The 134,354-nt window shown below is 35.5% G+C and overlaps 10 protein-coding genes and 5 pseudogenes across 15 annotated transcripts; 2 read left to right on the forward strand and 13 right to left on the reverse strand.

The window, feature by feature from the left end:
* Positions 1–1,185: 1,185 nt before the first annotated feature.
* Positions 1,186–5,622, reverse strand: LOC116145173 (annotated as a pseudogene).
* Positions 5,623–7,287: 1,665 nt separating this feature from the next.
* LOC116145174 lies at positions 7,288–8,624 on the reverse strand (annotated as a pseudogene).
* Positions 8,625–11,339: 2,715 nt separating this feature from the next.
* Positions 11,340–14,634, reverse strand: LOC116145175 (annotated as a pseudogene).
* Positions 14,635–21,637: 7,003 nt separating this feature from the next.
* On the reverse strand, positions 21,638–22,358 carry LOC116145176 (annotated as a pseudogene).
* A 14,188-nt stretch (positions 22,359–36,546) lies between these two features.
* Positions 36,547–37,662, reverse strand: LOC116145253 (probable long-chain-alcohol O-fatty-acyltransferase 1). The gene has a single exon (XM_031430693.1). It carries the CDS (start codon positions 37,660–37,662, stop codon positions 36,604–36,606), a length of 1,059 nt encoding a protein of 352 aa, XP_031286553.1. The 3' UTR covers positions 36,547–36,603.
* A 9,362-nt stretch (positions 37,663–47,024) lies between these two features.
* Positions 47,025–47,729, reverse strand: LOC116145177 (probable long-chain-alcohol O-fatty-acyltransferase 1). Its single transcript, XM_031430607.1, has one exon. The coding sequence runs from the start codon at positions 47,727–47,729 to the stop codon at positions 47,025–47,027; it is 705 nt and encodes a 234-aa protein (XP_031286467.1).
* Positions 47,730–51,207: 3,478 nt separating this feature from the next.
* Positions 51,208–52,392, reverse strand: LOC116145255 (probable long-chain-alcohol O-fatty-acyltransferase 5). Its single transcript, XM_031430694.1, has one exon. The coding sequence runs from the start codon at positions 52,390–52,392 to the stop codon at positions 51,394–51,396; it is 999 nt and encodes a 332-aa protein (XP_031286554.1). The 3' UTR covers positions 51,208–51,393.
* Positions 52,393–61,711: 9,319 nt separating this feature from the next.
* Positions 61,712–65,054, reverse strand: LOC116145178 (annotated as a pseudogene).
* A 520-nt stretch (positions 65,055–65,574) lies between these two features.
* Positions 65,575–66,806, reverse strand: LOC116145179 (probable long-chain-alcohol O-fatty-acyltransferase 1). Its single transcript, XM_031430608.1, has one exon. It carries the CDS (start codon positions 66,649–66,651, stop codon positions 65,575–65,577), a length of 1,077 nt encoding a protein of 358 aa, XP_031286468.1. The 5' UTR covers positions 66,652–66,806.
* A 183-nt stretch (positions 66,807–66,989) lies between these two features.
* LOC116145203 (probable long-chain-alcohol O-fatty-acyltransferase 5) lies at positions 66,990–68,235 on the reverse strand. The gene has a single exon (XM_031430629.1). It carries the CDS (start codon positions 68,116–68,118, stop codon positions 67,075–67,077), a length of 1,044 nt encoding a protein of 347 aa, XP_031286489.1. The 5' UTR covers positions 68,119–68,235; the 3' UTR covers positions 66,990–67,074.
* Positions 68,236–68,372: 137 nt separating this feature from the next.
* LOC116145124 lies at positions 68,373–70,459 on the reverse strand. The gene is made up of 3 exons (XM_031430559.1): positions 70,315–70,459; positions 70,158–70,221; positions 68,373–70,052 (listed from the first exon to the last, which is right to left on the reverse strand). The coding sequence occupies exons 1-3, from the start codon at positions 70,428–70,430 to the stop codon at positions 68,595–68,597; spliced, it is 1,638 nt and encodes a 545-aa protein (XP_031286419.1). The 5' UTR covers positions 70,431–70,459; the 3' UTR covers positions 68,373–68,594.
* A 175-nt stretch (positions 70,460–70,634) lies between these two features.
* LOC116145123 (protein ENHANCED DOWNY MILDEW 2-like) lies at positions 70,635–80,875 on the reverse strand. Of its 3 annotated transcripts, none has more exons than XM_031430555.1 (19): positions 80,723–80,875; positions 79,593–80,023; positions 79,410–79,506; positions 79,261–79,314; positions 78,983–79,128; positions 78,386–78,482; positions 78,191–78,289; positions 76,208–76,455; positions 76,025–76,114; positions 75,460–75,951; positions 75,151–75,298; positions 74,940–75,044; positions 74,634–74,726; positions 73,863–73,904; positions 73,375–73,485; positions 72,814–72,885; positions 72,590–72,708; positions 72,433–72,496; positions 70,635–72,327 (listed from the first exon to the last, which is right to left on the reverse strand). In XM_031430555.1, exons 2-19 carry the CDS (start codon positions 79,997–79,999, stop codon positions 70,870–70,872), a joined length of 3,942 nt encoding a protein of 1,313 aa, XP_031286415.1. In that variant the 5' UTR covers positions 80,000–80,023; positions 80,723–80,875; the 3' UTR covers positions 70,635–70,869. The 3 variants fall into 3 exon arrangements, with proteins under 3 accessions (XP_031286415.1, XP_031286416.1, XP_031286417.1); XM_031430556.1 differs by lacking the exon at positions 76,208–76,455 and adding an exon at positions 77,041–77,288; XM_031430557.1 differs by having other exon boundaries at positions 79,593–80,022; positions 80,735–80,865.
* A 581-nt stretch (positions 80,876–81,456) lies between these two features.
* On the reverse strand, positions 81,457–87,233 carry LOC116145239 (fimbrin-1-like). 4 transcript variants are annotated; one of them, XM_031430673.1, is made up of 15 exons: positions 87,157–87,233; positions 86,217–86,449; positions 85,892–86,062; positions 85,579–85,817; positions 85,305–85,476; positions 85,174–85,212; positions 84,953–85,021; positions 84,737–84,853; positions 84,303–84,514; positions 83,930–84,085; positions 83,384–83,583; positions 82,846–83,003; positions 82,660–82,756; positions 82,437–82,528; positions 81,457–82,300 (listed from the first exon to the last, which is right to left on the reverse strand). In XM_031430673.1, the coding sequence occupies exons 2-15, from the start codon at positions 86,301–86,303 to the stop codon at positions 81,746–81,748; spliced, it is 2,364 nt and encodes a 787-aa protein (XP_031286533.1). In that variant the 5' UTR covers positions 86,304–86,449; positions 87,157–87,233; the 3' UTR covers positions 81,457–81,745. The 4 variants fall into 4 exon arrangements, with proteins under 4 accessions (XP_031286533.1, XP_031286531.1, XP_031286532.1 ...); XM_031430671.1 differs by lacking the exon at positions 87,157–87,233 and adding an exon at positions 86,999–87,148; XM_031430672.1 differs by lacking the exon at positions 87,157–87,233 and adding an exon at positions 86,999–87,146 and having other exon boundaries at positions 86,217–86,505.
* Positions 87,234–99,106: 11,873 nt separating this feature from the next.
* Positions 99,107–100,477, forward strand: LOC116145180 (receptor like protein 27-like). Its single transcript, XM_031430609.1, has one exon. The coding sequence runs from the start codon at positions 99,107–99,109 to the stop codon at positions 100,475–100,477; it is 1,371 nt and encodes a 456-aa protein (XP_031286469.1).
* A 13,474-nt stretch (positions 100,478–113,951) lies between these two features.
* Positions 113,952–116,783, forward strand: LOC116145181 (receptor-like protein 7). Its single transcript, XM_031430610.1, has one exon. It carries the CDS (start codon positions 113,952–113,954, stop codon positions 116,781–116,783), a length of 2,832 nt encoding a protein of 943 aa, XP_031286470.1.
* Positions 116,784–134,354: the final 17,571 nt, after the last annotated feature.

Below are 134,354 nucleotides of genomic sequence, written 5' to 3' on the forward strand. Positions count from 1 at the left end.
CCATTTTAATTTTAGAAACTAGTAGTGTCATCTCGTCTTAGCATAATAAATATTGAATTAATAAACATAATACAGTTGACTTTGATAGTTATAAAACCTCCAAATAAAACTAAACTTAAAAAATTAGGATCTTGACTTTATATCTGTTAACAAAGGGATGTTACAGTTATAAACAAGAAAAAGAAAAAAAACACTACGTATTTGGTCTATTCAACTATTATTTTATATATTTTCACTTTTCACCGTCTCTTCTCAAATATTTTATTACATTTCTTTGCCTATTATACTTGAACAATACAACCTTCATTCTTACAAAATAATCATCCATCGCTATTCTGTTAAAGGGATTTTTAATCTTCCTCATCAATCACCATTTGAAAATTACCCATCAACTTTCCTTAGTCATAATAAATTTGGTTGCACTGGTGGACTTATTTTTGTAGTCCAACCAAATGGATGTACCAGAATTCATGTTTAACTCACAAGTATTATATTAATGTCCAACTTTGATAATTAGAAATGATATTGATAGTTTTTGAAATCAAGGGAGTGAAGTTGTATTTATGCGTAAACCTTAAACTTAAAATCCAAGACAATCTCACCCTTTTGATTTTGGAAACTAAAAATCTCACCCTCAATTTGAAAAGTGAGATGTTAAAGTTAACAAAGATAAAAGTAACGTGGTTAGTTTATGAAATCAATGAAGTGAAATTTTCAAGTAAATAAAGGTAATAATGCATTTTACCTTTTTAAATTAAACATTAAGAACATAAAAGATTGACTACAGGAAAGAAAGTGCACGCATTTTATTGATAAACTTATGGTACAATAATTTCTATCTTCCTTGGGCACAAACACTTTCAATTAACCTTATTCTAGCTTTTTTTTTTTTTTTTTTTTTTTTTTTTTTTTTTTTTTTTGGGTATTCGGGATGTTCGAGTCAGCTTGCACGCACTTTAACTAATCTTCAGGATCCTGAAATTAACTATTAGCTAAGTTTCCAATGGCTACTCTTATAAATAGTCATGTGAATTCGAACTCAAGACCTCTTGAGTAATACACCTAAGAGTCACGAACAAACCTTCAAGATACCTAGAGGCAGTTAACTTATTCTAACTTAATTATTACATTCTTAACACTTTTTTTATATAATTTAAAATAATTGAGTACTCCTCAAAACATTTATCAAAATAAATGGTTTCTCAATAAAGGAGGGAAAAACAACCAAGTAGCAGTCACTAGACTCACCACCACGAACACCACCACCAACGGCCTCGAAACCATCGGGGGCAACTGCCACCGAATGGCTAAGTTCTTCTTAATGAAAATCTCAACAGCTACACTTCCCCTTGTAGCACAAAAAACCATGTCACTTCCCACGTTGGAGGCACACGTAAGAGATGATAAAAAATCACTTCATGCATAAAACCTGGGACAACAAACGTGATAATGACACCTGGATATTGAGTCCACTTTTGTTTGATTATACAGCTAAATATACGTCGTACTAGATTATACACGGTAGAGCATAGAATATTTGTGACCATAAGGTTCCATCTATGGCCCCAAAAGTTTTGTAGTGAGGTGGCTAGATGGGGCTTGTTAAATTGAGGCTCGACCTCAAAGCCAAAAACACAAGCTAGGGTAGCACTCATGATTAGGATAATTTCAAGTGAAAGATACACTTGGCAACAATGAAGGACTAAGATTGCATAGTGATGTATATGTTGCCTATAGTCATATACTAGAAATAACATAACTCGAAGTATACTTTTGATGACTAGTTTGATAGAGCTAGATCCAACCTGTAGTACGCTATTATACCAAATTTTGGCCACCTTCTGGCAGTGGTGGCGGGAATCTGAAAAATGTGGGTGGGTGGGTGGGGGTGTTTTTGTCAATTTTTAAACTTTTTTTTTTTTTTTTTTGTGTTTAATTTAATTAACAAACTTAGGGGGTTTTAAAATAATTGAATAAAATAAAATAGGATTTTCAGAATAGGGAAATAAATGTATATTTTTGGTGGAATAGGGATAGGATAGTGCAAAAATAATTAAACAAACGGACCCATTCTTATTAATTCATGAGAAAATCTCAACATACCTCTTAAATTTAGTAGATAATTATATGCGAATTTGATAATTGAATCTCATTAATTCAACCAAATTATACGAATCTAAGTTTTAGCATAATAAGTATTAATTAATAAACATAATACAATTGACTTTGATAGTTATATAACCCCAAAATAAAACTACACTTAAAAAATTAGAATCTTTCCTCGTAGCTCCTCTCTCTATGTTTGTGTAGATCTCGGATCATTCACATTTATAATGTAAATTTGAGAGGTTAATCACTTATAGGCATTGAATTGGTTAGATTTGTGTATTAACTATTATTAAATTCTTTGTGCTGGGCGGAATAGGGACAAATCGTGATAATAAATTAAGAATGACCATTTGGGGCCAAGATCATTAAGAAAGGACCATTCCGGGCCAGATCACATGACATGCAACGTTGAATATTTAATATGAGCAGAGACCAATGAGCCAATTCCCGTTTCCTAGAAAAAAATATTAAAGTAAGAGAAAATAATTAAAAAAAAAAATTGTCATGTCCGTAGTTTATATTTGTTGCTTACCACTTGAATTTGTTCGTGACAAATCTATCGTATTGAAGAACACCTTAGGTGATCTGATCGAGAGTTTTTTTTTTTTTAACTAGTTTTGAGCAGTTTTAATTAGATTGATTTTGATGTGTTTTAAAATCTTTACTTGTTAGATTATTTATACACTGATTTTGGCTAACTCAAAACCCCCCAAAACTCATGTAATGTATTTTTTAGGGGTTCATAAAATACCTCAATCGAGATGTTTTTATTGGTTTTAAATTTTATTCCATAAATATCATATCTGCTACAAAACTATCTCAATTATATTAAAAAAAAAAATTACTATATTGAGCGTCTTTAACCATATTAAATATAAAATATTTTAAACAATCATAAAAAAGAATTATTGGCCATGTTTGACTTATTATTTTATCCCTATTCCCAATCCTATTCCCAAATAATGTTTGGCACATTATTCCAAAATATTACCCTATTTTTTTTAATTACTTTTAAACCCATAAGGTTATTAATTTCATCAAATACACCCTAAAAAAAGTTTAAAAATTATCAAAACAACCCCCGTGACCCATACTTGCGAGATTCCGGCAACCACCGTCGGTGGTAGTCGGAATCTGTCCAACGGCCTACCTACCAACCATAAATGGCCAGTTCACCGATTTGGCCTTTTCCGGCCAGATCCACCATTGATCTGGCCGAAAAGGCCAGATCTGGCCGTGAAGGATGGCCAAAGAAATGGCCGTCGTTTTGGCCTTTTTCGACCGTCGACGGCCACGCCCCGTAGATCTGGCATTTTCCGATCAGATCCATGGTGGTCTGGCCAGAAAAGGCTATAACGACGCTTTACAACACAGATCCGATCGGTCTGTGTCATAACGAGATTTTTCGACCAGATTCCGACGGTGGTGGCCAGAATCTGGTACTGCAGTGGTGGGGGTATTTTTGTCATTTTACATGTTGGATTTATTAAATTAGCAACTTGGGGGTTTTTTATAAATTTTTAAATTTTACCTCGTAATACTCCCATATTCAATTATCTAATACTATCCCCAAAATCCTATCCAAAATAATAAACCAAATGCACCCATTATATCTCATTTCTAAATGCTTTCTTAGAGAAGTGAAACTACAAGTTTTCAATCATTCCAGATATTGTAAAGAATGGCGAAGAAGGTAATGAAGACTTTATCACATTTGAAATTATAAATACTAATAAGTAGAAATCAATAAAGAACTTACCTTTAATTGAAAAACAACAATTCTCAAGTACTGGTTGAAATCGAGTATTTTTATAGGCATATATTAAATTTATCATTTAAAAACTGTCAAACCTTTATAAATAAACTTTTAAACATATGTTAAGTGTTTTAAAAACCACTATTAAAACCTCTCAAACTATTACATAAATTTACCTTCATAACCGTTACCATGAAACTTTCAAACGGACTATTAAGATTCTGTCATCCACACCATTCTTCAATAGTTGAGGCCAAAACAGCCAAACGTGGTCACTGACACAGACACACACCACCAGAGGCCCCGAAACCATCGGGTGCAACCACTTCTTGTCTGTTAAAACCGTCTTAAGTGCCACCTTCATGATCATGCATAGATGCCATATAGGTGGAAAAACAACGCGTCCTCCCACGTGGGAGGTGCACCTGTTATATAATAGCAAAGCATCTCTTACACCAGACCCGAACACGACAAATTCTTTAATGATAGCCGCATCAGACCCGACACGACAAATTCTTTAAGAGTAATGCTACAGTTACCGACGGTGTGCACCGAAATTATGCATCAAATGACGTGACAAAATCCTGACCGTTGATTCATTATAAGTTAATATTAATCAACGGTCATGATTTTGTCACGTCATTCGGTGCACAATTTCGGTATACACTTTTCGGTAACTCTATCATTTTCCATTCTTTAATGACAGCAGCAATGGCCCGCGCCCCCCACCCCCCACCACGTGGGAGGTTAAGTACTCTGACATGGCCATGAGAGGTTATAACTTATAGGCATTGAATTGGTTAGATTTGTGTATTAATTGGCCGAACGACTTCCACCTGTCTAAATATGTGACTACCCAAAGTTTGACATAAAGTTAAACCGATAACCAAAAATTTAAAAATAACAAATAAATACTTTGTTAGAGATTTTTATCTATTAAAAATAGTATAATAATTTAATCTATAATCATAAATTTTTAAATTTTAAATCTTCTTCGGATTCATTCTCATCCCAAGCTATTTTGCATAGTTCTTTTACATCATCGATCAACTTTTTTGATCGAATTTAATATTTTTTTATGAAGTTTGATGTTAAACAATGATATTGATATACATTAGAATTGGAGATCGATGAATATTCTAGTTTTTTTTATCAATTTTATCTTTTATCAAATAAAAATTCTTAACAAAGCATAATAAAAAATAAGTGATTGTCATTTTCAAAACTTTTAAGTACACAATAACTTTAATAAAAAATAGGTAATTGTCATTTTTAAAACTTTTAAGTACACAACAAACTTTAATAAAAATAGGTGATTGTCATTTTCAAAATTTTTAAGTACACAACAAACTTTAGGTATGTGTAGGTCTTCCCATTAATTATTTTCAAATTCTTCTCGTCCGGGGCGGGATTGGGACAACTCGTGATAATAATTAAGAATGGACAACCGTACGACATGCAATGTTGAATATTTGATATGAGCTAAAGACCAATGGAGCAATTCCCATTTCCTGAAGTAAAGCCAATATAATAGGGAGTTTGAAGTTGGCAAGCCATGTGAGAAAGAAAGAGGTGACGCCAGTGAGAAGCAAAGAGGAGAGGCTTAAAGGGAGAGTGATGAAAAGGTAAAAGATTGGGAGGAGGGAGATGAGCCTTAAGAGACCCTTCGGGATTCTTGAAGTTATGTGATAACAATAGCTCAAACATGTAATGGCTAGAATCCATACCTTGAGTAAGTTCTTGATTTCATCTCCCATATCTTTGTTATTGCTCTTGATCTCTTTGTAGCTTCACTCTCTATAGTTTGTCTAAATCTCTCTTAGTTTTCATATTTGATGGTTTATCACTATAAATAGCCAAAATTTACATTTCAGCATATCACATTTAAATTACATTTTAGATGATGCACTACCAAGTCAATGACTAATTGCCATAATATTTGGCTAAAGTAAAGTCGTACTATTTTTTTTTTTTTTTTACTATAATATATACTAACATGACTTTTATGCGAAATGGCATGAAAAATGGAACTTAACAAAGGCATGAAAATTAATTGACTTTCGTTCCTCTATTTTATTAATTTTGATTCAACACTAACCATATTTTGGCCAATAAAATTCTCCAAAACAAAAAATCAAAATGCATAATACAACGTATAACTTTCAATATGATTCTTTTAGACCTAAACTTAACAATAGAATAACGTGAATATAGATGAGCGTTACTTACAAGAATATAATAATATAGATGAGCGTTAGGACTTGGTGAAAATACAATAATATTTAAACTTTTATAGGTTTGTAACATAAGATATATAAAGTCATACTTGTCAACATCACACTCATTTAATTCGATTTTTTTTTATGTAAATAATCACTGTTTTAAAAACCAACACGGGACTAAACTTGGTAAAATGGCCGGATCTCGATTGACCAGTTTAATCGATTTGACCGGTGGGTCAAACCAATGACATGTCACTTAAAAAAAAAATTCAAATTTTTTGTATCGACTCACATTAGCATGGTGACTGTTTCCGGTGCATGTTAGCATGCGTCAATGTCAGTCTTTTTTCCCCTTTGTCCAACTGTTTTCTCACCCAAAATCACCCCTGTCACCACCACCAGAACCCCCACCCTCTCCTCTTCGAAACAATACCCTTTATTCCCTCTCATCACTCACCGATCATCGACCATGGCAATGGTGTCAATTGACTTCCATTTGCTGGTTTCCAACTGTTCGAGAGATGACAACTCCAACCACCACCACCACCACCCTTAGACTCATTGGCTAGTTCGCTACAAAACCCCCAAATTTTCCAAGCCAATCCACCCACTAATAGCTGGCAATTAGAAGCTAGGGTTTTGCCTTTTCTTGGCCAAATTCCGACAACTAAAACTTAATTGGAAACCACCTCCCGACTCACCGTGATCAACCCTTCAAAACCACAAAACCCCGATTTATGTTTACCTACCAAACGCTGGTTGAAAGTCGCAGTGATCTGAGTTTTGATTCACTTGGTTTTTCCCCAAAACCGATTGGACCAACGGTTTGCTACAGTGACCTCAATCCAACCACAGGTCATACTAAGTGAACTTAGACCCCCGGTTTTAAAACCGGCCCAACTCGGCTTAGTGAACATTTGCCAGTCGAACCGGTTAAACCGACCAGGCCAGATCGGGTTTAAAACATTGTAAATAATAGAAGGATTATACTAATCCACTAAACATGAGAAATAAATATAACATCTCTTCTTTAGAAAATATAGGTTATTCGCTGATAGGTTGAGATGATATACATATATTTTATGAAAACAGAATTGGATTCAGAATAAATGAGAGTTGTACCTATATACACTTTCACATTTAGAAAATCGAAAATATCATTAACCAATATTTTTTTCGTAAGAGGATGAACTTGTTAGCTGAAGAAAAGGAAAGAAATTGCACCAAATTGAGCACTAATCACTCATTATGTTTAATTACATTTATAGACTCTAACTTGTTCCTGTTGCACTAACTTAAGAATCCTTACAATACACTCAATAATCGGTTTCATTTTCACTTACTTTAATTAATTGTTACTTTATCAATTCTTAGCACTCTTTTGATACAATCTGCCACAACTGATAACTCCCCTAGGGCCTTTTCATCTGAATTGCTTCTTAATAGTTGAGGGAAAAACAACCAAACACCAGTCACCGCCACGAACACCACCGTCAACAGCCCCGAAACCATCGAGGGCAACTGCCACCGGTCAGCCAAGCCTTTCTTAACCAAAATCTCAGCAGCTACACACACTCCTTGTAGGACAAAAAACCAAGTGACCTCCCATGTGGAAGACGTGCGTGTTAGATGATAATAAAGCGCCTCATGCATGAGACCTGAGACAACGAATGTGGCAACGACACCTAGCAACTGGCCCCACTGTCGTCCGACTACAAGACTAGATATATGTTGTACAGGAACGTATACAGTAGGGCGTAGAATATTTGTGACCATCAGGTTCCATCTACGGCCCCAAAAATCTTGTATTGAGGTGGCTAGATAGAGCTCATTGAACTGTGGCTCAAGCTCAAAGCCAAAAATATGAGCTGGGGTGGCTCACATTGCCAGGACAATTTCAAGCTCAATGTACAAGTGGCAACAATAAAGCGCTAAAATCACACGGTGATGTAAATATTGCCTATAGTCATAGACTAGAAGTAACATAACTAGAAGTACAATTTTGATGACTAGTTTGATAGAGTTAGAAACTTGATGTGATTTTTGGATTGGATTGGATATTTGGGGAGATGGGTTTGTGTCATTTTTGGATTTGGGAGGTGGGTTTGGTTTGATTTTGATGGGAAGAGAAACTACCAAGACGAAATGGAAGAGTTTATTGGGTTGAGATAAGGGGCCTTGAACTTATTATTAGTATTTAAAGATTACCGGTATCTTATATTATTGACAACCAAACACGATAATCAAGTAATATAAGATGATAACTCGTAATCCCAATTACCCCAACCAAACGCCCCCTTTGATGCAAATATAATTTGTTAAATCATCAGATCTTGATTGAATTAGAAAAACATCATCTATTCAAAGTTGATAAATTATTCGTACAATAAAATCTTTGAGTGGGGCGTTATTTTGATCTTAAAGGCAATGCATTTACATGACACAAGTTTTTTGTCGTAACATAATTTAAATTTTATTTGAACATGATGCTTTTTGTAGACAACATAATCTAAAGTTATTGAACCTAATATTGCCATCTTGGCTTCAGCTCAACCTTGATTTTGAAAACTAGTATGTCATCTCGTCTTTGGTTAATTTTTTATTTGATAATTAGGAGTGAAAATGTAGTTCCTGAAATCAAGGGAATGAAGTTGTTTTTATGCGTGAGCCTTAAACCCAAAGTCAAGGTTTTGATTTTGGAAACTAAAAATCTCATCGTCAATTTTCAATGTGAGAAGGTAAATTAACCAAGGAAGAAGTAATGTCGGTAGTTTATAAAATCAACCAATAAAATTTTCTTATACCGTAAATGGGGCTAATAATGTAATTTAACATTTAAAATAAACAATAACCTCATAAAATATTGAAGAAGTGCACATTTTTAGGTATTGATAACTCTATTTGAAATAAAAGTAGTTATGGTACAATAATGCCTTTCTCAATTAACCTTATTCTAATTTAATTAATCCGTACATTCTTAACACTCTTTTTATATAATTTACAATCATGGTGTGCTCCTCTAGACCTTTATCGATAAAATTATTTCTTATAGTGGAGGGAAAAAAAACAAAAAGCAATCACCACCACAAACAACCTGAAACACCAAGGGCATCTGCCACTGAAGAACAAACTTGAAACCACCAAGGGCATCTGCCACTGAGAGCCAAGGTCTTCTTAATAAACAAGAGAGTTTCGGTATACTCGTCCTATGTATAAATTAGTTTGTACAAATAAGTTTTAGTTATTTGTATATTTGATAGTACTTTGTAACTAATGTTATGTATACAATTTTACGTGGCATTATTTTTATTTTCACCATTTATTCATGCTTATTAATAGTATTTTAATTGATCTTTTACATGCAATCATCATTCATTTTGCATTACCTAATTTGTATACAAGAACTTGTATTTTAAGTATTATTAGGTTCGTTTATTTAATATTTGGAAAACATTTTTGAAAAAGTAAGAGTTGTGTGGGAATAACAAGGTAGGATTTAAAAATTAAGAAAAACACCTTATAGGTTTGTTAATTTACTAAACACCCTTATAATAAAAACATTAAAAATTACAAAAATACCCCCACCCATCCATTAAATACTGGCAATTGGCCACCACCACCGGAGGGTGGCCAGAGTCATTGTATCGTGTACGACCAACTGGATCTAGCCGGTTGTGCATGAGATGACATTTCTAGCCAGATCCACCGATGATCTAGCCATGTTTGGTCATCAACGACGACCAAATCTTGGCCGTCATTGACGACCAGCTACGCCAAAGATCTAGCTTTTCTGGCCTAGTCCACGGCGGATCTAGTCAAAAATGATAGATCGGTGTACTATCGGCTAGATCCAACTGGTAGTACGCTATTATACCAAATTTCGGCACCTTCTGGCAGTGGTGGGCGGGAATTTGAAAAAAGTGGGTGGGTGGGGTGTTTTTGTCAATTTTTAAACTTTTTTTTTTGTGTTTAGTTAAATTAACAAACTAGGGGGTTTAAAAATAATTGAATAAAAATAAAATAGGATTTTCAATAGGGAAATAAATGTGTATTTTGGTAGAATAGGGATAGGATAGTGCAAAAATAATTAAACAAACGGACCCATTCTTATAATTCATGAGAAAATCTCAACATACTCTTAAATTAGTAGATAATTATATACAAATTTGATAATTGAATCTCATTAATTCAACCTGATTATACGAATCTAAGTTTTAGCATAATAAGTATTAATAATAAAACATATACAAGACTTTGAAGTTATAAACCCCAAATAAAAACTACACTTAAAAAAATAGAATCTCAACTTTATATCTGTTAACAAATTGATGTTACTTACAACATGAAAAAGAAAAATAATTACATATTTGGTATATTCAACTATTATTTTATATGTTTCCACTTTTCACCTTCTCTTCTCAAATATTTTATTACATTTCTTTCCCTATTACTTGAAAAATTCAACATTCATTCTTATAAAATAAACATGCATCGGTATTCAAGGGATTTTAATCTTCCTTACAAATCACATCCGAAAATACCCATCCAATCATAATAAATTGGTTGCATTAGTGGACTCGGTATTTTGTAAATTGGTTGCCTAGTGGACTTATTTTTGTAGTCCAACCAAATTGATGTACCAGAATTAATGTTTAGCCCAAAAATTATTAAATTTCCAACTTTGATAATTAGAAAAGTGATTGTTAGTTTTGAAATCAAGAGAGTGAAGTTGTCTTTATGCCTAAATTCCTTAAACCTAAGTCCAAGACAATCTCACCCATTTGATTTTGAAAACTAAAAAAATTCACCCTCAATTTTAAAAGTGAAATGTTAAATAAAGTAATAGAGATAGAACTAACGTCGTTAGTTTATGAAATCAATGAAGCGAATTTTTTGTAAATAGATGTAATAAATAATAATGTAAGTTACCTTTTAAATTAAACATTAAGAACATAAAAGATTGACTACATAATGAAAGAAAGGAAAGAAAGTGCACCTATTAAATATCAATAACTCTTACATGCACAATAGTACAATAGTACTTAGGTACAATAATATCCATCTTTCTTGGGCACGTATTATCGATAACTCTTATGTACAATAGTACTTATGAAAGTTCAGTATTATCGATAACTCTTATGTGTACAATAGTACTTATGGTACAATAATATCTATCTTTCTTGGGCACAAACACTTCAATTAAACCTTAATCTTAGCTTAATATTACATTCTTAACACTCTTTTTATATAATTTACAATAAATAAGTACTCTTCATAACTTTTATAAAAAGCATTGTTCTTACCAAAGGAGGGAAAAACAACCAAATAACAGTCACCACCAGGAACACCACCACCAACGGCCTTGAAACCAACGAGGGCAATTGCCATTGAGTGACTAAGTTCTTCTTAATGAAAATCTCAACAGTTACACTTACCCCTTGTAGGACAAAAAAAAACACATCACTTCCCACGTGGGATGCACACGTAAAGATGATAAAAAACCATCTCATGCATAAAACCGAGACAACAAAGTAATAATGACACCTGGATATTGAGTCCACTTTTCTCGATTATACGGCCAAATATGTCGTACTGGATTATATACGGTAAGGCGTAGAAATCTGTGACCCTAGGTTCCATCTACGACCCCAAAAGTTTTGTAGTGAGGTGGCTAAATGCGGTTTATTGAATTGTGGCTCGACTCCAAAGCCAAAAATATGAGCTAGGGTGGCACACATTGCCAGGCCAATTTCAAGTGAAAAGACACACTCGGTAAAAGTCAGGACTAAGATTGCCTGTGTGTATATATCACGATAGCCGTAGATAAGAAGTAACATAACTACAAGTACAATTTTGATCACTATTTTGATAAAGTTAGAAACTTGATGTATTTTTCGAATGGATTGGAGATTTGGGGAGATGGGTTTATGTCATTTTGGATTGGGAGTTGGGTTTGGTTTATTTTGATGGGAAGAGAAGCTGCCAGATGAAATGGAAGAGTTTATTGGGTTGAGATAAGGGGCCTTGACCAAAGGCAAAGAGGAGGAGTTTGAAGTTGGCAAGCCATGCGAGAAAGAAAGAGGTGAAACCAGTGAGAGACAGCGGAGAGGCTTGAAGGGAGAGTAATGAAGAGGTAGAAGATTGGGAGGAGGGAGATGAGCCTTAAAATACCCTTTGGGATTCTGACGTTATCAAATAACAATAGCTCAAACATGTAATGACTACAATCCATACCTTGGCTTAGTTCTTGATCTCTCCTCATTTCTTTGTCTTCTCTTGTAGCTCCTCTCTCTATGTTTGATTAGATCTCTGATCACTTAAATTTAAGGGGTTAATAACTTATAGGAAAATGCTACACCCATAACCTCTTTTCATAAATTTTTCTCACAACCCTGACATGCTAGCTAATTGGTCAACTTACAATGGGTCCTATCTGGGTCTCATCCAATAGATTATGATTGACCAATTGCGAACTGCCACGTTAGGGTTGTGAGAGAGGTTATAAGTGTAGCATTATTCTAACTTGTCACATTGAATTGGTTAAGAGTTGTGTATTAATTATTATTAATTTCTACTGCAGGATGGGACGACTTCTGAAGATAAATTAATTTCCAGCCAAGATAAATCACATTCAATGTTGAACATTTAATTGAGGTACAGAGGTAGAGAGACCTTTCACATGCAATCATTCATCATTTTTATTATGTCAATTTGTATACAAGAATTTCTATGTTTAGTATTATTCTTATTAGTTCATAGAAAAAATTAACATATTTTTGAAATTTAATAGATAATTTATGTACAAGTCTAATTCATAATTCAATCATATAGTGAATATAATTTTAGCAGAATAAATATTAATTAATAAACATAATACAATATATTTGGTAGTATAAAACCTTGAAATAAAAACTACACTTAAAAAATTAGAATATCTGACTTTATATCTCAACTATATGGTTAACAAATTGATTACTTATAAACTAGACAAAAGAAAAAAACATTACATATTTAGATGTTTTCACTTATAAAAAAAACTTTTCTCAAATATTTTCTACATTTCTTTGCCTATTACCTGAAAAATTTAACTTCATTCTTATAAAATAAACATGCATCACTATTTAGTTCAAGGGATTTTAATCTTCCTTATCAATCACCATTTAAAAATTAGCATCCAATTTCCTTAATCATAATAAATTGGTTGCATTAGTGGAATTATTTATGTTTAGCTCACAAAAATTATTATATCAATGTCCAACTTTGATAATTAGAAATGGTATGTGTAGTTTTTGAAATCAAGAGGGTGAAGTTATCTTTATGCGTAAACCTTGAACTTAAAATCCAAGACAAGCTCACCTTTTGATTTTGGGATCTAAAAATCTCACCCTCAATTTGAAAAGGAGAAAAAAAGACATGAGATCACTTCCCAATTCTAGAAAAAAATATTAAAGTAAAGGAAAAAAAAAAAAAAAAAAAAAGAATTCATGTCAGTTTTAACGAATTTGTATGAACTTGTTCTGACAAACTCTCTTACGGTACTTACTTGTCATCCCCGCACTTCTCAATAGTTGCGGCCAAAACAATCACAACGCTGTCCTGACACAAACACCACCACACCGAAACCACGGTGCAACCGCCACTTGTCTGTCAAAACTGTGGGCCAAAAATCGTCTTGGGCTTGATGAGACCCAATAACGAAATAAACATGTCCACGGCCTCAGGCCTCAACCCAATCTTGATTGAGCCTACGCTTAAAATCACCTTGCGACTTACCCACTTATGAGTTGGGCTATCCTAAGTTAAGCTAAACTGGGTTTCAACCCATTAGCCTGCAAAAAGAGTATAAATAGGAAATCAGAATCTTATTCTATTTCTTCTACTAAGATTTCAAATCTCACTCAAATATTTAAACTTGATCTGATAAGGTCAAGAAATCATATTCTTTCATGATAGAGATTATCTCCCAAAATAGGACTTAGTGTCCTACTAAGATTCCAACTCTTATTTAAACTATTAAACTTAATCTGATAAGGTTAAGAAATCATATCTCTTTTATGATAGGGATTATCTCAAAAGAGGACTCAATGTCCTACTAGGATTCCAACCCCTGGGTTCATTATAAAAACAGAGGCTCGCCTCTCATTAAGAAAAAATCTCCGACAATCAATCTACACTACTAAAACCATCTATTTACTCCTAAGTTCTTGCTCCCAAGAACCGACGCCTCTGCCGTAGTCCTAGCTCCGACAAGACTCCTGGTATTCTTCTTCTCCTTAATTCTTATTAAATCTCTTCAGCCTTGTGACTTGAGGTCGGAGTACCTACGGCAAACACCACCTCGGTGTTTTCCGGAAGCTTCACGCTTGCCTTTTCATGTGTGCAGGTCTAACGGATTGTCAGTGACCTCAACCTCACGAGATCACACCCTATTTTCATGACGGTAGATTTTTGCATCTAAAGTTTGGTGCCCACCGTGGGGCCCTGACAATCATCTGCCAACGAAAAATTACAACATGAGAAGAGAAACAAACTCACCCCAATTGGCATCGTAACTCGAAAATCTCATCACGTAAGAAAATTTTGTTATTTTCTTCATTTTAAACCATTGAAAGTATCTATGAATCATTCACATATCATATATGTCTATTAAGCCTGAAATGTGATAACTGAAGCATCAAAACACATTCCTGTGTCATAATTTGTTTATGCATTAGTTGGATACTGCTTACTTTGTATATGTATTTCTTTTTGGGAGGTAACTAAAACTCAACCAGTCTTAATCCAATCCCAATTCAACTTCACAGAGATTTGCCACAACTTTAAAACCCAACCTCATCGATCCTTCTCCAGAGCTCAGTAAATTCGAAAAAACCGAGGAAAAAACCAAAAACCAATTCTTCTACCAAAAAGCCCCATGAAACCTTACTCAAACTAGCCTAAATTTCTCTACAAACTAGAGCAGAACAGAAGAGAATGGAGAGGCAAACAAGAAATCAAAAGGAAAGAAGAGCTTTATTGTGGAAGCCGTGAGAAGAAACAATGAAAAACGAGGAAGAATTTTCCTGAAAAAGACACCTTCCAAATGTTTTATCAACTAGAGTATAAAGGGAAGGGTGAGGAAAAAGAAAAGAGAAAAACGAAGAGGCAAGAAAAAAAGAGCTTTGAAAAGTCTCCAAAAGTCAAACCAAATAAAAATGCAAACTTTTCAAAACTGAACAAGTGGCAGCCATTCAAGGGACATTGGAAAACATGACCCTTTGTTTTCCCACTCAGTTGTTCTCAAAATCAGATCATCTCTTAGCAAAATTTTCAAACTTTCACACAACCCCAAGTGCAAGACGCTCAGAGTCACAAAGGCGTACTCTATGAGCATTAGTCAACAGATGTCCCCACTAGACACGGCTCAGTCAAGCTGGTGGGAAGAATGTAGAATCATTTACGCCAAGTGTCAGCAAGCTCATCTCCGATCCGACTCATTTTCAAAAGGATAGTGGGGAACAAAACACGTACAACCTAAGTAGTTGCAGTCTCCTCAGCAATATGGTACAAGATCATCACCATATGCTATGCGATTTTTGGAATAGCAACAACACCAGCATACAAAACAGGAGCAACAACAAATGCTATAGCTCCGAACAGCTCAAACAAACGCAACAGCGCCAAATGTAGCAGAAGCAATAGCTAATAAAAACAACAGCAACGGTTGGACCAACAAGCAAAGTAGTAGTAGTACCGAGGCACAAGCAGAAAGCATTAAAAGCAACAAAGCTCCAACCTAGTATCCTACCCTACTCGATCCAGCAAGCTGAGTGGCAGCACTTGAAGGGGAAAGGTATGTGTCGTGTCTCCTTTTAACTACCACTCTATTTGGTTAAATCTTTATCATGACCCATTACTAACATGCAGCGTATTTTTCCATTTAGCTCACTCTTTATTCAGTCCATAACAAATACACATCATGGATATTAACTCTCAATCAACTATTTGCTTAAAACATGCATATGCATGTCACTGCTCCAGCTTCAATCGAATGTTTTCAACTACAAAGTCGATCACGTCGACTAGGCCACATAGCCCTCAAGGTTTCAAATACAAGTCGATCACAGGACTTGACCGCAAGCTCCATACAAGCTCTACTTGGCATACACCTTCAAATCGGCCGGCCCGATAAAAGTACGGACACCTTCAAATCGGCCTGCCGAAAACGTATGGACACCTTCAAATCGACCGGCCCGAAAACGTATGAAAACCTCAAATCGACCGGCCCGATAAACGTACGGACACCTTCAAATCGGCCTGCCCATAAACGTACGGACACCTTCAAATCGGGCTGCCGGATAAACGTACGACACCTTCAAATCGGCCAGCCCGATAAACGTACGGACACCTTCAAATCGGTCGGCCCGATAAACGTACGGACACTTCAAATCGACCGGCCTGATAAACGGACGGACACCTTCAATCGGCCTGCCCGATAAACGTACGGACACCTTCAAATCGGCCAGCCCGATAAACGCCGGACACCTTCAAATCGGCCGGCCGATAAAAAGGAGGACACCTTCAAATCAGCCTGCCGATAAACATACGGACACCTTCAAATCGGCCTGCTGATAAACGACGTACACCTTCGGATCGGCCCTGCTCAATCCACAGATTTACACCTTCGGATCGACCTGCTCAATCCACGGATTTGCACCTTCAATTGGCCCTACCGGTCCATTAAGCTACACATTCAGTCAGCTAGACTGGTTGAAGGGTTCTTGCACCTCAAATCGACAAGTCATCGACCCAATCCACACAAACGATCCATCGACCTAACGAGCTGCTATCACTAATCGCTCAATCTGCACTCATTCGATTTATCTATCTCTAAGCTAAATACTCTTTAACTTAGAGAGTGGGGGGCTAACTGTTAGGGCCAAAAATCGTCTTGGGCTTGACGAGGCCAATAACGAAAAAACATGTCACGGCCTAGGCCTCAACCCAATCTCGATTGGGCCTACGCTTAAAATCACCTTGCGACTTACCCACTCTATGAGTTGGGCTATCCTATAAGTTAAGCTAAATTGGGTTTCAACCCATTAGCCTGCAACAGAGTATAAATAGGAAATCAAAATCTCATTCTGTTTCCTCTTCTACAGATTTCAATCTCACTCAAACTATTAAACTTGATCTGATAAGGTCAAGAAATCATATCTCTTCTGATAGGGATATCTCCCAAAATAGGACTTAGTGTCCTACTAAGATTCCAACTTATTTTAAACTATTAAACTTAATCTGATAAGGTTAAGAAATCATATCTCTTTTATGATAGGGATTATCTCTCAAAGAGGACTCAATGTCCTACTAGGATTCCAACCCATTGGGTTCATTATAAAAAACAGAGGCTCGCCCCTCATTAAGAAAAAATCCCGACAGTCAATCTACACTACTCAAAACCATCTATTTGCTCCTAAGTTCTTGCTCCCAAGAACCCGACGCTCCGCGTAGTCTAGCCTCGACAAGACTCCTGGTAATTCTTCTTCTCCTTAATTCTTATTAAATCTCTTTCAGCCTTGCTGACTGAGCGTCGGAGTGCCTACGGCAAACACCACCTCGGTGTTTCCGGAAGCTTCACGCTTGCCCTTCTATGTGTGCGTCTAAAGGATATCAGTGACCTCAACCTCACGGGATCACAACCCTATTTTCATGACGGTAGATTTTTTGCATCTACAAAAACCAACTTAACCGCCACCTCGATGCATGCCAAATGCCATGTAGGATGGAAAAACAACATCACCAAGTGAATAAAAGCCCAGCATAGAGGAGAGTATACGGTGGTGCGTAGAATACTTGTAACAATGAGATTCATCTATGGCTCAGCAGGTGAGGCCATTGAATTGTGGTTCAAGCTCAAGCCCAATGATAGCTCGAATCGGGGTTGCACATATGTCTGAAGTGAACTCAAGTCGAAGGTACACATGACTACAGTAAAGCAACAAGCGGTATCTTTTGATGCCGGTGCAATTTGTCAAATCAATGATCAATAAGTTCTAATATCAAATTAAGATCTGATTGAATTAGAAAAACATAATATATTTTCAACGTTTGATAAATTATTTGTACCATAAAATCTTTGAGTGGGGGCGATATTTTGATCTAAAGGCAATGCATTTACATGACACAAGTTTTTTGAACATATTTAAATTTTATTTGAACTGATGCTTTTTGTACAAAAAATAATTTAAAGTTATAAACCTAGTATTGTCATCTTGGCTTCAGCTCAACCCTTTCATTTTAGAACTAGTAGTGTCATTTATCTTCGGTTTTATTTTCTTTGATAATAAAAGTGAAATGATAGTTTTGAAATCAAAGGAATGAATTTGTTTTGTGCGTGAGCCTTAAACGCAAAATCAAGGTTTTTGATTTTGGAAACTAAAAATTTCACCGTCAATTTTCAATGTGAGATGTTAAATAAATAAAGGAGAAGTAATGTCAATAGTTTGTAAAATCAACCAAATGAAATTTCTTATACCGTACATGAGTTTAATAATGTAATTTCCATAAAAATAAACAGTAACACATAAAATATTGAAGAAGAAAGATGCACATTTGTATTGATAGCTCTTATGTGGTAATTAAAGTAGTAGATATGGTACAAAAATGCCTTTCTTCCTGGGATACAAAACACTTTCAATTTAACCTTATTCTAATTTAATATTAATTCCTACATCTTAACACTCTTTTATATAATTTACAATCATAGAGTGTTCCTCAAGACCTTTATCAATAAATTAGATGTTGATTTAATAACGTGGTAACTTTAATAGATCTTATTTGGGTCACATCTCATAAATTATAGCTAAATAATTACAAACTGTTAATTGTGCAGAAAAGTTTATAAAAAGAGATTACGTGTCCAATATCACTTTAACTTATCCGCATTGAACTGTTTAGAGTTGTGGTATTAATTTCTTTGTACGCAGGATGGGGACGACTTCTGAAAATAAATTAAGAATGGACCATTTCAAGCCAAGAGAAAGTCACATTCAATGTTGGAGTATTTAATATGAGGTACAGAGTAGGACCTTTCACATGCAATCATATTCATTTCTTATTATGTCAATTGTATACAAGAATCTATATTTAGAATTATTCAAGAGTGTTTAATATGAGGGACAGAGGGAGGAACTTTCACATGCAAACATTCATTCATTTCTTATTATGTCAATTTGAGTACAAGACTTTCTATATTTAGTATTATTCTATAGTTCATAAGAAAAAACTTGACATATTTAGAATTTAATAGATAATTTATAACAAATCTAATCTCATTAATTCAATCAGATTATGTGAATATAAATTTTAGCAGAATAAATATTAATTAATAAGCATAATACAATAGATTTGGTAGTATTAAAACCTCAAAATAAAACTACACTTAAAAGATTAGAATCTCTGACTTCTATCTCGATCTATATGTTTAACAAATGAGTTACTTATAAACTAGAAAAAAAGAAAAAACATTACTATTTTAGATGTTTTCACTTTTATAAAAAAAAAAAAAAAAAAAAAAAAACTTTTCTCAAATATTTTCTTACATTTCTTTGCCTACTGCCTGAAAAATTTAACCTTTATTATTAAAATAAACAGCATCGCTATTTGTTCAAGGGATTTGTAATCTTCGTTATCAATCACCATTTAAAAATTACCCATCCAATTTTCCTAATCATAATAAATTTAGTTGCATTAGTGGACTTTTATTCATGTTTAGCTCACAAAAATTATTATATCAATGTCCAACTTTGATAATTAGAAATGGTATTGTTACACACAAAAATCTTATGTGTAATTAAAATAGTAGATATGGTACAAAAATGCCTTTCTTCCTGGGGTACAAACACATTCAGTTTAACCTTATTCTAATTTAATTATCAAATCGGACATTCTAACACTTTTTATATAATTACAATCATGGAGTGCTCCTCTAGACCTTATCAATAAAATTATATCTAACCAATGGAGGGACAAACAACCAAATAGCAATCACCACCACAAAACAACCTTGAAATCACTAGGGCATCTGCCATTGAAGAGCCAACGTCTTCTTAATAAACTAGAGAGTCTTGGTATACTCGCCCATATGTAAATAGTTTGCACAAATAAGGTTTAGTATTTGTATATTTGCTAGTACTTTGTAACTAATGTTATATATACAATTTTACGTGGTATATTTTTTTTTATTCAGCATTATTCATGTTTATAAATAGTTATTTAATCGACTTTACATGCAATTACATTTATTTCGTATTACGTCAATTTGAATACAAGAACTTGTATTTTAAGTATTATTCTTATTAATTCATAAAAAATCTCAACATATCTCTGAAATTTAGTAGATAATTTATATGCGAATCTGATAATTGAATCTCATTAATTCAACCAGGCTATACGAATCTAAGTTTTAGCTAATAACTATTAATTAATAAACATAATACAATTGATTTTGATAGTTATACAACTCGAATAAAAACTACAATTAAAAATTAATATCTCGACTTATATCTCAATCGATATGGTTAACAAATTGATGTTATTTATCAACAAGAAAAAGAAAAAAAAACATTACATGTTTGGTCTGTTCAACTATTATTTTATGGGTTTTTTACTTTTCACCTTCCCTTCCTCAAATATATACATTTCTTTGCCTATTACTTGAAAAAATTCAACGTTTCTTATAAAATAAACATATATAGCTATCTGTTCAAGGGATTTTATCCCACATTCCTTAGTCATAATAAATTCGGTTGCATTAGTGGACTTATTTTTGTAGTCCAACCAAATGGATGTACAGAATTCATGTTTAACTCACAAATATTATATTAATGTCCAACTTTGATAATAGAAATGGCATTTTTAGTTTTGAAATCAAGGGAGGAAAGTGTCTTTATCGTAAACCTTAAACCTAAAATCCAAGACAATCTTGATGTTGAAATTTAAAATCTCACCCTTAATTTTAAAAGTGAGATGTAAATAAGGTTAACAGAGATAGAAGTAACATCGTTAGTTATGAAATCAATGAAGTGAAATTTTCGGTAAATAGAGGTAATAATGTAATTTACCTTTTTAAATTAAACATAAAAACATAAAAGATTGACTACATAATGAAAGAAAGCAAAGAAGTGCACGTATAAGTATCAATTACTCTACGTGCACAATAGTAGTCATGGTACAATAATTTATATCTTCCTCGGGCACAATACTTTCAATTAAACTTATTCTAACTTAACTATTACATTCTTAACACATTTTTTATACAATTTGCAATAATTAAGTACTCCTCAAAACGTTATCAAATAATTGTTTCTTACTAAAGGAGGTAAAAACAACCAAATAGAAGTCGCTACCACGAAAACCAAACACCAACGGTTGTGAAACCAACGAGGACAACGCCATCGGCTGGCTAAGTTCTTTTAATGAAAATCTCAACAGCTACAGTACCCCTTGTACACGAAAAAAACAGGTCACTTCCCACGTGGGAAGCACACGTAAGAGATGATAGAAAATACATTCATGCATAAAACCTGAGACAAAAATGTGACGATGACACCTTATATTGAGGCCACTCTTGTCTGATTATATGGATTAAATAATGTCGTATGGATTGATACGGTGGGGGGAGAATAATTGTGACCATCAGGTCCCATCTATGGCCCCAAAAGTTTTGTAGTGAGGTGGCTAGAAAGGGCTTGTTGAATGTGGCTCGACCTCAAAGCCAAAAATACAAGCTAGGGTAGCACTTGGTTAGGATAGTTCAAGTGAAAGATACACTTGGAACAATGAAGGACTAAGATTGCATAGTGATGTATTATTGACAATAGTCAAGACTAGAGTAACATAGCTAGAAGTACAATCTTGGATACTAGTTCATAAAGTTAGAAACTTGATGTGATATTTGAATTGGATTGGAGATTTGGGGAGATGGGTTTCTGTCTTTTTCGGATTTGGGGGTCGGTTGGTTTTATTTCGATGGGAAGAGAAGCTACCAAGATGAAATGGAAGAGTTTATTGGGTTGAGATAAGGGGCCTTGACCAAAGGCAAAGAGGAGGAGTTTGAAATTGGCAAGCCATGTGAGAAAGAAAGAGGTGACACCAGTGAAATGGAAAGAGGAGAGGCTTAAAGGGGAGTGATGAAGAGGTAGAAATTGGAGGGGGAGATGAGCCGTAAAAAACCTTTGGGATTCTTGATGTATTAGATAACAATAGCTCAAACATGTAATGGCTAAATCCATACCTTGGTGAAGTTCTTGATCTCTCCTTCATTTTGTGGCTCTTTTCCTTGTAGCTCCTCTCTCTATGACGTTTGATATCTCTGATCATTCACATTTATAATGTAAATTTGAGAGGTTAATCACTTACAGGCATTGAATTGGTTAGATTTGTGTATTAACTATTATTAAATTCCTTGTGCTGGGCGGGATAGGGACAAATCGTGATAATAAATTAAGAATGAACCATTTCGGGCCAAGATCATTAAGAATGGATCATTTCGGGACGTTGAATATTTAATATGAGGTTTATGAGCAAGAGACCAATGGAGCAATTCCCATTTACTAGAAAAAAATATTAAGTAAGGAAAAAATAATAAAAAAAAAAAAAAATTGTCATGTCCGTAGTTTATATGAATGTTGCATTAGACCATCTCCAACCCATTGCACCAATTTGGTGCAAAATTGCACCAAATTGGTGCAAATTTAGTGCAAAACACATTCCATCTCCAACCCCAACACCAAATATTGCACCAAAAGAATATTCCTTAGAATATCTTTTTTTTTCCTTTATGTAATAATCAACAATTAATCTATTTTACTCATATTTTGTATATATAATTAAATATGGGAATGATATTTTTATTAAATAATAATTATTTTGAAAAATATACTAATTTAATAGAATTAAGCATTTATTAATCAAATAAACATTACATTAATATAGAAAAACATTACATCTAATATAATGATCAAAAAAAAAAAAAAAAAAACAACAACAACACAAAGGTAAAATTCCATAAAATAGTAATTTAAATTTTCAAATTAGTTGTCTTCCCACAAATGATCAATTAATGCATTTCAAAGAGATTGTGGTTATCAAAAAGATGCGTTGTCCATTCAGCTTTTGAGATTATGGCTTATTCAAAAATATGTGTTGTCCATTCAAGCTTTGAGCTTTGTGGCTATTCAAAAAGATATTATCCATTCAGCTTTTGAGTTTATGGCTTATTCAAAAAGATTGTTGTCCATTCAAGCTTGAGATTTGTGGCTTATTCAAAAAGATGTGTTGTCCATTCAAGCTTTTGAGATTTGTAGCTTATTCAAAAAGATGTGTTGTCCATTCAAGCTTTTGAGATTAGGGCTTATTAAAAAAGATGTGTGTCATCAAACTTTTGATTGTATTTTTTGCGGTTTATTCAAAAAGATGTGTTGTCCATTCAAGCTTTGAGATTAGTGGCTATTCAAAAGATGTGTTGTCCATTCAGCTTTTAAGATTTGTGGCTTATTCAAAAGATGTGTTGTCATTCAAACTTTTGAGATTGGGCGTTATTCAAAAATATGTGTTGTCCATTCAAAAATATGTATAAAAGGGCATACAACACATTAGTTTTGAACACATCTCTTCTACTCTCTTAGAAAAAAAAAAAGCATATATCTTCTCATTTGTATTACAAAATGACTACAACGAAGTCTTCGTACACAAGAAGAAGACATGCATCTATGTCATATTTATCTGATATCTTCAAGACTCGATTTTAGGTATAAAACCAATCTAGTGTCAATTTGGCCGAGTTGAGCTTGACTACAATAGTTCAAATCCGTGTTTCTCACCAGGTTCGAAACAAAAGATCTTTGCAATGTCGAATGCGACTGATCTTTAAAGCTATTGGCAAATTGAGGGGATGCGGACGTCAAATTGAAAAATGAATCAAGTGTGCTTCTGAGCAAGATATGTGAGTATTGTTAAATTTCATTCAAGCTTTTTTTTTTTTTATCTAATGATTTTAACGTTATGTATATTGTTTTGTAGATGATTCAAGCCAAAATGTTACTAGCACAAGATAAAAGTTCGGGAAAGGTTTCAAATTTGATCATGTGTGGATTACTTAAGGATATTGAAAAATTTACAGATAATGTTAACGCGCAGAAGTATTTCAAAGGCAAACCGGTAGGTTTGAATCACAAGAATCAGAGACCCCACTCAAAGTCTCCCCAATCGATGCCTTGTGATATCGTCAAATTCTCTAAACATAAGTGATGAAAATATTGGGGGTAGTTCAGCTCAACGACCCATTGGGGGTGAAGAAAGCAAATTTAAAAGGAAAAATGATAAGAAGTTTTAAAAGTTTTGCAACTATTAAGAAGAGAATCGACAGCTCGCTGCTATTTTCAATCGGGGAACTCAGCGCGGACACAAAATTATGAAATCCAAATGAAAAAATTGGCTTTGGCAGAATATCGAGAAGATAACAAAATTTTATTAAGGTTTGAATTCTAAAACGATCCAAGCCTACGTGAGTTTTTTCAAATGAGCAATTAAGAATTATGCAAAAAAGAGCTCAACAACAAGGTCAAGGATCTCAAAATAACTCAAGTTCTTTTCAATATTTGATGATCTTACTGGATCCGAAACTATCTACCGGAATACTAAATTGTTATTTAGTTTATGTTTATTTTCTTTTAATTTTAGTGTTTTTAAATTAGTTGTAATTTTATTTTAGTTTATGTAGTTTAATATTGCATTGAATAAAGGTTTATTTTTAATTTGTCATCATTTTTTAAATATATCATTATTATAATAATAATCAAATTAAATTAAATACAAATACTCAAATTTGGTATGATTTTTTGTGTAAAATTTAATAAAATTAACTTAACAAAATTAAAAAACAAAAAAAACAAAATTAAAAAAAAATATTTTTTATTATGCTACAGTGCTGCGCCATTTTGGCGCAGTGCTACAGTGCCGCGCCAAATTTGGCGCGGGCGCTGCACTGTAGCACTGCGCCAAAATGGCGCAGTGTTTGACGCAGGTTGGAGTACCAACCCACGCCAAATTGGTGTTTTTGCGCCAATTTGGCGTGGGTGGAGATGCTTTACCACTTGAATTTGTTCGTGACAAAATCTCTGTATTGAAGAACTCCCTTAGATGATCTGATTGGAGTTTTTTTTTTTTTAACTAGTTTTGAGCAGTTTTAATTAGGTTGATTTTGAGTGTTTTAAAATATTTACTTGTCAGATTATTATGCACTGATTTGGCTAGCTCAAAGTCAAAAACCCCTCAAAACTTGTGTAATGTATTTTTTAGGGGTTCATAAAATACCCAAATCGAGAGTGTTTTCATTAGTTTAAAATTTATTCTATAAATATCATTCCACTACAAAACATCCCAATATAATATAAAAAAAATAACCATATTGATGAGCGTCTTTAACCATATTAAATTAAAATAATTTAGCAATCATAAAAAAAAAAATTATTTCTCATTTCTAAATGCTTCTGGAGAAGTGGAACTACAATTTTTCAATCATGACGAAGAAGGATAAGAGAGTTTATCACATTTGAAATTAAAAATACTAATAAGTAGAAAATCAATAAAGAACCCTTACCTATAATTGAAAAAACAAAATCTCAAATACGGTTGAAATCTAGTATTTATAGACATATATATAAATTTATCATTTTAAAAACTGTCACAACTTTATAAAATAAACTTTCAAACACATGTTAAGTGTTTTAAAATCACTATAAACATCTCAAAAATCTATAGTAGTTTATCTTTACAACGTTACCATGAAATTTCCAGGCCGACTATTAAGGTTCTGTCATCTATACTATTCCTCAATAGTTGTACCATGAAATTCCAGGCCGACTATTAAGGTTCTGTCATCTATACTATCCTAATAGTTGTGGCGAAAACAGCCACGCTGGTATAACACAGACACCACCACCAGAGGCCCCGAAACCATCGGGTGCAACCGCCTCTTGTCTGTTAAAACCGTCTTATGTGTTCTTCATGATCATGCACAGATGCATATAGGTTGGAAAAACAACGCGTCCTCCCACGTGGGAGGCGCACCTGGTATATAATAGCAAAGCATCTCTTACACCAGACCCGAACACGACAAATTCTTTAATGATAGCCGCATCAGACCGACACGACAATTCTTTAATGACAGCAGCATGGCCCGCGCCCCCTACCCCCCCACCGTGGGAGGCAAGTACTCTGACACGGCCACGTGAGAGGTTAATAACTTATAGGCATTGAATTGGTTAGATTGTTTATTAATTATTGGCCGTACGACTTCACCTGACTACCCAAGTTTGACATAAAGTTTCATTGTAAACAAAAAAATTTAAATAACAAATAAAAACTCTCTATCATATTTATTAGGAATTTTATATTAAAGATAGTATAATAATTTTATTAAATTATAAATTTTTAAATTTTAATCTTTTTATCATATTCATCTCATCCCAAACCAATTTGTATAGTCCTCTTGATCATTGATCAATTTTTTAATCGAATTTAATATTTTTTTATAAAGTTCGATGATAAACAATATTTGCATGTATGGTTTAATATTTTTATCCTATTTGGATCCTATTCTCCAAATAATGTTTGACACATATTTCTAGAAATTAACCCTATTTTTTAATTACTTTAAACCCCATAAGGGTATTAATTCACTAATACCCTGAAAAAAAGTTTAAAAATTAACAAAAATACCCCATCAACCCAACTTGTCAGATTCCGGCAACCCCCGTCGGTGATAGCCGGAATGTACACGGCCTAACTTCCGACCAGAAATGGCGGAAGTTCACCGCTGTGGCTTTTCCGGCCAGATCCACCACGAATCTGGCGGAAAAGGCCAGATCTGGTCGTCAGCGATGGCCAAAGAATGGCCGTCGTTGACAGAAAACGACGGCCACATCTTTGGCGTCGCCTCGTTTGGCCTTTTCCGCCTCGACGGCCATTACAGACCGTAGATCTGGCCGGAAAAGGCCATAACGATGTTACGGCACAGATCGACCGGTCTGTGCCGTAACGAAATTTTTCGACAGATTTTGGCGGTGGTGGCGGAATCTGACACTGCAGGTGGTGGGAGTGTTTTTGTTATTTTATATGTTAGGGTCTAGTTAAATTAGTAAACCTAAGGGCTTTTTTCACAAATTTTTAAAATTTACCTGTAATACTCCCCTATCTAATAACCTAATACTATCCCTAAAATTCTATCCAAACTAATAAACCAAACGCACCCATTATTAACGCGTTAAAATTAAGACCAATAGATATTTAGTCTTTTCATCATTTTTATCTTTTAACAGATAAAAATTTCTAATAGAATATAATAGAAAGTGGGTGATTATCATTTTTAAAACTTTTAGTATCATTATACAACCACTTTAGGTATGTGTAAGTCTTCCCCCTTATTTTTCAAATTTTCGTCCGGGGCGGGATGGGGCAACTCGCGATAATAAATTAAGAATGGACAACCGTACACATGCAATGTTGAATATTTGATAGAGCTAAAGACCAATGGAGCAATTCCCATTTCTGGAAGAAAGCACCAAGCAATATCCTTTTGATGTAATTATAATTTGGCAAATCAATGATCATATCAGTTGTAATATCAAGCTAAGCTCTTGATGTTGAATTAGAAAACCATCATATATTTTCACCGTTGATAAATTATTTGTACCATAATATCTTTTGAGTGGGGCCATATTTTGATTTAAAGACAATGCATTACATGACACGCAAGTTTTGGTCATAAATAATTTAATTATGTATTTGAACATAATGCTTGTTGTACAAAAACATAATCTTAAGTTATTTAACCTAATATTGTGTATCTTGGCTTCAGTAACCATTTTATTTTGAGTAATGCTATCCTTACTCACAATTTACTAACCATTACAATCTTAGAAAATAAACGACTAGTACAGATACCATAAGCATAGTACCCATACTATGCCATCAGGATAGTAAGATGGTTAGTAATGTAGGGCCAAAAATCGTCCTTGGCCCAAATAAGAAAATGGCGCGATGTTAAGGAAGAAGCCAAGCCTAATCCCGTATGACCCTGCCGGGTTAGGCCCATTGGTACAATGTGTAGTCGGCCCAGACCACGTGGGCACGGGCCTCCTAATCCCAGCCATTTCCCAAGTCATGGGTGAGTATAGAGCCCTGATCTCCTTAGAATACCCATATTCTGATTCGCTTTCCTATTCGGAGTCAATCTCTAATTAGAATCACCGTCCTACTCGGAATGGGTAAGATGGCTTACCACGGCCCTAATTCTCTAGGGTTGCATCAGAGTCACACTAAGACTCTACTTCTTACCCGGATTGGGAGACCAGACAATCACTATATAAGCAGAGGCCAGCCCTCTCACAGGGGACATCGACATTACACCTTCACACCCTAAGCTCTTGCTTGAGAGCTTCGCTTAACCGCGTAGTCACCAGTCCCCGACTAGACTTCGGTAAACTTATTCCCTAGCCCTCACTATATTAGCCTTTAGCCTTGTTGACTTGAGCGTCGGAGTGTCTACGGCAACACCCATATGGTGTTTCCCGTTCGCTTCATGCGGTGTTTCTCTACGTGTGCAGGTACAGCAGATCGCTAGTGGCCTCACCTCACGGGATGATCTACCTCCCTTTCGTACAGTAGATTTTTACGTTACAGTAAGATTGTGAGTAAGATAATTTATGTGTTAATTTAGGAAATAGTTGTGTCATCTCGTCTTAGCATAATAAATATTTAATAATAACATAATACAGTTGACTTTGATAGTTATAAAACCTCAAAATAAAACTACACTTAAAAAATTAGAATCTCGGACTTTATATATGTAACAAAGGAGGTTACAGGTATCAACAAGAAAAAGAAAAAAACACACTACGTATTTGGTCTACTATTATTTTTATATTTCACTTTTACCGTCTCTTCTCAAATATTTTATTACTCTTTGCATTGATACTTCAAAAAACAACCTTCATTCTACAAAAAAACCGCATCCGCTATTCTGTTCAGGCATTTTAATCTTCCTATCAATCACCATTTGAAATTACCCACAGCTTTCCTTGGTCATATAAAATTGTTGTATGGTGGACTTATTTTTTGTTGTCCAACCAAATGGATGTACCAGAATTATAGTTTAACCTCAATATTATATTAATGTCCAATTTGATCATTAGAAATGATATCGATAGTTTTTGAAATCAAGAGAGTGAAGTTGTATTTATGCGTGAAACCTTAAAATCCAGGCAATCTCACCTTTGATTTGGAAAAAAAAAATCTCACCCTCAATTTGAAAAGTGAGTGTTAAGTTAACAACGTAAAAGTAACGTGGTAGTTTTGAAATCAATGAAGTGAATTTCAAGTAATAAAGGTAATAATGTATTTTACCTTTTTAAATTAAACATTAAGAACTAAAAGATGAATACAGGAAAAGAAAGTGCACGCATTTATTGAAAATTCTGGTACAATAATCTTTCTATCTTCCTCGGCGCACAAACACTTTCAATTTAAACTTATTCTAGCTTTTTTTTTTTTTTTTTTTTTTTTTTTTTGGGTATCGGGATGTTCGAGTCAGCTTGCGCACACTCAATTAATATCAAGAGTCTGAAATTAACTATTAGCTAGTTTCAAGACTACTCTTATAAATAGTCATGTGAATTCGAACTCAAGACCTTTGAGTAAAACACAAGAGTGACAAAAAACAACTTCAAGTATACCTACAGATGTTACCTTATTATAACTTATATTACATCTTAAACTTTTTTATCTATTAATAAATAATTGAGGACTCCTCAAAACATTTATCAAAATAAATTTTTTCTTAATAAAGGTGGGAAAAACAACAAGTAGCAGTCACCACCAGACACACCACCCCAACGGCCTCGAAAACATTGGGGGCAACTTGCCACCGAAGGCTAAGTTTCTTAATAAAAATTCACAGCTACACTTACCCCTTGTAGCACAAAAAACCAGGTTCCACTTCCATGTGGGAAGCACACGTCAAGAGATGATAAAAATCAATTCATGCATAAAACCTGAGACAACAAATGTGATAATGACACCTGGTATTGAGTCCCCTTTGTTTGATTATACGACTAAAATATACGTCGTACTGGATTATACACTAGAGCGTAGCAATATCTGTGACCATAAGGTCCATCTACGGCCCCCAAAAGTTTTGTAGTGAGGTGGCTAGAGGGGCTGTCGAATTGAGGCTCGAGCTCAAAGCAAAAAAAAAAGCTAGGTAGCACTCTGTTAGGATAATTTCAAGTGAAAGTTACCACTTGGGCAAACCATAAAGGACGAGATGCATACGTGATCGTATTGTTGCCGATATCATTACTAGAAATAACTGAACACGAAGTATAATTTTGATGATAGGGGAAGCGTGAAATTGATGGATTTTGCGATTGGATTGGAGATTGGGAAGATGGGTCGTATCATTTTTGGCTTTGGGAGGGGGTTTGGTTTTATTTTGATGGGAAGAGAAGCTACCAAGACGAAATGGAAGGCGTTTATGGGGTTGAGATAAGGGGCTGCCCAAAGGCAAAGAGAGGAGTTTGAAGTTGGCAAGCCGTGTGTGAGAAAGAAAGAGGTGACGCAGGGAAGAAGCAAAAGCCCCGAGAGGCTTAAAGGGAGGAGGATTGAAAAGGTAAAAGATTGGAGGGGGAGATGCAGCCTTAAGAGACCTTTGGGATTCTTGAAGGTTATGTGATAACAATAGCTCAAACATGTAAGGCTAGAATCCATACCTTGAGAAGTTCTTGATTTCATCTTCCATCTCTTTGTTATACTCTTGATCTCTTTGTAGCTCACTCTCTATAGTTTGTCTAAATCTCTTAGTTTTAAATATTTGATGGGATCACGATAAATAGCCAAAATTTACATTCAGCAATACTTAAATTAAATTTTAGATGAGGCCGATACCCGTCCACCTGAAAGCCCAAAAGCCTGATTTGGAATAAACAAGAGAATCTTCATACAGTCCTCCTATGTGTAAATTAATTTGTACAAACAAGAGAATCGACCTTTTACATACAATCATTCATTCATTTTGTATTATGATCAATTGTATACAAAAACTTGTAGTTTTAGTATTATTTTTATTTATTCATAAGAAAATCTCAATATATCTATTAAATTTAATAGATAATTTATGTGCAATCTGATAATTGAATCTCATTAAGTCAACCAGATTATGCGGATCTAAATTTTAGCAGAGTAAATATTAATTAATAAACATAATACTAGGAGTGTTCAAAACCGGATACCCGAACTGCTTTAGTTTTTTTTTTTTTTTTTTTTTTTAACTGAACTAGAAATTCAATTCAGGTTATAAGCCGAAGTGCCGAACAGAATCCAAACCGGTTTTGATGGCTGATCCGGTTTTGAATTGTATCGAATTTTTGGTTTGGTTCAAGAGAGTACCCGGTTTTGAACTGAATATGAAAACCCAAAATTACAATTTTGTCCCTGCTATAGAAAGCATCAATTATATGCTGAAAACAATATCAATTCTGCCTCTCGCACGACACCCTCAAACTGCTATTATTTTATATGTTTTTACCTTCTCTTCTCAAATATTTTGTTACATTTCTTGGTCTATTACTTGAAAATTCAACCTTCCTTCTTACAAAATAAACATTCATCGCTCTATTCAAGGGAATTTTAATCTTCCTTAGCAATCACCATTTGAAAATTACCTATCCAACTTTCCTTAGTCATAATAAATTTCGTTGCACTAGTGGACTTATTTTTATAGTCCAACCAATTGATGTACCAGAATTCATGTTTAGCCCGCAAATATTATATTAATATCCAACTTTGATAGTTTGAAACGGTATTATGCCTAAGAATAAAGATAAACTGACAAACACTTCTCACAAACTTTTTTCATAAATGTTGACGTGACAGCTTATAATTGATCAGTTCGTATTTGAGTAAATATGACTCATTGTGAACTGACCAATTATTAACTGATACATTACGTTTGTGAGAGGAAGTTAATGAGAATGGCTTGTGCGTATAGTATAAACCTTAAACCTTAAACCTAAAATCCAAGAGAATCTCACCCTTTTGATTTTAGAAACTAAAAATTTCACTCTCAATTTTGGAAGTGAAATGTTAAATAAAGTTAATAGAAATAGAAGTAACGTCGTTAGTTGCGGCCAAAACAGCCAAACGTTGGTCACTGACGCAAACACCACCACCAGAGGCCCGGAAACCACCGGGTGCAACAGCCACTTGTCTGTTAAAACCATCTTAACCGCCACCTCGATGATCATGCACACATGCCATGTAGGATGAAAAAACAACATCACCTCCCGACTGACATGACAAATGCTTTAATGACAAATGGCAGTAGAATAGAAGCCTGGCATATAGGAGAGTATAGGGTGGGGCGTAGAATGCTTGTCACAATTAGATTCCACCTACGGCCCAGCAAGGTGGGGCTCATTGAATTGTGGTTCAAGCTCAAGCCCAAGAATTTGTTCGAGGCTGCCTTCACATATGGCTGAAGTGATCTCAAGTTGAAGGTACATTTAACTACAGTCAAGCATCAAGCTGATATTCTTTTGGGGCATTTAGTTCAGAGAATGTTGGATTACTGAAAATATTAGATTATTGAAAATATTAAATTACTAGAAAGTTAGATTACCTTGCAGATTAATGAGAATTTTTAGAAAAATGTATTTGGTTAATTGGTGGGTATGTTATATTAATATGTTTGGTTGGGAGGAATAAATTGGAGGGTATATTATTTAAATTATTGAATTGTCCTCTAATTAAATATTATTTTTTAATATTGATTATTATTTGGATTATTATAAGCCCCCTGTATTTAAAAACTTAGCAAAAACAACTCCATAATAAAAGTTTGGAAAATCAACAAAGCACCCCTATCAACCCAGCCACTGCAGGCCGCCGGCAACCAACAACCTAACGGTGCATGGAAGGCAGGAAATGGCTTCCGTGCGCCGTATGGTCATTTCTGGCCAGAGATCTGGCCAGGTATCTGGTCAGAAATGGCCATATCAACGGACGACAGCCATTTTTAGCCTTCCATGCGCTGTTCAGACGGTGGCGGCGACAATGGTTGCCGGCGACAGGTGGGTGGGGGTGGTGGCTTGGGTGGGCTGCAATTTGTTTTGAATTCAAAGGTAATTTTGTCCAAAAAATTAATTAATTGAGGTGAAATAGTAAAGTCATATTCATGTAAATAAATTTAAAAATAGGGGCATTATTGTCCTAAAATTTTATTAATAAGGGATAGAATTGTAACAAAAAGAGATTACCTTGGTAATCTTACAATACCTAAGAAAATAAAGATAATCAAATTACTTCTAATATTACCAACAGTAACTATTATTAGTATTTAAAGATTACCGGTATCTTATATTACTTGACAACCAAACACGATAATCAAGTAATATAAGATGACATAACTCTAGTAATCCCACATTACCCCCAACCAAACGCCCCCTTTGATGCAAATATAATTTGTCAAATCACTGATCAGATCTTGATTGAATTAGAAAAACATAATATATTTTCAACGTTTGATAAATTATTTGTACCATAAAATCTTTTGAGTGGGGCGTTATTTTGATCTTAAAGGCAATGCATTTACATGACACAAGTTTTTTTGTAACATAATTTAAATTTTATTTGAACATGATGCTTTTTGTACAAAAAATAATTTAAAGTTATTAAACCTAGTATTGTCATCTTGGCTTCAGCTCAACCCTTTTGATTTTAGAAACTAGTAGTGTCATCTCGTCTTTGGTTAATTTTTTTATTTGATAATTAGGAGTGAAAATGTTAGTTCCTGAAATCAAGGGAATGAAGTTGTTTTTATGCGTGAGCCTTAAACCCAAAGTCAAGGTTTTTGATTTTGGAAACTAAAAATCTCATCGTCAATTTTCAATGTGAGAAGTTAAATTAACCAAGGAAGAAGTAATGTCGTTAGTTTATAAAATCAACCAAATAAAATTTTCTTATACCGTAAATGGGGCTAATAATGTAATTTAACATTTAAAATTAAACAATAACCTCATAAAATATTGAAGAAGTGCACATTTTTAGGTATTGATAACTCTTATTTGTAAATAAAATAGTAGTTATGGTACAATAATGCCTTTCTTCCTCAATTTAACCTTATTCTAATTTAATTATTAAATCCGTACATTCTTAACACTCTTTTTTATATAATTTACAATCATGGTGTGCTCCTCTAGACCTTTATCGATAAAATTATTTCTTACTAGTGGAGGGAAAAACAACCAAATAGCAATCACCACCACAAACAACCTTGAAACCACCAAGGGCATCTGCCACTGAAGAACAACCTTGAAACCACCAAGGGCATCTGCCACTGAAGAGCCAAGGTCTTCTTAATAAACAAGAGAGTCTTCGGTATACTCGTCCTATGTATAAATTAGTTTGTACAAATAAGTTTTAGTTATTTGTATATTTGATAGTACTTTGTAACTAATGTTATGTATACAATTTTACGTGGCATTATTTTTTTATTTTCACCATTTATTCATGCTTATTAAATAGTTATTTAATTGATCTTTTACATGCAATCATTCATTCATTTTGCATTACCTTAATTTGTATACAAGAACTTGTATTTTAAGTATTATTAGGTTCGTTTATTTTAATATTTTGGAAAACATTTTTGAAAAAGTAAGAGTTGTGTGGGAATAACAAGGTAGGATTTAAAAATTAAGAAAAACACCTTATAGGTTTGTTAATTTACTAAACACCCTTATAATAAAAACATTAAAAATTACAAAAATACCCCCACCCATCCATTAAATACTGGCAATTGGCCACCACCACCGGAGGGTGGCCAGAGTCATTGTATCGATGTACGACCAACTGGATCTAGCCGGTTGTGCATCGAGATGACATTTTCTAGCCAGATCCACCGATGATCTAGCCATGTTTGGTCATCAACGACGACCAAATCTTGGCCGTCATTGACGACCAGCTACGGCCAAAGATCTAGCCTTTTCTGGCCTAGTCCACGGCGGATCTAGTCAAAAAATGATAGATCGGTGTACTATCGGCTAGATCCAACTGGTAGTACGCTATTATACCAAATTTCGGCCACCTTCTGGCAGTGGTGGCGGGAATTTGAAAAATGTGGGTGGGTGGGGGTGTTTTTGTCAATTTTTAAACTTTTTTTTTTTGTGTTTAGTTAAATTAACAAACTTAGGGGGTTTAAAAATAATTGAATAAAATAAAATAGGATTTTCATAATAGGGAAATAAATGTGTATTTTTGGTAGAATAGGGATAGGATAGTGCAAAAATAATTAAACAAACGGACCCATTCTTATTAATTCATGAGAAAATCTCAACATACCTCTTAAATTTAGTAGATAATTATATACAAATTTGATAATTGAATCTCATTAATTCAACCAAATTATACGAATCTAAGTTTTAGCATAATAAGTATTAATTAATAAACATAATACAATTGACTTTGATAGTTATATAACCCCAAAATAAAACTACACTTAAAAAATTAGAATCTCAACTTTATATCTGTTAACAAATTGATGTTACTTATCAACATGAAAAAGAAAAAATAATTACATATTTGGTATATTCAACTATTATTTTATATGTTTCCACTTTTCACCTTCTCTTCTCAAATATTTTATTACATTTCTTTCCCTATTACTTGAAAAATTCAACATTCATTCTTATAAAATAAACATGCATCGGTATTCAAGGGATTTTTAATCTTCCTTATCAAATCACCATTCGAAAATTACCCATCCAATCATAATAAATTTGGTTGCATTAGTGGACTCGGTATTTTTGTAAATTTGGTTGCCTAAGTGGACTTATTTTTGTAGTCCAACCAAATTGATGTACCAGAATTAATTGTTTAGCCCACAAAAATTATTAATTTCCAACTTTTATAATTAGAAAAGTTATTGTTAGTTTTTGAAATCAAGAGAGTGAAGTTGTCTTTATGCCTAAATTCCTTAAACCTAAGTCCAAGACAATCTCACCCTTTTGATTTTGAAAACTAAAAAATATCACCCTCAATTTTAAAAGTGAAATGTTAAATAAAGTTAATAGAGATAGAACTAACGTCGTTAATTTATGAAATCAATGAAGCGAAATTTTTTGTAAATAGATGTAATAAATAATAATGTAAAAGATTGACTACATAATGAAAGAAAGGAAAGAAAGTGCACCTATTAAGTATCAATAACTCTTACATGCACAATAGTACAATAGTACTTATGGTACAATAATATCCATCTTTCTTGGGCACGTATTATCGATAACTCTTATGTGTACAATAGTACTTATGAAAGTTCATGTATTATCTATAACTCTTATGTGCACAATAGTACTTATGGTACAATAATATCTATCTTTCTTGGGCGCAAACACTTCCAATTAAACCTTACTCTTGGCTTAATTATTACATTCTTAACACTCTTTTTATATAATTTACAATAATTAAGTACTCTTCATAACTTTTATAAAAAGCATTGTTTCTTACCAAAGGAGGGAAAAACAACCAGATAACAGTCACCACCAGGAACACCACCACCAACGGCCTTGAAACCACCGAGGGCAATTGCCACTGAGTGGCTAAGTTCTTCTTAATGAAAATCTCAACAGTTACACTTACCCCTTGTAGGACAAAAAACCACATCGCTTCCCACGTGGGATGCACACGTAAAAGATGATAAAAAACCATCTCATGCATAAAACCCGAGACAACAAATGTAATAATGACACCTGGATATTGAGTCCACTTTTCTCTGATTATACGGCCAAATATACGTCGTACTGGATTATATACGGTAAGGCGTAGAATATCTGTGACCATAAGGTTCCATCTACGACCCCAAAAGTTTTGTAGTGAGGTGGCTAAATGCGGTTTATTGAATTGTGGCTCGACCTCAAAGCCAAAAATATGAGCTAGGGTGGCACACATTGCCAGGCCAATTTCAAGTGAAAGACACACTCGGTAAAAATCAAGGACTAAGATTGCCTTGTGATGTATATATTGACGATAGCCGTAGACTAGAAGTAACATAACTACAAGTACAATTTTGATCACTATTTTGATAAAGTTAGAAACTTGATGTGATTTTTCGAATGGATTGGAGATTTGGGGAGATGGGTTTATGTCATTTTTGGATTTGGGAGTTGGGTTTGGTTTTATTTTGATGGGAAGAGAAGCTGCCAAGATTAAATGGAAGAGTTTATTGGGTTGAGATAAGGGGCCTTGACCAAAGGCAAAGAGGAGGAGTTTGAAGTTGGCAAGCCATGCGAGAAAGAAAGAGGTGAAACCAGTGAGATTGACAGCGGAGAGGCTTGAAGGGAGAGTAATGAAGAGGTAGAAGATTGGGAGGAGGGAGATGAGCCTTAAAATACCCTTTGGGATTCTTGACGTTATCAAATAACAATAGCTCAAACATGTAATGACTACAATCCATACCTTGGCTAAGTTCTTGATCTCTCCTTCCATTTCTTTGTCTTCTCTTTGTAGCTCCTCTCTCTATGTTTGATTAGATCTCTGATCACTTAAATTTAAGGGGTTAATAACTTATAGGAAAATGCTACACCCATAACCTCTTTTCATAAATTTCTTCTCACAACCCTGACATGCTAGCTCGTAATTGGTCAACTTACAATGGGTCCTATCTGGGTCTCATCCAATAGATTATGATTGACCAATTGCGAACTGCCACGTTAGGGTTGTGAGAAGAGGTTATAAGTGTAGCATTATTCTAACTTGTCAACATTGAATTGGTTAAGAGTTGTGTATTAATTATTATTAATTTCTACTGCAGGATTGGGACGACTTCTGAAGATAAATTAATTTCTAGCCAAGATAAGATCACATTCAATGTTGAACATTTAATCTGAGGTACAGAGGTAGAGAGACCTTTCACATGCAATCATTCATTCATTTTTTATTATGTCAATTTGTATACAAGAATTTCTATGTTTAGTATTATTCTTATTAGTTCATAAGAAAAACTTAACATATTTTTGAAATTTAATAGATAATTTATGTACAAGTCTAATCTCATTAATTCAATCATATTATGTGAATATAAATTTTAGCAGAATAAATATTAATTAATAAACATAATACAATATATTTTGGTAGTTATAAAACCTTGAAATAAAACTACACTTAAAAAATTAGAATATCTGACTTTATATCTCAATCTATATGGTTAACAAATTGATGTTACTTATAAACTAGACAAAAAGAAAAAAACATTACATATTTTAGATGTTTTCACTCTTATAAAAAAAACTTTTCTCAAATATTTTCTTACATTTCTTTGCCTATTACCTGAAAAATTTAACCTTCATTCTTATAAAATAAACATGCATCACTATTTAGTTCAAGGGATTTTTAATCTTCCTTATCAATCACCATTTAAAAATTAGCCATCCAATTTTCCTTAATCATAATAAATTTGGTTGCATTAGTGGACTTATTATTCATGTTTAGCTCACAAAAATTATTATATCAATGTCCAACTTTGATAATTAGAAATGGTATTGTTAGTTTTTGAAATCAAGAGGGTGAAGTTATCTTTATGCGTAAACCTTGAACTTAAAATCCAAGACAAGCTCACCCTTTTGATTTTGGGATCTAAAAATCTCACCCTCAATTTGAAAAGCGAGAAAAAAAGACATGAGATCACTTCCCAATTCCTAGAAAAAAATATTAAAGTAAAAGGAAAAAAAAAATAAAAAAAAAGAATTCATGTCTTAGTTTTAACGAATTTTGTATGAACTTGTTCTTGACAAACTCTCTTACGGTACTTACTTGTCATCCCCGCACTTCTCAATAGTTGCGGCCAAAACAATCAAACGCTGGTCACTGACACAAACACCACCACCACCCGAAACCACCGGGTGCAACCGCCACTTGTCTGTCAAAACTGTTAGGGCCAAAAATCGTCTTGGGCTTGATGAGACCCAATAACGAAATAAACATGTCACGGCCTCAGGCCTCAACCCAATCTTGATTGAGCCTACGCTTAAAATCACCTTGCGACTTACCCACTTTATGAGTTGGGCTATCCTAAGTTAAGCTAAACTGGGTTTCAACCCATTAGCCTGCAACAGAGTATAAATAGGAAATCAGAATCTTATTCTATTTCCTCTTCTACTAAGATTTCAAATCTCACTCAAACTATTAAACTTGATCTGATAAGGTCAAGAAATCATATCTCTTTCATGATAGAGATTATCTCCCAAAATAGGACTTAGTGTCCTACTAAGATTCCAACTCTTATTTAAACTATTAAACTTAATCTGATAAGGTTAAGAAATCATATCTCTTTTATGATAGGGATTATCTCCCAAAAGAGGACTCAATGTCCTACTAGGATTCCAACCCCTTAGGTTCACTATAAAAACAGAGGCTTGCCCTCTCATTAAGCATGCAATCTCTCACAGTCAATCTACACCACTCAAAACCATCTATTTGCTCCTAAGTTCTTGCTCCCAAGAACCCGACGCCTCCGCCGTAGTCCTAGCCTCCGACAAGACTCCTGGTAATTCTTCTTCTCCTTAATTCTTATTAAATCTCTTTCAGCCTTGCTGACTTGAGCGTCGGAGTGCCTACGGCAAACACCCCCTCGTGTTTTCCGGAAGCTTCACACTTGCCTTTTCATGTGTGCAGGTCTAACGATTGTCAGTGCCCTCAACCTCACGAGATCACACCCTTTTTCATGCGGTAGATTTTTTGCATCTACAGTTTGGTGCCCACCGTGGGCCCTGACAATCATCTGCCAACGACAACTTACAACATGAAAGGACACAAAACTCACCCAATTGGCATCGTTAACTCGAAAATCTCATCACGATAAGAAAATTTTTTGTATTTTTCTTCATTTTAAACCCATTGAAAGTATCTATGAATCATTCACTATCATATTATGTCTATTAAGCATGAAATGTGATAACTTGAAGCATCAAAACACATCTCCTGTGTTCATAATTTGTTTATGCATTAGTTGGAATACTGCTTACTTTTGTATATGTTTAATTTCTTTTTGGGAGGTAACTAAAACTCAACCATTCTTAATCCCAATCCCAATTCAACTTCACAGAGTTTGCCACAACTTTAAACCCAAACCTCATCGTCCTTCTCCAGAGCTCAGTAAATTCGAAAAACTCGAGGAAAAAACCAAAAACCAATTCTTCTTACCAAAAAGCCCCATGAAACCTTACTCAAACTACCTAAATTTCTCTACAAACTAGAGCAGAACAGAGAGAATGGAAGGCAAACGAAATCAAAAGGAAAGAAGAGCTTTATTGTGGAAGCCGTGAGAGAAACCAATGAAAAACGGGAAGAATTTTCCTGAACAAGACACCTTCCAAATGTTTTATCAACTAGAGTATAAGGGAAGGGTGCAGGAAAGAAAATGGAAAAACGAAGAGGCAAGAAAAAAGCTTTGAAAAGTCTCCAAAAAGTCAACCACCATAATAGCAAACTTTTTCAAACTGAACAAGTGGCAGCCATTCAAGGGACATTGGAAAACATGACCCTTTGTTTTCCCACTCAGTTGTTCTCAAATCTAATCATCTCTTAGCAAAATTTTCAAACTTTCACACAACCCCAAGTGCAAGACGTCACGTAGTCCACAAGGCGTACTCTCATGAGCATTAGTCAACAGATGTCCCCACTAGACACGGCTCAGTCAAGCTGAGTGGGAAGAATGTAGAATCATTTACGCCAAGTGTCAGCAAGCCTCATCTCCGATCCGACTCATTTTCAAAAGGATAGTGGGAACAAACACGCTACAACCTAAGTAGTTGCAGTCTCCTCAGCAATATGGTACAAGATCATCACCATATGCTATGGCATTTTTGGATATGCACAACACCAGCATACAAAACAGGAGCAACAACAAATGCTATAGCTCCGAACAGCTCAAACAACGCACAGGCCCAATGTAGCAGAAGCATTAGCTAATAAACAACACAACCGGTTGGACCAACAAGCAAGTAGTAGCTACACAGGCACACGCAGAAGCTTAAAAGCAACAAAGCTCCAACCTCAGTTTATCCTACCCTACTCGATCCAGCAAGCTTGAGTGGCAGCACTTGAAGGGGAAAGGTATGTTCAGTGTCTCCTTTTAACTACCACTCTATTTGGTTAAATCTTTCTCTATTTGACCCATTACTTAATACATGCACGTATTTTTCCATTTAGCTCACTCTTTATTCAGTCCATACAAATACACATCAGGGATATTAACTCTCAATTCAACTATTTGCTTAAAACATGCATCATGCATGTCACTGCTCCAGCTTCATCGAATGTTTTCACTACAAGTCGATCACGTCGACTAGCCACAAGCCCTCAAAGGTTTCAACTACAAGTCGATCACGAGGACTTGACCGCAAGCTCCATACAGCTCTACTTGGCATACACCTTCAAATCGGCCGGCCCGATAAACGTACGACACCTTCAAATCGGCCTGCCCGATAAACGTATGGACACCTTCAAATCGACCGGCCCGATAAACTTATGACACCTTCAAATCGACCGGCCGATAAACGTCGACACCTTCAAATCGGCCTGCCCGATAAACTACGGACCACCTTCAAATCGGCCTGCCGATAAACGTACGACACCTTCAAATCGGCCAGCCCGATAAACGTACGGACACCTTCAAATCGGTCGGCCCGATAAACGTACGACACCTTCAAATCGACCGGCCTGATAAACGGACGGACACCTTCAAATCGGCCTCCCGATAAACGTACGGACACCTTCAAATCCCAGCCCGATAAACGTCCGGACACCTTCAAATCGGCCGGCCCGATAAACGGACGACACCTTCAAATCAGCCTGCCCGATAAACATACGGACACCTTCAAATCGGCCGCCTGATAAACGTACGTACACCTTCGGATCGGCCCTGCCAATCCAGTTTACACCTTCGGATCGACCCTGCTCATCCACGGATTTGCACCTTCAATTGGCCCTACCCGGTCCATAAAGCTACACATTCAGTCAGCTAGACTGGTTGAAGGGTTCTTGCACCTCAAATCGACAAGTCATCGACCCAATCCACACAACATCCATCCGACCTACACGAGCTGCTATCACTAATCCGCTCAATCTGCACTCATTCGATTTAATCTACTCTCTAAGCTAAATACTCTTTAACTTAGAGAGTGGGGGGCTAACTGTTAGGGCCAAAAATCGTCTTGGGCTTGACGAGCCCAATAACGAATAAACATGTCACGGCCCTGGCCAACCCAATCTCGATTGGGCCTACGCTTAAATCACCTTGCGACTTACCCACTCTATGAGTTGGGCTATCCTATAAGTTAAGCTAAATTGGGTTTCAACCCATTAGCCTGCAACAGAGTATAAATAGGAAATCAAATCTCATTCTGTTTCCTCTTCTACTAAGATTTCAAATCTCACTCAAACTATTAAACTTGATCTGATAAGGTCAAGAAATCATATCTCTTCATGATAGGGATTATCTCCCAAAGGACTTAGTGTCCTACTAAGATTCCAACTCTTATTTAAACTATTAACTTAATCTGATAAGGTTAAGAAATCATATCTCTTTTATGATAGGGATTATCTCTCAAAAGAGGACTCAATGTCCTACTAGGTTCCAACCCATTGGGTTCATTATAAAACAGAGGCTCGCCCTCTCATTAAGAAAAAATCTCCACAGTCAATCTACACTACCTCAAAACCATCTATTTGCTCCTAAGTTCTTGCTCCCAAGAACCCGACGCCTCCGCCGTAGTCCTAGCCTCCGACAAGACTCCTGGTAATTCTTCTTCTCCTTAATTCTTATTAAATCTCTTTCAGCCTTGCTGACTTGAGCGTCGGAGTGCCTACGGCAAACACCACCTCGGTGTTTTCCGGAAGCTTCACGCTTGCCCTTTCATGTGTGCAGGTCTAACGGATTATCAGTGACCTCAACCTCACGGGATCACACCCTATTTTCATGACGGTAATTTTTTGCATCTACAAAAACCAACTTAACCGCCACCTCGATGTCATGCACACATGCCATGTAGGATGGAAAAACAACATCACCAAGTGAATAAAAGCCCAGCATAAGGAGAGTATACGGTGGTGCTTAGAATACTTGTAACATGAGATTCCATCTATGGCTCAGCAAGGTGAGGCTCATTGAATTGTGGTTAAGCTCAAGCCCAATGATACCTCGAATCGGTGTGCACATATTGTCTAAGTGAACTCAAGTCAAGGTACACATGACTACAGTAAAGCACCAAGCGGATATCCTTTTGATGCCGGTGCAATTTGTCAAATCAATGATCATATAAGTTCTAATATCAAATTAGATCTTGATTGAATTAGAAAACACATAATTTTTCAACGTTTGATAAATTATTTGTACCATAAAATCTTTTGAGTGGGCGATATTTTGATCTTAAAGGCAATGCATTTACATGACACAAGTTTTTTTGTAACATAATTTAAATTTTATTTGAACATGATGCTTTTTGTACAAAAAATAATTTAAAGTTATTAAACCTAGTATTGTCATCTTGGCTTCAGCTCAACCCTTTCATTTTAGAAACTAGTAGTGTCATTTCATCTTCGGTTAATTTTTTTCTTTGATAATTAAAAGTGAAAATTATAGTTTCTGAAATCAAAGGAATGAATTTGTTTTTGTGCGTGAGCCTTAAACGCAAATCAAGGTTTTTGATTTTGGAACAAAATTTCACCGTCATTTTCAATGTGGATGTTAAATAATAAAGAGAAGTATGTCAATAGTTGTAAAATCAACCAAATGAAATTTTCTTAACCGTACATGATTTTAATAATGTAATTACCATTAAAATTAAACAGTAACCACTAAAATATTGAAGAAAGAAATGCACACATTTTGTATTGATAGCTCTTATGTGTAATTAGTGTAGATATGGTACAAAATGCCTTTCTTCCTGGGATCACACCTTTCAATTTAACCTTATTCTAATTTAATATTAATTCCTACATTCTTACACTCTTTTTTTATATAATTTACAATCATGAGTGTTCCTCAAGACCTTTATCAATAAATTAGAATGTATGATTTATAACGTGGTAACTCTTAATAGATCTTATTTGGGTCACATCTCATAAATTATACTAATAATTACAACTGTTATTGTGCAGAAAAGTTTATAAAAAGAGATTACTGTGTCAATATCACTTTAACTTATCCGCATTGAACTGTTTAGAGTTGTGTATTAATTCTTTTGTACGGCAGGATGGGACGACTTCTGAAAATAATTAAGATGGACCATTCAAGCCAAGAGAACGTCACATTCAATGTTGAGTATTAATATGAGGTACAGAGTAGGACCTTTCACATGCAATCATTCATTCATTTCTTATTTGTCATTTGTATACAAGAATTTCTATATTTAGAATTATTCAGAGTGTTTAATATGAGGTACAGAGGGAGGAATTTTCACTGCAAACATTCATTCATTTCTTATTATGTCAATTGGGGTACAAGACTTTCTATTTTAGTATTATTCTATTATTCAAAGAAAAACTTGACATATTTTTGAAATTTAATAGATAATTTTATATCAAATCTAATCTCATTAATTCAATCAGATTATGTGAATATAAATTTTAGCAGAATAATATTAATTAATCCATAATACAATAGATTTGGTAGTTATAAAACCTCAAAATAAAACTACACTTAAAAGATTAAATCTCTGACTTTATCTCGATCTAATGTTTAACAAATTGATGTTACTTATAACTAGAAAAAAGAAAAAACATTACATATTTTAGATGTTTTCACTTTTATAAAAAAAAAAAAAAAAAACTTTTCTCAAATATTTTCTTACATTTCTTTGCCTACTGCCTGAAAATTTAACCTTTATTCTTATAAATAAACATGCATCGCTATTTGTTCGGGATTTGTATCTTCGTTATCAATCACCATTTAAAAATTACCCATCCAATTTCCTTAATCATAATAAATTTAGTTCATTAGTGGACTTATTATTCATGTTTAGCTCACAAAATATTATATCATGTCCAACTTGATAAAAATGGTATTGTTACACACAAAAATCTTATGTGTAATTAAAATAGTAGATATGGTACAAAAATGCCTTTCTTCCTGGGGTACAAACACATCATTTTAACCTTATTCTAATTTAATTATCAAATCGGACTTCTTAACACTTTTTTATAATTTACAATCATGGAGTGCTCCTCTAACCTTTATCAATAAAATTATATCTAACCAATGGAGGACAACACCCCATAGCAATCACCACCACAAACAACCTTGAAATCACTAGGCATCTGCCATTGAAGAGCCAACGTCTTCTAATAAACTAGAGAGTCTTTGGTAACTCGCCCTATATGTAATTAGTTTGCACAAAATTTTTTAGTTATTTGTATATTGCTAGTACTTTGTAACTATGTTATATATACAATTTTACGTGGTATTATTTTTTTTTTATTCAGCTTTATTCGGTTTATTATAGTATTTAATCGACCTTTTACATGCTAATTTCATTTATTTCGTATTACGTCAATTTGAATACAAGAACTTGTATTTTAAGTATTATTCTTATTAATTCATAAGAAAATCTCAACATATCTCTGAAATTTATAGATAATTTATGCGAATCTGATATTGAATCTCATTAATTCAACCAGCTATACGAATCTAAGTTTTAGCATAATATATTAATTAATAACTAATACAATTGATTTTGATAGTTATACAACCCGAAATAAAACTACAATTAAAAAATTAATATCTCGACTTTATATCTCAATCGATATGGTTAACAAATTGATGTTATTTATCAACAAAAAAAGAAAAAAAAACTTACATTTTGGTCTGTTCAACTATTATTTTATGTGTTTTTCCTTTTCACCTTCCCTTCTCTCAAATATATTACATTTCTTTGCCTATTACTTGAAAAATTCAACGTTTCTTATAAAATAACATATATAGCTATTCTGTTCAAGGGATTTTTATCCAACATTCCTTAGTCATAATAAATTCGGTTGCATTAGTGGACTTATTTTGTAGTCCACCAAATGGATGTACCAGAATTCATGTTTAACTCACAATATTATATTAATGTCCAACTTTGATAATTAGAAATGGCATTTTTAGTTTTGAAATCAAGGAGGAAAGTTGTCTTTATACGTAAACCTTAAACCTAAAATCCAAGACATCTTTGATGTTGGAAATTTAAATCTCACCCTTAATTTTAAAAGTGAGATGTTAAATAAGGTTAACAAGATAGGTAACATCGTTAGTTTATGAAATCATGAAGTGAAATTTTTCGTAATGAGGTAATAATGTAATTTACCTTTTAAAATTAAACATTAAACATAAAAGATTGACTACATAATGAAAGAAAGCAAAGAAAGTGCACGTATTAAGTATCATTACTCTTACGTCACAATAGTAGTCATGGTACAATAATTTATATCTTCCTCGGGCACAAATACTTTCAATTAAACCTATTCTAACTTAACTTATTACATTCTTAACACATTTTTTATACAATTTGCAATAATTAGTACTCCTCAAAACGTTATCAAAATATTGTTTCTTACTAAAGGAGGTAAAACAACCAAATAGAAGTCGCACCACGAACACCAACACCAACGGTTGAAACCACCGAGGACAACTGCCATCGGTGGCTAAGTTCTTTTTAATGAAAATCTCAACAGCTACAGTTACCCCTTGTACAACGAAAAACCGGTCACTTCCCCGTGGGAAGCACACGTAAGATGATAGAAATCACTTCATGCATAACCTGAGACAAAAAATGTGACGTGACACCTATATATTGAGTCCCACTCTTGTCTGATTATATGGCTAAATAATGTCGTACTGGATTGTATACGTGGGCGAGAATACTTGTGACCATCAGGTCCCATCTATGGCCCCAAAAGTTTTGTAGTGAGGTGGCTAGAAAGGGCTTGTTGAATTGTGGCTCGACCTCAAAGCCAAAAATACAAGCTAGGGTAGCACTCATGGTTAGGATAGTTTCAAGTGAAAGATACACTTGGCAACAATGAAGGACTAAGATTGCATAGTGATGTATATATTGACAATAGTCATAGACTAGAAGTAACATAGCTAGAAGTACAATCTTGATGACTAGTTTCATAAAGTTAGAAACTTGATGTGATATTTGAATTGGATTGGAGATTTGGGGAGATGGGTTTCTGTCTTTTTCGGATTTGGGGGGTCGGTTTGGTTTTATTTCGATGGGAAGAGAAGCTACCAAGATGAAATGGAAGAGTTTATTGGGTTGAGATAAGGGGCCTTGACCAAAGGCAAAGAGGAGGAGTTTGAAGTTGGCAAGCCATGTGAGAAAGAAAGAGGTGACACCAGTGAAATGGAAAGAGGAGAGGCTTAAAGGGAGAGTGATGAAGAGGTAGAAGATTGGGAGGAGGGAGATGAGCCTTAAAAAACCCTTTGGGATTCTTGATGTTATTAGATAACAATAGCTCAAACATGTAATGGCTACAATCCATACCTTGGTGAAGTTCTTGATCTCTCCTTCCATTTCTTTGTGGCTCTTTTACTCGTAGCTCCTCTCTCTATGACGTTTGTGTATATGTCTGATCATTCATATTTATAATGTAAATTTGAGAGGTTAATCACTTATAGGCATTGAATTGGTTAGATTTGTGTATTAACTATTATTAAATTCTTTGTGCTGGGCGGGATAGGGGCAAATCGTGATAATAAATTAAGAATGGACCATTTCGGGCCAAGATCATTAAGAATGGACCATTTCGGGCCAAAATCATTAAGAATGGACCATTTCGGGCCAAGATCACATGACATGCAACGTTGAATATTTAATATGAGCAAGAGACCAATGGAGCAATTCCCATTTCCTAGAAAAAAATATTAAAGTAAGAGAAAATAATTAAAAAAAAAAATTGTTATGTCCCTAGTTTATATGAATGTTGCATTACCACTTGAATTTGTTCGTGACAAAATCTATTGTATTGAAGAACTCCCTTAGGTGATTTGATTGAGAGTTTTTTTTTTTTTTTTTTTTTTCACTGGTTTTGAGTGGTTTTAATTAGATTGATTTTGAGGTATTCTAAAATCATTACTTATCAGATTATTTATGCACTGATTTTGGCTAGCTCAAAAACCCTCCAAAACTTATTAATGTATTTTTTAGGGGTTCATAAAATACCCCAAATCGAGATGTTTTTATTGGTTTTAAAATTTTATTCCACAAATATCATATCCATTACAAAACTATCCCAATTATATCCAAAAAATAAACCATACTATGAGCGTCTCTAACCATATTAAATATAAAATAATTTTAAGCAATCATAAAAAAAAAATTTATTAATATCTCATTTCTAAATGCTTTCTTGGAGAAGTGAAACTACAATTTTTCAATCATTCAAGATATTGCAAAGAATGGCGAAGAAGGATAAGGAGATTTTATCACATTTGAAATTATAAAATACTAATAAGTAGAAAATCAATAAAGAACCATTATCTTGTAATTGAAAAAACAAAACTCTCAGGTACCGATGAAAATCGAGTATTTTTATGAGCATATATATAAATTTATCATTTTAAAAACTGTCAGAACCTTTATAAAATAAATTATCAAGCACATGTTAAGTGTTTTAAAAACTACTATTAAAAACCTCTCAAATTTATTACGATAGTTTATCCTCATAAGCGTAATCATGAAACTTCTAAGCGGACTATTAGGGTTCTGTCATCCACACTATTCCTCGATAGTTATGGCCAAAACAGCCAAACGCTGGTCACTAACACAGACACCACCACCAGAGGCCCCGAAACCATCGGGTGCAACCGCCTCTTGTCTGTTAAAACCGTCTTAAGTGCCACCTTCATGACCATGCACAGATGCCATATAGGTTGGAAAAACAACGCGTCCTCCCACGTGGGAGGTGCACCTGTTATATAATAGCAAAGCATCTCTTACACCAGACCCGAACACAACAAATTCTTTAATGACAGCCGCATGGCCCGCATCAGACCCGACACGACAAATTCTTTAATGACTGCAGCAATGGCCCGCGCCCCCCACCCCCCACCACGTGGAAGGTTAAGTACTCTGACACCGCCACGTGAGAGGTTAATAACTTATAGGCATTGAATCGGTTAGATTTGTGTATTAATTATTGGCCGAACGACTCCCACCTGTCTAAAGTTTACCCAAAATGGACATAAAGGTAAATTAATACCAAAAGATTTAAAAATAATAAATAAATACTTTTTATTATATTTTATTAGAAATTTCTATCTATTAAAAGGTAGGATAATAATTTTACCTATAGTCATAAATTTTTAAATTTTAAATCTTTAAATTTTAAATCTTTTTTTTCGTATCCATTCTCATCCTAAGTCAGTTTGTACAGCTTTCTTGCATTAACGATTGATTTTTTAATCGGATTTAATATTTTTCTGTGAAGTTCGGTGATAAACAGTGGCACTAACTCTTGTTGGCATACGTTGAAACTAGAGATCAATAGGTATTCTAGTCTTTTCATCATTTTTATTTTTTAATAGATAAAAATTCTTAACAGAACATAATGAAAAGAAAATGTTTGTTATTTTTAAACCTTTTAAGTACCATTTTCAAATTCTTCGGGGCGGGAATGGACCATTTCAAGCCAAGACCGCACGGCATGCAATGTTGAATATTTGATATGAGCTAAAGACCAATGGAGCAATTCCTTTTTCCTAAAGTAAAGCACCAAGCTAATATCCTTTTGATGTAATTATAATTTGTCAAATCAATGATCATATCAGTTGTAATATCAAGTTAAGCTCTTGATTGAATTAGAAAACCATCATACATTTTCAACGGTGATAAATTATTTGTACCATAATATCTTTTGAGTGGGGCCATATTTTGATCTTAAAGACAATGCATTTACATGAGACAAGTTTTTTGTTCATAACATAATTTAATTTATTTATTTGAACAAAATGCTTTTTGTACAAAACATAATCTTAAGTTATTTAACCTAATATTGTCATCTTGGCTTCAGCTCAACCATTTTAATTTTAGAAACTAGTAGTGTCATCTCGTCTTAGCATAATAAATATTTAATTAATAAACATAATACTGTTGACTTTGATAGTTATAAAACCTCAAAATAAAACTACACTTAAAAAATTAAAATCTCGACTTTATATATGTTAACAAAGGGATGTTACAATTATCAACAAGAAAAAGGAAAAAAACACTACATATTTGGTCTATTCAACTATTATTTTATATATTTTCACTTTTCACCGTCTCTTCTCAAATATTTTATTACATTTCTTTGCCTATTATACTTGAAAAATACAACCTCCATTCTTACAAAATAAACATGCATCGCTATTCTGTTCAAGGCATTTTTAATCTTCCTTATCAATCACCATTTGAAAATTACCCATCCAACTTTCCTTAGTCATAATAAATTTGGTTGCACTGGTGGACTTATTTTTGTAGTCCAACCAAATAGATGTACCAGAATTCATGTTTAACTCACAAATATTATATTAATGTCCAACTTTGATAATTAGAAATGATATTGATAGTTTTTGAAATCAAGAGAGAGAAGTTGTATTTATGCGTAAACCTTAAACTTAAAATCCAAGACAATCTCACCCTTTTGATTTTGGAAACTAAAAATCTCACCCTCAATTTGAAAAGTGAGATGTTAAAGTTAACAAAGATAAAAGTAACGTGGTTATTTATGAAATCAATGAAGTTAAATTTTCTAGTAAATAGAGGTAATAATGTATTTTACCTTTTAAAATTAAACATTAAGAACATAAAAGATTGACTGTAGGAAAGAAAGTGCACGCATTTATTGATAACTTATGGCACAATAATTTCTATCTTTCTTGGGCAAAAACACTTTCAATTAAACCTTATTCTAGCCTTTTTTTTTTTTTTTTTTTTTTTTGGTATTCGGGATGTTCAAGCCAGCTTGCACGCACCTCAACTAATCTTCAAGGTCCTGAAATTAACTGTTAGCTAAGTTTCCAATGGCTACTCTTATAAATAGTCATGTGAATTCGAACTCAAGACCTCTTAAGTAATACACCAAGAGTCCCAAACAAATCTTCAAGATACCTAGAGGTAGTTAACTTATTCTAACTTAATTATTACATTCTTAACACTTATATAATTTAAAATAATTGAGGACTCCTTAAAACATTTATCAAAATAAATTGTTTCTTAATAAAGGAGGGAAAAACAACCAAGTAGCAGTCACCACCACGAACACCACCACCAACGGCCTCGAAACCATTGGGGGCAACTGCCACCGAATGGCTAAGTTCTTCTTAATGAAAATCTCAACAGCTACACTTACCCCTTGTAGCACAAAAAACCAGGTCACTTCCCACGTGGGAAGCACACGTAAGAGATGATAAAAAATCAATTCATGCATAAAACCTGAGACAACAAACGTGATAATGACACCTGGATATTGAGTCCACTTTTGTTTGATTATACGACTAAATATACGTCGTACTGGATTATACACCGTAGAGCGTAGAATATCTGTGACCATAAGGTTCCATCTACGGCCCCAAAAGTTTTGTAGTGAGGTGGCTAGATGGGGCTTGTCGAATTGAGGCTCGAGCTCAAAGCCAAAAATAAAAGCTAGGGTAGCACTCATGGTTAGGATAATTTCAAGTGAAAGATACACTCGGCAACAATGAAGGACTAAGATTGCATAGTGATGTATATGTTGCCTATAGTCATATACTAGAAATAACATAACTCGAAGTATAATTTTGATGACTAGTTTGATAGAGTTAGAAACTTGATGTGATTTTTGGATTGGATTGGAGATTTGGGAAGATGGGTTCCTGTCATTTTTGGATTTGGGAGGTGGGTTTGGTTTTATTTTGATGGGAAGAGAAGCTACCAAGACGAAATGGAAGAGTTTATTGGGTTGAGATAAGGGGCCTTGACCAAAGGCAAAGAGTAGGAGTTTGAAGTTGGCAAGCCATGTGAGAAAGAAAGAGGTGACGCCAGTGAGAAGCAAAGAGGAGAGGCTTAAAGGGAGAGCGATGAAAAGGTAAAAGATTGGGAGGAGGGAGATGAGCCTTAAGAGACCCTTCGGGATTCTTGAAGTTAGGTGATAACAATAGCTCAAACATGTAATGGCTAGAATCCATACCTTCAGTAAGTTCTTGATTTCATCTCCCATCTCTTTGTTATTGCTCTTCATCTCTTTGTAGCTTCACTCTCTATAGTTTGTCTAAATCTCTCTTAGTTTTCATGTTTGATGGTTTATCACTATAAATAGCCAAAATTTACATTTCAGCATATCACATTTAAATTACATTTTAGATGATGCACTACCAAGTCAATGACTAATTGCCATAATATTTGGCTAAAGTAAAGCCGTACTATTTTTTTTACTGTAATAAATACTACAATGTAATCAAATCATGGATTGCAGTAGGAGAGGTTTATAATTGCTATGTTTGAAGATTGCACCCTAACATGACTTTTTATGCGAAATGGCATGAAAAGTGGAACTTAACAAAGGCATGAAAATTAATTAAGTGACTTTCGTTCCTCTATTTTATTAATTTTGATTCAACACTAACCATATTTTGGCCAATAAAATTCTCCAAAACAAAAAATCAAAATGCATAATACAACGTATAACTTTCAATATGATTCTTTTAGACCTAAACTTAACAATAGAATAACGTGAATATAGATGAGCGTTACTTACAAGAATATAATAATATAGATGAGCGTTAGGACTTGGTGAAAATACAATAATATTGAAACTTTTATAGGTTTGTAACATAAGATATATAAAGTCATACTTGTCAATATCACACTCATTTAATTCGATTTTTTTTATGTAAATAATCACTGTTTTAAAAACCAATACGGGGCTAAACCTGGCAAAATGGTTGGGTCTCAGTTAACCAGTTTAATCGATTTGACCGGTGGGTAAAACCAAGACGTGTCACCTAAAAAAAAAAATTCAAATTTTTTGTATCAACACACATTAGCATGGTGATTGTTTCCGATGCATGTTAGCATGCGTCAATGTCCGTCTTTTTTCCCCTTTTTCCAACTGTTTTCTCACCCAAAATCACCCCTGTCACCACCACCAGAACCCCCACACTCTCCTCTTCGAAACTATACCCTTTATCTCCTCTCATCACTCACCGATCGTGGACCATGGCAACGGTGTCAATCGACTTCCATTTGCTGGTTTCCGACTGTTTCGAGAGAGGAAAACTCCAACCACCACCACCACCCTTAGACTCATTGGCTAGTTTTCTACAAAACCCCCAAAGTTTCCAAGCCAATCCACCCACCAATCGTTGGCAATCAGAAGCTAGGTTTTTGCCTGATCTTGGCCAAATTCCGACAACTAAAACTTAATTGGAAACCACCTCCTGACTCATCGTGATCAACCCTTCAAAACCGCATAACCCCGATTTATGTTTACCTACCAAACGCCGGCCGAAAGTCGTCGTGATCTGAGTTTTGATTCACTTGGTTTTTCCTCAAAAACGATTGGACCAACGGTTTGCTACAGTGACCTCAGTCTAACCGCGGGTCATACTAAGTGAACTTAGACCCTCTATTTTAAAACCAGCCCAGCTCGACTCAGTGGACATTTGCCAGTCGAACCGATTAAACCGACCAGGCCAGATCGGGTTTAAAACATTGTAAATAATAGAAGGATTATACTAATCCACTAAACATGAGAAATAAATATAACATCTCTTCTTTAGAAAATATAGGTTATTCGCTAATGGGTTGAGATGATATACATATATTTTATGAAAACAGAATTGGATTCAGAATAAATGAGTTGTACGTATACACACTTTCACATTTAGAAAATCAAAAATATCATTAACCAATATTTTTGTCGTAAGATGATGAACTTGTTAGCTGAAGAAAAGGAAAGAAATTGCACCAAATCGAGCACTAATCACTCATTATGAGTAATTACATTTATGGACTCTAACTTATTCCTGTTGCACGAACTTAAGAATCCTTACAATACACTCAATAATCGGTTTCATTTTCACTTAAACTTTACTCTAATTAATTGTTAATTTATCAATTCTTAGCACTCTTTTGATACAATCTACCAAAACTGATAACTCCCCTAGGGCCTTTTCATCCGAATTGCTTCTTAATAGTTGAGGAAAAAACAACCAAACACCAATCACCGCCACGAACACCATCGTCAACAGCCCTGAAACCATCGAGGGCAATTGCCGCCGGTCAGCAAGCCTTTCTTAACCAAAATCTCAGCAGCTACACACACTCCTTGTACGACGAAAAACCCAGTGACCTCCCATGTGGGAGAAATGCATGTGAGATAATAATAAAGCGCCTCATGCATGAGACCTGAGACAACGAATGTGGCAACGACACCTAGCAACTGGGCCCGTTGTTGTCCGACTACAAGAGTAGATATATGTTGTACAGGAACGTTTACAATAGGGCATAGAGTATTCGTGACCATTAGGTTCCATCTACGGCCCCAAAAGTCTTGTAGTGAGGTGGCTAGATAGGGCTCATTGAACTGTGGCTCAAGCTCAAAGCCAAAAATATGAGCTGGGGTGGCACAAATTGCCAGGACAATTTCAAGTTCAATGTACAAGTGGCAACAATAAAGCGCTAAAATCACATGGTGATATAAATATTTCCTATAGTCATAGACTAGAAGTAACATAACTAGAAGTACAATTTTGATGACTAGTTTGATAGAGTTAGAAACTTTATGTGATTTTTGGATTGGATTGGAGATTTGGGGAGATGGGTTTTTGTCATTTTTGGATTTGGGAGGTGGGTTTGGTTTTATTTTGATGGGAAGAGAAGCTACCAAGACGAAATGGAAGAGTTTATTGGGTTGAGATAAGGGGCCTTGACCAAAGGCAAAGAGGAGGAGTTTGAAGTTGGCAAGCCATATGAGAAAGAAATAGGTGACGACAGTGAGATGGAAGGAGGAGAGGCTTAAAGGGAGAGTGATGAAGAGGTAGAAGATTGGGAGGAGGGAGATGAGCCTTCAAAAACCCTTTGGGATTCTTGATGTTATTAGATAACAGTAGCTCAAACAAGTAATGGCTAGAATCCATACCTTGGTTAAGTTCTTGATCTCTCCTTCCATCTCTTTGTGGCTCTTCTCTTTGTAGTTTGTAGTTTGTAGCTCCTCTCTCTATGTTTGTGCAGATCTCTACTCATTCATACTTGATGAATTATTGTTTGGATTAGCCGAAAGAAGAGGTCACATTCATTACATAAATTTTGAGATGGTGGAATTGTGGTTCAATAAATGATGGCCATTGAAGTGGTTAGAGTCGTGAATTAATTATCATTAATTTCTCTGTACAACTTGTGAAAATAAATTAAGAATGGCCCGTTTCAAGCCCAGATCACCCAAAAGCACTTCCGATGGCATGAATGTTTAGTACTTTAGTGATCTCAAATATTTCAAAAATAACTAAACATTTAAACACTATTCCATATACCTTTTATTTTTTGTGTAAATATGATCATCATTCTAGGTAAGCGAGAGCATATAATATATAAGTTTAATTTTCTCTGTGGTTGCAGCAACCATCTATCAGAATCCAGGATACATTAATACTAATACTTTCACAGCCCTAATAACATAGCATTTCCCTACAAATTAACTAACTGTTAAATCCTAGTAGATCGTAGCTCAGAGGAGTCGGTCAGCAAAAGATCTGAATCACGGATCCAACAAACCTCGAGTACTCAGTTGGTAAGGACCAGAAGCAAAAACAATGCCAAATGGGAATCCTGTATGGGATGGTGCTCTAGCATCATTAAAGCTTGTTCTAGGTAACATGGGTGGATTGAAAGAACTGAAGAGCGTTTGGAAACAGAGAAACAAATAGCCACACACAAATATCGAGCTAGTAAAAAAAAAGAACACATGCACGAACCAAAGAGCAGCACTCATGTGTGCGTCACGCAGATTAGCAGCGACTTTGAGGTATGACCTCGAGCTATCGAGTTACGACCTCGAGCTGCGACCTCTATTGTTGAAGTGGTCGCTAACTCCAATAGTTCTTACATCAAAACACTTGTGCTTTGGTGATTTGAGTCATCAAATGGAGTTCTGTATCGGTCCATGGCTGACAAATTCATCCTGTAAGATGCCTTAGGTATTGAACCTAAATGCCCATAAGTAGGAGACGGAAATGCTCCCATCTGACCATATCCAAGGGAAGATGACTCCAGTTCTTGCTCATAAAGTCGAAACTGTTCCCCCAAATTGGAACCACCATGAAATCTATGAGTTGAATAAGGGTCATTATTGTTTGTGCCGTACGTCCACCCTATATCGTCAGGAAAGCTAGCCAAGGTGTTCCTACTATAAGGTGATCCAAACTGCATGTGTGAACCAGAGGTGGTAGGCTCAAAATGTCGATAACTATTGTTGCCAAATCCAGTATGTGATGGTATATCAAAAGATTTGGATGGACGGCCCTCCAACGAAGACATTCCATCGATCATGTTGAGTGGAGAATGGTAAGGCATTCCCTTGTCACCGAAATTTTGATAACCATCATCGCCAAATCCAGCATGCGAAGGCACCTCGATTGATTTGGAAGAGTGACCCTCGAGCAACCACCACCACCACCACCATCAACCACCAAATAACAGTCACCACCACCAACGGCCTTGAAACCGCCTAGGGCAACTACCACGGGATGGCTAAGTTCTTAATGAAAATCTCAACAGCTACACTTACCCTTGTAGCACAAAAAACCATGTCACTTCTCAGGTAGGAAGCACACGTAAGATATGATAAAAAATCACCTCATGTATAAAACTAGAGGCAGCAAATGTAATAATGACGCCGGGATATTAAGTCCACTTTTGTCTGATTATACAGCTAAATGTGCATCGTATTGGATTGTAAACAGTAGGGCGTAAAATATTGTGACCATAAGGTTCCATCTAGGGCCCCCAAAGTTTTGTAGTGAGGTGGCTAGATGGGGTTGTTGAATTGTGGCTTGAGCTCAAAGCCAAAAATACAAGCTACGGTAAAACTATCTCAAGAACATTTGTGACTTTAGACAAAAGTTATTTTAGGGACCTTCTCATAATATAAGTATATATTTAAAAAGTTATTTTAAAATTATTATTTTTTCCTTTTGAGATACAAAATCATTAGGAGAGGTGGATTGCGTTCGGCAGGCTAACATGTAATACCCCATATTTTTTTTGTATAGATTTTTATTTTATTTTATTTTGTGATTTTTGGGGGTAAATTGTAAGAATTTGAAAGTTTTATAGGAGTATAGTGCAATAGCAAAACAAGTGGGGACTAAATTGAAATCTTATACATATTTTGATGAACAGTGACATTCAAAGAAAAGGAAAACAGAGAAGAAGGAAAACAGAAGAAAAAGAGAGGAGAAAAAGGAGAGAAAGAAGAAGAAGAAGAAGAAAGAAGGGAGAGAAAATGAAACCGAGAATAGAGAAAGAGAGAGGAGAGAAGAGAGCGGCGGAGGTGGCTGGAAAGTGGCCGCCCACGAGCAAAACTTCAGTGGTCAGAGAGTGGAGGAAGATCAAGCATATAAGAGGTGAGTAAAGCTTAAAATTTCCCTCCTTGATGAGTTTTAGTTCATTAGATTTGTGTTGGTTATAATTGAGTCTAATGACATAAGATTACACTAAAATGGGAAGATTGAGTTCAATAATGTTATGTGGATAGAACACATATGTGTTTCCTAAACAAAATTTGGTTAAAGATGTGATTTTGATATAAGGGTTCACTGTACAAAAATCTGACCATCTGGAATTCCAAAAATTGTTTGTATGTTTTGGGTTTTTTTTTTTTTTAAACTGAATTTCAGATATGTTTTTGTAGACTCCTTGAAGAGTGCTTAGAAATTTATTTCACTCAAAAACTCGAAGAATTGAATTTTATATTGATTTTTGAAGTTGCCTTGTGAATTCTGGAATTTTCGTTTTCTGCAAACAAGTATTTTTGGAAAATGATTTGATGTATCTGTTCTTATCCAAATTGAGTGATTTTAAATTCTGGTGAATCCTATATGTGTCTAGTTTAATTCTAGAGAGTTTAATGAAGTTTAGATTAAGGGCTGAATTGTTATGAATTTTACAAGTCAATAACCTCAATTCTGAAAATAGTTGGCAGATTTAAATGAGTTGAAAGAAAATTGTGTTTTAAATAGTTATTGATCCTAGAATTACTTGAGAATATCATGGGAACAACTTATGTGTCCCATTAAAATTATGGCTTAAATTGATGAATGGAATTTTTATGAAAAATCCGAGAGCAACCGATGTTCAGTTATGACACAGTTTTGTTAAAGAAGAAGTTATGTTAATCTTTGGGTGTATGAAGTGTCTAGTGATTTTAATATTTAGGTGTTATCTTAGGGGGACTTATGTATGGAGGATTTATTGGATTTTGTATAGAGGGAGGCAAGCAGGGGCATTCTTTTTTGGCTTAAGGGTCGAGCTCCAAAATGGTGAGTGGAAAAATCTAAAACCTTAACTTTCATTTTAATAAAATTTACCCTAAATGCTTATCTATACTTGTTTATTGTTTTAAATTGCCTAAGATGTTTGATTTCCTTATAGAAATGAGCTTTATTGCAATGTTATTGTTGGAAATTGTTGATTGACATGAGAAAGATAGAATTTCGACGCTTTTGGGCAATAGTTTGAAAAGAAATGAAAATGGGTTGAAATTGTTAGATTTGAAAAACATTTGAGAAATTGCATTTATATTTTTAAGTTACATGAGATGTTATGAAATTATTATATGCTTATGAGAAAAATGTTTTGAGAATAAGTATGAGATGTTAGTAGTTTTCAAACCACCTACATACTACCCATCCCACTCATGATATTGATTTGATTTTATGCATGTGCATGATTTGATATTGTCGGCCCAAGTAGGTCGAAGGCCTGAGCGAGGCAGATATCGCTACACGTGATTTGATATTGTTGGCCCAAGTAGGTCGAAGACCCGAGCGAGGTAGATATCGCTACACAAGATTTGATATTGTCGGTCTAAGTGGGACGAAGGTCAGAGCGAGGCAGATATCGTTATACATGATTTGGTTTGCCGGCCCAACTAGATCGAAGGCCCGAGCGAGGTAGATATCGCTAGACAGGATATGATCGTACAAACTCGAGTGATGCTTGGTCTCACTAGGTCGAAGGCTTGAGCGGTGAGCGATTCTGACTAGCAGGATGAATTTAGTGATTCAAATCATGATTGAATTAGAAAAACATCATCTATTTTCAACGTTGATAAATTATTTATACAATAAAATCTTTTGAGTGGGGTTGATATTTTGATCTTAAAGGCAATGCATTTACATAACACAAGTTTTTTGTCCATAACATAATTTAAATTTTATTTGAACATGATGCTTTTTGTACATAACATAATCTAAAGTTATTGAACCTAATATTGTCATCTTGGCTTCAACTCAATCATTTTAATTATTGAAACTAATAGTGTCATCTCGTCTTCGATTAATTTTTTTCTTTGATAATTAGGAGTGAAAATATTAGTTTCTGAAATCAAGGGAACAAAGTTATTTTTATGCGTGACCCTTAAACCCAAAATCCAGGTTTTTGATTTCTAAAACTAAAAATCTGACCGTCAATTTTTAAAGTGAGATGTTAAAGTTAACAAAGGAAGAAGTAACGTCGTTAGTTTATAAAATCAACCAAATAATTTATTTTTTTATACCATAGATGGGGCTAATAATGTATTTTACCATTTTAAATTAAACAATAAGCACATAAAATTGAAGAAGAAAAAAGTGCAAATTTTAATTAAGTATTGATAACTCTTATGTGTAATTAAAATAGTAGTTATGGTACAACAATGCTTTCTTCCTTTGCTACAAACACTTTCAATTTAACCTTATTCTAATCTAATTTAACACTTTCAATACCATAGATGGGGCTAATAATGCATTCTTAACTCTCTTTTTTATATAATTTACAATCATCGAGTACTCCTTTAGGCTTTAGACCTTTTATCAATAAAATTATTTCTTACTAGTGGAGGGAAGAAAAACAACCAAACAACACTCACTACCACATACTACCTTGAAACCACCAAGGGCATCTGCCATTGAAGAGCCAAGGTCTTCTTAATAAACAAAAGAGCCTTGGGTGTACTCGCCCTATGTGTAAATTAGTTATTCATGTTTATTAAATAGTTATTTAATCGACTTTTTACATGCAATCATTTATTTATTTTGTATTACCTCAATTTATATACAAGATCTTGTATTTTAAGTATTATTCTTATTAATTCATAAGAAAATCTCAACATATCTCTTAAATTTAGTAGATAATTTATATACGAATCTAATAATTGACTCTCATTAATTCAACCAGATTATATGAATCTAAGTTTTAGCATAATAAATATTAATTAATAAACATAATACAATTGACTTTGATAATTATAAAACCTTAAAATAAAACTACACTTGAAAAATTAGAATCTCAACTTTATATCTGTTAACAAATGGATGTTACAGTTATCAACAAGAAAAAGAAAAAAAAATTACATAATTGGTTTATTCAACTATTATTTTCTTTTTCTATTATACTTGAAAAATTCAGCCTTCATTCTTCTAAATAAACGTGCATTGCTATTCTGTTCAAGGGATATTTTTTAATCTTCCTTATAAATCACCATTTGAAAATTACCCATCCAACTTTCCTTGGTCAAAATAAATTTGGTTGCACTAGTGGACTTATTTTTGTAGTCCAGCCAAATAGATGTACCAGAATTCATGTTTAACTCACAAATATTAAATTAATGTCCAACTTTGATAATTAGAAATGATATTGATATTTTTTGAAATCAAGAGAGTGAAGGTGTATTTATGCATAAAACTTAAACTTAAAATCCAAGACAATCTCACCCTTTTGATTTTGGAAACTAAAAGTCTCACCCTCAATTTGAATAGTGAGATGTAAAGTTAACAAAGATAAAAGTAACGTCGGTAGTTTATGAAATCAATGAAGTAAAATTTTCTAGTAAATAGAGGTAACAATGTATTTTACCTTTTAAAATTAAATATTAAGAACATAAAAGATTGACTACGTAATGAAAGAAAGGAAAGAAAGTGCACGTATTTATTGATAACTTAAGGTACAACAATTTCTATCTTCCTTAGGCACAAACACTTTCAATTAAACCTTATTCTAATTTTTTTTTTTTTTTTTTTTTTTTTTTTTTTGGTGTCCGAGCTAGTTTATGCACACCTCGACTAGTCATTCGCGACCCTGAAGTTAATGGTCATGTAAGCCTCCAATGGCTACCCCTTATTAATAATCTGGGGATTCAAATTCAAGATCTCTTGAGTATACACCCAAGAATCCCACGAACCGCCAAGATACCTACAGATAGTACCTTATTCTAACTTTATTATTACATTCTTAACACTTTTTATATAATTTAAAATAATTGAGGACTCCTCAAAACATTATCAAAATAAATTGTTTCTTAATAAGGAGAAAAACAACCAAGTAGCAGTCACCACCACGAACACCACCACCAACGGCCTCGAAACCATTGGGGGCAACTGCCAACGAATGGTTAAGTTCTTCTTAATGAATCTCAAACACTACACTACCCCTTGTAGGAAAAAACCAGTCACTCCCACGTGGGAAGCACACGTAAGATGATAAAAAAATCAATTCATGCATAAAACCTGAGACAACAAACGTGATAATGACACCTGATATTGAGTCCACTGTTATTTGATTATAACTAAATATACGTCGTACTGGATTATACACGGTAGAGCTTAGAATATCTGTGACCATAAGGTTCCATCTACGGCCCCAAAATTTTTGTATGAGGTGGCTAGATGGGGCTTGTCGAATTGAGCCGAGCTCAAAGCCAAAAATAAAAGCTAGGGTAGCACTCATGGTTAGGATATTTCAAGTGAAAGATACACTTGGCAACAATAAAGGACTAAGATTGCATAGTGATGTATATGTTCCGATGGTCATATACTAGAAATAACATAACACGGAGTATAATTTTGATGACTAGTTTGATAAAGTTAGAAACTTGATGTGATTTGGTGGATTGGAGATTTGAAGATGGTTCGTGTCATTTGGGGATTTGGAGGTGTGGTTTGGTTTATTTTGATGGGAAGAGAAGCTACCAAACGAAATGGAAGAGTTTATTGGTTGAGATAAGGGGCCTTGAGCAAAGGCAAGAGTAGGGTTTGAAGTTGGCAAGCCATGTGAGAAAGAAGAGGTGACGCCATGAGAAGCAAGAGGAGAGGCTTAAAGGAGAGTGATGAAAAGGTAAAAGTCGGAGAGGGACATGAGCCTTAAAGCCCTTCGGGATTCTTGAAGTTATGTGATAACAATAGCTCAAACATGTAATGGCTAGAATCCATACCTTGATTAAGTTCTTGATTTCATCTCCCTATCTTTGTTATTGCTCTTGATCTCTTTGTAGCTTCACTCTCTATTTTTGTCTATCCTCTTAGTTTTCATATTTGATGGTTTATCACTATAAATAGCCAAATTTACATTTCAACATATCCTTTAAATTACATTTTAGATGAAGCAGCGGGTTAAAATAACTTTTATTGATTTATAACTTCTATTGTGTATGTGTGTGTGTGGTGGGACATTGATTTCACAAAAAAGATCAAATCTTTGAGTGTATGATGGACTCCTCTGAAAAACATTGGCACACGTGTAAACGAGGTGCTCTACCTACTGAGCTATACCCTTGTGCTTCGGATACATATTTTATCATATTATGTAGCTAATTTCTTGTCAAGATGAATATTAAACGATCCATCATATCTCTTTGATATTGATTGGTATTGCTTAGAAGTCATACGGGCGGGCGGGGGGGGGGGGGGGGGGGGGGGGGGGGGGGGGGGGGGGGTGGGGGGGGGGGGGGGGTGGGGGGTGGGGGGGGGGGGGGGGGGGGGACCGTGCTGGGGGTGGTGTTGGAGGGGGGGACCGGGCCGAGAGCGGGGGGTTGGAGGGGGGACCGGGCCGGGGGTGTAGGTGTAGGTGTAGGTGTAGGGGGTTAAAAATAATTTAAATTTTTTCAAAAAATGTTTTCCAAAAATGTACCAAACACATTCTCAGAATTCTATCATATTTGATTAAATCCTATCATATCCTATTCATAATAGAATATTATTTCAAATAATATACCAAACAGACCCCTAGGTTTGTTTGGTACATATGTCTCAATCTATATGGTTAACAAATTGATGTTACTTATAAACTAGAAAAATTAAAAGAAAAAATGACATATTTGGTCAATTCAACTATTATTCTATACGTTTTCACCTTCTTTTCTCAAATATTTTGTTACATTTCTTTGCCTATTACTTGAAAAATTCAACCTTCATTCTTATAAAATAAACATGCATCGCTATTCTGTTCAAGGGATTTTTAATCTTCCTTATCAATCACCATTTGAAAATTACCCATCCAGTTTCCTTAATCATAATAAGTTTGGTTGCACTAGTGGACTTAGTATTTTTGTAAATTTGGTTGCATTAGTGGACTTATTTTGGTAGTTCAACCAATTTGATGTACCAGAATCATGTTTATCCCTTTGTTTTAAAACCCGGATCGGCCGGTCGAACCAATCAGACTGGGACTCGACAGTCTCTCCGGTTTGGTTTAGGTTTTAGGGGGTTTTTGCTATATTTCAAATCTGTATGGACTAATTGAATTTCTAGGGGTTATTTTTACAATATTTCAAAACTTTAGCTCAAAGTCAATGACTAATTGCCACAATGTTTGGCTTAAGTAAAGTCATAATATTTTTTTACTATAAAATATACTGCAGTGTAATCATCAAATCATGGATTGCAAGAGGAGAGGTTTATAAGAAAAACACTATGCTTACTCACGACTTGTACTAATCCCCTTACAACCTTTGTTTAAATTTTACATGGTACCCGTACTATGCGTATAGTACCAGTACTATGCGTTATATTTACAAAGGATAGTAAGATGGTGAGTAAGTATAGTATGGTTCGGTTTATAATTGCTATGTTTGAAAATTGCACCATAACAGGACTTTTATGCAAAATGGCATGAAAAATGGAACTGGACAGAGGCATGGAAATTAATTAGAGTGATGCTATGGGTACTAACGGATGGGTACTAATCTGTGTACTAACTAAAGCATAGTACCCGTACTTTGCGTATAGTACCCGTACTATGCTTTAGTTAGTACACAGATTAGTACCCATCCGTTAGTACCCAAAGTATTATTCAATTAATTAAGTGACTTTCCTTCCTCTATTTTATTACTTTTGATTCAATGAAATCAAAAAATCAAAATGCATAGTACAACGTATAACTGTTAGTACGATTCTTTTAGACCTAAACTTAATATTGAACCTGTTACAGATGAGCGTTAGGACTTTGTGAAAATACAATAATATTGAACCTGTTATAGGTTTGTAACATAAGATATATAAAGTCATACTTGTCAATATCACACTCATTTAATTCGATTTTTTTTTATGCAAATAATCAATTTTTTAAAACCCAACATGAGGCTAAACCCAACAAACTGATCAGATCCTGGGTTAATTGGTTTAATCAATTTGACCGGTGGGTCAAACCGATGACGTGTTACATAAATTTTTTTCAAAATATTTGTATCGGCACACGTTAGCATGGTGACTGTTTCCAACGCACGTTAGCACGTGTTGATGCTAGTTTTTCCCCTTTTTTCGGTTGTTTCTCACCCAAAATCACTCTCGTCGCCACCACTGGAACCCCCACCCTCTCCTCTTCAAAATCATACCCATTATCCTCTCTCATCACTCGTCGATCGCCAGCCTTTATAATGGCATCACTCGACTTTTATTTGACCAGTCTGCGTCGTAACACCAAATTTCGGCGGTGGTTGCCAAAATTTGGCACTGTGTTTAGTTAAATTAACAAACTTATGGGTTTTTTTGTTAAATTTTAAATTTTACCTCGTAATAATCACCCTACTCAACTATCCAATACTATCTCAAAATCTTATTCAAAATAACAAACCAAACACACCACACACATTTTGTGAAAACAAAATTAGATTAAGAATAAATGGGAGTTGTACTCACTCACACTTTCACATTTTAGAAAATCGAAAATATCATTAAACAATATGTTTGTTGTAAGACGATGAACTTGTTAGCTGAAGAAAAGGAAAGAAATTGCACCAAATTGAGCACTAATCACTCATTATGTGTAATTATATTTATGGACTCTTAACTTGTTCCTGTTGCACTAACTTAAGAATCCTTACAATACACTCAATAATCGGTTTCATTTTCATTTTCACTTAAACTTTACTCTAATTAATTGTTAATTTATCAATTCTTAGCACTCTTTTGATACAATCTACCAAAACAGAGAACTCCCCTAGGGCCTTTTCATCAGAATTGCTTCTTAATAGTTGAGGGAAAAACAACCAAACACCAGTCACCGCCACGAACACCACCGTCAACAGCCCCGAAACCATCGAGGGCAACTGCCACCGGTCAGCCAAGCCTTTCTTAACCAAAATCTCAGCAGCTACACACACTCCTTGTACGACGAAAAACCCAGTGACCTCCCATGTGGGAGACATGCGTGTGAGATAATAATAAAGCGCCTCATGCATGAGACCTGAGACAACGAATGTGGCAACGACACCTAGCAACTGGGCCCGCTGTTGTCCGACTATAAGAGTAGATATATGTTGTACAGGAAAGTATACAGTAGGGCGTAGAATATTCGTGACCATTAGGTTCCATCTACGGCCCCAAAAGTCTTGCAGTGAGGTGGTTAGATAGGGCTCATTGAACTGTGGCTCAAGCTCAAAGCCAAAAATATGAGCAGGGGTGGCACAAATCGCCAGGACAATTTCAAGTTCAATGTACAAGTGGCAACAATAAAGCGCTAAAATCACATGGTGATATAAATATTTCCTATAGTCATAGACTAGAAGTAACATAACTAGAAGTACAATTTTGATGACTAGTTTGATAGAGTTAGAAAATTGATGTGATTTTTGGATTGGATTGGAGATTTGGGGAGATGGGTTTTTGTCATTTTTGGATTTGGGAGGTGGGTTTGGTTTGATTTTGATGGGAAGAGAAGCTAACAAGACGAAATGGAAGAGTTTATTGGGTTGAGATAAGGGGCCTTGACCGAAGGCAAAGAGGAGGAGTTTGAAGTTGGCAAGCCATGTGAGAAAGAAAGAGGTGACGCCAGTGAGATGGAAGGAGGAGAGGCTTAAAGGAAGAGTGATGAAGAGGTAGATGATTGGGAGGAGGGAGATGAGCCTTAAAAAACCCTTTGGGATTCTTGATGTTATTAGATAACAGTAGCTCAAACAAGTAAAGGCTAGAATCCATACCTTGGTTAAGTTCTTGATCTCTCCTTCCATCTCTTTGTGGCTCTTCCCTTTGTAGTTTGTAGTTTGTAGCTCCTTTCTCTATGTTTGTGCAGATCTCTAATCATTCATGTTTGATGAATTATTGTTTGGATTAGCCGAAAGAAGAGGTCACATTTCAACACGTCATTCATTACATAAATTTGAGATGGTGGAATGGTGGTTCAATAACTGATAGCCATTGAAGTGGGCAGAGTCGTGTTTTAATTATTATTAATTTCTCTGTACTGTGCGACTGGGACAGCTTATGAAAATAAATTAAAAATGGGCCATTTCAAGCCCAGATCACATCGTTGAATATTTAATATGAGCTAGAGACAATAGAGCAATTCCCATTTCCTAGAAAAACAATTAAAGTAAGAGAAAATAAATTTTTTTTTTTTAATTGTCATGTTCCCAGTTTATATGAATGTTGCATTACCACTTGAATTTGTTCTTGACAAAATCTCTTGTGTTGAAGAACTCCCTTATGGTTCTGTCATCCACACCATTCCTCAATAGTTGCGGCCAAAACAGCCAAACGCTGGTCACTGATACAAATGCCACCACCAGAGGCCCTGAAACTGCTGGGTGCAGCCGCCACTTGTCTGTCAATGCCCTCTTAACTGCCACCTCGATGATCATGCACATGCCATGTAGGATGAAAAATGATGTCACCTCCCATGTGGGAGGTGCACGTGTTATATAATTGTAAAGTATCTCATGCATCAAACCCGATACAACAAATACCGCAATGACAGCTGGAAGTGGAGCCCATGTGCTCCCGATCAAGTGAGTAGAAACCCGGCGTATAGGAGCATATATGGTGGGGCGTAGAATACCGGTAACCATGAGATTCCACCTCCGGCCCCAGAAGTCTTGCAGTGAGGTAGCAAGGTAAGGCTCATTGAATTGTGGTTCAAGCTCAAATCCAAGAATGGCTCTAATGGGGGCTGCACATATGGCTAAAGTAATCTCAAGTTGAAGGTAAACATGACAACAGTAGAGCACCAAAATAACATTTTGGTGCAAATATTGCTTGTAATTATATGCATAAATGATGAAACCCAAAAGCACAAACTTGATGCCCAACAGAACCCGCCTTGGAATTGGTGGGTTTACAGTGGTTGACTTCGTAGTTTCATGAGATTTATTTTCATCTTCTTGTTTGATCTTGATGGGAAGGCAGGCGATGGAGATGAAGTGGAAGAGCTTAGGTGGGGGTGGAGATAGAGGACCTTGATCGAAGGAGAAGAGAAGGAGCTTGAAGTTGGTGAGCCAGACGAGGAGAAAGGCAGTGAAGCCGCCAAGATTGGTGGAGGAGAGGTTCAAGGGGAGGACTATGAAGAGGTAAAAGATGGGGAGGAGGGAAAGGAGTCTCAAGAGACCAGAAGGGATTCGTGGTGTTATGTAATAGCAATAGCAGAGACAAGTTATGGCCGAGGTCCATACCTGAATGAAGCGCTTGATCTCACCATCCATGGAGAAGCTCGCCTCTGTTATTGTCTCATTTATTCATCTTTTATTTAAATATAAGTGGAATCGGCCTACGTGTTTTCATAGTTCAAACTCCAAAAAGTCCACTCAACTTGGTGCGAATTCTCTTGTTCCTTTAAATTATTCTATTCGCATGTGATGGTTTTAATAAATTAATCACCCCAAAGCACTTCTCATGGCATCAATGCTTAGTGATAAAAAATATTTCAAAAATAACAAAACATTTAAACAGTATTCAATGTACCTTTTATTTTTTGAGTAAGCATCATGATGATCATCATTCTAGGTAAGCGAGGGCTTATATGTTGTTTGAGCAACCATCTATCAGAATCTCGGATGACATATACTAATACTAACTGGTAATAATTTCACAGCCCTAATAATATAGTATTTCTCTACAAACTAACTGTTAAATCCTACTAGCTCGTACCTCAAAGGAGTTGGTCAGCAGAAGATCTGAATCACGGATCCAACCAACCTCGAGTACCTGGTTGGTAAGGACCAGAAGCAAAACCAATGCCAAAAGGGGATCCTGCATGGGATGGTGCTCTAGGATCATTAAAGCTTGTTCTAGGCAACATGGGTGGTTCTGACCTCAAAGCACTTATGCTTTGGTGATTTGAACCATCCAATCGAGGTCTGTATCGGTCCATGGCTGACAAATTCATCCTGTAAGATGCCTCAGGTACTGAACCTAGATGCCCATATGTAGGAGACGGAAATGCTCCCATCTGACCATATCCAGGGGGAGATGACACTAGTTCTTGCTCATAAAATTGAAACTGTTCCCCCAAATTGGAACCACCACGAAATCTATGAGTTGAATAAGGGTCATTATTGTTCATGCCGTACCTCCACCCCATGTCATCAGGAAAGCTAGCCAGGGTGTTCCCACGATAGGCTGATCCAAACTGCATATGTGAATCAGAGGTGGTAGGCTCAAAATGTCGATAACTGTTGCCAACTCCAGTATGTGATGGTATGTCAAAAGATTTGGATGGATGGCCCTCTAATGAAGACACTCCATCGATCATGTTGAGTGGAGAAGGGTAAGGCATTCCCTTGTCACCAAAATGTTGATAACCATCATCGCAAAATCCAGCATGCGGAGGCACTTCAACAGATTTGGAAGAATGACCCTCGAGTGGGGATATACTGTCAATCACATGGGCTGGGGAACAGTGAGGCATTCTCTTGTCACCAAAATGATGATAATCAATTTCGCCACATCCAACATTTGAAGGTATCTCATCACATTTGGATGGGTGACCTTCCATTGAGGATCTTCCATCAATCATGTTGGCCGGGGGACTTTGAGCAATTCCCTTGTATTTCTCACTTCCCAGATTCCTTCCAACATTCTGTTTGTCCAAAGGAGATTTTTCACTCATTCCTCTTCCAGCCTTTTGCTTACCGCGCTTCCTCTTCCTTGGAGTCTTCTTAGACTGGTTCTCCCCAGAGCCATCACTGCCATTGCTTTCTCCTCCAATGATTTTGTCAGGGGATCTTCGTTCATAAGTTGTTGCTATTTGCATGGGTTTCTCCATTTCAATGTTTTGAGGAAGATCTGCCAGAGTGGAGGTATGACCGAGAATATTTTCTGAACGGAGATCTGCCATCATGGAGGTATCAACATATTCACCATGAACATTTTGCAAAGGAACATCCGTCGCCATGGAGGTATCATCATCATGACCATGACCATCCTCCACTGGATGATCAAGGTTATGTGTCTCATTGCAGTTTCTTTCTGAATCTGATGCTTCCTGTTGCCTGGATATGTGACCATGCTTCTCAGCTATAGCCTTGTGTCCAGCAGCCCAATCACGATGACTCCACAGATAGAGCGGTGGCGCTATTAAGTTCCACTGATCCATTTGTTTGCCATTCTCACCAACAGATCCGGGAAGATAGAATGACTGAAAAGGAAGGTGCCACAATAAGCCACCATAAAAACACACATTTAAAAGAAAAGAATACTTACAAGTAAACCACAATGAAGTTCACAAATCGTTCTAGCTTACCTTTCCTGTGAGAAACTGATCATCCTCCCAAACCAGATCATAAGGTGTTTTCTTTTTGTCCAACCTGGTCGAAGGAAGCAAATGGGTGCATGTGAGACTGGCAGACAAACACAGAGAGAGAGAGAGAGAGAGAGAGTGCAACAGAGCATGTCAGTACCTTTCTGTCTCTGGAGGAACAATCAGAATAAGGAGCTTTGGGTTAAACTCCAGAGCTTTATTAATAAATTTGTTTGCCAAAGACGCTCTAACCCCAAAAGGAGGATTTAGTCCCATAATCTATTGAAAAAGCACAAATAAGATATTGTAAAGCAGTTTCCAACAAGTTTCTGNAAGTCCACTCAACTTGGTGCGAATTCTCTTGTTCCTTTAAATTATTCTATTCGCATGTGATGGTTTTAATAAATTAATCACCCCAAAGCACTTCTCATGGCATCAATGCTTAGTGATAAAAAATATTCCAAAAATAACAAAACATTTAAACACTATTCAATGTACCTTTTATTTTTTGAGTAAGCATCATGATGATCATCATTCTAGGTAAGCGAGGGCTTATATGTTGTTTGAGCAACCATCTATCAGAATCTCGGATGACATATACTAATACCAACTAGTAATAATTTCACAGCCCTAATAATATAGTATTTCTCTACAAACTAACTGTTAAATCCTACTAGCTCGTACCTCAAAGGAGTTGGTCAGCAGAAGATCTGAATCACGGATCCAACCAACCTCGAGTACCCGGTTGGTAAGGACCAGAAGCAAAACCAATGCCAAAAGGGGATCCTGCATGGGATGGTGCTCTAGGATCATTAAAGCTTGTTCTAGGCAACATGGGTGGTTCTGACCTCAAAGCACTTATGCTTTGGTGATTTGAACCATCCAATCGAGGTCTGTATCGGTCCATGGCTGACAAATTCATCCTGTAAGATGCCTCAGGTACTGAACCTAGATGCCCATATGTAGGAGACGGAAATGCTCCCATCTGACCATATCCAGGGGGAGATGACACTAGTTCTTGCTCATAAAATTGAAACTGTTCCCCCAAATTGGAACCACCACGAAATCTATGAGTTGAATAAGGGTCATTATTGTTCATGCCGTACCTCCACCCCATGTCATCAGGAAAGCTAGCCAGGGTGTTCCCACGATAGGCTGATCCAAACTGCATATGTGAATCAGAGTTGGTAGGCTCAAAATGTCGATAACTCTTGCCAACTCCAGTATGTGATGGTATGTCAAAAGATTTGGATGGATGGCCCTCCAATGAAGACACTCCATCGATCATGTTGAGTGGTGAAGGGTAAGGCATTCCCTTGTCACCAAAATGTTGATAACCATCATCGCAAAATCCAGCATGCGGAGGCACTTCAATAGATTTGGAAGAATGACCCTCGAGTGGGGATATACTGTCAATCACATGGGCTGGGGAACAGTGAGGCATTCTCTTGTCACCAAAATGATAATAATCAATTTCGCCACATCCAACATTTGAAGGTATCTTATCACATTTGGATGGGTGACCTTCCATTGAGGATCTTCCATCAATCATGTTGGCCGGGGGACTTTGAGCAATTCCCTTGTATTTCTCACTTCCCAGATTCCTTCCAACATTCTGTTTGTCCAATGGAGATTTTTCACTCATTCCTCTTCCAGCCTTTTGCTTACCACGCTTCCTCTTCCTTGGAGTCTTCTTAGACTGGTTCTCCCCAGAGCCATCACTGCCATTGCTTTCTCCTCCAATGATTTTGTCAGGGGATCTTCGTTCATAAGTTGTTGCTATTTGCATGGGTTTCTCCATTTCAATGTTTTGAGGAAGATCTGCCAGAGTGGAGGTATGACCAAGAATATTTTCTGAACGGAGATCTGCCATCATGGAGGTATCAACATATTCACCATGAACATTTTGCAAAGGAACATCCGTCGCCATGGAGGTATCATCATCATGACCATGACCATCCTCCACTGGATGATCAAGGTTATGTGTCTCATTGCAGTTTCTTTCTGAATCTGATGCTTCCTGTTGCCTGGATATGTGACCATGCTTCTCAGCTATAGCCTTGTGTCCAGCAGCCCAATCACGATGACTCCACAGATAGAGCGGTGGCGCTATTAAGTTCCACTGATCCATTTGTTTGCCATTCTCATCAACAGATCCGGGAAGATAGAATGACTGAAAAGGAAGGTGCCACAATAAGCCACCATAAAAACACACATTTAAAAGAAAAGAATACTTACAAGTAAACCACAATGAAGTTCACAAATCGTTCTAGCTTACCTTTCCTGTGAGAAACTGATCATCCTCCCAAACCAGATCATAAGGTGTTTTCTTTTTGTCCAACCTGGTCGAAGGAAGCAAATGGGTGCATGTGAGACTGGCAGACAAACACAGAGAGAGAGAGAGAGAGAGAGAGTGCAACAGAGCATGTCAGTACCTTTCTGTCTCTGGAGGAACAATCAGAATAAGGAGCTTTGGGTTAAACTCCAGAGCTTTATTAATAAATTTGTTTGCCAAAGACGCTCTAACCCCAAAAGGAGGATTTAGTCCCATAATCTATTGAAAAAGCACAAATAAGATATTGTAAAGCAGTTTCCAACAAGTTTCTGAAACTAATGATGGAATTCTTATTCCTAAAAAAGATGTATTATCTTTCATTACCAATTGGGACCCTGGAGCTAACTCCTCTGGTCCAACTGTCATCCAGTCTCTCTTCTCAAAATTGAAGTCATTCTGCCAGAAAAGAAGATATAAACAACAAATTAACAATACAAGAGCACAAACATGTGCACATACACCCAATAGCGAATAGGAGGAGCACATAGAACAAAGTAATGACAATAATCCAATATAAAAAAGATTACACAATAATTAACTTTATATTAAAAAGACAAAAAAAGGAAACCGGAGAACCAAGAACAGAGACTCAGTGATTATTGACTGTATTTCATTGTCTCAAAAACTAATAATTAGAAGAAAAAAAAAATAAATTAATACCTAATCTGAAAGACAACCTGTTTCTATGCAAAATTTTATATTAAGAGGATGAATCATACAGAATAAAAATATGTGGGCACATTTCAAGAAGAAGTATGCCAATAATATTACTAATTCCAATTATTTTAAATGCAAGCTTTTTGACCGGAAAATTCTTTCTACTGGGTCCATATAAAAACACTGGGTACAGTTGAACTATAGATAAGTCAGCGAACCGAATGTTACCTTAGCTTGCAAAATATCAAAGTTTTTGTACAAGCATGTCTTCCCAGTTTCTTCAAGCTTCTTTTTCAATAGGCAACTAAAGTCATTAGCGCCACAGCAGAAATCAACAATCTGTTCAAAGGAGAACAAATAATCAGGCAATTGACATAAAACTATTGATGTGAAAATAAATGTCAAACTTGATGATAAACTACATGGGAATCACTAAATGTTACTTAAACTGGGAACAAATTGAATCATAACACACTTGAAATATCACCCACCCTCACTCAAAACAATCAAATTTACATGATAAAGAAATCTGCATATTTTATGTGAGTACAGCTGCAATTTCAAAGACAAGAAATACTATACTAACAAATATCTTATACAAACTAAAATGCTACTGCTATGTGATTGCCTCATAATTTATTTAAATTCTGTTAAGATATTCTAGTTTTCATCTGTTATTAAAAAAAAAAAAAAAAAAAAGGCATAAAAAGTCTGACCATGTCTCCATCTTGCGCATACCAATGGAGTTTATCCACCACCTGCGAATCAGATATCATACTTCAGCATTCTTCAATCTTAATGGACGTGATTATATACATATCAAAAATAAAATAACACTGATAATGAAAACAACAATTACGGAATAGCTAACAAAATATATAGTCAGCATGAGGTAACATATTGACATATATTGACAATATATGAGAAATCAATATCTGAACTGCAAAAGACTATACATGAACATACTCCATTCATCCCACCAAGATTACCCTCTCCTATCCTTTCCTTTTTCTTGGCCCACAAGGTACTGTATTCTAAAAGGTATGGGATTGATTTCCCTGGTTGTAAATTACCCCTCTACCACAAGTATTGTCCTCCATAGTCCATTCCCCTTTCCCACAACTTAGAATTAAACATCAAAAAGGTAACATTGATTGAAAGAGTCAACAAAAGATAAAGAATATTTAAAGGAAAAACCTCTGTGTTATAATGAATCTGAACACAATTTTGGAAGTCAACATTTGCTCTCTTAACTATATCATACAAAACCATTGAGCTACTATAATTGTATCATTAACATGAATGTTTTATATCTCATTTTGAAAAACAGAATTTACATGTCTGTAATCAGCCATGTAAACAAGATATAAACAGAATTTATAAAGGGCCAATTGAACTTATAAGCAAACAACATCTAATGGATTAAGGAAATACTAAAGCAAGTATAAATACAAGAAAACCAAGAGGAATTGAAGAGATTAACTCACCTCTTGAAGTTTCTCCATTTTAGTAAAATGGCGACCAAATGATGTATACCGTGCAGCGTGGAAAAAGGGAGCGAGATACACTTTAAGTTTGCTCTAAAGCAATATGAATAAAGAGTGTTAAAAAAAAAAAAAAAGAAACAGTGAGAAAAGAATCAAATAAACTTAAGAATGAAAAGTTGAAGAGAAGAGCTAAGTAAATTCAAATGAATGCCCAAAAAAAAAAGGCAAATCCTCCACAAAGTATGCTAGAAAACCCAATAAATCCTTATTGGTGATAAGGTAATAAAAATAAGAATTGGCAACCACCTTCCACCTAAAGATCTGATTGATAACCTCAGGTTCACAAACAGCCTTTGCATCTTCAATACTATTTCCTTCTTCCTCTAGCTTCTTTAAAGCAGTTCGAACAGCCTGCATATACAATAAAATTACAAACTATACATGTTCAAAAAGGGTAGGAAGTAAAAATATCCTCATCTACAGCAATGGGTCACACTTTAAAAATGAGTATATATACCTCAACTGAGCCCTCCACCTTTCCCATGGAGATGGCCCTGTCCACAACTGCTTTTAATGAGTTTGAATGCGTAGATGGAATTTTGTGCTTTTTTTGAATGTCTTTCAAAGTTACTTCTGAAGCAGCATCTTTCATCAAGGACAGTAACCTACATTGTAATAAATAAATCACAGAATAAGACACAATATAGTGAATGGATCACACTTCAGACTCAGTCAGTCTGCCACTGTATGTGTCTAGTGCTTTAGATAAAGTTAAACACAAGTGATGTAATTATTGTAAAAGCAGGCAATACTAAAATAGGATCACCTCCTTTCTGTTTCAGCATCTAATGAAGGCAGCTCACTCCTCAACATCTTTTTGGCAGGTTTAACAGTTACACTCTTCTGAGGTTCACTGACAGGAGCCAGGGAGGTTCTCTTCACATCAACCATGCAGGACCTATCTACCTCCAGTGAGACAGACCTCACATTTTCCTTCACAGTCTTTCTGGGAGCATCTTTTGATCTAATTTTCGAAGAGGGGTCTGATCCACCAGGTAGCTTTTCAATTTTTCTAGCAGATTCACCCTCCTCCAAGACAGAAGGACAACGTTTAGGCACATTCACAGCAAGTTTTCCCTGGGAGCTGGCTTTTGAGTTGAGAGTTCTTTTCACTGACACAAATTTCTCCTTGGTTGCAGGTATGGCTGACGTCTGTTTTCGTTTCAGTCCCTGAACAATTGTCTTCTTTAGTTCCATACCAGGAAAAATAACACGATCTCGAATTGGAGTTCCCATTTCTTCAACAATCTCATGTTTCCTGTCCAAACAAAAGATTAGCAAGTTCAAAGCCAACAAAATGAAGAAGAAAAGCAACTCATGTAAATACTTACAAGCAATATATCAGAATGCGATTAGGCAATAGATCCGTCCAAGCTCTGGCTATTACGCCTTCTTCTTCTTCGCCCTGAAATACAATGTCCCTGATGAAAACATTCAAGTCTCAAGCATCAAAATTCCATTGAAACACCATATTCTGATGACAATTAGGAAATGAGAGAAAAAAACCGTAGTACCTTGGTAAGCATTTCCTGTGGTATGCCTTGGGGCACCGCCTGCACACAGCAAACTGCAGATCTCCGTCCATCTTATTCTCTCCTTGTTTACAAACATAGCATTTGTGAGAAGGACACGTAAAACATTCTCCTGCAAAAATGCTTTTCCGAAGCTGTTCGACAGCAACTTCATCACCCCGCAAAAGCCATTTTGAGACACAATCGGGATGATAAAAACGACCACAGGTCGCAGAAACACAAGGAAAAACCTGAAAATAGAGGTAGAAGAAGATAAGATTTAAAACATCATAATGCATTTCTAATTAAAGATAGAGGATCAACAAATTAACAAAAAGTTGATTGTCTCAAAACTGTGAAGCTAGTGACTCAAGCATGAATAAGATGTTCAGGGTAACAAAAAGCATGAATAAGATGTTCAGGGTAACAAACTACAATATATCCAACCATGCAAGACTTCTTGTACAGAAAACTATTATGGAAACAGACTTCCTATTATTTTATAAGTTTACGAAATACCAAGGAAAGTTGAAATTAGAAATGAAGTAATGCAGAAAAGCAGGACAGTGAGGCTCCCACAATACCAATGACATAGAGAAATAATGGAGCAGGAAAAGTGGGGACAATGTATGGAGAAGCACATTACTCATCAAGTGATAAGAACAAGAGAATCGCCACTCAGTAACAAATTCCCAAAACAAGACACAGAAAAAAAGCATGGAAAGGCACCCTGTGGACAAAGACAGGTCTGGTAAAAACTAGAAACACCCCCCAATATAACATTACAAAAGCAATAGAAAACACCNTTAGGAAATGAGAGAAAAAAACCGTAGTACCTTGGTAAGCATTTCCTGTGGTATGCCTTGGGACACCGCCTGCACACAGCAAACTGCAGATCTCCGTCCATCTTATTCTCTCCTTGTTTACAAACATAGCATTTGTGAGAAGGACACGTAAAACATTCTCCTGCAAAAATGCTTTTCCGAAGCTGTTCGACAGCAACTTCATCACCCCGCAAAAGCCATTTTGAGACACAATCGGGATGATAAAAACGACCACAGGTCGCGGAAACACAAGGAAAAACCTGAAAATAGAGGTAGAAGAAGATAAGATTTAAAACATCATAATGCATTTCTAATTAAAGATAGAGGATCAACAAATTAACAAAAAGTTGATTGTCTCAAAACTGTGAAGCTAGTGACTCAAGCATGAATAAGATGTTCAGGGTAACAAAAAGCATGAATAAGATGTTCAGGGTAACAAACTACAATATATCCAACCATGCAAGACTTCTTGTACAGAAAACTATTATGGAAACAGACTTCCTATTATTTTATAAGTTTACGAAATACCAAGGAAAGTTGAAATTAGAAATGAAGTAATGCAGAAAAGCAGGACAGTGAGGCTCCCACAATACCAATGACATAGAGAAATAATGGAGCAGGAAAAGTGGGGACATTGTATGGAGAAGCACATTACTCATCAAGTGATAAGAACAAGAGAATCGCCACTCAGTAACAAATTCCCAAAACAAGACACAGAAAAAAAGCATGGAAAGGCACCCTGTGGACAAAGACGGGTCTGGTAAAAACTAGAAACACCCCCCAATATAACATTACAAAAGCAATAGAAAACACCATGCACAATGCTAATTCAAAAAATTAGCTGATTTTGGGTTTTTACTCTTGTTTTATTAATTAATTTATTTTTATTTTCATTTTTGGGAAGGTAGGGGGTGGTTGATTACCAGCCAAACTTATTTTTCACCAACTAAGCTAAAATTACCACTCCAGAGACACCTGTTAGACCTTGTTCTTTGAACGTGGAAGCAGAAGGAACCATACATATGATATTGATGTGCACAAAAACAACACTTAATCATGGTGTGATGCTAACAACCAAAAATATGAAAGCAGATATTTTGTAAATCCAAAAAGAAACCCAATATAAAATGGAAATTCGCAGTCAAATTAACATAACTCATACCTCTGCACCAGAAGCCTTATCAGAGGAACCTAACTTCCCACAAATAAAGCACTGATGTTGCTTATATTCACAATTCTTACAGAAGAAGTTCTGAATTGCCTGCCTCATTGAGGGGAAAAAACGAGTTAAAAGATACAGCCATACAGTTACTAAAGAACAAATAAAATACTTTTTAAATAGGAAGCAGAACCATACTTCCACTTCATCCATAGTAAGGCCGAGAGACACACAGCGCGATTCTTCACCATCCTCTACAGTTGCATGAAATGACCTCATGCACCTCCCTTCACAACTGTAAGATATCAGAATCAAATTCATCAAATATTAACATACCAAAATAAATAAATAAATAAATAAAAATAAAAAAAGGGAAGGAACAACTAAAAGTAAACATATGTAAAGAGAAGCTTGTATCAAGTTTTTGCACTATCTTAACATTTTTTAGAGGGAAGATCAGATAGAACTAAAACAGGTGCCTTATCACATCTATGATGTACAGAATTCATGGTGACATGAGCCAAGCAGAAATATAATCTGATAAACAAGCTGATAAACTCTTACAGTGGTGACTGACAGCATTGATAACAACGATAATGATGTCAATAAGTTTGACAACAACATGATATTGATGAGGGCAACAATGGTGATGATAATGATGAAACCATCAAGAAAGTATACACCAGAGCACAAAATATCAGTCTAGCTTAAGACACCAATTAATATAAAGATGTTGAGTCATAAAGTAAAGGTAGTAGCATATAACTAGATCATTAACTAATGAAAATCTCATACCATAGAAGTGAACCACCATTATCACAAATTGAACAAACAGAATCAAATAAGTCTTCCTCTTCATTGGACTCATCGTCCCCTGCGTCGTCGATCAGATCATCTTGATCATCAACTATAAATCCAGATCTGATCACAGATTGAAGATCCTGAAAAATCAGTCAGAGGACTTGCTCAACAATGTTAAATTTTGAAAATAAATACTAAAAGAAAAGAGTAATAATGGTTCAGAGAGACAAATGAGCAAAGAATAGCCAAGCAGAGAAGCACAAAAGTAAAACCTCATCAGATAGTCTCCTCTTCCTCGGCTTCTCTTCTAAAAATTTGAGAAGAAACTGTTCATACCATATAATTGCCATCATATAACTTGATAAGATGATCATTGCACATAATAATTCAGGTGACAATGAGTCAGAAAAGACACACAAACCTTAGACTTTGCTAACATATCATCCCTTTTAAAAGCTTCACTGACAAAATCCATGTGGTCCACCAAATCATTTTGTGAAGGTCTCACCTCATACAAGCTACAAACCAAAAAAAAACTATCAGAAAAATAATGACAAAGGTCAAACAAGATGAAACCCAAACTTTTCACAAGTTAGAATTATACCTAAAGATCTTAGATAAGTGGTCCCAACTAGATTTCTCAGTTGCTTCTGGATTTCTTTTTGCATATGAAAGGCAATGCACTGTAATCAATATTGTCCTAATAATTTCTTCAAAGCTTTTCCTAGGCTTTTGAAGTTTTATCCAACTTTTTTCTTTAGAAAGCACATATACCTCAGGAGTCACATTTGTAAGATCAAATTTCCATGCTACTACACGCTTATAAATCTTTTGGAGTCCGTTATCAGCAGTTCCATGTAAGAATATATGTAGTTTGTTGCCACTAGCAATCTCATCCTCACCCCATTGAACTGGCAACACAGAAAATGAAATGGGCTCATCTCTCTCATCTACAAAATGGTAATTGGAGACTGGCCCAACGTCACTCTCGTCATCCGAAGATGCCATCATACATCCTTTTCTTCTCAATTGCACCTAAAACAACACATTAAAACTTTAAAATTCACAAGCAAGTTAAGGAACTAAAAAGCAATGAATAATAATCAAAATTCGCTAAACACTAAACAAAAAAGCATCCACAATCAGTGTTAAAAAAAAAAAAAAAAGGCCACCTCTAGGGTTTCACCAACCAATTTTTTTTGCTTCTTCCAATTTTGTAATTTTTTTTCACGGTTTAATAGTAAAACTGAAGTGGCAGAGGCTAACTAAGCAGTTTAATTTTCTTTCCTTCACTTTCTTTTCCCTCTTCAAAAATTTTCTCAATAACAAAACAGGAAATTGCACCGGGATCACAAACAAAAAAATAAAACTAAAATCAATAAATAATAAAACAAATTTTACACTTACCTGATGATCAACCCAACAATAAGTTTAAAACAGATGGATTCTTCATGACAAACTAAACTAACATCTAACGAACTAGGGTTTTGCCTCAGCAGTGCTTTCATTCTAATTTTTTTCTTCTCCTAATTTTGTCATTTTCTTTCCCGGTTTAATAATAATACTGAAGTGGTAGAGGATAAAATAAGCACTTCAATTATCTTTACTTCACATTTTTTTCCCTCTTCGAAAATTTTTCCAGTAACCAAACAGAAACTTAAACCGTCGATCACAAACAAATAATAAAAAATAAAATCAATAAATAACCCAAAAAAAAAAAAAAATTACACTCACTGGATTACTAACCCAACGATGAGTTCAAGGTTTCGGCGTGGAGTGATTCGTTAAAGCTTAAGAGCTCTAATTATTTTGAAAGTAATTGAAACCTAAATCGCCAGAGAAAATCTCTAGTAAAACTCGTGAAAGAGAGATTAAAATTTAAATCGAATGGGAATTCGTACCGCTACTTCATCGGAAGGCTGACGTGGACATGTGGGGCCATTTGAGTCTTGAACAGATTAAGGGTAAGAAAGTAATTTGAACGAAAAATTAAAAAAAATAAAATAAAATAAAAAACCTCTAAAATCCTAATCAAATTTGCTTCATCTCCTCTCTTTTGACATTTATTTAATTTTTAATTTATAAGTTTAAGGGCAAAATAGACTTTATGTAGTCAAATGATACTATTCAGTTAGTTTTGTCCTGACAGCGGTTAATAATTGGGGTTTCCCCTGTCAACCCATCTGGAAACTGACAAGGCTGGTTTTGAAAAATTACTTTAAAACCGATGAAGTTTTCTATAATATAAACTCACCCTTCTAGTTGAAACTGTAACACTCCCGTAATTATTGCTACTATCATTTTAGCCCCTGTGATTGGGTAGATATTGTAAGCTCTTCATAATCAGCAAAATTGCGTCTTGATGTTCAATCTACCACAAGAATTGTTCTATTTACCACAAAACATGTATAGATCAAAATTCTGTTGATTCTGAGATGAACATAGCAGTTAAGCAAAGAAATATCAAGAATTTATAAAGTAATCCTTGTTCATACAAAATTATGTTTACTAATTTACATTATTCAACATTATCAAATGCTATTATTGTCAAAGAATACATCTGAAATAGTCTACCAAAATAATAAAAAAAATATATTGGCAGCACCTCTTTCTTAGGTATAACAAACTTCACAAAATTCTTTCCCCTGTATTCTCCAGATAGGGTAAAGAGATAGTAGGTTTTACCTAACTGTAAATATGTTCATTTTTCTTTCTTATTTCTATCATATCCAATCGCGTGGACGTATTCTGTGTTCATTATCTGACAGGCACATCCTCATTATCGACCTGAGAAGAGACTGTGGAGTCGAACGCTACATCGTCATTGGCCAAGTTTGAAACTTCACCACCCACAGAGGAAGCCGTATCATCGATGGTCAAATTTGAAACTTCACCACCCAGAGAGGAGGTAGCCTCTTCGATGGTCAAGTTTGAAACTTCACCACCCAGAGATGAGGTTTCATCTTCACCGCTAATAGACGGTGCTGGGGACGCCTCAGGAGTAGCCATAATATGGCCATTAGTCAGGGATGCCTCAAGAGTAGCCACACTGTTAGCCGGGGACGCCTCAAGAGTAGCCACACTGTTAGCCGGGGATGCCTCAAGAGCAGCCACACTGTTAGCCGAGTATGCCTCAGGAGTAGCCACACTGTTAGCTGGGGATGCCTCAGGAGTAGCCAAACCATGGCCGTTAGCCGAGGTTGGGGAAGGTGCAGGCGAGGAGAAGGGAGATGACTCTGCCTCTTCCACATGTTGTTGCAGGCTCCAGTACATAATGCTGGCGGTTAATGTGAGGATCATCTTCTGGTTTACCTGCCAAAACATCATGAGAAAATAGAACCATAAGCTCATTATGTTTCTTACTTTGTTGATAAATTTCCTAGAACTGTGCAGGTTTTGTCCAAATCAAATTGATACTAATACCATTAGGTTACACTTGCATTCATACCTCCATGATGTCCTCAGGTAACAAGAAAATGGAACAGCCGAGTTTTCGAGCCACACTAATTATGTATGTAGCATTCAACCTCTTTTCCTCGTCTGTCATATCAATCATACAAAAAAATTATAAGAAACATTGAGCTTATATACCGTGTTTCTATCAGTTGAGAAAAGGGATTTTTATTCTTATATGCTAAAAAATATTATACAAAAATAATAGAGCATCATACCACTTTCACCCTTGGTGACAAGATTCCAGTTCACCACTCTCGGCTCCACGGAACTTAAAAGCTCAAGGAAGAATAATCCACTAGACAGACTCTTATCCTGAAGAATCCAAGTATGCACAAGTAAATCATAGTTCTAAATACAGGTTAAATACTGAAAAAACAAAACAATGCTAAACTTTGTTTAACCTTGAAGCTCTCCGTTTGAGAAGTTCTGCCAGTACTTTTGACTTTGTTGTTTGCCCAATTAAGAATATCTGCATCAGTGATCTCCTTCCCTTGGGAGCGGGATCGCAAGTTTTTCAACAGCTGAAGCATATTATATCTCATCAACTGCCATAGGAAAGCTGAAACAGACATAACAAACTTTGAGCTTTTGTGCGAGTAAAAACTCTCATGCAATAGGATTCTGAAGTTCGGAATTCATAGTCAGTAACAAAGGTCTCCTTTCTATGGAGTACGAGAGTGAAAGAAAACGAAGTTTTGATTATGTCCAAAGTGGCAGAAGAAATACCAAAGAAATGATTGGATTAGATTAGAAGTTTTGTCTAAAACCCAACTGTTTGAATAAAATTTCAAAATCTCAAGAGACTCGTCTCACCCGCCAAGTTCCCAAAGTTTTGATTTCAAAACATTTTATGTGACAAGTTCATAAAGGTACAAAATCGTGAAGCAGGATATGGAATCATTTGAAAATATAGCAATAAAGACAAGACAGAGACATTACCAAGTATGAGCTTCTTATTTCCTTGTACGATATCATTTCCAGCAACATTCACAAGGGAAAATTTCAATTGCTTTCCAATCCTTACAACTTGATTGCAATTCTCTACTTTTCTAAACGGCATCTTAATGGGTGGCTTTGATGCATGCTTCCAGTTAACTGATCCAGGGGAAACTTTGTCTAGTACTTCTAGAAGTATCCATCTGCATGCACAATTAGAATTCTTTGGATTAAGCAGCTACATTACTTCCCTTAGAAGATTAGCCTTTCCAATAGCGTCACATATGGTCGAATTACGAAATTCAGAGATTATAGAAGTCCACAAAAATTGGAATGCCAAAACTGTTCATGAATGAATTTATAAGAGAAACCATGAATGATCCCCTATATGATCTCCTATTACAAAAAAACAAAAACTGATCCACCCTTCATGAAATTATCCAGAATGAATTCAAGCGTCTTGATGATCAGTTGAATTTGTAATAATAGATGCTATATTCTATCCGTGAAAGGCACAATGGCGAGGATTGCTAACAAACAAACACTTACCCAGTCCTGACATCCTCAAACACATTATTACAGTAAGTAGCAACTCCAAGACTGTTAATCCACAGTCGAAAGCATCTCTCTTCTCTAGATGTAAGCACGTCATCTGTCATCATCTCCGCAAATGAAACATTTTTGCTATCTGTAGTCAAGCCACTCCTGCAACAGTACAAAAATCCTTTAGCATCTACATTACTAATGACATTGGTATGAAGTACATGCCCAAAGTCTATTCTAAGAACTTCTACAACATATCATGCTCAAAGAAAATGAACTTCAGCAAATGTTTCCAACCAAATCAGAAAGGAAAAAAATAAAAGGAATGCATAAAGAGTTGCATAAAACATCAATATGCAATACTTTTGTTCATTTTCACCTTTGATGAAATATTTGTGCCACAAATGCAAGATTCAAGTTTGTTGATCCCTCAACTATGTCTTTTGGGGTTAAATATCGTTTGCAGTCCATCTTCTCAGCATGGTCAAGTACCAGTTTAGCTCTTTCACTGGCATCCTTTGTATCTAATGTGGCTGGACTACAGTGTTCCGGTGCAAGAACATTAAGCAGGTAAGCATAAGCCTCACCATCCTGCAAGTACATTAGCAGAAGAAATCAATATAAGCATCTTAGAATAACATTTAACTGTTCTGTAACGCAAACATGATTAATCATCATTCCAATTGCTAGCAGGAAAAAAAAATTATGTGGAGAAATGGTACAATAAATGGAAGACAAAGCAATAACATACAACTGTCTTAGACATAACATATCATGAGCGCTATAGGATCCACAGCTTAGGAAGCAAAATACCTTCAAATCAGAAGAAAAATTTGTGACAGGTTTCTTGTATCCTGCCTTTTTCAGATGGAAATTCATCCATTTTAATAAGACTTTCTCAGGGGCCAATCCCATAAGCTCCTCAACATCCTGCAAATATATAAGATGCATGATAAGATATGGACACATAACATCTCAATGAATAAGTTCTATTGGGCATATTGACATCAATAAACAAAATTTCGTTACACTGCTGTCTTCCACCAATTCCACAAGTTGAGGTGTCTTCTTAAGGTTGAGATCTGCTAACAGTTGGATCTGAAGGTACCACAGTAATGAAGAAAGAGCAAACAGAAAAGTGAGAAAACACATCCCAATTCCCAACACTAGGACCTTAAACAGAATTTTCCTGTTTCAAAAGTTACACAACTCTATGTGAGTCAATATTAGAGTGAAGTTTGGAGGCATACCTTTATAATTTGGGAAATCAATCCAAGTACCAGATGAGACTACAAAAAATACAAACAAAATAGGAAAAACCCTCAGCCTACTAAACACGGCAATTTAATTTGTCCGAAAAATCTGAATAAGCCAAACTTACTCTTCCTTCAATCAGATCCTGTGTACCAATGTTAACCACTGTACAGCCAATAGCCTTTGCAGAGTTGAGGCACAGAGTGTGATTCTCATTCCTCTCCCATGGGTTGAGTACCCGTTTTGTGTTGATAGCTCGTTCATCTATTGTTCCGGGCACAGCAACATTAATTAGCTTACTGCAGCAAACAACAAGATAAAATCAACACCGACACCACTGAATATCAGCTTTAGCTGACACAGCAAAGTAGAGTGCAATTAAGCAGGCCCTGCTTAGGTACCATAGAAGAACTCCATCTTTTGCAAGCTCAAATAAATCGTTCGTAGCTGGGTCTAAGGGAAGAAACTGCTTCAGAAAAGGATCATCCCCAAGATAGCTGTTTATGTGAGCAACATATGATGCTTTCTCTGATTCACTAATTGTGTGAAGAAGCGTGGTCGTGGCAGCCTTAAGAAACGATGAAGAGTTCTTCGCATTGCCCAATTTTGTGGAAGCTCGACCTTGCAAATTCAGATATGCCTGCCCATTCCATAACGTTTAATTTGATACAGAATGAATAATGAAAAATAAGATAACGCAGTATCATGAATTACCCTAAGAAAAGCTTCAAAACCAATCTCATCGCTTGTGTCAGGATATGACTCTGCCAAGATCCCCTTGATATCCTCCTCTGTGAACATAGTACTAAAAGCCTTCAATTTCACCATCAAAGGTGGCAAATCTCCCACTGTAACCTTTCCATTTTGATTCTTTATAGATATAAACTACAAAACCCGAAAAATAAAAGATACAAGTCACACTAAAGTTGCAAAAAGGGTCAGCACATGAATTTCCCAAATCTAATTTCAAAAACAAAATTGACTAAATTCCTATAAATCAAACAATAAATTGCTATGAAATTGAACAAGATAAACTTACTTTAGACTTGAGGCTGCGAAGCTCAACTTGTGTGAACTGGCTTTGAAGCCATTGATCAGAGACAAGAACTCCAACATAGCTTGACATCTCCGCCAACCGATAATACGGAGACCAGTAACTGTATGCCAAACTTCTTCAAACAACAGCAAACTTTGACAAAATTTTGCAACAACCTTTAATCCCAGATTCCAAAAACCAATACCACAATCAAGAACTCAAGCTCAGATCCTATGCTGATAGGAAAAAAAACAAGAACCCACCATCAAATCACCATTTTATGTGGCTTAGCCTGCATTAACATCAAAATCCAATGCAAAATCTGACAAATATAAAAAGACAAAATAATCTAGAATGAGGCCAAAATGAACACAAATATAAACCACAGAACAATGACCATATAATTCTTTGTTATCAAAATTTGTTAACAAGAACATAAAATCACAAAGAACCCGGAAACGAAAAACTAAGGAGCCCGGAAATGAAAAACTAGTATTCAATCAAAATACAGAACAAAATACCGAACCCAAAAGAGAAAAGAACCCACTTTCACAATAACCAAATCAAATAAAACTGTTAACTATCAAAAAAACCAGCAATGAAAACACTGTTCAATCAAATTTACAACACATATATTCAAAACAACGATAAGGAAACAAACTTTAACCTATAAGAACACATTTATTGCATTGCCGCACAAGTATTTACTCCCTAATACAACAAAAAAAATTGGAACCAAACCCATGAAGGAAAACAGAAAACAAATAGAACCCAGATGAACAAACCTGATAAAAGTTAAAAACAAGATTTCATGCTAAGTTTCTTTCAAGGTTTGACTATTTTTCTTCAAGAAATCTTAGGACACAAGTAATATGAACGCGAAAGGATCAATTTTTCTTCATGAAAGAGCAAAGTGAGAGAGAGACGAAACAGATTTTATTACCATACAAGAGAGACAGCGAAGAGTATACTGGCTTTGAAACTCGTTTGATAATGATTTCGGTAGTTGCGAGTGTATGGTTGAAGACAAGACTCGCTTCTTGCGTGTGACAAGTAAGAAGATTTGTGTTTACACGTAGTTAAAGCTTGGGATCTTGTGCAACTACTTTTGTTTCTTTGTGTACGTGGTACCCTGGTTTCATTGATAGTTAAACATTCTTATTAACCCACCGGCAAACTGTAATTACGGAGCACGTTAAAGAGACAACACCATAAGACATGAATTCTAGCTAAAGAAAGAAACTTTAGGAATAAAAATATGGTTTAAGACTACTAATAGAGGGTAGTTGTTGAAGGTCTATTTTCAATTTAATTTCAAGAGTTTTGAAAATTGAGGTATGCATAAACTAGTTTAGATTACCTCAAATCAAATATACACAAAAAATGGTTTAACGGATGTACATATAACTAATCAATCTATAAAATTTCATATTAATATTAAAATTCTATTTTAGGTAATTAAGAAATGTTATGATTTAAATAAAATATGAGATTAATACGACATAAACCTTTTAAACTTGAAAGTATCGTATTAGTGATATTCTAGAGGTAATTTAAAAACGTCATGATTTTCAAGGTTGTGACCAACTTAGTAACTATTGAACTTCACTTGAATTTTAATGTAAAGGGTATATAATAAATAAATGGTAAACAATGAGGTGGAGTGATTAATTGTGTAATTAAATAGATTGTGATATATTAATTAATAATATTATGAGGTGGGTAGATCTTTGTTTTAATGTAAATGCTTCACCATTAATTTTGAAGTATTTGTTAATGCATGACATGGTCACATGATTAAATTGTTGAAGCATATTAAAATCATTATGCTTCTAACGTGGTAATCAAGAATTTTGAATGCTCCAAATAAATATATATATTAATCAAGAAAACAAATTATAAAAATGACCCAATTGATAGTAAAATGTAAATTAAAAAAAAAAAAGTAAATGACTTTTTTCCCACACAAGGTTTGCCTTAATGACATTTCCCACCCAAAAAGTTTCAAATATCACTTTCCCACCTGATGTTTATATTTTGTTAATACACAAAATACAGTTCACTTTCTTAGTCAGTGTTCAACGAGTTACCAAGAGCCAAGACAAAATGGTTTTTTGTAGAGTGGAGGCCGATGAATCGAATGGTAGTGATCGATTGAACATTCTTATTGAGATTAGCCAAAAATCAACTAAGAATAGAAAATTTTAGCTTTACAGTGGCTAGTAATCAACTAGAAATGAATCGTCTGAGTGAGAGGGGTTTTGTAGAAAGGGGGCCAAAGATTCAAATGGTGGTGACAGGGGGAATTTTTGCCTCCAAAATCAGTTTTAGGTAGTAACAAAATATTAACTTTGGGTAGAAAAGTAGTATTTTGAAACTTTTTGGGTGAAAGGGTATTAAGGCAAACCTTGGGTGGGAAGAGGTAGTTTACTGTTAAAAAAAAAAATTGTAAAATGAGTGGGTCACAACTTTTATTGGTGAGATACAGTAGGGCCCTCATGATAAAAGAAATGGAGAAAAACAACACCCGCACCCACAAATAAATCTATCACGAGGTGGGGCTCCAAATGATGGCCCAATTAATCTCTTTATAACAAGCTTCTTTTAGTTTAGACAGGCCAATCCCAATTGTTAATTGTGAGAATCAAGAACAAAAAGATGGGAAAGATTTTGTCATTTCATGCAGCCAGAAAAGATTATTGCTTTAGAATAGGGAGAACGAGTTACACGTACCCAAGGTTTGTCATAATGACCAGTTGGTATCTAAAAGGTTTTGAAACGACAAATAGGTACCTTCCGTCATGTTCTGTTAGTGATTTCTGTTTATTACTGTTTATTAATAGTGAAAAGACTAAAATGCCCTTAAAAGTTTGAATTTTAGTTTTTTATAAATTTAAAAATTTCTAAAAAGCCCCCTAAGTTTACAAATTTAACTAAATACCCCAATATATAAAAATTTTATAAAATAACAAAAACACCCCCGTCACCCGCAGTGCCAGAATCCAGCCACAACCGCCGGAATTTGGCTGAGAAGTTGCGTTACGACACAGACCCGTCGGATCTGTGTCGTAACACGTCGATCTGGCCTTTTCCGGCCAGATCTGTGGCTGATCTGGCCGGAAAAGGCCAGATCTACTACTAGATCTAGCCGTCGACGTCGCAAAACTCCATCTGCGGCGTCGACGGCCAGATCTGGCAGTAGATCTGGCCTTTTCCGACCAGATCAGCCACGGATCTGGCAGGAAAAGGCCAGATCTGGCTGCTGCTTTGACGGCCAGATCTGACCGAAAAGGCCAGATCGGCACGTTACGACACAGACCCGAAATGCAGTTTTCCGGTTAGATTCCGGCGATGATGGTCGGAATCTGGCAGTGAGGGTGGTGGGGGTGTTTTTGTCATTTAACAAACTTTTTATATATGGGGGTGTTTAATTAAATTAGCAAACCTAGGGGGTTTTTTAGAAATTTTTAAATTTATAAAAAACTAAAATTGAAACTTTGAAGGGTATTTTAGTCTTTTCACTATTAATGAACAGAAATCACTAACGGAACATGACAGAAGGTACCTATTTATCGTTTTAAAATCTTTTGGATACTAATTTATCATTACAGTAAATCTTAGGTATGCACAAGTCGTTCGGCCCTTTAGAATATTGCATTCTAATGACAAGATTTGCAGCTTTATTTATTGCATTAAATAATGGTCTTAATGGGCATTTATTTTCATATGGTCACATATTCAATCCCCTAACCCACCGGCCAAACCGACCAAATTAGACTCCCTCCATGTGGGTTTTGCACAACATTCTACATTTTGGCTTTTGGGAAAAGCCAATCTTTAATTTATACGAATTTTATAATTTTCATTGTTGTTCTAAAAATGAAAAGGGTTTTGGTGATGGTGGTCAAAGAAGAAGAAGGAAGGTTGCATGTGGGAAACGAAATTGGAAAGGTATTGGGTTAGGTTACACATTTATTGAGAAGAGATCATGGCATGGAGAACATTAAAATCTATACCAAATCCCATGCCTTTTATTATTGGTATGTGTAATGTAATTACATTATTTAACATATCAATAATGTGATACCAGTAAATCATACATTAATGCACTCAAATATAATATTTTCAAAAAATTATTGTTTATAACCCCAAGGGGTTGCTTAGATATGATTCATTTCTTGAGTTTTTATGGTCAAAACTTAGGGTCATCTACCACAATAATATTGTGGCTTACCTGATCTTTTGGGCTTATAGAATGTTTAATGTATCTCGATGATTAATTATTATTGTGGCTTACTTGGTCCTTTGAACTTGTAAGGTGTTCCTGCCAAGACACCCAAGTTACCAAAAATAAAAATATTATTGATATACATATACAAATCAATATCACATTTTAACTATGAAATAGTCAATATTGTAAGCACTTTGAATACGTGGCTTGTAGGGTATTTAATAGACCTCAGTGATTAGTTATTATTATGGTTTACCTGATTCTTTGCACTTATAGGGTATTTATGCTCAGACACTATGGTTACCAAAAACAAAATATTATTGATATAGATATGTAAATCAATATCACATTTTTTCATATCAAATATTGTAAGCACTTTGAATACATGGCTGAATGTGATTGGTCTGTCACCTGAAACCTGCACATAGTGAGAGAGAGAGAGAAAAGCACAATCTCACTGAGAAATCAAGCAGAGAGAGATTTTTTTATTTTTAAAACTGAAATCTGTTAAATTCAATTACGAGTTTTGGCGCCATCGCGACTGACTAAGAAATAACATTAGCAATACTCTCTCTCTTTACCGAAACCATTCTTGATTCCGCCGCCGCAACTGTTAACTCGCTAAACGGTGTCGTTTGGGATCTCGAGTCGAAGCTTGGCCAAGAACTCACCCATAAGGTTGACTTCATTTGAGTTCAAATCCACATCCTCTTTCAACCACCCCCCGCCTCTACAATCGCAACCCACCGACTGCCACCTACTCAAAGAAATGACCACTTTTCCCTCCAACAACTTCGTAATTCACTCCCTGTTCCTTCAACTGCCTCCTCCAGTTTTCACTCCTTCATGGTTCAAGCTGAAGCACCCGCCGCCGTAGCCTTCGTCGAGTCAATTGAACCAGCTAAAGAAAGTTATTTTTAAATAAAAATTGAAACTTTGCTTGGTTTTTAAGAAAATGAAATTTGAATAATAACACGATTTACTGACAAGCCATGTAATGATATAGTAATGTTACCGGTATGAAACATTTTGTAATTTTTTCTACAACACCATAACAGTAATGTTACTAGTATAAGCAAGCTTGTGAGATTGTTTTAATTACTGTGAATGATGTTTAGTTATATTGAATAAAATATTATCCAAGAACCATTACAGTAACATTATTGGTATGAAGAAGCTCCGTAAGAGTGTGTTAATTACCACAAACGATAGTTTAGTTGCATTTAATTTAAAATGTTGCTATATAATATTAATCAAAATACTGTAACCATTAACCTTACTGTTAAGGTATTCTAGCAAATACTTGATTAATGTGTAATGTTGCAGTTTAATGCTTCATTGCAGTACCCAAAATAAAGTTAGAAGAAGAGGTGGCCAAGGTGGGCTAAACAAACTTTGCGGCCCATTGTTGGCCGCCCAGCTCTGCCGAGGACTAAGGCTTTGACTTGCAAATTAGTATTGGAATCTCTTTACCATTGAATGATTCAGGAAGCAGCTGTGGGATACACGGTCTCCAAGACCCCAGTAACAAAAGGAAATTGGTTTTCATTTTCAATCATGAACTAAGCTTGGTTTTGAGACTGACAGTACTGATGTTTTAAGATGAACAAGTTGCTAACTAAACATTTCATTCCTCTTTCAACCAATAAAGAGATAAGAAAACCAAAATAATTGAAACACAAAAACCACAAAAAGTAACGAGAAAGAAGAAATATGCACGATTTTACCTTGGTTGTCCCAATTGACAGACTATGTCCAGTTGAGTCAATATTATTGTAATACTGTCTCACATCTCTCATTTATAATGAACGTAATTTGTCCTATTGTTTGCTATCAATTACAAGAGAAAAGTATAAAACCTAATGTTACAAGGATTTCTATTCATAAGCCTAAACCGAATAATGAATTTAATAATTTAAAGAAATCTTTTATACAAGTAAGGATTTGGTATAAAAGTGACATGTTTGTATGTTTGGGGCTTAAATTTGGGCCTTTTGTGGCCCTATTTTTTGGGGCCTAGGCAGGTGCCTTGCCTACAGCTTGGGCCGGCCTAACAGCTGAACCTGGTCCTTTTGTTATCAAATCTGAGGCTCTAGTAGATTTTTTTGGGTGTTGGTGTGAGGGAGATTCTCCAATCAGAGGTTTTCAGATGTATATGGGAGTAGAGTACATAAAGGTCAACAATTTGGAGGTTGGTAATTAAGTATACTAACACAGACTATAATTCAGTGCATTAGTTCTTCTATTTGTTTGCTTGTTTGATATAACATGGATTCTGAGAAATATTTTTATTTAGTCTGATGAAGCCTATATGCTTTCTATTCTAGTTCTGACTGTTTAGTTAGATTTGATTGCATGTTTATCATTTCTTTCCGTATTGAACCTTTCGTACAACTAGCTTGTGGGATTTATACCTCAAGGAAATCAGATATAGGGGAAGAAGAAATTAGAAGGTTCAAGTGGATCAGTTATGCTACTTTGTGGTTGAATAATTATGAGTAACAATTCCTATAACACTCTCTAAAATTTTTAGAATTTCAGTGTATAGAAGCTGAAAAGAAATTTAGATATTTCGGTTAGATTAGAAAAACTTTCTCAATAATCCCTGCATATGCAAATAAAAGAAGAATCTCATTCTCCTTTGACAAAATGCTTTGTTTTGGCATGCAGGGGCGTAACATCCAAACATTGCCTTTGTTACTATTAACATGACTTAGAATTTTAGTTAAAATAAATTCATGTTCAGCAGATTAACTTGAAATTTTTAAGAAGCATTTGCAGTCACAAGATATGATCTGTCACTCAGAAAATAGATAGAAACGGAGGGGAATATAGAAAAGATCTATAGAAGAGGAATGTCCATGAATTCAAGAAATAACAATAACCAATAATATCAACATTTCATCTTAATCATCTAAATTTCCTTTTGCAACATCTGATCATTTGGGATTTTGCTTCAGTGGTTGGATTTACTGCTCAAATTAAGTATCTCAATATGACCATACAATAGGAAGAAGAAAATTTAAGTAAGAAAGTGACTTCAAGCACTGCAACACTTCTTTTTCTATATATCCCACTTAGACCAGACTTTAATTAAATTAAGAAGTCTTGTTGCCGTTCCGACTTCAAGTGCCCAAGAACAAGCTATAACTCTCTAGATATGTAAACTATAAGTTGCCTCTCGTATACAGGAAGACGATGACTCCAACAGAGAATGAATATGCTAAATCAATAACAGAGACATTTTTGTTTCCAAGCATAGACCAAGACTTTAATCATATTTCTCCTTCTAATTACAAGTAAATCAACAAAATCAAGCAAAAATTAAAAGATTTTGCACTTTGGTTAACATCCATCGCATAGTTAAATCTACTTTTAAGTAAAATTAATTTTCATTCATTCAGATGTAGATATTAGTATTTTTTTTTTTTTTTTTTTTTTTGGGGTCTTTCTAGTGATTCAGAGATAGAAAGAAGGCCTTGGTTGGTTGGTATAGGATTGTTCTGAGTCTTGAATCATATATAGCGAAGACCAAGATTGATCAATAATTCATGAAGTAGTCCACATTGTATGAGACTTAGAAAAGCATTTACTTGTTGACATGCGTTAGCCACGGTTCAAGTCTCCTTAAATAGTTAGCCAAAGTTTAGTCTAGTCAACACTGGAACCTCCACTGCAACTTTGTGAAATTGGAGAACCTTGCTTATAATTCCTTTTGGGTCAGGGAAGTTTGGTAAGATACTAATTTACGGCAAATTTCATTACTAGCTTGCAAAAGATATCTCAGTTAGCCTCAATTAAGTCTAGTCAATGATAAGATTCCATATTTAATTTCCTCAGCACCTCTTGGAAAATAACATTTGTAATCTACAAGACATCTATGGGTGACCAAGACTTTAATTGATTTCTACAGTAGTGACCCTCCATTTCTCTTCTATTTTGTTGAATTTTAGCTTCACAATTGTTGTAAGTTGTGATATTTATTCAGAATAGTAATTTACGGGGCCTCTGGCTCTTCAACCCTGTGCTCTTTCTTCCGTGCAGGTGATAATTATGAGTAACAATTCCTATGACACTCTAAAATTTTTAAAATTTCTGTTTATAGAAGCTGAAAATTTAGATATTTTTGTTAGATTAGAAAACTCTTATGACAGAATTCCTTTCTTGCATATGAAAATAAAATCAAAATCTCATTCTCCTATGATAGAATACTTTGTTTTTGGCAAAGAAGGGGTCGTAACATCCATCTATTGCCTTTGTTACTATTAACATGGCTTAGAATTTATAAGTTAATAATCAGATCATGTTCAGCAGATTAACTTGAAATTTTTAAAAAGCATTTGCAGTCATCGGAATATGATCTGTGACTCAAGAAATAGATAGAAACAAGGGAAATATAGAAAAGATCTATAAGATGAGAAATGTCCACTGAATTTCAAGAAATAACAATAACCATACATATATCAACATTTTCATCTTAATCATCTAAATTTCCTTCTGCAACATCTACGGTCATTTGGGTTTTTGCTTCAGCATGTGACTTACTACTCAAATTAGAGTATCTCAATATTGACCATACAATAGGAAGAAGAAAATTTTAAGTAAGAAAGTGACATCAAGCACTGCAACATTTTTTTTCTATATATCCCACTTAGACGGGGCCTCTGGCTCTTCAGCCCTGCACTCTTTCTTCTCTGTAGGTAATAATTATGAGTAACAGTTCCTATGACACTCTAAAATTTTTAAAATTCCGGTGTATAGAACCTGAAAATTTAGATATTTCTGTTAGATTAGAAAGCTCTTATGACAGAATTCCTTTCTTGCATATGCAAATAAAAGAAGAATCTCATTCTCCTGTGATACAATGCTCTGTTTTTTGCAATACAGGGCCCGGAACATCTATCTATTGCCTTTGTTACTATTAACATGGCTTAGAATTTATAAGTTAATAATCAATTCATGTTCAGCAGATTAACTTGAAATTTTTAAGAAGCATTTGCAGTCACAAGAATATGATCTGTCACTCAGAAAATAGATAGAAACAGAGGAAATATAGAAAAGATCTAGAAGACAAAGAATGTCCACTGAATTTCAAGAAATAACAATAACCATACATATATCAACATTTGCATCTTAATCACCTAAATTTCCTTTTGCAACATTTGTGGTCATTGGGGTTTTTGCTTCAGCTTATGATTTACTGCTCAAATTAGAGTATCTCAATATGACCATACAATAGGAAGAAAGAATTTATAAAAAGTGACTTCAAGCACTACAACATTCTTTTTCTACATGTCCCAGTTAGACCAGACTTATGTTAAATTGAGAAGTCTTGTTGCCCCGTTCCTCACTCAAGGGCCCAATAACAAGCTATACCCTCCATATTGTAAACTATAGTTGTCCTTCTCGTATACAAGAAGATGATGACTCCAACGAAGAATGAATATGCTAAATCAATACAGAGACTTTTTGTTTCCAAGCTAGTAGACAAAGACTTTAATCATATTTCTCCTTCTAATTACAAGTAAACAACAAAATCAGCAAAAAATTAAAATATTTTTGCACTTTGGTTACAATCCATACATAGTTAAATCTATTTTTTTAAGTAAAATTATTTTCATTCATTCAGTTAATGTAGATTTTTTTTTTTTTTTTTCCCTTGTCTTCTGGTGATTCAGAAATAGAAGAAGGCCTTGGTTGGTCGGTATAGGTATTGTTCTGAGTCCTGAATGATATTTCTTGGAATCATATATAGCGAAAACCAAGATTGATCAATAATTCATGAAGTCGTCCACACTGTATGAGACTTAGAAAAGCATTTACTTGTTGACACGCGTTAGCCCAGTTCAGTCTCCTTAAATATTAGCCAAGTTTAGTCTAGTCAACACTGGAACCTCCACTGCAACTTGTGAAATTGGAGAACCTTGCTTAAATTCCTTTGGGTCAAGGAAGTTTGGTAAGTACTAATTTACGGTAATTTCATTACTAGCTTGCAAAAGATATCTCAATTAGCCTCAATTAAGTCTAGTCAATGATAAGATCCATATTAATTTCCTCAGCACCTCTTGGAAAATAACATTTGTAATCTACAAGACATCTATGGATGACCAAGACTTCAATTGATTTCTACAGTAGTGACCCTCCATTTCTCTCTATTTTGTTGAATTTTAGCTTCACAAGTGTTGTAAGTTTGATATTTTCAGAATAGTACTTTACGGGCCTCTGGCCTCTGCACCCTGCCCTCCTTCCTGGAATCATATTTAGCTAGCGAAGACCAAGATTGATCAATAATTCATGAAGTAGTCCACACTGTATGAGACTGAGAAAAGCATTTACTTTTTGACGCGTTAGCCACGGTTCAAGTCTACTTACATATTAGCCAGAGTTTAGTCTAGTCAACATTGGAACCTCCACTGCAACTTGTGAAATCAAAGAACCCCACTAATTACTTTTGGTCAATGAAGTTTGGTATGATACTAATTTACAGTAAATTTCATTAGTAGCCTACAAAAGATATCTCATTAGCGTCAATTCAGTCTAGCCAATGATAAGATTCCATATTTAATTTCCTCGACACCTCTTGGAAAATAACTTTGTAATCTACAAGACATCTATGCATAACCAAGACACAATTAATTTCTACAAAAGTGACCCTCCATTTCTCTTCTATTTGTTGAATTTCAGTTTCACAATGTTGGAATTAATTTGTAATATGTGTTCAGAATAGTAATTCATGGGGCCTCTGGCTCTTCGGCCCTGCCCTGTTTCTTCAGTGCAGGTAAACCTGTGTTTAATAATATAGCCAGATTATAACAACATTAAGTCATGAATCATGGCATAAGTAATTTAATTTTCCATCTTCAAAACATAACACCATTTGTTTATCAGATATATAACTTCATCATTCATAAACTCTATATAATATTTCTCAGTTTTATTAGAAAGATAGTGTTGGTTGACTGCCACGAGATAAAGAAAGTTTTCAATATATTCAAAGCAAGGACCAAGACTCAAATGAAAACAATCAATAAGGTATTTAGTGTTCTCAACAGGAACACCTAAATCATTCATTTTCAAAGTTGCAACTCTAGTAATGGTGAAAAGAATAATGCTTGCTTTTCTGTGTCACACTACTGTGTCTTTCACATGGAAGACTTTACTTTTGACATGCATTACCACAAATTCAAGTCTCCCTACATATGTAACTTTACTTTACTTTCCAATTCTCTTCTATTTATAATCATATCGTTTTCTTTTGACTCATACAAAAATGGGTTGTCTAGCATGGCCTTATCAACTTCTCTTCCTCCACTATTCCTCTTTTATTCTCATACTTCTGCAACCCACTCGCTCATCACCAAGTTCTGCATTGCTCACTTCAAGCACTCTTTCCTTCAAAAGATGATTCCTCACGGTATTGTATCATCAACATGTTCCTTCTTATCCAAAATGATATCTTGAAAGAGGATTGATTGTTGCTCATGGATGGTGTTACATGTGATTTGGTGATAGGTCTGTGATTGGCCTGGACCTTACTGTAGTTGGCTTTCTGGCAACATCCCTTCCAACATTACCCTCTTTCTTCCTCCTCTCAATTGAAAAGACTCAATCTAGCTTACAATGATTTTAATCTCCCAAATTTCTTCTGATTTTGGTCAGTTGACCAGTTTGACACCTCTAATCTCTCTGCCTCAACTTTAGTGGTCAAATTCCATCTGAAATCTCCCATTTGTCTAAATTGTTTCACTTGACCTCTCATGAATTATAACTACCCAGATAAAAATAATAGTTTGCTATGAAAGAGTTGTTTTGGAAAGGCTAGCTCAAAATCTGACTGTGTTAACAGACCTTGCTCTTGACGATGTGGACATGTCTGCCATCGTACCTAGTTCATTGAAATCTATCTTTGTCTCTACTTCTCAAGGTCTCAGGGTCAACTACAAGGGAATGTGCTAGAAAGCATCTTCGCCTTCCAAATATGAAGATCCTTCGGCTATATGGTCCTTCAACTTGACAGGTAATTTTCCCAAGTTATGGACACCCACTCAAGCTTTTGGATGTGCTCTGACATGAGCTTGTCGAACAATACTTGATTCAATCAGCAATCTCTTTCCTTGAGGGAATTGTATCTCAAAACTGCACTCTCGTTGGGTCAGTTCCTGCATCACTTGGCAACCTTACACAACTGCTTTATGTGAGGTCGTCGTATAATAATTTGATTGGTGAATTTCCAGATGTTTTTGTCAACTTAAGGCAACTTTCTTGTTTAGGTTGTCAAGTAACAACTCACTGCTCCGATGCCATCGGGGTATTCACTCTACCATTATTGCAGACCATTTATTTGGATGATAATAGACTAAATGGCTCTATCCAAGTTCAATCTTTGAACTTGTGAATTTAACCATCTGATCTTTCTTCAAACAATTTAAGTGGATTTGTGGAGCTTCACTTGTTCTCAAGCTAAAAACCTTCAGTCTCTGGATCTTTCTCATAATAGTCTGTCATTAACACTACATTCAAGCCCTCGTCCCTTCCACAATTTCAATGGTTGTACTTATCTGGTTGCAACTTGATTGAATTCCCAATTGTGTTAAGAACTCTAAACCAATTACAGTACCTCGACCTTTCTGACAATAAAATCAGTGGTCAGATACCTAATTGGATGGGGGACGTTGGAATGGATACTTTGTCCTTTCTAAATCTTTCCCACAACAACCTAACCCGCATAGACCAGCTTCCTTGGAAGAATCTTGAGGTTCTAGACCTTCGGTTCAACTTGCTCCACGGACCAATTCCAATTCCACCACCTTTGTTGACAATATTATTGTTGTCAAACAACAAATTGACTGGAGAGATACCTGATATGATCTGCAATATGAGTACCATAGGAATTCTAGATCTTTCTAGTAATAGTTTGAGTGGTAAAATTCCAACATGCATGGGAAACTTTAGCAATCTTCTTGTGTTGGATTTACAGAAAAATAAACTCTATGGCACCATTCCTGGAAAATTTGCAAAGGGCAGTCCTTTAAAGACCCTTAACATCAACGAGAATGAATTGGAAGGGCCAATCCCACGATCTTTGGTCAATTGTACGATGCTTCAAGTTCTAGATATTGGTAACAACAAGGTAAATGATACCTTCCCATATTGGCTAGAAAGTCTTCCTGAGTTGCAAGTTCTTGTCCTTCATTCAAATCAATTTTATGGTTTTGTATGGGGTTGCTCAAAGACAAAGTACTGTTTTCCAAAGTTGAAAGCATTTGACCTCTCAAACAACAAATTTGGTGGTCCATTGCCAGCCAAGTATTTCGAAAATCTAAATGCCATGAAGGATGTTGGAGAAGCAAAGAGAAAGTTGCAGTATATGGGTGAGAGTTATTGTCAAGATTCCATTACGGTGACAATGAAAGGGCTTCAATTTGAACTAGTGAAAATTATCACTACTTTCACTACAATTGATTTTTCAAATAATAACTTCCATGGAGAGATTCCAGAAGTAATTGGAGAGCTTCATTCCCTTCTACATCTCAATCTTTCTTTAAACAAATTAACAGGTTGTATCCCACCGTCACTTGGAAATTTGAATGCTCTTGAATCGTTAGACCTCTCTTCCAACAAGCTTGTTGGAAAAATTCCACGGCAGTTAGCAAATTTAAATTTTCTTGGAGTGCTAGACTTGTCTCAAAACCAACTGACGGGGCCCATTCCACGAGCACCCCACTTTGATACCTTTGGAAATACTTCATACATGGGAAACGTGGGATTGTGTGGATTTCCATTGTCAAAAGAATGCAAAAGTGATGTGATATTACAACCACCTTCAAAATTAGAAGATGATGCAGAGTCTTCAATTGGATTCGGTTGGAAAGTGGTGTTGATAGGCTATGGATGTGGAATGGTTTTTGGATTGATCATGGGATATCTTGTATTTTCAACAGGAAAGCCTCATTGGATTGTAAGTATAGTCGAGGGAGAACACCGTCGAAAGGGGAGAAGGTCGAACAAGAAACGTGGGGGAAGAAGAGGTTAGTGCTTTCAGCTTTGTTAAAGAGTGTTGACTATATATGTGCTGTACCTTTTTTCTTTTTTTTTTCCCCCTTTTTATCTTCTATGTTTTCTGTCAGTGTAAGCAATCAACTATAAACGAGCGCAGCATTAATTTTTTAAAAGGCCTTGGTAATTTTAATTTTGATTTAACCTTGATAGTTACTGCAGTTTTTAAGCTGTTTCTCGTTTCTCTTCACTCATAAAATTGAATTTCTGTTCCTGAGATTTCATTCAGAAAAGCGAGTATATTACCTTGGTCTGATCAATTTTTCTAGCTTTCTTAGAGTAGTTTAAAGCTTTGTTCTCCGTTAGTTAGTGCATGGCCAGGACTGGGAATGTTTACACTTACTATAGTGGATGACCAAGACTTGCATGATTGAATTTTTTATTTCCAAATCTGCACTTAACAGTACCAAATGCTACCCTTGAGAAAGCTTGTAAATAAAGAAGTTTTGAAAGATGTAATTATTCTTATATTCCTTCTAATTCTATATTTGTTTCATTAGGCATCTACATTAATATAAACCACATAAGTTATATAGATAGTACAACCCAAAAAGTATCTTAAAACTTGAGTTTAAGAGTTGAAAATTTTAAAGTTCTGATGTTGAACAATAAGGATTAAAATTCCTCCATGTAATGTACTATAGTTAACATCCAGTGGATTGGTTATAAGAATTCATGGTAATCCAATGTGATGGGTTGACCAAGCATGATTATCACAGAGTGCCTCTAACACATAGTTTAAGCATACAATTGTTGAATTCGAAGAGCATCATGTAGGGGAACAAATCATGTAGAAGAAAGATGGTTGAGGTTAAGGTTGTGAACAACAAAATTAAAAATTTGCTTTAGAATTCTCCAAAATTTACTTTCAGTCTCGCTAATGTGTTGATAGTAAGGACTTAAGGGTAAAGAAAGAACAGTCCAAATATATTCAAGGATTAAATTTTTTCGAGTAAAATAGATTTCTTTCTATTACGATTGCTCTTCCATCAGGGGACATGATATGGTACTGATAATGAATTTAGCAATTCCAATTCTGTTTTACATGAAATGGTTGGAAGTGAAAATAAAATTTAGTAAAACAATGCTCAAAGATTACAGGAACTGATACTCCCCTGTATTTTTCAACTGCATTTCTAGGATCCGCTAAACCGAATGGTGATACTATGTAATGCAAGACTCCAGAATCTCTTTGGCTGTGAAAGCTTTTCTGCACTGGGAAGTGGGAATACCTGAAATTTTGGCACCTGATTTCGTGGGCATACTATAATGCCACTTTGTTCTTGTTCTCATAAAAATAATTTCAGCTAAAAAAAGCACAATATATCGCCGTTGCCGGTGATCGAACTCGCGGTGACAGGCGGAAATACTCACCACTATACTACAACGAGCTTGTTAGACAGATGCATAACTGACATTAAATTGGATGTGTGGTGTAATTCATGAGAAGAATAGACTTCAACTTTACACTCATTCATACTCTTTAATTGGAATAAAGGTGCTATTGGAAATTGGAATAAATTGCTAAAGTGGTTCTTACACTCATGATTTGTTTATAAATACGTAATCTCAGATATACAAGTTGAACTTCTTTCATAATTTTAAGATTACATTTCAATTCATGTGATATTTGATTTAACATCACCAAAATAATTGTACTTGTAACATTAGCCTTTCAAGATTATGATTTTAAGAACAGAATAAGTGAAGATGGAATCCACGACTACTGATGATTTAATAAAATTCTAAATGAAGCCAAGCTAATCATTTGCTTTAAACATTGTACAACGAATAACCACCATAAGGTTAGAAGACAAAACAAATACCAGAATTAACACATTCAAAATCTTTTTTCACCATTATCAGTCTCTTCCTTTATCAATAACAAATAAACCCACTTAACTTTTTAACATTTTTACCAACATCAAGTTTCATCACATGATATTGCAGCCTTCCTATTTCATTTTCTTTACAAAATGACTATCAGCAAAACGTCTACCTGAAACCGTTTAGCAACGAAAATGCTGAATTAACTCATACATTTTGCCTTCTAGTATGCAGTGGTTAAATTGAAGTTTTCCAAGAATGTAGTATTCGAATGAATTTCGGTAAATATCTTTCCAAAATATTTACTCATAACCAATCTCATTCCACTTTCTTCAGATTAAGAAATGTGTCACCAAGTTCAGATTCATAAGCAGCGAGTGCATCAGGGGTCAAATCTTTAAGAAAGGACTTGGTTAGGTTAAGACTTGACACCATCTGAAAGATCTTAGAACAGAACTTACGTACTTCAGATTTCCTTGACTGCTTCTCAGGCATATGTGTCGCCAACTCCTTTATCAGACGACTGAGATTTCGGAGGCGGCTCTTCAAGGCTTTNCCGCAAGGGACCGGTCCCTTGCCCAGGTATAATATAATGCACTTCTTGCCCCTAGAAAGCCTTTTTCCAAATTTCTCAGATGTTCACAAAATGACCGAAGCAACTCTCTTTAAATCGGTCCATACATTTCTTCTGTTCCTTTAAAATCTCCATTATTCTTGTAAAAACTTGCCAACTCGACCTAACTGTCACCTTTACGAGAAAGTACAGTATCTTATCGCTTACAATCTCTAACCCATAGTCTTTATAATTTACGCTTCGCAAAATCTGCGAAAACAATATAAACTAAATATCAGCAAAAAAAAAGGACCAAAACAACCAATAGGCTGATAATTTGGGGGATATGGCCTTCGAGGGCATCGGGGAGTGGGTGTTTTTTGCCTCGACAGGATAGGGGAAGCCAATGCAAGCCCTACAAAGCCTATTGTGACAGGTTCCATGAGGTTGGAGGGCTGAGGATGGCAGGAGGTGGCAGAATAGGGACTATTGCAGGGCAGCCCTCCAACCCCCTATTTCACCATCTCATGTCATCCCCAGCCCTTCAGCGTCCCACAAACAACCTCCTTACGGCCTTTCTTGCCTTCCCGCATCCTCTGGAACCCAAACAAAGCCACTCCCCCATACCTGCCAGCTGCTCGACAAAACACCACAATCATCATAACAATAAAACCAACTACATATCCCCAAATTTGCACAACTCAATCAAATTTCTCATCAAATTCAAAACAAACAAAAAGTAAAAAAAGTCCCCTTTCTTCACCGCCATCCTCCTCTTCGCTTGAATTCTCTTCGGTGTCCTCCTCTTCAGAACCATTTCCTGATTCTTCTATCTTTTCTTGTGCCACCGTTGTCTCATTTGCCTCTGGACCACCCTGACTCATCGGATGATCCACCAGAGCGTCTTCTTCAACAACCTTTGAACTACTAGAGCCGCCGGAGTCTAGGATTCGAAGTGGGGTTGGGTTTTCCTCCTCTTTGTGAATGTTAGTCATGGTTTTGTGTAAGGAAGCTTTATGATAGAATATTTGCCAGAATTAAGGCATTGTCATCGCCGAAAATCGCAAAGAAACGAAATGTGTTCGTCGGTTGTTTTTTGGGTATATGGCTCGATTAAGTACGATTTTGAAGGGTGGGGGCTCGTTTTCAAATTTCAAAATTTAAACAAACTTTTGTTAATTATGATTTTACCCACATATGTTTAAATCTCTTTAGTTTAACCCGTTTTACTTGTTTAATGAATCCTAAGTGTGCCACGTAGCTTTTCTAAATTAAAAAAAAAAATTCATAAATATTTTCAGGGTCATTTTTTTAAATGCAAACTTGGGAGGTCCTGAAAGTTAAATTTCCTCCAAACATTGCTCTTTGCAAGATTGGTCAGCAGCATGTCGGTGACTGTGTTTCGGTATAAGCAACTTCACTGGAGAGCTATGGTCAATGGCGGACCTAGGATTTTTGTCCGGGGGGGGGGGGGGGGGGGGGGGATCCGTGGCTCCGCCATTGTTTGTCAAACAACTAGTGAAAAATTAAAAAAAAATCATCAAACCTTAAGCAAAGGAAATAACATAATATCAATAATCTGAAAGAAAATAATACAACAACACAATACTTGACCACTTGAATAAATCTATGAGAAGCAAAACCTTGAGCAAATTATGTTGAAAATAACATCCAATTCACAAGGAAACACAAGAAAAATTTTACGTGAAAAAACCTCTTCAATTAAAGAGAGCAAAAGACCACAAGAATTTAACGATCCACTTAAATCCAATATAATTAAAAGAGTTTACAACAATCACAATCCATCAAAAATTTTCTACACAAATTTCTTATTTCTCCTCTTTTTTTTTTTCTTTTAATTTTTTTTTTCTTTCAAAGATTATAATATAAATTTTCATGACATTGATCAGGCTTAGCCTAAGCTAAAGTAAACCAAAACTTAAATTAAGTCAATGTTGCCTTGACTTTTAATATGAATTAATAAAAAAGGGGAAATTTCTTAGTATAAACATAGATAATAACTCAAACTTCTTTAATAATTTTGAGCAGCTAAACGGTGACGTTTGAAATATAGGAAAGTAGTAGGTGAAGGGTGAAGAATGACGTTCAGCAAAATATAGTTAAGGTTTAATTTGGGAAAGCAGGAACAATATTAAACACAAAACAAACTCACAAGATCCATGCCATTTTCCATCAAATTAGAATAAATAACCTAAAATGAAATGAGCAATACACATACCTAAAATTGAGAAAAGATAAAACAAAGCTAATTGTGGCACCTTGATGAGTGAAAGCTTCAACAGTTTTAGTCTTCAAAAGTTTTAAGAACGGATAACATAGAGAAAGTGAAAGAGAGAACAAGAGAATAAAGAATTTTAGGGATAAAATCATAAAAAACAGATTAACATAGAAAAAAGTAGAGAAAGTTTTAAACTTTTAATATGACGTAGAAGTGGAATATATATATTAATAGCAAATTTTTTATGAGTCTGGATGTATATATAATATTTTTCATTTTTTTTTTAAATTGAAGATAGGCCTAGATATATATGTATATTAATAGAATTTTTGTATGGCCTATATAAATAATTTTAAAAAAAAAAAATGTGAGGGTAGGCCGAAGGGCCTGGGTCCGCCCCTGGCTATGGTGTATAGTGTATACAATTCTCCTAGCACAGTGGTGATGAATGGGTGAATGCTTATGATTTGGAGGGGAATAAAGTGCCATTATTTACTGATTTACTCCTCAACAAATGGACACGCTAGCTTTCCTCATCATGGCAAGTGGCACCTATATTCAATGGTTTGCTCGTAGTAATTTATTTATTGATTCAAGCATCCATTGTGAACTTGCTGCTGCACAGTATCTTGGAGATGGGGTTATTACTAAGCCTTGTTGGCTGCAGTTTATGAGAGAATTGGGTCTCAAGATTGTTTAAGATTGTTATGTCTGGGAAAATATGGGCTGACGTGGGAAAGTCACGTGAAGAGTGACCTGCTCCCGTCAGAGCAACAAGCACACGTCAGACCTGCCAAATGATATGGAGCTCACACGTGTCCCTTTGCCCTGCAATAAATCGTGCGAAATCAGCTTGGGAAGAGAGCAATGGGACATAAAGCCGGATTATATCCTGACAATCACACCAACCCATGGATTTAATGATGATTACACGCTTCAGTTTGATATAAAATGAAGAAGACCCCTTCATTAAGGGGATTCGACCATTTTTACACTGAGAAACTCTTTCTCTCTTGTAAACAACACATTTACTTTTCCTAAATCTTCTGTAAGTCAGTCCGCTGTCGCGACCTGACCCACACTATCAATATCAATACAAACACAAATCAGTGGACGTAGGACTTGCTACCTTAGCATCCGAACCACTTTAAAAACTCTCGTTGCATTTATTTCGCTTTTTTATATTCATTATCACGTGTGTTTATTGGCCAATCAGCGTTACGCATGTGACAATTAGTTGGTGCCAAAAACCAACATCAACAGTTTGGCGCTAGAAGGAGGGCTGATTTAGTGTCTACCCTTCATCAGGAGAATCTTCGACCCATTGGTCCTACAGCTGCAAATGGCCCGTCAATCTGAACCTGAGCAGGTCAACCAGCGTGCTGAAGGAGTCCCCCTAGCCCAGAGGGACACCCCTTCCAACATACCTCTAGTTTCGCAAAATGCTGCTGGGTATATCCCGTCAGCTTCGCAATTCGACCCTGCCATCAGAAGCTACCTGGAGAGGTTCGACAATACTCTCCAGACGGTCAACCAGAGGCTGGACCGTTTGGACCAAGGCATGTCATCTACGATAGCCGGAGCGATACAACCACCAAAGACGCCTGCAGGTCGGGCGAAAGCGTGGCAAAGGGCGATAGCCCGTGCCGCGAGCACTGCAGCGCGTAGGTGCAAGGGTAAGCAAGTGGCAAAAAGTAAGCCTACGGGCTCCCAAGGACCAGCGAATACAAAAGGCGCCCCGAGCAGGGTGTCGGCGAAGCTAAGACTCGGTGAAAAAGTGAATCCCGAGCTGTCTCATGCCACGTCGCAGGCAAACCCAAGCGAAAATGCTGGGCGCGATGATTCCTATCACCACCAGCAGAACGATCCCGATCGTTATCATGCGGGTGGCCCCCACACCTCACGGGGCTGTTCGTACCACCGCGAGGGTCGTGAAAATGCCCTGCACAATCCATCGCCTTCACACGCCTCTAGTCAGCGTGTGTCAAGTGCGGCCGGAAATGCCGGCCGAGGTGAGGAGGAATCCGACCTCCGGACTTTCTTGAACCACAACCGAGAAGGCCGGGCTCTCACGGGTGAAAGCAACCCCCAATTGGCTCCGTTACCACAAATCGAGGAGCTGCAGCGAGCTCTGGACAGGTTAAGGGAGCAGCAAAACGAATAGGCGCAGGTCGCCTCTGCATCCCCTTTTTCTCCCGAAGTGCTAGCTGCCCCACTTCCACCAGCGTTCAGGATGCCAGATATGCGGCCGTTTGATGGAAACTATGATCCGCAGGATCATTTATATGAGTTCAACGACATGATGGAGCTCCACCAGGTTTCGGACCTTGCAAAATGTCGTTGTTTGGTCGTGACGCTGACTTCCCACGCCAAGCGGTGGTTAAGGTCGCTCCCAGCGGGATCGATCAGTTCGTGGCCTCAGATGAGCACGACGTTCCTGCGGCATTTCCAAGCCAATCGGAAGTTCTCAATGCCTTTGAGCTACCTCAGCAACATAAGGCAAGAAAGAGACGAATCCCTACAATCTTACATTGATCGCTTCCATAGGGAACTCAACAAGGTGGCTCATGCTCTAGAAGAGTCCATCCGAACTCTTATAATAGCTGGAGTTCACCCGCAAACCGACCTGTGGAAGGAACTGCAGGCTGAGGACGATATTTCCCTCACCAGATTCTATAACCTGGCAGAAAAGTATCTCCGAATAGAGAATTCATTGGCGGCACTCCGCCGTCGCGATCACGGCACTTCCAGCATTATGTCTGGTTTGGGAGATAATAGGCTAGCTGATCGTAAATGAGACATTGACGATCAGCAAAAAGGGAAGAAACCCCGCTACGAGCAGAAAAAGTCCTATGCTCCTGTTCTCCGTCGCGACCGCGACAGGACTCAATATACTCCACTGAACGTGTCCATATCTACAATCCTCGACAAATTCGAGGAGGCCAGCCAGCTCGGTGAGCCCGAACCCATGAAAACCCCTGCTACGGCCAGAAACAATGAAAAATACTGTCGTTACCATCGGGATAATGGGCATCTCACTGATTAATGCCAAGCTCTAAAGCAGGCTATCGAAGAGCTCATCAAGAAGGGGCACTTCAAGGAGTACATTGATGACTCCCCAAAAGAAAACCAAGGGGAGCGAAAAAAAAAGCGTCGTGATCGCAGCGGGTACAGCAGTGTAAATATAATTTTCGGAGGTCCGCACCTCGCGGGAAACACGCGAGGAGCGCAGGAAAGGTATGCTCGCGAAGCGCACCATGACCCGATCAGGGTAATGAACACTTCGCGGCGACCTGAAAAAGCCAGAAAGGAAGAACCAATCACCTTCTATGAGAAAGAGGCAGCTCGCTTGCACCATCCTCATGAGGATGCTCTGGTGATCACCCCCCTGATAGGGTGTCATAATGTCTNTATGTGTAATGTAATTACATTATTTAACATATCAATAATGTGATACCAGTAAATCATACATTAATGCACTCAAATATAATATTTTCAAAAAATTATTGTTTATAACCCCAAGGGGTTGCTTGAATATGCTTCATTTCTTGAGTTTTTATGGTCAAAACTTAGGGTCATCTACCACAATAATATTGTGACTTATCTGATCTTTTGGGCTTATAGAATGTTTAATGGATCTCGATGATTAATTATTATTGTGGCTTACTTGGTCCTTTGAACTTGTAAGGTGCTTTTGCCCAGACACCCAAGTTACCAAAAACAAAAATATTATTGATATACATAAACAAATCAATATCACATTTTAACTATGAAACAGTCAAATATTGTAAGCACTTTGAATACGTAGTTTGTAGGGTATTTAATAGATCTCAGTGATTAGTTGTTATTATGGTTTATCTGATCCTTTGCACTTATAATGTGTTCCTGCTCAGACACTATGGTTACCAAAAACAAAAATATTATTGGCTATGTTTGGCTTAGTATTTTTATCCATATTCTGGATCCTATTCTCCAAATAAGTTTGACACATTATTCCAGAAATATTACCCTATTTTTAATTACTTTTAGACCCATAAGGTTATTAATTTCACTAAATACCTCCTGAAAAAAAGTTTAAAAATTAACAAAAACACCCCCATCAACCCAACTTGTCAGATTCTGGCAACCATCGTCGGTGATAGCCGAAATCTGTACAACGGTCTAACTTTCGACCAGAAATGGCCGGAAGTTCACCGATCTGGCCTTTTCCGGCCAGATCTGACAGCCAAAGATGGCCGTCGTTTGGCCTTTTTCGACCGTCGACGGCTATAACAGACCGTAGATCTGGCCTTTGCCGGCCAGATCCGTAGTGGATCTGGCCTGAAAAGGCCATAACGACGTGTTACGGCACAGATCCGACCGGTCTGTGCCGTAACGAAATTTTTCGGCCAGATTCCGGCGGTGGTGGCCGGAATCTGGCACAAAAAATTCCGGGGGTGTTTTTATCATTTTACATATTAGGGTCTTTAATTAAATTAGTAAACCTAAGGGCTTTTTCATAAATTTTTAAAATTTACCTCGTAATACTCCCCTATCCAACAACCCAATACTATCCCCAAAATCCTATCCAAAATAATAAACCAAACGCACCCATTGATATACATATATAAATCAATATCACATTTTTTCATATCAAATATTGTAAGCACTTTGAATACGTGGCTGAATGTGATTGGTCTGTCACCTGAAACCTGCACATAGTGAGAGAGAGAGAAAAGCACAACCTCGCTAAGAAAAATCAAGCAGAGAGAGATTTTTTTTCTTTTTAAAACTGAAATCTGTTAAATTCAATTACGAGTTTTGGCGCCATCGCGACTGACTAAGAAATAACATTAGCAATACTCTCTTTGCCGAAACCATTCTTGATTCCGCCGCCGCAACTGTTAACTCGCTAAACGGTGTCGTTTGGGATCTCGAGTCGAAGCTTGGCCAGAACTAAGTTGACTTCATTTTTAAGTTCAAATCCACATCCTCTTTCAACCACCCACTGCCTCAACAATCGCAACCCACTCAATCGCCATCGACTCATGGAAATGACCATTTTGCCCTCCAACAACTTCGTAATTCACTGCCTGTTCCTTCAACTGCCTCCTCCAGTTTTCACTCTTTGGTTCAAGTTGAAGCGCTCGTCGCTGCAGCCTCCGCCGACTCAATTGAACCACCTAAAGAAAGTTTTTTTTTTTTTAAATAAAAATTGAAACTTTGTTTGGTTTTTAAGAAAATGAAATTTGAATAATAACACAATTTATTGACAAGCCATGTAATAATACAGTAATGCTACCGGTATGAAACAGTTTGTAATCTTTTCTACAATACCATAACAGTAACGTTACTAGTATAAGCAAGCTTGTGAGATTGTTTTAATTACTGTGAATGATGTTTAGTTATATTGAATAAAATATTGTCCAAGAACCATTACAATAACATTATTGGTATGAAGAAGCTCTGTAAGAGTGTGTTAATTACCACAAACGATAGTTTAGTTGCATTTAATTTAAAATGTTGCTATATAATATTAATCAAAATATTGTAACCTTTAACCTTACTACTATGGTATTCTAGCAAATACTTGATTAATGTGTAATGTTGCAGTTTAATGCTTCATTGCAGTACCCAAAATAAAGTTAGAAGAAGAGGTGGCCAAGGTGGGCTAAACAAACTTTGAGGCCCATTGTTGGCCGCCCAGCTCTGCCGAGGACTAAGGCCTTCGACTTGCAAATTAGTATTGGAATCTCTTTACCATGGAATGATTCAGGAAGCAGCTCTGGGCTTATATAAGGATACACGGTCTCCAAGACCCCAGTAACAAAAGGAAATTAGTTTTCATTTTCAATCATGAACTAAGCTTGGTTTTGAGACTGACTGTACTTATATGTTTTAAGATGAACAAGTTGCTAAATAAACATTTCATTCCCATTTGAAAGAATAGAAATATATGAAAACCAAAATAACAGTAAACACACAAACCACAAATAGTAAAGAGAAAGAAGGAAAACATACGATTTTATCTTGGTTCACTCAATTAACAAGCTACGTCCAGCTGAGTCAATATAATCGCAATAATGGCTCACTTCTCTCATTTACAATAAATATAATTTGCTCTATTGTTTGCTATCACTCATTACAAGAGAAAAGTATAAAGCCTAGTATTACAAGAATTTCTATTTTTAAGCTCAAACCCAATAATAAATTTAATAATTTAAAGAAATCATTCGATGACTCTTCATGAAAAAAGGTCCATTAATGCTGAAGTGGTTAACCACTCCAACACTCTTGGGCCTACAAGTAAGGATTTGGTGTGAAAGTGACCTATTTGTATGTTTGGGGCTTAAATTTAGGCCTTTTGTGGCCCTATTTTTTGTGGCCCTATGCAAGTGCTCTGCCTACCCTTTGGGTCGGCCCAGTAGCAGAACCTGGGCCTTTTGTTATGATATCTGAGGCTTTAGTAGTTTTTTTTGGGTGTTGGTGAGATGGAGATCCTCCAATATGAGGTTTTCGGATGTATATGGGAGTACATAAAGGTCAACAATCTGGAGGTTGGTAATTAAGTATACCAGCACAGACTATAATTCAATGCATTCGTTCTTCTATTTGTTTGTTTGCCTGATATAACATGGATTTTGAGAAATATTTTTATTTAGTCTGATGAAGCCTATATGCTTTCTATTCTAGTTCTGATTGTTTAGTTAGATTTGATTGCATGTTTATCATTTCTTCCCGTATTGAACCTTTCGTACAACCAACTTATGGGATTTATACCTCAAGGAAATCAGTTTAATACATTTCAAAGTGACTCCTACATTGGAAACCCTGGGTTGTGTGGACCGCCATTGTCAAAGAAACGTAAAAATGACGAGCCACGCATCATGGAGCTTGACGAGGAGAGAAATACTTTGTTGGAGTGCTGGTGGGGATATGCGGTGGAGCAATGTCAGATAATGTCGAGAAATGGGTTCATGCCTTCATGGCACCTCATCACCCCCATGTGATACTTTTGTAACAGATAAAACATGCATATGAGATTTCAACACTTAGGTATGGCGATAAGCATATTTCTGTCCCAACATATAATAAATGATAATCATATCCCCTCAGTTTCAATTTTTTACTTCGATTGTAAAACATGTGGAACACAATGCTCTAGAAATTTCCATGTCTCCGCAAACCTCCAATTTTGTTTTTTATGTTGGCAAAGAAGATGAATTCCTAGTCTGAACTCAGATCACCAAAAGTTATGTACCTAAGTTAGCTTTCAATGTTGTAAGGCTTGTGGGGTAGATGTGTCACTGTGCTTCATAGGGTTATTTGTTAGTAAGAATGTGATAATTGAAATGTATACATTATACATTGTTTTCTTGCTAGTATTAGACTTGATACATGCTAATTAAATTATTTTACAAGTCCTGTAACATGTTCCTCATTGCATTAGCTTAAGAACACTAGACCATAATAGAAAATGAACACTGTAGAATTACTCTGGACTTGCTCTAAATTTTTTAGGATTTAAAGGTATCACTAATTAAACTTTTGATATCTATATGCCTGTATTTAAAATCAAAAGTTAACTCATGACTCACGAGTAGACCAAGACTTGATACACGCTAATAAAAATTAAAACAAAGAACATAAAACAACATTATATTCTGAATCAAATATATCCCTCCATCTAATAATAGGAATTCGACTTTTCATTTCGTTTTTACCTTTTAAAAAATGATATCTGGAAACATGAAGTCTACGATGACAAAGAGTGCTTAGATTTTTCCCTCAACAATGAAAACACACATACACACACACAAAAATTGAATGTCTAGCATGATTATCAATCCACAAAAGTGAACATCATCGACCTTCTGTAGCACCGTCTGTGACCGCATGTTTACTTCTTTTACAAAATGTGATTTATTGTTTAAATTGCAACCAAGAAACTGATTTCATGTTTAGTGCTTGCACCACCGCTTTTTTGTTAATAGACCAAGACTTTTACGCACTAATTAAACTATTTGATTAAGTTTTTATATGCTTAGGATGACAAAGACCATAGTAGAAACTAATATTGCATTCCACTTGGTCAAATTTAAACTCATGAATAATGAGTAGCTAATTAAACGTGTTTTTGCTTTTGCAATGGTTTTTCCAGAGAATATTATTTAAAAAAAATATATATCAATGTGGAAGTGGAAATGGATACATTTTGACGTGGTCAACGTTCAATTCTTAATTGTGTAAGTCAAAGAATTATAAAAAGCTTTGTTGCTAAGAGTGGAAGACATTATCATGACATAATTTCTTTTTTGTTGACTCAAGAAGGTTTGTTTGTTCTTTCTATTGTGAAGTGTTTAAAATTTATGAAATGTTATAGGTCAATCTTTCTATTGTGAACTGCATCTCACCGCCCCCACACGAAAAAGTTTAAATCATTCATTTTCAAAAGTTGCAACTCTTAGTATAATGGTGAAAAGATTAATGCTTGCTTTTCTGCGTCAATCCTATCCTGTGTTATTTACATGGAAGACTTTACTTTTTGACATGCATTAACCATGGATTCAAGTCTCCTTACATATGTCAACTTCACTTTAATTTCCCATTCTCTTTTATTTATAATCATATCGTTTATTGTGATTCATCAGAAACAAAATGGGTTGTCTAGCATGGTCTTATCAACTTCTCTTCCTCCAATTATTTCTCTTTTATTCTCATACTTCTGCAACACTCTGCTCTCATGATCAGAGTTCTGCTTTACTCCAGTTCAAGAAACTCTTTTCCTTCAAAAACATTTCCTGCTTTTATTCTAATGATTATAAGTATTATAAGGTTCCTTCTTATCCAAAAATGATGTCTTGGGAAGAGGATTATGATTGTTGCTCGTGGGAAGGTGTTACATGTGATTTGGTGACAGGTCATGTGATTGGCCTGGACCTTAGCTGTAGTTGGCTTTCTGGCAACATCCCTTCCAACATTACCCTCTTTCTTCCTCTTCAATTGAAAAGACTCAATCTAGCTTACAATGATTTTAATTTCTCTCAAATTTCTTCTGATTTTGGTCAGTTGACCAGTTTGACACATCTTAATCTCTCTTCCTCAAACTTTAGTGGTCAAATTCCATCTGAAGTCTCCCATTTGTCTAAATTGGTTTCACTTGACCTTTCATCCAATTTTTACAATGAAAATCATCGTTTGATAATTGAAAGAATTGTTTTTGATAGGCTAGTTCAAAATCTGACTGTGTTAACAGACCTTGCTCTTGACGATGTGGACATGTCTGCCATCGTACCTAGTTCATTGATGAATCTATCTTCGTCTCCAACTTCTCTAAGTCTCTGGGGGTGTAAACTGCAAGGGAACGTGCCAGAAAGCATCTTCCGCCTTCCAAATCTGAAGATCCTTTGGTTAGGTGGTAACTTCAACTTGACAGGTAATTTTCCCAAAGTTAATTGGAGCAGCCCACTCAAGCTTTTGGATGTCTCTGACATGAGCTTGTCGGAACAAGTACCTAATTCAATCAGCAACCTCGTTTCCTTGAGAGAATTGCATCTCAATAATTGCACTCTCGTTGGGTCAGTTCCTGCCTCACTTGGCAATCTTACACAACTTGCTTATTTGAGTTTGTATAGTAACAAATTCAATGGTCATATCCCCTCATTTCTTTCGAATCTTGCCAAACTTCGTATGCTAGGTCTTTCCAACAATAATTTTATTGGTGAATTTCCAGATATTTTTCACAACTTAACGCAACTTTCTTTGTTGTCATTGTCAAGTAATCAACTCACTGGTCCAATACCATCTTGGTTATCCACTCTACCATCATTGCATGCCATTTTTTTGGATGATAATAGATTGAATGGCTCTATTCCAAGTTCAATCTTTGAACTTGTGAATTTAACCGATCTCAGCCTTTCTTCAAACAATTTAACTGGAATTGTAGAGCTTCACTTGTTCTCAAAACAAAAAAACCTTCAGTATCTTGATCTTTCTCATAATAGTCTGTCAATTAACACTACATTCAAAGCCAACTCGTCCTTTCCACAACTTTACTATTTGTCCTTATCTGGTTGCAACTTAAGTGAATTCCCAAGTGTGTTCAAAGCCAACTGGCCCTTTCCACAACTTCACTACTTGTACTTATCTGGTTGCAAATTAAGTGAATTCCCAAGTGTGTTAAGAAGTGCAAATCAATTAGTGTCGCTCGACCTTTCTGACAATAAAATTAGTGGTCAGATACCTAATTGGATGGGGGGTGTTCGAATGGATACTTTGTCCTATCTAAATCTTTCCCACAACAACCTAACCAGAATAGACCAACTTCCCTGGAAGAATCTTCACATTCTAGACCTCGGGTTCAACTTGCTCCAAGGATCAATTCCAATTCCACCACCTTTCTTGACAGTATTATTTTTTTCAAACAACAAATTGACTGGGAAGATACCTCATATGATCTGCAATATGAGTGCCATAGAAATTCTAGATCTTTCTAGTAATAGTTTGAGTGGTAAAATTCCAACATGCATGGGAAACTATAGCAATCTTCATGTGTTGGATTTACAGAAAAATAAACTCTATGGCACCATCCCCAGAAAATTTGCAAAGGGCAGTCCTTTGAGAACCCTTAACATCAATGAGAATGAATTGGAAGGGCCAATCCCACGATCTCTAGTCAATTGCACGAAGCTTCAAGTTCTAGATATTGGTAACAACAAGGTAAATGATACCTTCCCCTATTGGCTAGAAAGTCTTCCTGAGTTGCAAGTTCTTGTCCTTCATTCAAATCAATTTTATGGTTCTGTACGGGGTTGCTCAAAGACGAAGCATTGTTTTCCAAAGTTGAAAGTATTTGACCTCTCAAACAACAAATTTGGTGGTCCATTGCCAGCCAGGTATTTCGAAAATCTAAATGCCATGAAGGATGTTGGTGAAGCAAAGAGAAAGTTGCAGTATATGGGTGAAGATTATTATCAAGATTCCATTACAGTGACAATGAAAGGGTATGAGTTTGAGCTCGTGAAAATTATCACTGCTTTCACTGCCATTGATTTTTCAAATAATAACTTTTATGGAGAGATTCCAAAAGTAATTGGAGAGCTTCATTCCCTTCTACACCTCAATCTTTCTTTAAACAACTTAACAGGTTGTATCCCATCATCACTTGGAAATTTGAATGCTCTTGAATCCTTAGATCTTTCTTCAAACAAGCTTGTCGAAAGAATTCCATGGCAGTTGAAAAATTTAGATTTTCTTGGAGTACTAAACTTGTCTCAAAACCAACTCACGGGGCCCATTCCACGAGCACCCCACTTTGATACCTTTGGAAATACTTCATACAAGGGAAACTTGGGATTGTGTGGATTTCCATTGTCAAAAGAATGCAAAAGTGACGAGACACTACAAGCACCTTCAAAATTAGAAGATGATGCAGTCTTCAATTGGATTCGGTTGGAAAGTGGTGTTGATAGGCTATGGATGTGGAATGGTTGTTGGATTGATCATGGGATATCTTGTATTTTCAACAGGAAAGCCTCATTGGATTGTAAGTATAGTCGAGGGAGAATACCGTCGAAAGGGGAGAAGGTCGAAGTCGAACACGAAACGTGGGGGAAGAAGAGGATAGTGCTTTCAGCTTTGTTGAAGAGTGTTGATAGTGCTTTCAGCTTTGTTGAAGAGTGTTGACTATGTATGTCCTGTACCTTTTTTCTATTTTTCCTTTTTATCTTCTATGTTTTCTGTCAGTGTAAGCAATCAACTATAAACAAGCACAGCATTAATTTTTTAAAAGGCCTTGGTAATTTCAATTTTGATTTAACCTTGATTGTTACTGCATTTTTTAAGTTCTTTCTCGTTTCTCTTCATTCAGAAAATTGAATTTCTGTTCTTCAGATTTCATTCAGAAAAGTGAGTATGTTGCCTTGGTCTGATCAATTTTTCTAGCTTTCTTAGAGTAGTTTAAAACTTTGTTCTCCGTTAGTTAGTGCATGGCCAAGACTGGGAATGTTTACACTTACTATAGTGGATGACCAAGGCTTGCATGATTGAATTTTTTATTTCCAAATCTGCACTTAACAGTACCAAATGCTACCCTTGAGAAAGCTTGTATATAAAGAAGTTTTGAAAGATGTAATTATTCTTATATTCCTTCTAATTCTATATTTGTTTCATTAGGCATCTACATTAATATAAACCACATAAGTTATACAGATAGTACAACCCAGAAAGTATCTTAAAACTTGAATTTAAGAGTTGAAAATTTTAAAGTTCTGATGTTGAACACTGAAGGATTAAAATTCCTCCATGTAATGTAATATAGTTAACATCCAGAGGATTGGTTATGAGAATTGATGGTAATCCATGTGATGGGTTGGCCAAGCATGATTATCATAGTGTCTCTAACACATAGTTTAAGCATACAAATGTTGAATTCGAAGAGCATCATGTAGGGGAACAAATCATGTAGAAGAAAGATGGTTGAGGTTAACCTTCATGATTAGGTTAAGGTTGTGAACAACAAAATTAAAAATTTGCTTTAGACTTCTCCAAAATTTACTTTCAGTCTCGCTAATGTGTTGACAGTAAGGACTTACGGGTAAAGAAAGAACAGTCCAAATATATTCAAGGATTAAAATTTTTCGAGTAAAATAGATTTCTTTCTGTTATGACAACTCAAATTGCTCCCCCATCAGGGGACATGAAATGGTACTGATAATGAATTTAGCAATTCCAATTCTGTTTTACATGAAATGGTTGCAAGTGAAAATAAAATTTAGTAAAACAATGCTTAGAGATTACAGGAACTGATATTCCCCTGTGTTTTTCAAATGCATTTCTAGGATCCGCTAAACCGAATGGTGATACTATGTAATGCAAGACTCCAAAATCTCTTTGGTTGTGAAAGCTTTTCTGCACTGGGAATACCTGAAATTTAGGCACCCCACATATTCAAGAGATCATTGCAGCTGATTTCGTGGGCATACTATAATGCCACTTTGTTCTTGTTCTCATAAAAATAATATATCGCCATTGCCGGTGATCGAACCCGCGGTGACAGGCGGGAATACTCACCACAATACTACAGCGAGCTTGAGAGAATAAATTTAGAAATGTTGTTAGACAGATGCATATTATTACGCAAGACTCGAACAATTACATAACTGACATTAAATTGGATGTGTGGTGTAATTCGTGAGTGACCAACTTTACACTCATTCATACTCTTTAATTGGAATAAAGGTGCTATTGGAAATTGGAATAAAGTGCTAGAGTGGTTCTTTCAAGATTTTAAGATTACATTTCAATCCATGTGATAATTGATTTAACATCACCGAAATAATTGTACTTGTAACACTGGCCTTTCAAGATTATGATTTTAAAAACAGAATAAGTGAAGATGCATTTATCAGTCTCTTCCTTTATCAATAACCCACTAAACTTTTTAACATTTTTACCAACATCAAGTTTTCATCACATGATATTGCAGCCTTCCTATTTCATTTTCTTTAGAAAGTGACTATCAAGTTCTATCAGCAAAACGTCTACCTGAAACCGTTTAGCAACGAAAATGCTGGATTAACTCATACATTTTGCCTTCCAGTACGGAGTATGTAGTGGTTAAATTGAAGTTTTCCAAGAATGTAGTATTNAATCCGTTAAATTCAGTTACGAGTTTTGGTGCCATGGCGACAAACTAAGGAATAGCACTAGCAACTGAAACAGCGTTGTTCGAGAGCTCGAGTCGAAGCTCGGCCAAGAACTCACGCATAAAGTTGACTTCATTTTTAAGTTCAAATCCACATCCTCTTTCAACCACCCACTGCCTCAACAATCGCAACCCACTCAATCGCCACCTACTCATGGAAATGACCACTTTGCCCTCCAACAACTTCGTAATTCACTGCCTGTTCCTTCAACTGCCTCCTCCAGTTTTCACTCTTTGGTTCAAGTTGAAGCGCTCGTCGCTGCAGCCTCCGCCGACTCAATTGAACCACCTAAAGAAAGTTTTTTTTTTTTTAAATAAAAATTGAAACTTTGTTTGGTTTTTAAGAAAATGAAATTTGAATAATAACACAATTTATTGACAAGCCATGTAATAATACAGTAATGCTACCGGTATGAAACAGTTTGTAATCTTTTCTACAATACCATAACAGTAACGTTACTAGTATAAGCAAGCTTGTGAGATTGTTTTAATTACTGTGAATGATGTTTAGTTATATTGAATAAAATATTGTCCAAGAACCATTACAATAACATTATTGGTATGAAGAAGCTCTGTAAGAGTGTGTTAATTACCACAAACGATAGTTTAGTTGCATTTAATTTAAAATGTTGCTATATAATATTAATCAAAATATTGTAACCTTTAACCTTACTACTATGGTATTCTAGCAAATACTTGATTAATGTGTAATGTTGCAGTTTAATGCTTCATTGCAGTACCCAAAATAAAGTTAGAAGAAGAGGTGGCCAAGGTGGGCTAAACAAACTTTGAGGCCCATTGTTGGCCGCCCAGCTCTGCCGAGGACTAAGGCCTTCGACTTGCAAATTAGTATTGGAATCTCTTTACCATTGAATGATTCAGGAAGCAGCTCTGGGCTTATATAAGGATACACGGTCTCCAAGACCCCAGTAACAAAAGGAAATTAGTTTTCATTTTCAATCATGAACTAAGCTTGGTTTTGAGACTGACTGTACTGATATGTTTTAAGATGAACAAGTTGCTAACTAAACATTTCATTCCTCTTTCAACCAATAAATAGATAAGAAAACCAAAATAATTGAAACACAAAAACCACAAAAAGTAAAGAGAAAGAAGAAATATGCACGATTTTACCTTGGTTGTCCCAATTGACAGACTATATCCAGTTGAGTCAATATTATTGCAATACTGCCTCACTTCTCTCATTTACAATGAACGTAATTTGTCCTATTATTTGCTATCACTCATTACAAGAGAAAAGTATAAAACCTAATGTTACAAAGATTTCTATTTCTAAGCCTAAACCGAATAATGAATTTAATAATTGAAAGAAATTCTTTAGTGATTCTTCATGAAAAAAGCTCATTAATACTGGACAGTGAGCAACTATGAACTCTCTTCAATTTATTAGTAAAGGATATATAAAAATAAATTGTAAACAATGACGTGGAGTGATTAATTGTGTAATAAATAGACGTGATTAATATAATAATATTAAGAGGTGGGTGGTAGATCTTTGTATTAATGTAAATGCTTCACCATTAATTTTGAAGTATTTGTTATGCATGACTGGTTACATGATAAATTGTTGAAGCATATTAAAATCATTATGCTTCTAACGTGGTAATCAAGAATTTTGAATGCTCCAAATAAATATATATTAACAAGAAAACAAATTATAAAAATGACCCAATTGATAGTATAAAATGTAAATTAAAAAAAAAAAAAAAAAAAGACTTTTTTTCCACACAAGGTTTGCTTAATGAATTAATGAATTCAACCCCCCCCCCCCACCCCCCCCCCCCCCCCCCCCCCCCCCCTTCAAACACCCCCCACCCCCCCCCCCCCCCCCCCCCCCCCCCCCCCCCCCCCCTCTTCTTCAAAAAACTAAGTTTCAAATATACTTTCACCTGATGTTTATATTTGTTAATACACAAAATACAGTCACTTTCTTAGCTAGTGTTCAACGAGTTACCAAGAGCCAGAGCAAAAGGGTTTTTGTAGAGTGGAGGCCGATGATCGAATGGTGGTGAGCGATTGAATTTCTTATTGAAATTAGCCAAAAATCAGCTAAGAATAGAAAATTTTAGCTTTACAGTGGCTGTCAATCGACTAGAAATGAACCGTCTGAGTGAAAGAGGTTTTGTAGAAAGGAGGCCAAAGATTCAAATGGTGGTGACAGGGAGAATTTTCGCCTCCAAAATCAGTTTTGGGTAGTAACAAAATATTAACTTTGGGTAGAAAAGTAGTATTTTAAAACTTTTGGGTGAAAGGGTATTAAGGCAAACCTTGGTGGGAAGAGGTTGTTACTGTAAAAAAAAAATTGTAAAATGAGTGGGTCACAACTTTTATTGGTGAGATACAGTAGGGCCCTCATGATAAAACAAATGGAGAAAAACAACACCCGCACCCAAATAAATCTATCACGATGTGGGGCTCAAATCTAGTTAGTAAATTCGGTTTTATACGCGAATTATACGGTTAACCGTATAATTTCCGTATAAACACACGAATTCACGTATTTATTAGAGCTGCCGTATAATTCGCGAATTATATACCCTATCCGTATAATTCGCGAATTATACCCGAATTATTGTCGAATTTTTGCCGAATTTTTGCAGACAAAAAATAATTACATGATAAGGCAAAACGACGTCGTTTGGTGGGGTTTGACTAAAATTAAAAAAAATCTCCTTCTCCTCTTTCCCGGTTCTCTCTTCCACAGTCTTCATCTCTTCTTCAAATCTTCAACAATTCAACTCTTTTTCTTCATCTCTTGACTCTGAGTCTTGATCTCTTCTCTCTCTTTTTAAATTTTAACTTCTTCTCCAATTGTCAATTTACGATTAACTCTTCAATGCCTAGCTACACAACTTCTTCTTCTTCTCTTTTAACTCTCTTTGAATCTGATGTTGGTATGTTGTGTTGTGTTGTGTGTTGTTGGTTGTGAGTGTAGTAATAGGGGCGGTGGATTGATGGATTGTTATGTTGGTGGATTGATAGATTTGTTTGAAACATGTTTGATGAAATGCTTGTGAGAGTATATTTGGTATCTGTTTAACATAATATTTCATTTAGTTCTTTGTTTTGTGTTGTATGGGTCAAAATGAAAAGACTAAAGATCATCTATGAAAGCAAAAGGTAAAGGCAAAACTGCAAAGAAAAAGCATGAATTAATAAAATAATTGTTGGGTCTTGGATTTGGAATTGGCAGATACTTAAAGAAGAAGAAAAAAGCAACAAACCATCAGTTTACACCAACGCCAACTGCAAATTGTAAACCCATGTGCACTTTGTCATGTTTTAGATTTCATAACACTATTATTATTGACCTTTGAATATACTGTCCATTAAATTCATAAATAAAAACAACTATACTAATTGGAATCCAAACTTGTGTATGCGTAGCTATAAAATTAAGGATAAAATACTAGTCTTAGTTATTGTTCAATATACTTTAAATTAAAAGGAAAATAAATGTAGGGTCGACCACAATGGATTATTAAATGGGGATGTTTTTGAAAGTGCTAAAACCAAGATTGTATGCCGTATTTTTCAAAACGTATTATTGACAATGTGTCGTATTAAACCCGTATATATCCGAATCGTATTTTTTCCGTATCCAAATTTTATGACCGAATTTTTACAAACGTATTTTTCACCATTTACACGTATCATACCGTAAATTTCCGTACCGTTTTTTTTGCCGTAGCCGTATTTACTAATCAGGCTCAAATGATGGCAATTAATCTGTTTATAACAAGCTTCTTTTAGTTTAGACAGGCCAATCCCAATTGTTAATTGTGAGAATGAAGAACAAAAAGATGGGAAAGATTTTGTCATTTCATGCAGCCAGAAAAGATTATTGCTTTAGAATATTGCATTCTAATGACAAGATTTGCAGCTTTATTTATTGCATTAAAATGGTCTAATGGGCATATTTTCATATGGTCACATATTCAACCCCCTAACCACCGGCAAACCGACCAAATTAGACTCCCTCCATGTGGGTTTTGCACAACATTCTAATTTGGCTTTGGGAAAAGCCAATTTTTAATTATAAGAATTTTATAATTTTCATTGTTGTTCTAAAAATGAAAAGGGTTTTGGTGATGGTGGTCAAAGAAGAGAGGAAGGTTGCATGTGGGAAACGAAATGGAAGGTATTGGGTAGGTTACACATTTATTGAGAAGAGATCATGGCATGGAGAACATATAAATCTATACAAATCCATGCCTTTTTATGGTATGGATGTTAATGTATATATCATATATCATTATATATATGTGATACCAGTAAATCATACTAATGCACTCAATATAATTTTTCAAAAATATTGGTATAACCCTGAGGGGTGCTTAGATATGCTTCATTTCTTGAGTTTTTATGGTCAAAACTTAGGATCACCTACCACAAAACATTATGGGTTATTGGTCTTTTAGGTTTGTAGAGTATTTTTAATGCATCGATGATTAGTATTATTATGACTTACCTGGTCATTTGGCTTGTAAGGTGCTCCTACCCAGACCCAAGTCACAAAAACAAAAATTATTGATTATAATATACAAATAATATCACATTTAACTATGAAATAGTCAATATTGTAAGCACTTTGAATAGTGGCTTGTGGGTATTTAATAGACATCAGTGATTAGTTGTATTATGGTTATCTGATCTTTGATGCTTGTAGGGTGTTCCTGCTAAACACTGTGGTTATCAAAAACAAAAATATTATGACATACATATATAAATCAATATCAATTTTTTCATATAAATATTGAAACACTTGAATACGTAGCTGAATGTGATTGGTCTGTCACCTGAAACCTGCACATAGTGAGAGAGAGAAAGGCACAACCTCGTTGAGAGAAATCAAACAAGGAGAGATTTTTTTCTTTTCATAACTGAAATCCGTTAAATTCAGTTACGAGTTTTGTGTGCCATGGCGACGGACTAAGGAATAGCACGAGCAACTGAAACAGCGTTGTTCGAGAGCTCGAGTCGAAGCTCAGCCAAGATACATCATAAAGTTGACTTCATTTTAAGTTCAAATCCACATCCTCTTTCAACCACCCACTGCCTCAACAATCGCAACCCACTCAATCGCCATCGACTCATGGAAATGACCATTTTGCCCTCCAACAACTCGTAATTCACTGCCGCTTCCTTCAACTGCCTCCTCCAGTTTTCACTCCTTGGTTCAAGCTGAAGCGTCGTCGCTGTAGCCTCTGCCGACAATTGACCACCTAAAGCCTGAGCAGTCCATTGTCCATGACATCATTACAAAAATATTTGAAAACCTAACAACAGAAAAAGATGCCAAATAAAGCATAAATGTAGTCTCCAATGGGATATAGCAAGATAAATTTCTTTCTTGAATTAATAATCTCCAAGTCCAAACATGTTCATATTCCATTTTCTTAATTTAAAACGAGTCTACTTGATTGAATCTTGAAGCTATTTTGATATCATCTCTGCATCAACTCAAATCCATTTTCGCTCAAGACCATTTACCATTCTGATATCAACTGTAATAAGCCGAACCCATTTTTCACTCAAAACGCATCTACCTAATTGAAAGATAGGCCTGTGCTTTAGCTAATCTCTCTGCGTGATTTCTGCTTCAATTTGTTTTACAATTCGTGCTTCAGTCACACTCTTTAAACTACAATCCAAGATTGGTGAAATCTTTAATCAGTTTGTACAGCTACAGCCACTTGTGAACTCCAAACTTTCTCCGAATGATTACTCTCCCATGTATCAAAACAATTCATACTAGTAATTCTACATTATAATAATCAAAGCATCAATCTATTGTATATATCTTCAACCCTCCAATGACCAACCCCAGACTGTTTCTTCACATGACACACCTAAATATTCTACAAACTCTGACTCTAAACTCTCCCTACCTTGTCTTATAAATTGAGGTCCAAACGAAGAGTTTTTTTTGTAGTGGGGCAATAAAATGGCTAAGACTCAAGTTTTTTCTAAAGTGGGTTGTGGCAATCCTGGTGATTGCTTTGGTGGGTGGAGCCAGGGCTGTGCCCGTTCGCAACATTGACACAAAGCAGCTGGATCCTTGCAAGCCTGCAGTCACCGGCAACTCGCCTCCACGGTCAAGCAAGGAATGTTGTAAGGTGGTTAGCAAGGCTGACTTGCCTTGTCTTTGTAGCTACAAGAATGTTCTTCCTGCTGTTGGGATTAACTCCAAGCATGCCTTGGCTTTGCCTAAGAAATGTGGCCTTAAAACAACACCTCATTACCCTGTTTCATAAATGGTTAAACATTCTAATTAACCCATCTGAAAACTGTAATTACAGAGCACGTTAAAGAGACAAGATCATTAGACGTGAATTCTAGCTAAAGAATGAAACTTCAGGAATAAAAATATGGTTTAAGACAACTAATACTGGGTAATTGTTGGGGGTTTATTTTACTGTTAATTTTAAAGTTTTAAGAGACTAATTGAGATACGTGCAAACTAGTTCAGACATCCTCAAACTAAATACATAAAAAAATGATTTAATGAATGTACGTATAACTAATCAATCTACAGGGATTCATATTAATATTAAAATTCTTTTTTAGGTAATTAAGAAATGTTATAATTTGAATAAAATTTGAGATTGATATGATATAAACCTTTTAAATTTAAAAGTATTGTATTAGTGATACTCTAAAAATAATTAAGAAATGTTATGATTTTCAAGGTTGTAACCAAGTTAGCAACTATTGAACTTCTCTTCAATTTTAATGTAAAGGATATATAATAAATAAATGGTAAACAATGACGTGGAGTGATTAATTGTGTAATTAAATAGACGTGATATATTAATTAATAATATTAAGAGGTGGGTAGATCTTTGTATTAATGTAAATGCTTCACCATTAATTTTGAAGTATTTGTTAATGCATGACATGGTTACATGATTAAATTGTTGAAGCATATTAAAATCATTATGCTTCTAACGTGGTAATCAAGAATTTTGAATGCTCCAAATAAATATATATATTAATCAAGAAAACAAATTATAAAAATGACCCAATTGATAGTAAAATGTAAANGCTAAATCAATAACAGAGACATTTTTGTTTCCAAGCTAGTAGACCAAGACTTTAATCATATTTCTCCTTCTAATTACAAGTAAATCAACAAAATCAAGCAATAAAATTAAAATATTTTGCACTTTGGTAAACATCCATCAGCATAGTCAAATCTACTTTTTAAGTAAAATTAATTTTCATTCATTCAGTTAATGTAGATATTAGTTTTTTTTTTTTTTTTTCCTTGTCTTTTTGGTGATTCAGAAATAGAAAAAAGGCCTTGTTTGGTTGGTATATGATTGTTCTGAGTCCTGAATGATATTTCTTGGAATCATATATAGCAAAGACCAAGATTGATCAATAATTCATGAAGTAGTCCACACTGTATGAGACTTAGAAAAACATTTACTTGTTGACACGCGTTAGCCACGGTTCAAGTCTCCTTAAATCGTTAGCCAAAGTTTAGCCTAGTCAACATTGGAACCTCCACTGCAACTTTGTGAAATTGGAGAACCTTGCTTATAATTCCTTTTGGGTCAAGGAAGTTTGGTAAGATACTAATTTACGGTAAATTTCATTATTAACTTACAAAAGATATCTCAATTAGCCTCAATTAAGTCTAGTCAATGATAAGATTCCATATTTAATTTCCTCGGCACCTCTTGGAAAATAATATTTGTAATCTACAAGACATCTATGGGTGACCAAGACTTCAATTGATTTCTACAGTAGTGACCCTCCATTTCTCTTCCATTTTGTTGAATTTCAACTTCACAATTATTGTAAGTTGTGATATTTATTCAGAATAGTAATTTACGAGGCCTTTGGCTCTTAAGCCCTACGCTCTTTCTTTCGTGCAGGTGATAATTATGGGTAACAATTCCTATGACACTCTCTAAAATTTTTAAAATTTTAGTTTATAGAAGCTGAAAATTTAGATATTTCTGTTAGATTAGAAAACTCTTATGACAGAGTTCTTTTCTTGCATATGCAAATAAAAGAAGAATCTCATTCTCCTGTGATAGAATGCTCTGTTTTTGGCAATGTAGGGGCCGTAACATCCCTCTATTGCCTTTGTTACTATTAACATGGCTTAGAATTTATAAGTTAATAATCAGATCATGTTCAGCAGATTAACTTGAAATTTTTAAGAAGCATTTACAGTCACCGGAATATGATCTGTGACTCAAGAGATAGATAGAAACGAGGGAAGTATAGAAAAGATCTATAAGATGAGGAATGTTCGCTGAATTTCAAGAAATAGCAATAACCATACATATATCAACATTTTCATCTTAATCATCTAAATTTCCTTTTGCAACATCTGTGCTCATTTGGGTTTTTGCTTCCGCGTGTGACTTACTGCTCAAATTAGAGTATCTCAATATTGACCATACAATAGGAAGAATAAAATTTTAAGTAAGAAAGCGACTTCAAGCACGGCAACATTCTTTTTCTACATATCCCACTTAGACCAAGACTTATAATTAAACTGAGAAGTCTTGTTGCCCCGTTCCTCACTTCAAGGGCCCAAGAACAAGCTATAACTCTCCAGATATGTAAACTATAAGTTTGCATTCTCGTATACAAGAAGAAGATGACTCCAACAGAGAATGAATATGCTAAATCAATAACAGAGACATTTTTGTTTCCAAGCTAGTAGACCAAGACTTTAATCATATTTCTCCTTCTNATTTCAAGTGCCCAAGAACAAGCTATAACTCTCTAGATATGTAAACTATAAGTTTGCCTTCTCGTATACAAGAAGACGATGACTCCAACAGAGAATGAATATGCTAAATCAATAACAGAGACATTTTTGTTTCCAAGCTAGTAGACCAAGACTTTAATCATATTTCTCCTTCTAATTACAAGTAAATCAACAAAACCAAGCAAAAAATTAAAATATTTTGCACTTTGGTTAACATCCATCAGCATAGTTAATTCTATTTTTTAAGTAAAATTAATTTTCATTCATTCAGTTAATGTAGTTATTAGTTTTTTTTTTTCCTTGTCTTTCTGGTGATTTAGAAATAGAAAGAAGGCCTTAGTTGGTTGGTATAGGATTGTTCTGAGTCCTTAATGATATTTCTTGGAATCATATATAGTGAAAACCAGATTGATCAATAATTCATGAAGTCGTCCACACTGTATGAGACTTAGAAAAGCATTTACTTGTTGACACGTGTTAGCCACGGTTCAAGTCTCCTTAAATAGTTAGCCATAGTTTAGTCTAGTCAACATTAATGACATTTGTTAAACAATGACGTGGAGTGATTAATTGTGTAATTAAATAGATTGTGATATATTAATTAATAATATTATGAGGTGGGTAGATCTTTGTTTTAATGTAAATGCTTCACCATTAATTTTGAAGTATTTGTTAATGCATGACATGGTCACATGATTAAATTGTTGAAGCACATTAAAATCATTATGCTTCTAACGTAGTAATCAAGAATTTTTGCCTCCAAAATCAGTTTTGGGTAGTAACAAAATATTAACTTTGGGTAGAAAAGTAGTATTTTGAAATTTTTTAGGTGAAAGGGTATTAAGGCAAACCTTGGGTGGGAAGAGGAAGTTTACTGTTCAAAAAAATTGTAAAATGAGTGGGTCACAACTTTTATTGGTGAAATACAGTAGGGCCCTCATGATAAAACAAATGGAGAAAAACAACACCGGCACCCACAAATAAATCTATCACGAGGTGGGGCTCCAAATGATGGCCCAATTAATCTGTTTATAACAAGCTTCTTTTAGTTTAGACAGGCCAATCCCAATTGTTAATTGTGAGAATCAAGAACAAAAAGATGGGAAAGATTTTGTCATTTCATGCAGCCAGAAAAGATTATTGCTTTAGAATATTGCATTCTAATGACAAGATTTGCAGCTTTATTTATTGCATTAAATAATGGTCTTAATGGGCATTTATTTTCATATGGTCACATATTCAACCCCCTAACCCACCGGCCAAACCGACCAAATTAGACTCCCTCCATGTGGGTTTTGCACAACATTCTACATTTTGGCTTTTGGGAAAAGCCAATCTTTAATTTATACGAATTTTATAATTTTCATTGTTGTTCTAAAAATGAAAAGGGTTTTGGTGATGGTGGTCAAAGAAGAAGAAGGAAGGTTGCATGTGGGAAACGAAATTGGAAAGGTATTGGGTTAGGTTACACATTTATTGAGAAGAGATCATGGCATGGAGAACATTAAAATCTATACAAATCCCATGCCTTTTATTATTGGTATGTGTAATGTAATTACATTATTTAACATATCAATAATGTGATACCAGTAAATCATACATTAATGCACTCAAATATAATATTTTCAAAAAATTATTGGTATAACCCCAAGGGGTTGCTTAGATATGCTTCATTTCTTGAGTTTTTATGGTCAAAACTTAGGATCACCTACCACAATAACATTATGGGTTATTGGTCTTTTAGGTTTGTAGAGTATTTAATAGACATCGATGATTAGTTATTATTATGACTTACCTGGTCATTTGAGCTTGTAAGGTGCTCCTACCCAGACACCCAAGTCACCAAAAACAAAAATATTATTGATATACATATACAAATCAATATCACATTTTAACTATGAAATAGTCAAATATTGTAAGCACTTTGAATACGTGGCTTGTAGGGTATTTAATAGACATCAGTGATTAGTTGTTATTATGGTTTATCTGATCCTTTGGACTTGTAGGGTGTTCCTGCTCAAACACTGTGGTTATCAAAAACAAAAATATTATTGACATACATATATAAATCAATATCACATTTTTTCATATCAAATATTGTAAACACTTTGAATACGTAGCTGAATGTGATTGGTCTGTCACCTGAAACCTGCACATAGTGAGAGAGAGAAAGGCACAACCTCGTTGAGAGAAATCAAACAAGGAGAGATTTTTTTCTTTTCATAACTGAAATCCGTTAAATTCAGTTACGAGTTTGTGTGCCATGGCGACGGACTAAGGAATAGCACGAGCAACTGAAACAGCGTTGTTCGAGAGCTCGAGTCGAAGCTCAGCCAAGAACTCACTCATAAAGTTGACTTCATTTTTAAGTTCAAATCCACATCCTCTTTCAACCACCCACTGCCTCAACAATCGCAACCCACTCAATCGCCATCGACTCATGGAAATGACCATTTTGCCCTCCAACAACTTCGTAATTCACTGCCTGTTCCTTCAACTGCCTCCTCCAGTTTTCACTCCTTGGTTCAAGCTGAAGCGCTCGTCGCTGTAGCCTCTGCCGACTCAATTGAACCACCTAAAGAAAGTTAGAAGAAGAGGTGGCCAAGGTGGGCTAAACAAACTTTGCGGCCCATTGTTGGCCGCCCAGCTCTGCCAAGGACTAAGGCCTTGACTTGGAAATTACTGAATTAGTATTGGAAAATCTTTACCATTGAATGATTCAGGAAGCAACTCTGGGCTTATATAAGGAAACACGGTCTCCAAGACCACAGTGACAAAAGGAAATTAGTTTTCATTTTTCAATCACGAACTAAGCTTGGTTTTGAGACTGACTGTACTGATATGTTTTAAGATGAACAAGTTGCTAACTAAACATTTCATTCCTCTTTCAAGTTTCAACCAATAAAGAGATAAGAAAACCAAAAAATAATTGAAACACAAGAAGTAGAGAGAAAGAAGAAATGTACATTTTACCTTGGTTGTCCCAATTAACAGATATGTCAATGAGTCATATTATTGCAACATTGTCTCACCTCTCTCATTACAATGAACGTAATTTGTTCTATTGTTTGCTATCACTCATTACAAGAGAAAAGTATAAAACCTAGTGTTACAAGGATTTCTATCCTGCCTAAACCGAATAATGATTTAAAATTGAAAGAAATTCTTTAGTGATCTCATGAAAAAAGCCATAATACTGGAGTGGTCAACAACTCCAACACTCTGAGTCTAAGTAAGGATTGGTATAAAAGTGATATGTTTTGTATGTTTGGGGCTTAAATTTGGGCCTTTGTGGCCCTATTTTTTGGGGCCTAGGCAGGTGCCTGCCTACCTTGGGCGGCCAACAGTTGAACCTGGTCCTTCTGTTATCATATTTGAGGTTCCAGTAGATTTTTTTTGGGTGTTGGTGGAGGGACATTCTCCAATCAGAGGTTTTTCAGATGTATATGGAGGACATAAAGGTCAACAATCTGAGGTTGGTAATTAAGTATACCAACACAGACATATAATTCAGTGCATTAGTTCTTATTTGTTTGCTGTTGATATACATGGATTCTGAGAAATATTTTATTTAGTCTGATGAAGCCTATATGCTTTCTATTCTAGTCTGACTGTTTAGGTAGATTTGATTGCATGTTTATAATTCTTTCCGTATTAAACCTTTCGTACAACCAGCTTGTGGGATTTTACCTCAATGAAATCAGATTAGAGGAAGAAGAAATTAGAGGTTCAAGTGGATCAGTTATGTACTTTGAGGTTGATAATTATGAGTAACAATTCCTATAACACTTCTAAAATTTTAGAATTTCAGTTTATAGAAGCTAAAAATTTAGATATTTGGTTAGATTAGAAAACTTTTCTCACATAAATCCCTGCATATGCAAATAAAAAAGAGAATCTCACTCTCCTTTGCAAAAATGCTCTGTTCGGCAATGGCAGGGCCGTAACATCCATCTATGCCTTTGTTACTATTAACATGACTTAGAATTTATAAGTTAAAATCAATTCATGTTCAGCAGATTAACTTGAAATTTTTAAAGCATTTGCAGTCACAGGAATATGATCTGTCACTCAGAAAATAGATAGAAAATGGGGAAATATAGAAAAGATCTATAGACGAGGAATGTCCACTGGATTTCAAGAAATAACAATAACCATACATATTCAACATTTCATTAATCATCTAAATTCCTTTTGCAACATCTTTGATCATTGTATTTTTGCTTAGTGTGTGACTTACTGCTCAAATTAGAGTATCTCAATATTGACAATCAATAGGAAGAAGAAAATTTTAAGTAAGAAAGTGACTTCAAGCACTGCAACATTCTTTTCTATATATCCCACTTAGACCAAGACTTATAATTAATTGAGAGTTTGTTGGCCCCGTTCCTCATTAAGTGCCCAAGAACAAGCTATAACTCTCTAGATATGTAAACTATAAGTTGCCTTCTGCATACAAGAAGACGATGACCCAAACGAGAATGATATGCTAAATCAATAACAGAGCAATTTTGTTTTCAAGCTAGTAGACCAAGACTTTAATCATATTTCTCTCTACTTACAAGTAAATCAACAAACCAAGCAAAAAATTAAAATATTTTGCACTTTGTTAACATCCATCAGCCATAGTTAATTCTATTTTTTAAGTAAAATAATTTTCATTCATTCAGTTAATGTAGTTATTAGTTTTTTTTTTTTCCTTGTCTTCTGGTGATTTAGAAATAGAAAGAAGGCCTTAGGTGTTGGTATAGGATGTTCTGAGTCCTTAATGTATTGCTTATCAATATAGTGAAACCAGATTATCAATAATCTATGAAGTCGTCCCCACTGTATGAGACTTAGAAAAGCATTACTTGTTGACACGTGTTAGCCACGGTTCAAGTCTCCTTAATAGTTAGCCTAGTTTAGTCTAGTCAACATAATGACATTTGTTAAACAATGACGTGGAGTGATTAATTGTGTAATTAAATAGATTGTGTTATATTAATTATCTTATGAGGTGGGTAGTCTTTGTTTATGTAAATGCTTCACCATTAATTTGAGTATTGTTTATGCATGACATGGTCACATGATTAAATTGTTAAGCACATTAAATCATTATGTTCTAACGTAGTAATCAAGAAATTTTGCCTCCAAAATCAGTGTTTTGGGTAGTAACAAATATTAACTTGGGGTAGAAAGTAGTATTTTGAAAATTTTAGGGGAAAGGGTATTAAGGCAAACTGGGTGGGAAGAGGAGTTTACTGTTCAAAAAAATTGTAAAATGAGTGGGTCACCATTATTGGTGAAATACCGTAGGGCCCTCATGATAAAACAAATGGAGGAAAAAAACACCGGCACCCACAAATAATCTATCACGAGGTGGGGCTCCAAAGATGGCCCAAATAATCGTTTATAACAAGCTTCTTTTAGTTTGACAGGCCAATCCAATTGTTAATTGTGAGAATCAAGAACAAAAAGATGGGAAAGATTTGTCATTTCATGCAGCCAGAAAAGATATTGCTTTAGAATATTGCATTCTTAATGACAAGATTTGCAGCTTTATTGCATTAAATAATGGTTCCAATGGGCCTTTATTTTCTATGGTCACATATTCATCCCCTAACCCACCGGCAAACCGACCAAATTAGACTCCACCATGTGGGTTTTGCACAACATTCTACATTTGGCTTTTGGGAAAAGCCATTTTTAATTTATACGAATTTTTAATTCATTGCGTGTTCTAAATGAAAAAAGGGCTTTTGGTGATGGTGGTCAAGAAAAGAAGAAAGGTCATGTGGGAAACGAAATTGGAAAGGTATTGGGTTGGGTTGCACATTTATGAGAAGAGAGCATGGCCTGGAGACCATTAAAACCATACCAATCATGCTTTTATTATTAGTATGTGTAATGGATTTACATTATTAACATATCAATAATGTGATACCGGTAAATCATGCATTAATGCATGCAAATATAATATTTTCAAAAATATTGGTATAACCCCAAGGGGTTGCTTAGATATGCTTATTTCTTGAGTTTTATGGTCAAAACTTAGATCACCTACCACATAACATTGTGGCTTATCTGGTCTTTTGGGTTTGTACGGGGTTAAGAACATCGATGATTAGTATATTATTGTTGATTACCTGGTCTTTTGAGCTTGTAAGGTGCTCTTCCAGACACCTAAGTTACCAAAACAAAAAAATATTATTGATATACATAACAAATCAAATCACATTTTAACTATGAAATAGTCAAATGGAAGCACTTGAATACGTGACTCGTTGGGCATTTAATAGAATCAGTGATTAGTTATTATTATGGTTTTACCTGATCCTTTGGACTTGTGTGGGTGGTCTGTTCAAACACTGTGGTTACCAAAACCAAAATATTATTGACACATATATATAATCAATATCACATTTTTTCATATCAAATATTGTAAACACTCTTGAATACGTAGCGAATGTGATTGGTCTGTCACCGAAACTGCACCTAGTGAGGAGAGAGAAAGGCACAACCTCGTTGAGAGAAATCAAACAAGGAGAGATTTTTTTTCTTTCAAAACTGAAATCCGTAAATTCAGTTACGAGTTTTGGCCATGGCGCAAACTAAGGAATAGCACTAGCAACTGAAACAGCGTGTTCGAGAGCTCGAGTCGAAGCTCGGCCAAGAACTCACGCATAAAGTTGACTTCATAAGTTCAAATACCACATCCTCTTTCAAAACCCACTGCCTCCAACAATCGCAACCCACTCAATCGCCACCTACTCATGGAAATGACACTTTGCCCTCCAACAACTTCGTAATT

This window comes from Pistacia vera, unplaced genomic scaffold, assembly GCF_008641045.1.
Source record: "Pistacia vera cultivar Batoury unplaced genomic scaffold, PisVer_v2 Contig460, whole genome shotgun sequence".
Classification (NCBI taxonomy): domain Eukaryota; kingdom Viridiplantae; phylum Streptophyta; class Magnoliopsida; order Sapindales; family Anacardiaceae; genus Pistacia; species Pistacia vera.

Excerpts from the sequence above, each read along its gene's own strand:
- LOC116145253 (XM_031430693.1), bottom strand. The coding sequence starts at position 37,662 with ATGGAAGGAGAGATCAAGAACTTAGCCAAGGTATGGATTGTAGTCATT.
- LOC116145177 (XM_031430607.1), bottom strand. The coding sequence starts at position 47,729 with ATGGAAGGAGAGATCAAGAACTTCACCAAGGTATGGATTGTAGCCATT.
- LOC116145255 (XM_031430694.1), bottom strand. The coding sequence starts at position 52,392 with ATGGGAGATGAAATCAAGAACTTACTGAAGGTATGGATTCTAGCCATT.
- LOC116145179 (XM_031430608.1), bottom strand. The coding sequence starts at position 66,651 with ATGGAAGGAGAGATCAAGAACTTAACCAAGGTATGGATTCTAGCCTTT.
- LOC116145203 (XM_031430629.1), bottom strand. The coding sequence starts at position 68,118 with ATGGATGGTGAGATCAAGCGCTTCATTCAGGTATGGACCTCGGCCATA.
- LOC116145124 (XM_031430559.1), bottom strand. The coding sequence starts at position 70,430 with ATGGGACTAAATCCTCCTTTTGGGGTTAGAGCGTCTTTGGCAAACAAA. Across the intron at positions 70,222-70,314 it reads GTTCCTCCAGAGACAGAAAG|GTTGGACAAAAAGAAAACAC; the intron begins GTACTGACATGC and ends TCCTTCGACCAG. Across the intron at positions 70,053-70,157 it reads ATCAGTTTCTCACAGGAAAG|TCATTCTATCTTCCCGGATC; the intron begins GTAAGCTAGAAC and ends CTTCCTTTTCAG.
- LOC116145123 (XM_031430555.1), bottom strand. The coding sequence starts at position 79,999 with ATGATGGCATCTTCGGATGACGAGAGTGACGTTGGGCCAGTCTCCAAT. Across the intron at positions 78,483-78,982 it reads AATGGTGGTTCACTTCTATG|TTGTGAAGGGAGGTGCATGA; the intron begins GTATGAGATTTT and ends GATATCTTACAG. Across the intron at positions 78,290-78,385 it reads TTACTATGGATGAAGTGGAA|GCAATTCAGAACTTCTTCTG; the intron begins GTATGGTTCTGC and ends TCAATGAGGCAG.
- LOC116145239 (XM_031430673.1), bottom strand. The coding sequence starts at position 86,303 with ATGTCAAGCTATGTTGGAGTTCTTGTCTCTGATCAATGGCTTCAAAGC. Across the intron at positions 82,757-82,845 it reads CTCAAACGGAGAGCTTCAAG|GATAAGAGTCTGTCTAGTGG; the intron begins GTTAAACAAAGT and ends TGGATTCTTCAG. Across the intron at positions 82,529-82,659 it reads TGTCACCAAGGGTGAAAGTG|ACGAGGAAAAGAGGTTGAAT; the intron begins GTATGATGCTCT and ends TTGATATGACAG.
- LOC116145180 (XM_031430609.1), top strand. The coding sequence starts at position 99,107 with ATGGGGGACGTTGGAATGGATACTTTGTCCTTTCTAAATCTTTCCCAC.
- LOC116145181 (XM_031430610.1), top strand. The coding sequence starts at position 113,952 with ATGATGTCTTGGGAAGAGGATTATGATTGTTGCTCGTGGGAAGGTGTT.